Source organism: Saccostrea cucullata, unplaced genomic scaffold (genome assembly GCF_032062105.1).
Source record: "Saccostrea cucullata isolate Sc308-1 unplaced genomic scaffold, CSIRO_AGI_Scuc_v1 ctg2442, whole genome shotgun sequence".
Classification (NCBI taxonomy): Eukaryota; Metazoa; Mollusca; class Bivalvia; order Ostreida; family Ostreidae; genus Saccostrea; species Saccostrea cuccullata.
This window is the reverse complement of record NW_026938355.1, coordinates 1-116,984: the sequence shown is the minus strand read 5'-3', so window position 1 is coordinate 116,984 and position 116,984 is coordinate 1. Positions and strand designations below refer to the sequence as shown.

Here is a 116,984-nt window from a genome sequence, read left to right as displayed (position 1 = left end):
AAAAATTTTTCCTATATATTCCTATGTAAAACTTGGGTCGGCCATTTTGGCCCCACCCTTGCCCCGGGGGTCATGATTTGAACAAACTTGAATCTACACTACCTGAGGATGATTCCACATGAGTTTCATCTTTCCTGGCCCAGTGGTTCTGGAGAAGAAGATTTTTAAAGATTTTTCCTATGTAAAACTTGGGTCGGCCATTTTGGCCCCACCCTTGCCCCGGGGGTCATGATTTGAACAAACTTGAATCTACACTACCTGAGGATGATTCCACATGAGTTTCATCTTTCCTGGCCCAGTGGTTCTGGAGAAGAAGGTTTTTTAAAAATGCCATTTACTTTTAACAAATTCATGATTATCTCCCCTTGGAAAAGGGTGTGGCCCTTCACTTGAACAAACTTGAATCCCCTTCACCCATGGATACTCTGTGCCAAGTTTGGTTGAAATCTGCCCCGTAGTTCTTGAGAAGAAGATGAAAATGTGAACAGTTTACGACGACAGACAACGGACAAATTTTGGTTAGAAAAGCTCACTTGAGCCTTCGGCTCAGGTGAGCTAAAAACTACACCAAAAATGTTAACCTGCTCCAAAAACATTAACCTGGTCATTCCTTTGCTGAAATTGCAGCATCTGAAACTTTGACTGGTGCAATGAAACACACTAGAAGCATCTTCCATGCATGTCTAATCAATATAGGACATAAAAGTACTTAAAAGGAAAACTGTTCCAAACAAGAGGCCCATGGGCCACATCGCTCACCTGAGCACTAAGGGTAGGAAAAAGTAGAAAATGGTTTTTTATTGTAAAGTTTAAATCCAAAAGTAGTCCCATGACCAATCATGTATTTGCTATTTTTTAGAAAATGATTTTTAAAGAATTTTCCTATATATATCTTTGAAAACTTTGGTCGGCCATTTTGGCCCCGCCTTACCTCAGGGGCTCATGATTTGAACAAATTTGAATCTACACTACCTGAGCATGCTTCCATATATATATGATGAATTATGGCTTTGTCATTCTTGAGAAGAAGATTTTTAAAGAATTTTTCTATATATTTCTATGTAAAACTTTGATTCTCTGTTGCGGCCCCGTCCTACCCCCGGGGTCATGATTTTAACAAATTAGAATCTACACTACCTGAGCATGCTTCCATATATATATGATGAATTATGGCTTTGTCATTCTTGAGAAGAAGATTTTTAAAGAATTTTTCTATATATTTCCATGTAAAACTTTGGTCGGCCATTTTCGCCCCGCCCTACCCCCGTGGGTTATGATTTGAACAAACTTGAATCTACACTGCCTGAGCATGCTTCCATATAAATATGATGAATTACGGCTTTGTCATTCTTGAGAAGAAGATTTTTAAAGAAATTTCCTATATATTTCTATGTAAAACATTGGTCAGCCATTTTGGCCCCGCCCTACCCCCGGGGGTCATGATTTGAACAAACTTGAATCTACACTACCTGAGCATGCTTCCATATAAATATGATGAATTATGGCTTTGTCATTCTTGAGAAGAAGATTTTAAAAAAATTTTCCTATATATTTCTATGTAAAACTTTGGTTGGCCATTTTGGCCCCGCCCTACCTCCAGGGGTCATGATTTGAACAAACTTGAATCTACACTACCTGAGGATGTTTCTCCATAAGTTTCATCTTTCCTGGCACAGTGGTTCTTGAGAAGAAGATTTTTAAAATATGCCACCAAATTTTCATTAATTCCCAATTATCTCCCCTTGAATGAGGGCGTGGCCCTTCATTTGAACAAACTTGAATCCCCTTCACCCAAGGATACTTTGTGGCAAGTTTGGTTGAAATTGGCCCAGCGGTTCTTGAGAAGAAGTCGAAAATGTGAAAAGTTTACAGACAGACAGACGGACAGACAGACAGACAGACGGACGCCGGACAAAATGTGATCAGAAAAGCTCACTTGAGCTTTCAGCTCAGGTGAGCTAAAAACTTAACCTGGGACGCCGACACCGATGCCGACGCCGAGGGTATTACATAAGCTCCCCCAACTTTGTTGAGGTGAGCTAATAAAAATTCGACATGCACTAATTAATAAACAAGCACCAGTAAAGATCTATTACAAATTATCAAATTATTACATCTATATAACATGCATGGAAGAAATGTGAAAAATGAGAAGCCTAAAATTATTGAATGGTTAATCACTGTCTGAAATTATGAGAAGAAATGTTGCTGTAATGTTTTCTGGGTCACTGGATCACTTCAGCACTCCCTGAAACACAAATGTCCAGGCCCACTGACATGGCAGCTCCTTGGTGGGGATTTGGGGGATCTCTAACAGAACCCCCTGTGGGTGTAGGGTGGTAAAGTTCACTGGCTTGTCTTCATGGCCCACTAAATATACAGTGGTCCATTCCGCTGTTTTAGGAACTCCGAGGTGAATCGTTTTATTGGCAGGCCAGTCTAGAAATACTGCGTACAACATTTGCTCCATGCTTATTTTTACAGCTGTATACCTGTTTGAGGAAAAACATCTCCCATCATCAGCTTAAAATGGGAAAGATATTTTTATTCAGAATCTGGATCAAAATCTGTTAGAAATATTAATAAATTGTTGGGAATTTTTTGTCCTTAAATCATGAACTTAAAAATTTGAGATTGTTAATGTTCTCTAAAATCCAGTATAAAATTTTAAGTAAAATGTGTGTTTTACACTTCATATTCGACAGCATATGTTTTTTTAAAAAGCAGAAAATACACTAGAACAAGTAAAAAAAAACTAAATCACACAAAGCAAAGCACACTTGTTAACAACATGCAACCTTGGATGCAGTAATGTTAAAAATTATCTAACCTAATGAATATTCAGAAAGTCCTATGAAGCTATGCTATAACCCTGCAATAACCAATCATACTGTACCAGACATTGGGAGTAATGGTATCATTCTGGTACGTCCAAGGATAAGTTCCATAAATAGCCTCAGAGTTGACCTTCAGCCATTGTCCCATTTCTCTCAGCCTCTCCTCAAACACCGGTATAATCTTACCGTCACTGGTGGGACCCACGTTAACCAGAATGTTTCCCCCGCAGCTGAAAAGGAGAGCAGACTGGTTACTTAAACAATAAAATGCTTTTTTTGTTTGTTATTACTGGAATTAATGGAGGCAGCTGTTGCAGAAAAAATACATAACCCGCGTAAGCGTGTTATGTAAATTTTTTCTGCAATAGCTGTGACCGTTAATTCCAGTAATAACAAACAAAGAAAGACATTTTATTGTTTATATTTATATCTGTTTAAATAATCATTTAAAGAAGGATTGAAAAGTTTAATTATTGTAATAATTATGCGAACGTCTTTATACGTTTCATTGATGGAACAGCCATTGATCTAGAAATCTGTACAGGCGATATGCCTAATGTAGTTCATGCAGTGATTAACGCAATGGGTTTTCTTTAAGAAATAAAGGAGAAAATATTCAGTGGATGTCAATATTAGCTGGTTAACATGGTATAGGAGACATCAGTAAGAGGGGGCCATTTTGTTGTAAAGGGGCATTAGCATGAAAGGGACTTTTACTTGAATAGGAATAATTTTACTGGCAAAATGTTTGTCTTTGTGTTCAATATCTTAAAGCAATATGAGCTGCATGTTTGACATCGGAAAAAAATGTTGCAAATTTGTAATTAACTATTTCAATGACAGAAAAATAGAACATTTATAAACTTCTGTTGCTCATATTTGCTATTAAAGAACTTTTTATACACGATGATTTAAGCAAAATTGAATTATTGTCGTCGTGTACAATAATGATTTCTTATATAAAACTGTATATTCGGTTGTACAGAAATGTTTCTTCTGAAACATTTTTAAACTTTTTTTTGGTTTCATTGATCATAAGGGTTTAGATTACATACAGATTAATCATAATGACACATTTTACCCACAAAATAAAATTCTCAAAAATGCAGCTCATATCTGATTTGACCTTCACCTCTGACTTAAAGACTCAAGGTGATTTATTTATATACCTGACTGTTTCCACCAGTGTTCCAATGAGCTCATCCGTGGTCAGAAATTCTGACAGCTTTGTGTTTCTACGGTAACCCCAAGATTGCTTATCAATTGTCATGGCATTTTCCCATTTTCTCTTTTGCAACTTTCCTGTTTATGTAAAAAAAACGTTTTTAAATAACAAGAAACCTTAAATAACTTCAGATATTTTTTCTTAAAAAAGATTTGATGTTAGGACAACAATGTACATATCTAAAATAATCTCCACTATTACATAATTTAATCTAACATGTCTTACCTGGGTTATACCTGTCTGAGCAGGTGAGGAATCCTCCATGTTTGCACATGACCCCTTGACCCCATCGATCATTGGTCACGACATTTTCTCTCACAGGACTGCAATAAAAAAAGAAAATCTATATTAGAATACACATACAGAATCAAATACATGCATGTATCATAAGTTCATTGCATTTTCTCAGTAAAAAAATATTTTTTCTTTAATTTTGACTGTGTATCTGAACCAGAAGTCTCTGTCGAGACTGTAGCTCTACTGGTTAATACTTAAAACAAAGGAAGAGAAAAGTAGCAGTTGGGACTTGAGACTTTAAAACAGCAATAAGTAAAAAAAATGATCCTTGCCACTCATCAAAATAAAAACCTACGCACAGAATTATGTATCTTAGTATAGTCTACTTGTGTGCCAAGTTATATTGAAACTGGACCAAAAGTGTAGGAGGAGTAGCATTTTGAAAGAATTTCACAGAAATTTCTATTTTTAGTAACCTTGACAACACCGTTCATTGAAAGCAAAAACCGATGCACAGAATTATGTATCTTAGTGTAGTCTACTTGTGTGCCAAGTTATATTAAAATCAGACCAAAATTGTAGGAGGAGTAGCATTTTGAATGACTTTCACAGAAATTTCTATTTTTAGTAACCACGGCAACACTGTTCATCAAAATCAAAAACCGATACATAGAATTATGTATCTTAGTGTAGTCTACTTGTGTGCCAAGTTATATTGAAATCGAACCAAAACTGTAGGAGGAGTAGCATTTTGAAAGAATTTTACAGAAATTTCTATTTTTAGTAACCATGGCAACACCATTCATCGAAATCAAAAACCGATGCACAGAATTATGTATCTTAGTGTAGTCTACTTGTGTGCCAAGTTATATGGAAATCGGACCAAAACTGTAGGAGGAGTAGCATTTTGAAAAATTGTTTACAGACAGGCAGACAGACGGACGGACGGACGCATTACTATCGCATAAGCTCTTCTGGTCTCTGACCAGTAGAGCTAAAAATGAATCTATTAATTTAATATAAACTTTACTTGTGAAAAAGTTTACCAACACAATCTTTCCGCTTATGTACAAAATACTGAACTCTCAATTAACAGTCATTAAGACTTGTTTGGACACAATTCTGATCTCAACTGATTTATTCTGGCCTATCATTGTACAGCCAGGCTATGAAGTTTGTGGATATTCCGACCTATCATTGTACAGCCAGGCTATGAAGTTTGTGGATATTCTGACCTATCATTGTACAGCCAGGCTATGAAGTTTGTGGATATTCTGACCTATCATTGTACAGCCAGGCTATGAAGTTTGTGGATATTCTGACCTATCATTGTACAGCCAGGCTATGAAGTTTGTGGATATTCTGACCTATCATTGTACAGCCAGGCTATGAAGTGTGTGGATATTCTGACCTATCACTGTACAGCCAGGCTATGAAGTGTGTGGATATTCTGACCTATCACTGTACAGCCAGGCTATGAAGTGTGTGGATATTCTGACCTATCACTGTACAGCCAGGCTATGAAGTTTGTGGATAATCTAACCTATCATTGTACAGCCAGGCTAAAAAGTTTGTGCGGATACTCTGACCTATCATTATACAGCCAGGCTATAAAGTTTGTGTGGATATTCTGACCTATCATTGTACAGCCAGGCTATGAAGTTTGTGGATATTCTGACCTATCATTGTACAGCCAGGCTTATAAAGTTTGTGGATATTCTAACCTATCATTGTACAACCATGCTAATAAAGTTTGTGGATATTCTAACCTATCATTGTGCAACCATGCTAATAAAGTTTGTGGATATTCTGACCTATCATTGTATAACCATGCTATGAAGTGTGTGGATATTCTGACCTATCATTGTACAGACAGGCTATAAAGTTTGTGGATATTCTAACCTATCATTGTACAGCCAGACTATGAAGTGTCTGGATATTCTGACCTATCGTTGTACAGCCATGCTATAAAGTTTGTGGATATTCTGACCTATCGTTGTACAGCCAGGCTATAAAGTTTGTGGATATTCTGACCTATCGTTGTACAGCCAGGCTATGAAGTTTGTTTGGATATTCTGACCTATCATTGTACAGCCAGGCTATGAAGAGTGTGGATATTCTAACCTATCGTTGTACAGCCAGGCTATGAAGTTTGTAGAATTCAAGTAAGTATCTGGTGCTTCCCAGTCTCCGTCGGACCAGATCACGTCCGGTTTGTACCGGTTCACAATCTCGTACAGCTCCGGCATTGTTTTACTCTAAATATATAAAAATGGTTGTTAAAAAACAGATTGAAACCTGCTGCATGAAACTTGAAAAAACTAAACTTCCATTTTACCAATTATCCTTACAAATACTGGTGTTTGAGATGGTAACTACATGTAATACTAGTGTAGAGAAGAATACTGTATTACATATTACATATTACATTCGGCGGTGTATTTTTTTAGCGCTTTTGGCGGAAAGGTACTTCCGCTAATATAAGTACATCGCTAAATGTCTTAAACATTGATAAATGAATAAGAACATGAAGAAATGCGCTAAATCAAATCTACGTTAACTTGATGAAAAATCACTTTCCGCTAAATATAATACATTTAAAGTATACTAAAAACCAATTTTTATTCATGTGTGAGAAATATCCATGAGCTTTTCGACCTGCTTTCCTCACAAATATCAATATCCACAAAAAATTTATTTTGCTTTGTATTTATAGAGAATGTTTCCTCAGTCACAAAAACTAATTTTTGCGAATTGATTTCAAACCGATGAATTGCAAAAAAAAGATGACATGAATACTGAAAAGATTCTTTTTTCCATGGGTTCATAATTCTGTGTTATATCTATTTCTGTTTAATTTGCAAGTAGAAAATTATGCACATTTCTTAGACTTTCACTATATGCCATTTACGTATATTAAGTATGATGGGATGAAAATCCCCGGAAAGTTTGTGATCATGAACATAGTGTTAATTAATACATGTACCACAAGGAAATAAGTACTTCTACAGGAATAGTTTGTTTACAATAAACTTAAAGGACTTTTTCTTGCCTCCTACCTCCACAAACTTCTGAGTCTGCCATTTGTTGGCCTTGTCCTGTAGATACTGAGGATGAAACCATTCAAACAGGGAATGATAAAGGCCGAAAAACAGATCCGTTTGGTTTCTGATGGCTGTTGCAAGCTCTCCTGTAAATATATGTAAACGTGTATATTCTTTTTCACAAATGAAGTGTATGCTTCAGTTATCATTGTTATAAAAAGCACTCAATATTTCTCTAAAGGATTAATCAAACAAAACTTATTTCCAAAGCATGCTGAGTATTACTGATAATACAGGGTTTTTTTTATGAATAGGTAGTTCATATAAAGCTAATCACAAACATATTTACTCAAAATGTCATTTGCTTTTAAACCCTTTGAAATCATATTCAACTTTATGCTTTCATGTTACATTGTACTTTTAGTATTCTGATTAAAATGCAAATTACAATGTAATTTGCATTTTAATCAGAATACTAAAAGTACAATGTACAACATTTATTCTGCAAAAAAAAAATACAGTATTGTTGTGAGATGTGTATTGTTTCATTATGTATATAATTAGTAACATTAAGTTTCTTGAACGTTCCAGAGTGGTCAACATGTTCGGTCATTTTATCTAGAACATTCTTAAATTTTGTGTATGTCCAGATTGTTCCAGTAATATCATGTACTTACAACTTCTAGAATTTTCTAGATTTATAATACTGTATAAATACCCTGTCAATTCAATGCATATACAATAATAGTGACTTTTGTCGTATGAGCACAATTGAGATATAACTGGAATATATTTTCACTGGGACATTGTGTGCAGCAACGGACACTCTGATGTATGTATTTTTAGATTCTTGCTAAGTTTGTACTTTATGTTTCATATACTTATTATATTTTACTGTAAATAAATTATTGTTAAGTTTAAATTGTGTTATTGATCTTTGCTGGCATTTCGGGTAATTCTGACCCATAACAGAATTGGGGGCTCGTCCGGGATAAAGAATTTCTTGCACTTTTGCAGTTTATTGTCAGAATTTTGTTTATTGAACTGTTAAATTTGACTATAAGCCAGCAAAAATCAACATGGTATTTTCGGTCACAGACTTTCTTAGTTCACCAAGTGTTCAGGTTTTTGATACGTTAAAAAAGGATGACTTGATCGCATTAGGTCTGCATTTTGGGTTAGATGTTAAATCCTCTCAGAGAAAGCAAGACATTAGAGTTAAGGTTGCAAACAAACTAGTAGAAGAAAACATCTTTGAAAAATACGATCTTCCAGAATATACAGTTAAATCAGAGTTAGGCTCTTATAAGATGACAGAATATCAGTTTCAATTAGAGTTAGAGAAAATGCGATTTGAAAGAGAAGAGCGAGAAAGAGAAAGAGAAGAACGAGAGCGTGAACGGAAATTTGAATTAGACAAATTAGAAAGACAAGAGCACTTTGAGTTAGAGAAATTAAGATTACAGCAGAAACCAGAACCCTCATTTGTCAAGAATGAATTTGATGCAGCAAAAAATATCAGACTAGTTCCAAAATTTCAAGAAAAATCTGTAGACAAATATTTTCCCCAATTCGAAAAAGTCGCAGAGAATCTTAAATGGCCACAACATGTTTGGTCAACGATGTTACAAAGTGTACTGGTTGGCAAAGCAGCTGAGGTATACTCTGCACTAGGGGTAGCTGAAAGTTCAGACTATGAGAAGGTTAAAGCATCAATATTAAAAGCATATGAATTAGTACCTGAAGCGTATAGACAAAAGTTCAGAAAGTATAGAAAGTTTGATAATCAAACATTTGTTGAATTTTCACGAGAAAAAGAAGATTTATTCGATCATTGGTTTAGATCTAAGAAACTTGATAAAACTTTTGCTAATTTGCGCCAAGTCATCCTGGTAGAAGAGTTTAAGGAATGTGTTTCTCAAGAATTGAAAACACATTTAGAAGATAAGAATGTGAAAACTCTTGAAGAGGCAGCAGTTATATCTGATACTTATGCTCTGTCTCATAAAAAGAATTTTGTATCAAGATCTCAGACTAGCAGTAATTCTACTAATTCAGACACATATAAAAAGAGTGGTTCAGGGTCTCAGTCTTTCACAAGTTCCCAGTCTCCAGCCCAAGGTGGTTCTAAGTCCGGTCCAGGACGTTTTGAAGGATCTTCTGGAATAGGGTCGCTTCCTACTTGTAGTTATTGTAAGAAAAAAGGTCATCTGATCAGTGACTGCTTTAAACTTAAGAGAAAAAATGATTTTGACAAAACTCAACCACATGCTTGTGCGGCAGTTAGAGGTGATAGAGAAGCCTTAGTTTCCATTTGTTCTGACACTCCTGATGTCCAGGGTTCACAGTCCAGTTCTATTGATTCTATGGAGGATTATAAGCCCTTTATGTCTCAGGGATTTGTTTCACTCGGTGACTCTAGCGAAATAAAACCTGTCCAGATTTTGAGAGATACTGGTGCTGCACAGACGTTATTGTTAGAGGGCGTGCTTCCTTTGTCTGAGCAGACTTCTACTGGTGGGTCAGTTTTATTACAGGGTGTGGAGCTAGGCGTCATTGATGTTCCCCTGCATAGAATTAGTTTGAAGTCAGATTTAGTTACTGGACCTGTTATCGTAGGTGTTCGACCTACTCTTCCCGTTCCAGGCATTTCTTTGTTGCTAGGCAACGATTTAGCTGGTGGAAAAGTTGTACCAGATCCTATAGTTTGTGAGAAAATCACTCCAGATGTTATGTGCGATGATGAACATGATGACATTTATCCAGCCTGTGCTGTTACTAGAGCGATGGCCAGAAGACGAGAAATGGAGGCAGACCATACTCAAGCCTTTGACGAGACAGATTCCTCTGTTGATATTGATTTGAACGACACTTTCTTATCTGACCTTGATGGCACTCAAACAAGCATGGAACCACACAATATCAAGAAGCAAGAGAAGAAAGAACTTTTACCAAAATTTGGTGGTGAGGATGATGAGTTGCATCCACTAGTTAACCAAGGCAAGGACATCCTCAGCCGAGAACGTTTACTCTCTGAACAACATAAAGACCCAGATATCATTCAATTTAGTAAGAGGGCACTTCCACCAGAAGAGGCTATTAAAGTTGGAGAATGCTTCTATATGAAAGATGGCATCCTTATGCGAAAATGGCGACCACCTGACGATTCTCCAGATGAAGTGTGGCGTGTTGTTCACCAGATAGTGGTCCCAGCTGCTTATCGTCGAGATGTCATGAGTTTAGCTCACGATACACCTATGGCTGGTCATTTAGGTATCAATAAGACTTATAATAGGATTTTGAGTCATTTTTATTGGCCTAAGCTAAGAAAGGATGTTTCGAAGTTTTGCAAGTAATGCCATGTCTGTCAGATGGTAGGTAAACCAAATCAGAAGATACCATCTGCTCCTCTCCAACCCATTCCAGCTTTTGAAGAACCGTTTAGTCGAGTGTTGGTGGATTGTGTAGGACCTTTGCCTAGGACTAGGTCAGGAAACCAGTATTTACTTACCATTATGTGTACATCCACTCGATTTCCTGAAGCCATACCTCTTAGGAATATAAAGGCAAAGAGCATAGTTAAGGCCCTAACCAAGTTTTTCAGTTTTGTAGGAGCACCCAAGGCAATTCAGTCAGATCAAGGCTCAAATTTTATGTCGGGGTTGTTCCAGCAAGTCATGCATGAGTTGGGTATTAGGCAGTATCGATCAACTGCTTATCATCCTGAGTCCCAGGGAGCGCTAGAACGTTTTCATCAAACCCTAAAACAATGCTGAAGACCTATTGTTACCGATATGAAAAAGACTGGGATGAAGGGGTTCATCTTGTACTATTTGCTGCACGAGAAGCAGTCCAGGAGTCTCTTGGATTCAGTCCTTTTGAATTGGTGTTCGGTCATACAGTTAGAGGTCCTTTGAAATTGTTAAAGGAAAAGTGGCTGACTGAGACTAGTGATCTTAATCTTTTAGATTATGTGTCTGATTTCAAAGAAAAACTTTACAATGCTTGTAAATTAGCACAAGAAAATTTGAAGAGTTCTCAGATGAAAATGAAAATGTGGTATGACAAAGATGCCAGAAATAGGGTGTTTAAGCCAGGTGATAAGGTTCTTGTATTTTTACCTATTCCTGGTCATCCTTTACAGGCCAGATTTTATGGCCCTTATGAAATTGAAAGCAAGATCAGTGATGTAAACTATGTAGTTAAGACACCAGGTCGACGTAAAGAGAAACGGGTTTGTCACATTAACATGTTGAAAGAGTATTTTGAAAGGTGTGACCGAAATTCTGTAAAACCAGTTTCCACTTTAGCCAATGCTAAGACTGTTCAAAATTGTATTGAAAGTGATACAAATGTAGAAATGAATGAGAAAGATTGTAATCAGAGTGTCCGCTTGAAAAACTCAGAAATTTTGGCTGATTTTGATGCCAAACTTGGACATTTGAACATTCACCAAAAAGAACAAGTTAAAAACTTGATGAATGAGTACCATCAAATCTTCTCGGATGTTCCAAAGAAAACTAATGCAGCTTGTCATGATGTTATAGTTGGCGACGCTCTGCCTATCAAACAACATCCGTACCGTCTCAATCCAATAAAATTGCAGTACCTAAGAAGGGAAGTGCAGTATATGTTGGATAATGACATTGTTGAACCTAGTAAAAGTAATTGGAGCTCACCGTGTATTCTTGTACCAAAACAGGACGGTTCCTACCGATTAATATGTACAGACTTTAGAAAGGTGAATTCTGTTACCAAAACTGATTCATATCCAATACCTAGAATTGATGACTGTATTGACAGCATTGGAAACGCCAAATTTGTCAGTAAATTTGACCTGTTGAAAGGCTACTGGCAAGTGCCGTTAACAGAAAGAGCAAAAGAAATATCTGCTTTTGCTACACCAGATGGACTTTACCAGTATAAAGTAATGCCTTTTGGCATGAAAAACGCACCGGCTACATTCCAAAGGATGATTCACTCCCTTCTTCAAGACCTTGAGGGATGCGAGGCGTACATTGATGATGTCATCATATACAGTGACACATGGGACGAACATCTTCGAATCATGCATGCTTTATTTGACATTTTAGCTAAAGCAAACTTAACTGTGAATCTTGAGAAGAGCGAATTTTGTCATGCTTATGTAGAGTATTTAGGTCATAAAGTAGGTCAAGGTTATGTTACACCAATTACGGCTAAAGTGGAAGCTATTGCAAAGTTCCCGATTCCTACAAACAAGAAAGAGTTAAAGAGGTTTTTGGGCATGGCTGGGTTTTACAGAAAATTTTGTCCAAATTTTTCCTCAGTTGTAAGTCCACTTACAAATCTTTTGCAGAAGAGGGTTAACTTTGAATGGACAAAGGACTGTGAAAAATCATTTCAAAAAATCAAATCTGTCCTTATGAGCAACCCAGTTTTGTCAACTCCAGATTTTTCTAAACAATTTAAGCTTACTGTTGATGCTAGTGATGTTGGAATCGGGGCAGCTTTGTTTCAAGAACATAGTGATAAGGTAGATAGAGTTGTTTCTTATTTTTCAAAGAAACTTACAAAATGTCAACAAAAGTATTCCACCATTGAAAAGGAATGCCTTGCTTTGTTGTTAGCCTTACAGCATTTTGATGTTTATCTGAATGTTACTTTGCATCCAATTCTTGTATATACGGATCACAACCCCCTGACATTTTTGCATAAATTGTCAAATAAGAATCAAAGACTGACTAGATGGAGTTTGTTGTTACAAGAATACCACATAACAATTAAGCATATCAAAGGCAAAAACAATGTTATTGCAGACGCCTTGTCAAGAGTATCGTAAACATACTAGATTTTGTATTAATGTACAAAACTTTTATTTTAATAATATAAGTTTTCATTGACATTCAAACTTTTTAAGGGGGGAGGTGTTGTGAGATGTGTATTGTTTCATTATGTATATAATTAGTAACATTAAGTTTCTTGAACGTTCCAGAGTGGTCAACATGTTCGGTCATTTTATCTAGAACATTCTTAAATTTTGTGTATGTCCAGATTGTTCCAGTAATATCATGTACTTACAACTTCTAGAATTTTCTAGATTTATAATACTGTATAAATACCCTGTCAATTCAATGCATATACAATAATTGTGACTTTTGTCGTATGAGCACAATTGAGATATAACTGGAATATATTTTCACTGGGACATTGTGTGCAGCAACGGACACTCTGATGTATGTATTTTTAGATTCTTGCTAAGTTTGTACTTTATGTTTCATATACTTATTATATTTTACTGTAAATAAATTATTGTTAAGTTTAAATTGTGTTATTGATCTTTGCTGGCATTTCGGGTAATTCTGACCCATAACAGAATCATGTAATATGGTTTTCTAAGATCAAACTTCCATTACCCACAAGATCTCTGGCTGGGCCGACATCTTTAGAGTTCCAGTTAAATGAGAACATTGACGGCCAATTGGTGAACCCTTCATGATGTTTGCTTGTCAAAACAACATATCTAAAAAGATGTCAAAAGAAATAATGCATAAAACTTTTGAAGTGCAAACAAAATTAAGCACAGGAATTTAGATGTGTAATGCTTCCAATTACAAAAGAGAAAATACATGTATACACATGTAGAATATATTGTTCAGCATGAACTTTCTGACTACTTAGCACAATTGAATTGAATTGAAATATCTTGTCTGTAAGTTGAAACAATCTTTTATTTTTTAATGATTACATGTCCTGAATTTATAAATTTTCAATTGGTTAAATGCAATATGCCACAAATAATTTAAAAGATTTCATTTTTACTGGGTCTATATTAGCTGTAAAGCACTTTCATTCAAAATCAATAAAGCTTATAAATGTCTCCATAATTTCTTTTGTTAAGATTGTCATGTGTTACTGATTTAATATCATGTGATATCTATCAACATAGATTTAATTTTTCTTAGGTCAATGGTCTTCACACATCAAGTAGCTTAATCCTTAGTCATCTCTACCAAATAGTGATTTTATGCCTGTATTTAAAAATGTTAATCATCTTGTCCCATAAGGCATAAAAAGAGGCACATGGGCCACATCGCTCACCTGAGGACATCAGCTAAGAATAAGGACAAAGCATGCTTACTTGAGGATGCCTCCATATTGATATAGCATATAGCTTTGCTGTTCTTGAGAAAAAATTTTTTTTTAATTCTTCCTATATATTACTTTGTAAAAATTTGATCCCCCATTGTTACCCCTCCATACCAGAAGAGGTCATGATTTGAACAAATTTTTATCTTTACTACATAAGGATGCTTATCATGCTTATATGTCAAGATGACTAAACATATATAATTTTTCTGTTCCTGAGAAGATTTTCCCTTTTTTCTTATGTAAAACTTTGATCCTTCTTTGTGGCCCCACTAACCCTCAGGGGGCTATGATTTGAACAAATTTAAATCTACACAACCAGAGGATGCCTCCTTATAAATATCACTAATTATGACTTTGCTATTCTTGAGAAGAAGATTAATAAAGATTTTTTTCTGTATATTTCCATGTAAAACTTTGATCCCTTAGTGTAGCCCCATCCTATCCTTGGGGGACATGATTTGCACAAACTTGAATCAACACCACATACCTGTGGACAATTTACTTAAGTTTCATCTTTTTTGGCCCAGTGTTTCTTGAGGAGAAGATTTTCAAAGATTTTTCCTATATATTCCACAATCCTATGTAAAACTTTGCTGGTCATTGTGGCCCCATCCTACCTTGGAGGTCATGATTTGAACAAACCTGAATCTACATCATGTATGGATGACTCCACATAAGTTTCATCTTTCTTGGCTCAGTGATTCTTGAGAGGAAGATTTTTAAATGATACCATTAGTTTTTCACTAATTTGTTATTATCTACCCTAGCTTGAACAATTTTGAATCCCCTTCACTTAAGGATACTCTGTGTCAAGTTTGGTTAAAATGGACCCAGTTACTGAGTAGTTCTTGAAAAGAAGATGAAAATGTGAAAAGTTTACAATGACGACAAAGGAGATTATTATCCTTCAGAATTATACAGTCAATCTGATTGGTTTAGAGCAGGTCACGTGCAGGGAGACAACTCGTGATGTCTTCCTCATGCGCAGGGTGACAACTCTTATCTTCCTTCACATGACAATGAAATAGTACAAGTGAGCATGCTGGGTCACAACTGTGTTGTTGCCTTTTGAATGAAAATACAGTGGTTTTAGCGAGATGACTCATATTTTTAATTTAACAATTGTTAAATATGCAGGATCAGAAAACAATAAATTCCAATGATGACGTCAAAGTTGTCTGTTGACATATTTTGAAAGTATGGAATCAGAGCAGTGTAGGAGAACACAAGAGGTTTGATTACTACTTTCTACTTTATTTAACTGCTAATTTAGATTCTTCAGGATAATAAAAGTATTATGGACTGTTTTGAAGGGAGACATCACCAATTAATCATCAGGTCTGAGTAGGGTTGTCACCCTCGGGTGCAAGCACCTTCGGGTGACAAACCTACTCAGACCTGATAATTAATTGGTGATATCTCCCTTCTAAACAGTCCATAATTGTATATTACAACAGACAAACTTTAATCAGAAAAGCTCACTTGAGCCTTTGGCTGAGGCAGGTGAGCTAAAATCTCATTCACAAGTTGTTGTTTTTTTGTTGAAGCTGCATGCTTTTTCTCCATGTTTTTTTTAAAAATGCCATGTCAAAACTACATTATTAAGATTCAAACATGCTTTCGGCATCGGGTGACATAACACTCCAGGGCTTTCCTGTCACCTCGGGGCAAATATTCTGGTATGTCACCCTCGAAGCCATGTGATATATGTATAATATCACTGTAGCACTAGGGAAATTAATCAGTTGAACATGTAGTTTTGACTGTCTTTTTTAATAAATATAGATCAAAATGTGGAACTTCTTATCTAAATTATTAAATGGAAGAATATAACAAACATACTTATCATGATGCTTATAAGTCATCTTGGTGGTGAAATTCATCTTATTCTTAAAAGTGAGCAACACTTTGTGTCGCATGTCACTGCGGGCTCTGACTATAGGCTTAATTGGTCAATAAGAAACTTCAGACTTTTACACATTGATTCATCAAAATTTTTTCCACAGTAACTTTGGACCCACAAAGATTCGCTTGTTAAAGCTATGTTTTCATGACAAAATGAACAATAAAAGTTAAATTTAAAAAATCGCCTTGATTTAACAGTTGAATGAATATACATTATAATATTGCAGGTACATTACTAAATAGTTAACATGCAGGTAAATTTTAAGGACGTTTGATCCTGAGATTTTGAGCGTATTTTGGTCAGGTCCTTTATTTACAAAATTCTGCATCATTTTTAAGTTCTTACATTAAATTTGAATTCTACAGTGCAAATTAACTATATTCAATGAAAAAACCGCGATTAAATTCCATTCAAGTAGAATTAAGCTCGTGACTATATTTTATGGCGGAAGGATTTTTAGACGAAAATGATCAATTTTTCCATTTTGAACTTAACAGTACTGTTAATTTTGGATTCCTATTTTGCCATCCTGGTTGCGCGCAAAACTGTTTTTTTGCAGTGAAATGTGTTATGCTGGTTCTGAAATATCTATTTAATTATTTCTTATGAATTCTATCAACAAAGTGTGACAAATATAGTAAATATATTCTAAAAACCCAGAAAAAATTGAGCCAATTTTAACGTAAAATTGACACTTTTTTAGTAATATCCAAAACTTTACATCATATACTCCCACTTTTGATGTTCTTTTCTTAATATTCAAGATAAATTTGACCTATTTGCTTAAAATCAGAAAAAGTTCAAAACTTTCAAATAATTTTCTTGCTTATTAAATTTTCAATGCCAGAAAAATCACTTTATCAGTGCAGAAAGGTCAAATAATTGATTATGCGAAGCAATTTGAAAATTTTTCTTAGTCACAATTTTTAAGTGTCTTTTTTTAAACAAACTTAGTGAGAGTTCATTTTGTTTCATGCTTTAATTGGATAAAAATATTGGAAGGAAAACATCCAAAATTTTTATCTTAATTAAGACACAAATTTCAGTGCAAAAAGGTCATATTAAATGTACTGTAGCGCAAAAAGAAGCGTATTAACCCCCATTTTTTGATTTGAATTTTAATCAAGTCCAGCACAATACCCCAATAAAGGTAAATAGCTTGATAAAGCTATATAGCTTTATCAAGGTATTTAAAATACCTTGATCAAGGTATTTTATGTAATGAAAATTCTAAAAAATTCTTTAAAAATTAAATACCGAAAGTCGAGTTCTGAGTTTTTGTCAGTGTGTCTACTCGTGCATGAAAAACACCTGGTATCAAAAGGAAAGCATAAAATAACGTCTCCTCACACGACACGTTTTTCTACTGATTTGTTTGAGTTTGAGTTCTTTACATGCATGGGTGAATTTACTGACAACTAGTGTTGTATAATCGGAAAAAAATTGAAACCGATTATCGGTTAATAATCGATTTCCGATTTTAGTGATTAATCGAATTAATCGGTTTCCATATTTATTTTGAAACATATGTGAAATAAAGGATATATGACTCTATAAAATGTTTATTTTTTTACTATTCAATGTAATCATTACCTAGGATATTGACAGTAGTGTTTAGAAATCAATTTTTAACCTCTCAAATGTCATCTTTTTTCCTGTAAAAACCAGGTGTCCGATAAGTACTGGTCCGCTCTTCAAAATTTGAATGAATTTCGGTATGTTTTCTAGTGATCTTTAAACAATTTTTCAAGCAAAAATCATAAAATATTTTAATATATTTGTTTTGCTCTTGAGTTAACCTCTGGCGAAATGTAAATTTTTTAATTTAATTGTACAACACTGCTTAGAAATTCTGAAAAACGCACGATTTCTGTCCCATAATTACTGGAGGACCAGTAGCGTGTATAGCGTTTTCCCAAACTTCTTACCAAGGACGTAAAGTCGATATAGTACCTTTATTGGCGTACGTTCGCCTGCAGAGTTTGCAAACGGCTCTTGACATGTCTAAGTTTTGTTTCGTAGGCGGACTGGCTGCCTTTCTGTAAAATCCAAAGTATTTCCATACCTCCGACTTCGATTTAGTGCCGGAGTAGGGAAGTATTTCTCGCTGGTCGTCCTCATCGTCTGCGACACAGGGCGCCGCCATCTTTGCCAATGTAGTGTATTCGACTATTCGTGTCAACAACAGTTCGTTCTTTGTAAACTCGTACGTTTACGGGTTTTACCAATTAATCGATCTCAAATTCCGATCCGATTAATCGAAATCGGTTGGGTTTCAGCGACAGATTCCGCGATGTCGGCGATAATCGAAACACCACTACTGACAACAACTCAGAACTCGACTTTCAGTAATTAATTTTTAAAGAATTTTTTTGAATTTTCATTACGTCATAAAATACCTTGATCAAGGTATTTTAAATACCTTGATAAAGCTATATAGCTTTATCAAGCTTAATATACCTTTATCGGGATATTGTGCTTGACCTGTTAATTAAGCTATGTATGTAGAAACTAAAAATACATTTGGCAAAAAAAGTTTAAGACTTTAAATATCAGGATCGAATGTTTTTAAAAAATATTTCATTAAAATCATCACTGTTCAGTCATCGGATAGGTAATGCAACTTACAATGACGTCATGTAACGTCAGAGTATCAACCGTCAACATAGTGTGCACTGTGATATTGTGTAACTATGTGGATTGTAAACCAAGTTAATTATTGATTTTATTCCTTACTGTGCCCCTGAAGCCTGGAAAATCTCTGCCCATTCTGAAGCATTGAAGAATTCAGCTCTAAAATCCTTTGCGAAATCTGCATATGTGAAGTCGGGAGGGTAGTTCGCTTTCATAAATTCTACTGCGCTGTTGGTTTTGACCCCCTCCCAGTCCCACCAGAACCACTCCGACTCAAAACTCGGGACAGAAAATACTCCCCAGTGAATGAATATACCAACTTTTGCCGCGTCGTACCAGGGAGGTAACGGACGGGAATCTAGAGAGTCCCAGTTTGGCTCATATCTCACTGAAAATGTTGAAACTACTATCAAACACAAAAAGAAAGTTAGTCTTCCACAAATCAAGCTCATGTTGCGCGCCATGTTTATTTCATGTGACTTTTTCAATGTCACGTGATGTAGTAAGATTTAGAATCCAACCTGTTCACAAATCCGATTTCTAGCCAAGTTCTGCCCTCTCGAAAACACTTTCTTCTCCAGGCCCACAGTCAACAACGTGTTTTATGCCCCCGTAAATGAAGTTTCGGGTGTATATAGTTTTTATCGTGTCCGTCCGTCTGTCTGTCTAGCTGTCTCTATGTCTGTCTATATGTCAGCTATTGCTGTCTGTCCGCAAAAACTTTAACCTTGCCGATAAATTTTGATTTAGTGGAGCTAGGACATTCATATTTCACATGTGTATTCCTTGATACAAGACCTTTCTCTGGGCACCACCAAATTTGATCTTTTGACCTTGACCTTGATCCACTTTTACACAAAAATTTTGAACTTTTACTTTGGCCATATCTTTTGAACAGTAGATACAAGGCCATAATTTTTGAAGAATTAGGATTACGGCTTTCATACTTCACATATTGAATCCTTGTGGCAAGACCTTTCATTTGATACCAAGAACCTTGACCTTGGAGTTGACCCACGAAATTTACACAAAAAATTCAAACTTTTTACTTTGGCCCTAACTTTTATACGGTAGATACAAGGAATTTCATATTTCAAATATCAATTCTTTTTGGTAAGACCTTTCATTTGAAACCAGGAATTTTGACTTTTGACCTTGACCTTGGAGATGTCCGTACTTATGAAAAAACTTTAACTATGGTCATAACTTTTGAACGGTAAGGGCTAGGGCTTTCATACTTCAAATACAGTATTTAATCCTTGTAAGAAGACCTTTCATTGGATATCAACAACTTTGACCCTGGAGTTTGACCTACTTATTACAAACTTTAACATTGGCCATAACTTTTGAACAGTAGGGGCTAGAGCTTTCATATTTCACATACGTAATCCTTGTGACAAGACCTTTCATTGTGTATCAAAAACCTTTACCCTTTGACCTTGCCCTTAGAGTTTGACCTTCTTTTTGCAAACTTTAACCTTGGCCATAACCTTTGAACGGTAAGGGCCAGCGTTTTCATACTTTCCATTCATAATCTTTAAAACAAAGCCTTTCTTTAGAAACCAACAACCTTGACCCTTTGACCTTGACCCCGCAGTTTTTCCTACCTTTAAAAATGTCAAACCTGGTCATAACCCTTGAGCAGGTGGTGCTAGGGTTTCATATTCACATTTGTAAAGGCCTTACTTTAGGTACCAACATATTTGATCTGCATTTGAGAAAGTTTAACCTTCACTATATTGCCATACGGGGGCATCAGTGTTTCGCAAACACATCTTGTTTTAAAATTATATTTCATTTGGGTGGATGGGAGTTCTCTAATTTTTCAAATTAGGGCCTATTTTTTTTCAAATGCTGGAAATTGGATGAATTCGGTTCTATAGCAAACAAAAAGTGTGTGTGAAGGGGTAATGAGCGAGAAGTGTCTAAATATTAAAATGTCAACATATGAAAAAAATGTATTCTCAGAAAAAAAATGGAAAAGTGGAACCCCACCCGGCCCTTAAGTCCTGCCTCCGGGTATAATCGACATACCTGGTCACTCGATATTTCGCTGGAAATCTTTAATGCCGGAAATGATGGACTGTTTCTAATTTTTCTTCCCGTATATACTTTAATTAACCTAGGCACGTACGCTCATTCTTTTTAAAAGTGGTGGATTGAATATCTGAAAAGCAAGCGATAAAAGATGTCCGTTATGGGGAATGGGGTGGGGGTTAAAATGGCTGCAAAAAGATATGATAGTTCGTACATATACTAATCAGTGTAAGAAGTAGGATTTAAAAAATCAACACCTACGTACGATAATTATGAAAAGTCACGAAAATATGTAACTGAGTTGGTAATTTGGCAAATTCAATCTTGTAATTCTAAAGTCTGTGTAAATTAAAACTTCACTACAAAATCCATCCATGTGTGAAATTAGAATTTTGTATAGGTCACCAACAACGAAATTTCATAGAAAGCCAAACAAATATTTAAAAAAATTCCTTACATTCTCAACAAATATTCTTTGTTAAGAGAATAGGATCTCCGACCATAAAAAAATAACCCGCTTGATATTTTGTCTCAATTCTATACTTGAACTGGACGATGAACAAAATACACATATATAATTTTTTCTTACAGGTATAGTATTAACAATTTATTAACCCTACATTTAACAACAGATTTAGACAACTCGTAGTTGCCATCACCATTCCATGGTAGTATAATAATACAACTTGTTTGTGTGAAAAAAGTTAGACCCCCCCCCCCCCCCCGTCATTTTAACACATTCACCTGCATGCACGCAATATAACTCGGGTTTGTACAATCTACACTCTACCCTTGTAAAATATTTCCTCCTAGAACTATGTCACGTGTCTGTATAAAGCTTATATATATTCTACATATCAAGTCTTCATTTTGATTGATATTGTCATTGTTGACTACATGTAAAATAATAAACAGCGATAAATACTATATCTCAAATCAAGTTAAATAATTTGCATATTATTTCCAGTAACTTGCAAGAGGTGTTTTCTGTTTGGTTGTAAAAGGAAGAGGTGTTAAATAAAGAAGAATGTAAAAAAAAAATTGATGATAATAATCTTGATAATTTATAATCCTATGTATACAATGTTAAAAAGAGACGTGATCAACAGCCGGCGATATCACACGTGTGCCGTGGATTAGGATAAATGTCTACAGTACGGTAATTAATTCAGAAGATTAAGAAAATATTGAATTTTAACATATAACTGTTAAATTAGCCTTTGTTGTCAAAATGGATTTAATGGAAGTTTTAACATATTTTGTTCGTTTCGTAAATGCAATTAAGCCAAGTACCCGGCATATCATATTTATACATGTATAAATATAAACCTAAGGCTTAACTTAAACTAAACTTCGTTTCTTCTCAAGATTTGAAAAATGCCAGCTTTCTCGCCAAAAGAAACTCTCTCCTTTTTCAGCATCGTCGCAAACCACGGCCAAATTGTACGATCCTCTCCCATTCTGGCCGTGGTTGAACGAGGAGAGAATATATACGGACTCCGGACCGTGGCTTGAGACGATGCTTTTTCAGGTGTCTCTGAAAATTTAAGATAACACATACCGTTTGATAAAATGTACAGATAGGTAATAACCCCCTCCCCCCCCCCCAAAAAAAGACATTTCGTGAATGAAATAATGTGAGAAAAGGCTGACTTGGTTTAAGAAAAAAAAGTAGTTCCATCTTCTCCAGGGTTAGTTTGAATTCATATTTTTGAATAATTGATTGTTAAAATTTTATTTACATACAATTTAAGGGATCGTCATTTTAATATTTTAAGCATAGTTTTACTAGTATATGGATGAAACAAGAATCTATGAGGTTACTCATAATAGGTTACCAAGATTTTGTTTTGAGAGAAAAATGCCAGATCAACGGATTAATTTTTCGACTCTTAAAATAAATGTATACCAAAGTTTGATACGCATATGGATTATTTGTTACGAGAATTTTAAGTACATGGATATATACACAGGGAAATTAAATCCGACTTAATGATGTAATTCAGATGAGCGTATAATCAGTTAATAATTACAAACAAAATTATCTTTATGATCTTTGAAATACTTTGCATCACGTTGTTATGCCAACAAAAATTAAAAAAAAAAGATATATGTATATATTTTAAAGTTTTTTTTTTTTAAATTTCCTTTTTTCAAACGTATAAAATACAAAAATTATGCGTATTGTTAAAAAAAGAAAGAATTTGAATGATTTCAGCATCAAAAGTACAAGCTGAGACCATGCAGGTGATTTTTGGTAAGAAAGTCTCTAAATCTTGTGTACAATATCTGGAGAGATTCAGTCTAATCGCAATATATTATAAAATCTTTTCATGTTATTGAGTTACAGTACCTACACCACCAATGAAAGTGTATTGAGGAAATCTAGCTGCCATTGAATTTTTAATTGATCTACATAGTTACAAGTAATACCAATACAGACTGCTAGCAAATAATAAAACCATGAAAACGGTGTATAGGTGCAGACGTCTTAGACGAAGTCTTGAAACAACATGATGCATATTTAAGCTTAGTCAATAGGGTGCTTTATAATTTATGGACACAATGTAAACCCACTCCAACGCAATAAAAGTCTAATAAAAATACCACCAATTTTCCCTGTTTTATAAGCAAGTGCAACATTTAAACAGACACAAAGAGTCCTTATGTAACGGATGTCAACTTGAAGCACACTTTTATAGATAAATTCCTTTCAGTAATATTTAAAAAGTGAAGAAGTGATTTCAAGTTATTTTATTTCACTTTTGCAAACAAACACAATTTACTGAAACAGGAAGCAGATGTCATACAATATAATACAAACATACAGCTTATAAATATTGCCGGAGTTTTACACCTGACTAGTATAATGTAGCAATTAAGAATATAAAGAACATGAGCATAAGCTTAATAATAATAAAAAAAGTTCAGCTATGATATGAGAGAGAGAGAGAGGGGGGGGGGGTATTTTTTAAAATTGATCGGTCTCATGTTACGAAAGATAAATGATACCTTTAACTAAAAAAATAATTTATATCAAAATATACATGTTTATTGAAATAAAAACCACACAATTTAATTAAAAATGAAAATGTTTGTTTGGTTTCGAAGTAGAGCAGTGACAATGTACTATAATACATTAATTTTATTGCATGATAGTGATGGAAATATGAATACTTATTCAGCCAAGAATAATCATATTCCCCGAGGGCTTTGCCCGAGGGGAATATAATATTTCTTGGCTGAATAAGTATTCATGTTTCCCGAACATTCATGCAATGAATTGGTTATTATACCGAAAGATGCAAAAACTTTGAAATAAAAATAAACTTTCAAATTCCTTTAGAGATACATGCATTCATACAGGAATGGATATTCTGGAATATTCAAAATGGCGGAATTGAACAATTATTAACAGATTCAACGTCAACTATAACTCTCAGATATAAGCTTTTTCACAAAATTTATCATTAATAATAAATGCAGCCATTCATCCTGACATGTTCTCTTGACCAATATACGCAACATGGTATCCTTTTTTTAACGAAACGAATAAAAAAAAACTTAAATACAAAAGCACCATAGCGTAGACCTTTTTCTTTGATTGTCTCTCTATATATTGGATCTTTGCGTGACAAAAACAGTGGGCAGCGCTGACATATCGTTCGGTAATTCTATGCTGTTTCTAGGATCATCTTTTCGTAGTGTCACAGTGATTGGCGGTAAAATTAACTTCGGAGTCTTTCGTGGGGATTCCTCAACCTCCTTCTCTTTTTCAATTTGCTCCATTCTTTTCTTATGTACTTTCTCAAGGAGTTCTGGAGTTTGCTTTGTTCTATCGAACACCTCCACCCTTTTCCTCTGGCTAAGAAGGAGCTCCGCAGCCCGTTTTCGCCTAACAATGGGCGACATTTCGTGTAACTGTTTCTGAACCTCACTCTCTAGTTCTTGCCTGCTAATTCCAGGTCCGTATATTCCGTACTTGTCGTCCCAGTCTTGCTCTTTGGCACGTTCTTTCATGATGTTCTCAAGCACTTGTTTATATGCTTTGTGGTCCTTCAAGTTTTCCTGAAACATGGTTCTTTCGCGTTCGTTCTTCATTTCGAAAATATGTTGAGCGGCTTTCACAGTGTTTTGTTTCACTTTAAGTCTAGCAACTTCAGAGCGATTTAGGACGTTAGCCATCTTTGCTCTGTAATCGCACTGTCTTTGCAGCGCTTCCATTTTGGATTCCGTGTAAAAACTTCCCGTGTATTCATCATAGAATACCTTCTTTTTCTTAACTTCACCACCACTACCAAAACTCATGCTGAATTACCGAAAATACCTATGTCACTTCATAAAATCATATCAGTCCACGAATAATATCTTCTCGCAAATTATTGGAAATATTTGAGAGCTGTGTCAATTGCCGGGTAGATAAAATGATATAATCCTCTACCCCACGTTCGTAAGATTTACCACTTTTTGTCTCTCTATGTAACAGTCAGGAACACATTAAATGTATAAATATCAAGACTGCCATATGGATACACCAAGATAACGGATTTCCTTAGGAACCGACTGTTCGGTAGATCAACTTCACGGGGAAATAAAACGCTGTTGTAAACGAAGGTGGTACGAACAATTGTTTGGGTATTCCAAATATAATCCAAGAGTTTAAGAGGATTTAAAACTATAATTCTCCTATCATTACTAAGCCACACTTCTGTCTTTTCAAATAAACTAATACTTAGTGGCTAAGGGTCCCTACAATAATTGATCCCTTTTGCCAGTATTGTCCAGTGAAATATAGGTGAAACATAATTCCATTTTTGACATATTGACAATTTTTTTTCAAAAAGAAAATTCTGTAAAGAGGTATATTTTAAGCGTCAAGCCAAGCGGATCGAAACTTCAATTGCTTTCATATCGCAACATGTCTTATACAATTACTCTATTAAAATCATGAAAAGCATAAACGAACGGGTCGAACAATATCGTGTTTAAATTTCATAAGTATTGGAATTTAATCTGTAAACGAGATGATTTAAAAAACCACCAATTCTATCACAGAAATCAATATATACCGTTCTTTCTTTCGTCCGTGCGTTCAGATTGCGTGAAATATGAAAAGCTGTACTTTTCTATATCATTGTCAAATCAATTGATTTCGTATGCTATTTAATGAAAAGTGCATTAACAGATACATTAAGTAATTGAAAGAGTTTATTCATTACCGCTCCCTGGAATTTGTTTAATAATTCTTACTAAGGTGTTCTTTTATTTATCGGATAGCAATAAGAATTGACATTTTTACGAGTTGAAAGGGGGTAGTCGTCAAAGCAATGTTACGTTAGTTTAAAACAACAAGGTATATTATTTGTGTTTCCCGTAAACAGTCAGTGCTTTGTGTATTCAGTTCAGTTTTTGTTAAATGAAAGCGGTATTTATTAGATAGAAGACTAGAAGTTCTTTCATCTAGCTGTGTTAAAATTCTATAACCCATGTAACCGTGTACGTATAACCGATTTAACTACGGTCTGATAAAAAAAAACCTTTTTGCCAAGAGCATGAACAGAATATTATTGTGGCCAATTCTCAACAGTCTATAGATGCACCAAACGATCGACATTATTTGATGAACCTTAGTTGTATTGATTGATTGTATATTGTTTAACGTCCCTCTCGAGAATTTTTCACTCATATGGAGACGCCACCATTTGCCGGTGGAGAGCTGCAAATTGTGTCGGCAGTTAGGCCATTGAACATGGAGGGATCTTTTTCATGCCAGCACCTACTGCGACACAGTCTCATCCGTAGGACCGGTCTCCACGTCCCACAGTTGGTATGTCATGCGAGATGAATTCAGCTTTTCCAACCTCGACTTCCTTTAATATTTATTCTGCTATTACCCGCATATGGTTTATCGAACGTTTTCCATTTTATTCGATACTTAAGGATATGCTTTGAGTAAAACCGAAGCAGGCTAATGATAGATAAGTTTATGTTACAGGGATTTCAACATTCTTGTTTACAGTCAGCATAATGTAAATTCTACGGTCGTTTGCTTATTTGTAAGTTTAACGCCTGTTAGAGATTGTTCAATCACAATAATATATTAAGACGCCACCACCTGCCGATAGGGGACTGCAAATTTAACCTGTGGTCGACACTTAGGCCCTTTGAGTAGAAAGTTTAAGAGATATTTTTTTCATTCCAGCTCATGCAGGATTCGAACCCGCGACATGAGAAACAATTCCTTACTCGGTGAATCTAGAGAAAACGCTCTAACCACTGCACCACGCGGCCGGGTGACCTATGGTTACGTTTGGTCGTTATATACTATGCATAATGACCGTATTAGAAAATATAACCAGTCACTGACTCTTCAACGTAGTTTGAACTATTTTGTCTTTTTCCATGGAGTTGAAGAGTTCCAGTCGCTGAGGGAACTGTGTTCTATATTTTAATGTCTATATATGGTGTTGTACATGAACACTTATTCTAAAAACAATTTTTGATAAAAGAAACATCTAGAATATTTTTAGTATTTTTAAAAATATATTTTTATTTGATTCATTCAAGAATTTTCATCGGTTGATATCTTTTTAAAAAACGCCCTAGCAATACATGCTGACTTAGTATAGGCTTTAAACATTGCAGTTTAGGTTTAGCACCCCCTCTTTCCACAGACACGTCGCAGTATAGGTAAAAATGATCTGTAGACAGGGGATGCTTAATCCTCCCTAGCACCTGATCACACCTTTAAAATTTCATGGAGTCTATAAGTTTTGCACTTTTTTCCATACAGATTTGTATATTTTGTTTTGTGTATTTTTCTTTGGTGGTGGTGGTGGGTTTAACCCCCTTCTCGAGAATTTTTTCTCTCATAAGAAGACATCACCACGGTTGCAAATTCATACCTATACTCGACACACAGGACCATTGATTAGTGAGGGTTCTTTTTTCTGCCAACGCTGGACTTACTGGGAGGAAAAAATGAAATATGTGCAAAATTCAAAAGTAGGTCAACATGACAAAGTGTTTGAAGATCCTAATCCATTTAGGAAACTTTTATCAAAGGACCGATATAAGTCAATGTAGGAGCGATTTATAAACCACTCTTTTCCCGAGGGTATTGCCCCTTCCTACATTGTACCTCCAGAGTCAAAAGTTTGAACAAACACTACCGAGGATGTTTCCTTTTAAAATTCATCTTTTCTGGCTTACACTACAGTGGTTTTTGAGAAAAATTAATGAAAGAAAGTGGATAACAAAATGGCCAGTCATACAAATATATTAAGTCATGAACATTTGCACATTTTGTCGCTAAAATACTGTTTTGAAGAATATTTACTGGGGTGTTGAAAAGAAAGGGACTCAAACACACTACGGAAAGGCAGAGAGTGAGAATGCAGATACAGATGACCTGTTATTAATGTCACACCAAGTTTGAATACCTACATTAGCAGATTTAAGGGGCGGGAGTCAGGGAACATCCCTTGCCCCGAAACCCTTGATAAATATTAAACTTACTAAAGGATTCAAAAGAATCTTAAAAATATACAGTCAAACTTCATTATCTCGAACCTGGCCTGGGGGCCATGGGACTGAGAAAAAAACTTAAAGATACATTGTATCCTAGGATTCAAGATACAGTATCAAAGGTTAAATACTTAGAGAATATGACTTGTGTTTGGGACTTCAAAATCACCTCGACATAATCATGGTATTCGAGATATCGAAGCTCAACTGTAATTAACAATCACACAACTAAAAGAGTGTATAAATATAAACAAAACACTAAGCAGTTAAAATAATTTATATATTAAAATATCATCAATTTTATAATATAATGTATAGAATGTGATGATGGTACATCAATAATAAAATGACAAAAAATAAAACAAAAGAAAAACATAAAATGGATGGATGATTTCCTTAGTTTATAAGGCATGGATAACTGCATGAACACCAGGTTTTATCCATTAAAACTACTGGACGGAAGTGCAATACATACTAGTGCAATAAAACAACCCGCTAAATAATTAAAAAATAAATCCACACCATACAACCCTTGTCTCTCTAAATGGCCTTCTGATATCATAACCCATTGTTACAATCATGACAAGAAAGTCAAAAATTGTCAATCAGTAAAATTCTTAACTTTTTCCTAAAGTGCACTTTATATAAATTTCAACTAGTGCAAATAAAAATAAAATTGACTAGAATGGAATACAAACCAACTTTACCCCAAAATTGTTCTCTGTTTTTTACAGAAAAATTATGGCAACCCACTAAAGACAAAATACCTAATCCCTTTCCTATAAAAGACTTCTTCATGTCTACTGTAAATGTTTAAAGCTATGAAAAGCATCTGTTGAAAAAACATGTCTCTTTTATCACACTGAGTATTAATATCACCAGATTTAAACTTCTAGGGTACAAATTCCTACTGAATAACTGTTGATAAAGCCTTTATTTACACGATATGTTAAGTAGATTCTAGTTCACAAATACACAAAGTAAATATAAATACATGTACTACATGTAGTATATGTTATGTAAATTATACTCTGTTTGTGAAGGCTTCAAAACCAAATATCACAGATATGTGCACTTGTAAATGTAACTGTGTAAAAATAATATTGCATAAGTTGAGTAAAAATATAAAACTTAAAATTTTTAGGTCACTAAAACCTAATTTTGCTCATAATGGGATGCAACTGGAATAGTAATCCTGAAAAAAATATTAATATCCTTCCAATTTGATCAGATACCAAACAAATAATAGTGTGCATATATGTTAAAATCTTGATAAAGCATGTTGACTTTTGATTATGAGTTCATGCATATAATAAAATAATTATTGCATAATTATGGTGAGAGATGTAATCATAAAATCAGATGAGCATTAACATATTCCTTCGAAAAACGAAACTGATTTTTGCCGAGTAGAAAAATCTGGAATATGCATGTAGACAGATCGTTATGAAAACTTCTCTCAGCCCTTGGAAAACAAGGACGAAGTGTTGTTGATAAGTTATGGATGAAATGACTGAACAATATTGATGGCTAAACAAGATATTTTCTCTGTAGCACTTCTAAGTAGTCTGCATTAGATTTGGCAAAGGAGGAGTTCATTGTATCACTGTGTAGGCGGATCACAGGTTTTCCATTGTCATGGGGTGCTGAAATGAAAAACACACACACAAAATTTCAATTAATCTGTACGCAGTATGCTAATTGTTTAATATAGGTGAAAATGTTCATAAGTTCCAAAATATATACAGTATTCATGAATACTACACACAGCAAACCATATATGCATAGTTTTGTTTACTTTGAATTAGTTAGTATTTTGTGATTGTTAATTACTACATAACTTTGAACTTGAGATATAGGGTGGAACAGTAATTACATTGAATCTGTAAATGTTGATTCACAGTAATTGTTTCCCAATTAAGTCAACTAATAAATTTAATCATGGTCATTTTTAAAAATAAATTTATAAAATGATCATTTATAATAATAAGGATCATAATAATACAAGTACGTACATACACTTCAGCTAAACTTCAATTATTTTACAAAATGAAAACAATTACTACAATTACTGCGGCATTTTGTTTATTTATGTTATGAAAACCTAGTAAGCAAGATTGTGTTGTGAGGAAATTAAGTATGGTGGGAAGTGAAAGGTTTCATATATCCACTTGTGTACAACTTATAATTCCTTACCATATATTATAACAACTTGACATCAAAACGTATACCTACAGATCAGATTGGTTATTTTAATGCAATAGAGGAGCCAGTTAATCAGACTTTAATTTTTTATGTATCATTTTCATTTCTTGATGCCTCAAAACAAGATAAGTAAATACATGCAATCAAATTAACCTTCCATAATTTTAAAATAATGGTATGCAAATTGTGTGATTTCAAGAGAGATAACCATGTCTCCCCCTCCAAAATTCATGCTGTATTCATTTAACAGAAAGAAAAAAAAACACAAGAGGAAAAAAGGCAACAAGAGGACAGTACTCAACTGATTTTCTCCTTGATGTACAAAATGAAGTAAAATCTGTATATAATTGTGTCAAAATATAAAATGAATGCCTTTTAACTGAACGAACAGGGAACTAATGTGAAATTGTTAATTTTATCAGTACAGGAATAAATTACTGAAATTAATAGCTTTCTGTGTAGAAATGACAAGGTTACGTAATGCTAGGAGACAATGACAGACTCTGGCCTACCTGCTTCTAGGTGTTTATTGATGCTGCGATCTAACTCGGCCTTCAGTTTACTGGTAAATAGGTCGTCCGTTGTCCCTGAAATTCGGCTCGTGTCCAGCAACTGGCCGTTAAGTGTTCCTGAGAAGGTGAGGTTTCCTAGAGTATTCAGAGCCCGGTTTCTCTGTTTTTCTAAGCTGTAAATATGGAAAATTGAGAAATATTAGATTAGCAATGAATTTGTCTGGGTCAAAAATTAAAGATAATTTTTATGATGACTATTTTGGAGAGGGTAGATAACAGAAAAATTAGCAAACTGTTATAAAAATTCATGCATCTTTTTTTATGCAAAAGAGGAAAGAAAAAAAAAGCAATTAAGAATAAGTACAAGCTACATGATATTGTATGCTGTACTAACAAGTGACAACAATCATGCAAGTCTATAATCATTAAATTTATAAGATAAAATAAAAATTACTAATTTTAAGACTAGCACCAGAAAAAATAACGTTACAACAATCAGAAAATGTTTTTTAATCAAACAGAGAAAAAAACAGATAAACATCAATGATTTTAAAGAAACAGTAGAAGAATAAAGGTGCCAGCTCCCGCATGCCTGTGACAGTGTGGGGCCTGCACTTACACTAACTTTGACTTGTACGTGAAGGCTTTGTCAGAGGTCTGCATCAACTGGTTACTAAGACGCATCCTCCATTGCATCTCGCTCTCGTAGAGTTCCCTGTAACGTTTGACCTCCATCTCACGACTCTCCCTCTCAGCGACAGCCTGCTCGTACTTCATCTTCAGGGAAGCATTCTCCTCCTAATGGGTAAAGGTACGGAATCATAGGATTAACATGGCAGTGACATATTAACTAACAGTTAATTTTAAAATCAATTTTTAATATTAAAAAACACTATAATTAAACCTTTTGTTGTTAAAATCTGCATGATTTCAATTCTTCCTTTCACAAGGAGTGTAGAATTAAATTCGAAACATTAATCTTACGGATAAAAATTATTTATTAATAATATGATGAATAAATGCGTGTCAGTGACATCCAATATAATTTGTAACACCAGTATATTTTATGTGGATTTTTCCTACCTGAATCTTTTTCTGGTCGTCTCTGATCTTGTACTCGGTTTCGTCTCGAGACATGTCCAGTTTCTCGCGAGCTCGAGCCTGGTCCTCCAGGTAATGGTTGACGTCCTCCAGTTTCCGGTTCAGTTCCATTCTGTAACGAGCCTCCATCTCGCGCTGGATACGCTCCAAATCCTCCCGATCTACGTAGCCAGTCTCCACCTTATTCTGAAAGAGGAAATATTACAATAATAACAGAGCTGTTAAAAACTTCTAAAATTCTGGTTTGGTTAACGGAGAAATATATATTTCTATGGAATGTTTCCATTTAAGTGGTTCTCTGAAGCAAGAAGCCAAATAAATATCCCATATAAAACAATTTTGTAGAGCATAATAGGAAATCCATTAAACTTGATTACTAATGACAAAAAAAAAAATCATAAGTTGACAAAGTAACAATTATTAGTACAATTTAGGATTTCTTCCCCTGATATTGGTACTCTATATTCTAAAATGCTTGAACAAACAGCTAAATATTAAGCAATAACATTCATGCATTTATAACAGGGTAAAAATCATAGACTTTTTCACAAAAAATATTTCTTCAACTAATTGGAAATAACTTGTTCATTATTTAAGCATATATATTAATTGAAAGATAAATAACAGGATTTGGAGTATTAGTATGGGTACCTTAAAAGAACACTGTTCAGAGTACACAAGCTGACTTGTTGTTATATTAACCTACATGTAACTACCAAATTATGGAAAAGTGATCCAAATTTCAAAGCAATTCTCCACAACTGTGAAACACTGAGTGCAAACCTTAAAAACTATTCTCCTGCTATTCAAGTGCATGCATTCAACAAAATAACACTGCAAAAAACAAAATCTAGTAAATTCATCATTGAAACTTCAATGCCATCGACATCCATTAACTGTAATACTCTAAAACTTAAAGGAACCAATATCAAGCAATGTGCAACAGAACAAATATGTAACAAGCATGCATTTTCCCTGGATACAAATTATGGTGAAGCATCTCATTTTCCCATCATGCACCATTCACAGTGGCAAGACCCAGTACCTTATAGGCCTTATACTCGCTCTCCAGCTTATCTTTCGAGAGCTCCAACTTTTTTATCGCCTTTTTGAGCTGCTGCAGCTCAGCGAGCTCATTTTGCAGCTTAAGGTTCTTGGATTGGAGTCGTTGTTTCTCATCTACCTCTCTCTCCAAATGAAGCTGTAAGTCCTGAAGCTACAGGGGTCAACAAAGGTCAAGAGACAAGAGAGACATGAGATAGAGATGATGAGTATGATATAAAAGAAGAGAAGTTACATTTGCCAATTTAGGTAGACCTCATGAAGAAATAAGCTGCCAAAAATAACTTTATATTATACAGAAATATAAACTATTCCCTACATTATAGAGTGTATATGTTTACTGTGCACAGCAAATGATTATTAATAAAACCACTCTTTCTCTGTGCATTATGAATGGTTTACCTGCTGTCTGACAGAAGATAGAGTACTTTCCATGGTCATACGCTCACGATCAAAATCAGCACTCAGGGAGTTAATTCTAGAGTCACGGGAATCAAGGCCCTGAAGGAAGCAGGAAAGGGGAGGTAATGAGGGAGAAAAACAGGAACAGGAAATCAATGTGCAGGTGCATCATGGGTGTGACTTCAATTATTTTAAATTTGAGAATGATAATAAAAATATATTTCATTTTGTCACACAAAATAATAATAGATTAAGTATGTAAGTAGGACTTAAGTATATAATAAACATTGTTTTGCAGAATTAAATGATTTGAAGCCACATTAACACCTAGGGCACTGACTTCCTTTCCAGTATGAGAGTGGTAGATTTTCAGAAACAAAACTGATATGAAAACAAAAGTGAGACAACAGGGATCAGGAGACAAAGAAGTCTATAAGGATGTGATTTATATCAGAGATATATTCTCCTAGCTATTTGGCTACATTGTACTTGTATCTAGCTAATATTGTTTTCTTTACAGAAATTACAAATACACTATGTTGCAACTATCTAAAAAGATTTTTTTATTACAGAAGTTATACATACACTGTCAAGAGTGATATTTGCATCATGCTCCTGAAATCCATTTTTATTAAATTCATTTTAAAGTCATTAAAAGGACTGTTTCTATTACCTTTGTTCATTAATAGTAACTTAAAGAACTGCATGTACTGAAGCAATTCAATCAATGAAAAATAAACATAATTTTCCTATCATCAAAGTTGTATTATTTTAGGAAAAAGCTAGATTGAAATACTACAATAAACATGTACTCTGTTTAAAATTATGAAAATGACAAGAGACATTTTTATAACATCCTGACTCGCAATCTCTTATTAAAACAATTTTTTGAATAAATTTTTACGGGTATAGATGATGATCAACATTTCTTTCTTGTCATTTATATACAAAGAGAACTGATAAGCTAGACCAGTATATACAGCAAAGAAGGGCTCAAAGCTGTCAAACATAAATAACTCATTACACACCTTTAATCTCTTCTTGGCCACCTTCAGGTAAGTTTTTAAACTGGCCACTTCCTTCTGTAGCTGAGTATTCCTGTCAAGACAAGACACAAATGGCAGATTAGACTTAAAGCTCTGATTAAAACTTGAAGCATTTTAACTTCCATAGAACTCTGTATTACAGAGATATCTTCCCTCCAAGAGTTATCTTACTTGTCTATCTCGGCCTTACAGGGATTAATCTAGGTTTTGGGGGAAAATACCCTTTCTGGAATAATTGGGAAAATCAGCCGGGATCTGGTGACCACTTGAGCAGGGAAAGCCCTGACTTGGGGACAATTGAATTTCAGCTTTTTTATGACCATTTAAAGTGCATAAAGTAGCAAAGTAAAACCATATTTCTCATACACTGAAAAATTTTACTTTCTATTTTCAGTTTTTATGAAGAAAAAAAAATATTTCAGGTTTTTTTTAATTGTAAGGGGAATATTTTACTCATCAAAAGGGGAAAATTAGGTCTTCAGGGGAAATTTTCTCTAGGGGAAAAACACCGAATATCGGTAGTAAATATGCCCTAGATTAATCCCTGCCTTACAGAGTCACCTTTCCTTACTTGGGTATCTTGGCCTTACAGAGTTACCTTTCCTACAAGAGTTATCTTACTTGTATATCTCGGCCTTACTGAGTTACCTTCCCTACAAGAGTTATCTCACTTGTCTATCTCGGCCTTACTGAGTTACCTTTCCTTACTTGGGTATCTTGGCCTTACAGTTACCTTTCCTACAAGAGTTATCTTACTTGTGTATCTCGGCCTTACAGAGTTATCTTCCCTACAAGAGTTATCTTACTTGTCTATCTTGGCCTTACACAGTTATCTTACTTGACTATCTCGGCCTTACAGAGTTATTTTCTCGTCTATCTCAGCCTTACAGAGTTATCTTACTTGTCTATCTCGGCCTTACAGAGTTATCTTACTTGACTATCTCGACCTTACAGAGTTATCTTATTTGTGTAACCTGGCCTTACAGAGTTATCTTACTTGTCTATCTCGGCCTCCAATTTCATTTCAGCTGTCCTCTTGGCTTCTATCGTCTTTCTGTGCTTTCTTCTCTCCTGAAAAACATATGATGGATATAAAAAAATCTGTCTTTTTAGTTTGATTTGGAAAGAATGTAACTCTTGTTTACTGTATATCTCACCTCTTCCAGCTGAACAAATGCATCCTGTTTCTGCTTTTCATACTGGGAGATCTGGAATTTAAAATAGAAATTATTAAAACTATGCTTACAATATAAGCATTAATATTAAGAATATTTAGTCTGCCTAAAAAAATATCCATATAGTCATATCCGAAAAAATATTCATTTCACTTAAACTGGAAAAAAATAAGGAAAATATTACCAGCATTACAGAATGATTGAAATTAGATACCGGTAATCTTACTTATTTTTTAACAAGATCAATTCATAAAGATCATATATAATTATATCAACTATTTTTACCTAAGTTTGAAGTTTGATTGTTGTATTGTCTTTGGTTTGAATATATATATCTACACTAGTGTTACATTAGCAGCATGAGTATATTGGTAAGTAGAGCAGAGGCTAGTTAAGCTGAGGGATTCTGAGACGTACCTTGAGACCGAGTTTAGATCGAGATATCACCTCTTTCTCCCACAGATCCTTGTGTTCCTCTGCCTCCTGAGCTATAAGTGACTTAGTCGTGTTCTCTTCCTACAGATCCCAAAACCATAGAGTTATAGACTACACCCAAGTGGATAGAGAAAAAGGCAGAAGCAAGAGGAGAAGTGTGTGTGTAGAGATATTATTTAAAATTGGAATTATTTTGATTATTGGAATTTGGGGTTTTCAAGAAAAAATCCCTTAGTTAGACTAACTTAGACAACTAACAAGAATTTCCATTGCATTTTGTGTTATTATTTGACTAACTTAGACAACTAACAAGAATTTCCATTGCAAATTGTCTTAGTTTGACTAACTTAGTCAACTAACAAGAATTTCCATTGCAAATTGTCTTAGTATTTGACTAACTTAGTCAACTAACATGAACATTTCTATTAAAATTTAGTTTAGTTAATAGTTTTAGAATTTAAGTTTTTTTTTCTATTTATTTTATAATTATTTTGTTTTAAATCATTTTATTTGTTTCTGGAATGTTGTTTGTGCTGGTGTTCTTTTTTTTCTTTTGCATGCATTTTATTTTTTGGACTTTGCCTAAAGTCAAGGCTTAGTCAGTTTTTTGTCAGTCTCAGCAGGGTTAGTTAGCGCACGCGTAAATGGGGTTAGTCATGCCAGGCACAACTAACCCCCCCCCCCCCCCCCCCTATTGCGCATGCCTGACTACTTTCTAATCGTAGATTTTGATTAAAAACGTTCAAATTAACATCCAGTCCTGAATAATGTTCAGTAAATACTCTCAAAAGATTCCAGAATCCTCACCAGCTTGCGTAAATTTCGTAACTCGTAACGTATTTCACACTCAAACGCCGAGGAAGATCGGGTTATTTCGTTCTCTCCAATATTTTCACTAACCTTGCAGTTTGCATTCGAAAAATCCCATCCTTCGCGTTAACATTGCCAAGAAAATGCTGCAGTAGATAAAGATATGTTAGCAATAGGAAAACATGCTTTAAAACGCGGAGAAACACGAAGATATGCAGCCTCCTTCGATCTCAACACAGCCAGTGCAGACACAGCTCGGCGTCACTTCCGCTGTGACGTCAGATTCATTCGTATTCAATCGTAGCTACTCGGCTATTTCCGAAATCCTCTTCGGGTCTTGATCTCCGATACGGAAAAAGACGAGTTTGATCCGACCGCCCCTGCATTGTGTAAAAGGAATATTGGGGTTTCATTTGTAACATACTTTGGACAGTGTTATCCAATATTTTATTAAATGTTAATTAATAGATATACATAAAGACTTGTGACGAGATTACTTCAAAACACGTATGAATTATAGTAGTATTAATCCACAATATTAACGTACCTTTCTTTTGCAGCTTTACGTTGTACATCACAGGTATATAACTCTGTCTCTCTACTGAATTGTTCACAAAACTGTTTGTTCGTTTCAATGTTGAATTTAGTTTTTTTTCCTGGTGAAGGAAGTTTATGTTCAGATGTAATAATTATTCTAAAAAATTTTTGGATAAAGGAGTAAAAATAGTACTTAGTATATAATTTCACTGTCAGTTAAGAGACGCATTTTAGACACAGGTACTTGTGTAGAAATATTCAAAAATCATATACAATATTTTGATATAAAAAGTAATAATGAAGGTGAATGGAGGACTCTTAATGTGTGGGAATCTATCTATTCCACGCATAAGTTAGACGTCCAAATATTTTCTTCTCAGATACGTTTTATTTCTTTCTCTCTCTCCACTTGGCAAAAAAGGGGGGTCCAATCCTCGGACCCCCCCCCCCCCCCTTCTGTATCCGCCAATGCCCACCATTCTATAATATCGAAAGATTTGAAGCTACCAAACTCTTATCCGGAACTCCTACTACATTTGTAAAAGGATCTGCCTAGCTGGTTGAAATTTTGACGTCCATATTATGCTACACTATATACACCCAGTTTCGGTGTAAATTGTCAAGAGCGCCTAGATCCTTAGATACTAGTATCTGACATTTGAAAATTTTGATTTTTGTTCGTTGTAAATGTTTTTTTTTTTTTAAAGTCTGTAGTGATAAGTATTATGAAATATTTATTATGGTGTATCCTTATTTATTTGGAGTTTTGGACGAAGGGCTGTGACGAGTGCAAAACACTCAGAATACACCAATCCATCATAAATAAAAATTTCAATAACTTTCCGGTATCATCGCCAATCAAACCTCATGTCACTTATTTTCATGCATGACTTTTAATTGTACAATGATGTAGTTTTTGTCAAGTGACCGCACAATCTCTTCTTCCTACCAGTATTTTACGTTTGTGCGTTCATAAGAAAGACAGAACAAAAATTCGAAGTTGAAGAAGGAAAATTCAGGTGTTGTTCGAAAATCAAGAAAAAAAGATACCCGTTATTCGAGAGCTGTCGCATCACGACAACTCTGTATCAGGGCGAATAACTCTAAATCGGTAGATGAAGTACAGCTGCACTTTATTCTAGTTGAGCAAATAACATAGCAAGCATTGGCGGATCCAGAGGGAGGGGTTATGGGGGTTGGAACCCACCCTTTATTTTTTGCTTAGTGGAGAGAGAGAGAGAGAGAGAGAGAGAATAAAAAGTTTTCTGAGAATAAATATTTGTACGTCTTTCTTACTTATTGAATAGATAGATTCTTACACATTTAGTTTCCTCCATTCACCTTCACTACTATTTTTTATATGAGAGAATGGTAGAATATATTCCGCTTTTTTTTTTTAAAATATATATCTTATTTATGATATGATATTGTAACATGCGTGGTTTAATTTTATATTGGATTCCCTTGATCTTTGGCTGTGTCGGCTATATACGTAACGGTTTTTATAAAATCATATCTAAATCTATCTAAGGAACTAACATGTAACTCTTTGTTTTAAAGCACACGCGCACCCCACTACCCCTCCCCCCACCCCGATTTCTTTTTTCAAATTCTTTAAGAAATTTCTTTATAGATGATACAAATCCACTCAACTTTAAGGCTTCTTTTTGAAAGGTGCGGTTTTTTTTTTTTTTTTTAATTTTGGTTCGGACTGGGTAAAGTTTTTTTTTTAAATAATGACATTAAACAAAGATAGTATTTACCACAACCTTAGACCTTTCCATACAAGTCTGTGAATTTTTGCTTGAGAGTACCGGGGTATGTGTGTGTGTGTGGGGGGGGGGGGGGGGGTTAGAGGGATACAACCCTGGAACCTCCCCTTTCTAAAATTGCTGGATCCGCCCCTGGCAAGTATGGTATATTCTGCTAAAACGCTATATTACAATAGGTGTGATGTTTAAATATTTTTCTGTGTGGAATTCATGTCAAAAACTTGAATTTTTGCAGCGATGAATGAAATATTTGCAGAGTTCCTTAAAGCATTTCGTAGTTTGTAATACGCAAGTTGTTTATGTATATAAAGACTTTTATTTCACTTCCAAAAATTTTGCCTTTGTATATAACAAAGCCTATTTCATTCTGTAATTCAGATTCAGAATACATGTAATTTAAAATTATGAAATTGCCTTGGTGTTCAATAATCTATTTACACGGCAATTTTTTTCCAGGCTAAGCGGACAGCCTATCGATACATATTTCCAGTTATTGTACACTTTACTTCAAATGAAAACACCGCAGCCATGATACATAATGTCAGTGTCTTTTTTTTTTTAGAATTAATAAAGAAAAATGTTTCAAATTCAAGGTGTTGTGATAAAATATGCATGTAAGACCTTGTAACCCCTCCCCCCTCCCCAATTCTCAATAAACGCCGATCCCTCATTTTGGTTAGAAAATTCTTTTGTCAATTAGTCAATAACGACTATAGGACTATCAACATTAACTACTATTGTTATACCTTTAGAAATTTTTCCTATACAAATCTATTCGAAAAAAATTCTTAACATTTCTAATGGTTTGCTGAGCGCATAAAAAATTGATGTTGGACCGCTGAGTGAGATGTTGGACCGGTCGATGAGGTGTTGAACCGCTTATGTCACAGAATGGGCAATGCTTAATCTCATTTTCATTCCTTGGTTATTGTATAGTAAAGAATTTTGTATCTAGAAAGTATGGATAATCTTCAATTTTGTAAATATCGGTCATTGACCGGTTGCACGATTTTCATACCATTACCGGAAGTCAAGTTTGAGTCTGCTTTGCCTTAACAGAAAATAAAAAAAAAAATGCATGTTTAACAAAACATTTGACAATATAATGGAGTTTCGTTTGTTGCAGATACGAAAAAAACTGAATAAGATACTTAAATTGTTAGGGGAAAAAAAAGACTGAGCATCATATGACAACTTTCGTTAGCCCTATAGCATTCCTAGTGAAATGATAAACACATGATCATCATTCTATATTTTATGACATACATTAATAGAACAGTTTTTAAGTGCCATGCTCATACTTACGTGTATTAATATTGCAACAGGTGTATATTGGAGTAAAATTCCTGAGGATTTTTCTCTAGTACATGTCTTTGAACATTTAAACAAAATTGTAGTCAAAAGATGTAAATAGTTATACCGAGTTTAATACTGTATCATTCGAACCATCGGACGTATCCCTCCCTATTCTTCCTCCAAAACTAGTGAAAGACCACAAAATATTGATGGATAGATATTGGTACTGATTGCTAAACTATAGAAAATAAATGCTAAGATTGTCCAATTAATTTATATTGGTGGTCAAACAGTGGAGAAATAAAATATGTTTAAGTTGATAACACGTGCTATTCAAGGAATCACTAGTTAGTGCTGGTACTCCAGGGAGATGCAGCAAAGAAATCCGAGGCGTCAAATATATGGAAACATGGAAGCCAGAGGATCCGCCAGGCGACTTCAGCATGTTCATGGGCAGTAGTCGATCTTCATGTGTGTAACTGACTTCAAAAGGCTTCGACGGACGATTAAATATTTCTAAAAACAGAATCCTCTATAATCAATTGATTAACACAAAATGGATTCTCTGAAAAGCATACTTACTACCATACTAGTAAAATGCCTAAAATTCGGACAGGTTGACGGACGGACAGACAGACAAAATGATTGTTAAGATGCGTATACTAGTAGTTGAAGGATCTTTGATGAGGACGGGGTCGTTTATATATTTTGGAGCAAATGAGTTTAACAATGGTGTCATGATGTATATTTTGTATTTACTGCCACTCGGAAAATTCAAGATGACAATGGCACCGGAACAGCTAGTAAGGAATGCATGTATACTCTTGTACATGTAAGTGTTTGTAAAATGTTCACAGATGACTGAATTTTCCAAGAGTCGCAATTGAAGTTTCATAACATACTACCAATTTAATCCAAGCTAGTTTGTTTGGGGGGAATAAAGTTATATATCACAAAGGAAGCATATCATAAACTGTGTGAAATGTATCAGGTGTTGCTAAACGGAAACAATACTTCCAAGTTAAATCACTTTAATATTTAAACTTAAAACAGAATACATTAATTTTTCACTGATATTTATTTCTTGATGATTATAAAGTCTGAGTTTATTTAGTCGTTATCAAGACCATTTTCTGAATTTCAAAATCAAGAATTGGGTACGGGAAACGGAACCGGAAATATCTGATGCCGTACATGTGGTGATAAAATATAGATGAGTGGAAAAAAAGTTAATTCAAACATAATGAACGGCTAGTATTCGATATTCTTATGAGCGAAAAAAATCCAATCTGATTTTTCTTGAAAATATGGGATTTTCCCATTAATTTCACTTTATTCTTGACAATCTTTTTTTTTTTTTTTTGCACATATATGATATTCATTAAATCCCAGTTTGAGGTACTTGAGGGTTTCATCAACACTTCTGTAGATGCAATAAATAATAAAATTGTCTTTTTTTCCCCTCTATCTCCATCTTCTTCTGTAAAAATCTCCTTAAAGCTTGCGTGGGGGTTTTCTCTTCTTCTAGGATATCATTCAGGGTCAATTGTAGATGTACACTATACTACTGCTGCTTACTGGAGAATAGCTACAAGTCGATGCTTACCTTACATCTACCTGACGTTACATATTTTTCTTATATAAAAAATTATACAATGTATTGAAAATCCATACCTTATACACATTCCTTGTATATTTTTTTTAGATAAATAATAATCCCCTAAAAATGTATATTAGGTATGGTTTTTTTTATATAAAAAAAATAAGTAACGTCAGGTGCTAGTGGCTTAGCTTGATCAAATCTCTGAATGGTACTACAATGTATATAATATGAACGCACAATTAATTTGGTGTCCCAATAATATACAAATATTTAGTACAGGTACAGTTTGCAAGTGTTTTGTATTTATAAACAAGATTATTCACATTTTCGTGAAGGAAGAAATGTACAATATATTCCTATGTTATATATGTACCTATATATGCGGATATAGATCTAAATGAGTGGTTACGCCCCCCTTTTTCATTTTACGTTATATTCCCATCAGTGAACTCGTCAGTTTGGTCGTCTGACTGGGACAGCATGGCATTGAGGTAGCCTGGAGGCATTGAGGATAATACCAAAAATGCCAGTATCAATCCAATTTTAGATTATGTGCATTTGTCATTCTAAATAAAGAATAGAAGAACTAAAAGACATATGTAAAAAATCGAAAACCCTAACTTTATCATCAATTAATAAAAATACGATATTTCTGAGGTATGTGTATTGACTTAAAATGTATACCATTACGATAAATAGATAATATCCTTGTCATCTCTACTCTTGATTTAAGGTTCATTGATACTCTGATAAGAGAAATAACTCTACGGATAAGAAAGATAACTTTCTGCAGACATTTTATCATGAAATTCAGTGAATTGTCATAGAACAAATCTCTTATCATTTACCATTTTATAGTTAACTCAGATTGCCTAATTTTGCGTTTAAAGGTTGATTTCTAGTTCTGATTGCTAATATTTATAAATTATTTTTAATATTCAAAACAAATACGTTCCTGTTAAACGGTGTACAGGTTGAAAAAAAAAACCTATCTCTAAGTGTAAGTCTTTTAATTTAAATAAATTTTAAATTGTTTAAAATTAATTAATATTTTATTTCATTCAAAAAGAATTTCACCATTGAACGATCACTCTTGTTTATGGATGCATTTTATTCGTTACAAGGAGAAAACAATTTGATATTCTCAAAAAAGCATTGGGTATGTTTTCTAAAGGGAATTACATATTTGAGAGCAAATATTATTTTTATATATAATATTTCTAATTTAATTGCGAGATTTAAAAATAATTGATCTTTTTAATGACCATATAAATTTTCTTGACAAAATACATATTATTCATTTCTGAAAAAATAATTCAAACATAATGAACGCTTATTTCATACTTATAGTGCAAAAAAAATCTATTTTCTATTTGAATTTCAATGTTAAAGTTTTTGCTGAAAATCAATGTTTGGAATTTTAAAAAAAAAGTCGTGAAATGTGGAGCAGAGGGATAATGTCCCTTAAATAAAGTCCACAACAATAAAAACTTTCGTATGCATTTTGTTAGGATTTGTTCATCGACATTCAACGTGTTGTTTTTACATGTTTATGTCACGTTTGTCCCAGAAATCCTGCGAGATGTGTACATTCTCCGACTTATTCACAAAAGAGTACACTAAGAATTATATTAACTCTTCAATAGTGGAAATAGAAAGTGGAGGATTATTTAATTTACAGTGTGAAAAAAAATATTGTAGGTGAATCCCCCCTATTTGCGCCTTCTCGGGAAACTCAACCCCCTATAGATGGTTGGTTGGTTGGTTGTATGTTGTTTAACGTCCCTCTCGGGAATATTTCACTCATATGGAGACGCCACCACTTGCCGGTGGAGGGCTACAAATTTTGTCCTATGCTCGCCACTCAGGGCCTTTGAGCAGTGAGGGATCTTTTTCGTGCCAGCACCTTCTGCGACACGGGGCCTCAGTTTATACGATCTCATCCGAAGGACCGGTCTCCACGTCCCACAGTGGGATTCGAACCCGCGACGTAAGGATTGACTCCTTTCTTCGCGACTCTAGAGCCGACGCTCTAACCACTGCGCCACGCGGGCGACAACAACCCCATATAGATTGTAATGTCCAAAAATTTTGGAGATTAAAGAAATTATGGCAAATTATCAGATGAACACGTCAGCCCCTTTTATCGCCCCCAAAATAGTATGGTGTCTACCGCACTTTATTTAAAAATAGAGTGGACAGTTTTGGATACCCTCTTCTTCAGGGAAAAATCCCTTGTTCTGCGCACGGCAACCGCGCAATGGGTAGATTTTGTCCAGTTTTTTTAGTTAAAAAAAAAGAGATCCCCACTCCTTGAATTTGCAGTTATTGAATGTATAGACTAAATCAAGTAAAAGTGACCCCCTTTTTAAAGAACACCGATGTGTTAAGTTGGAATGGATTTATAGCTATGAAGCTCTGGAAGTCAACGATACTTGGTTTAATATATTCATTTTAAAACTCTACAAATTCCATGGAGTTCCTGACCCAAGAAGTCGACGACTATATACCCTATCTGACTCAAGAAGTCAACGACTATATATTATATATACCCTATCTACTCTGAACCGAATGCTTTGCTCGTATATTTAAAGTTAGAAAATATCAATATGTGTTGGTTATTTCAAAAAAATTAAATGAGATTGTGGTGGAAAAAATCTCCTCAAGAAAAAAGGCCTTGATCATTGATCATTGGCGGATGCAGAAAGGGGGTCCGGTGGTTGGACCCCCTTTATATTTGTACACACACAGAGAGAGATACAGAGAGAGACATTTTTTCTGTAATATGGATATTTACATGAATATGTCTAATAATTTGAAAATATGAAAAATCTCTGTCCTTTCTGCTCGCTAGATCTGTAAATTTTCGCGCATTTGCTTTAAATTCCGTCGTGTACCTTCACAACCCCGGCTAAGGGCTCCGAAACACTCTGTACCATCGGCTCATATACATTCACGTGTCAGCATGAGAGAGGAACAAACGACAAATCTGCATGGGAGATTTGCTCCAAACATCCACAAGTAACATGCAAGGAAGATTCCAGAATATATACCAGTTTTGGACCATCTTCAGAAGTACCCGTAAATAACGTTTAGAAGTATGCATAAAATAAAAACTTTTGAAATGTTCCCGTAGTATGCCGATGGAGGGGACTCCTTTTTTCTAAGAATAATATCTTGCTGTGGTTTTACTAAATATTTTTAATCAATGAAGAAAAACGCTTAAAAATTAAATGTTCCCGAAGTATGCAGATGGAGGGGGCTCCCTTTTTCTGAGAATAATCTCTTGTTATGGTTTTACTTAATATTTGATTTGGAAGTTCCCTCCACATTTTTTGTTGTCGAAAAATACGCAGATTCAAACATTTGAAAGTAATGTACCGGAATACCCCGCCACAGAGATTTAAAAGTGTGCTTTATAGTCTTTTTTTTAAGGTTGTCAAATGTTCTTGGAGGTCCCCCTTCTTATAAATGTAGCTTGAATTGGCCCTGATGTAATTCTATGCATGAGTGCAGGGGGCACCGACCCCCCCCCCTTTCAAAAATTGCTGGATCCGCACCATGCATTTTGATTATTCATATATAGGCCATCACCTGAGATTAACTTTCTTCACTGTTAAAATAAATTAAAAACACGGACATTCTTTAAAGAGAGAATAAAAAAAGAAGAATGCAATACACACTGTATTAAAATGAAGTATAAGACCAGACCTATATACAAAACGTAAATGACAACAAAAATGCAGAGGTATAGAGTTTAAAAGTATACCATTTAGAGTAAATCCTTTTTAGTCTCTCTTCCAATATTTTTTAATAGAAGTCACTGTTGAAAGAAGCATAGTACGATGTGTAACAATTTTGTTAAACATCTATACCTTTCCCCTCTAAATTCAAGATACACTGTAAAGACCGTGAATTAATTGTTCTTCATATTCGCGGCAGAACTGTAGCTCTCTGCTCGAGAAAATTCGCACAGTTAAAACGGAGAGGCACAGTTCTGGAGCTAGCCTCATATAAATAAGAAGGTGAAAATGGTACAGGATCATTTATGATTATTTTTTAAATGTTACAATTTTTAGCGCTTTTTAAAAACGGAACTGTTAAATTAGTATGTTTCATCTGATCGTAAACAACCATCAAAAAGACAAACTAAAACTCAACTAAAACTAAATGTAAAATAAAAACTGAAATGCTGAATAAACAAACGATTGGGAGTCAACATGGTAAACACTTAGATTGACAGAAATACATGCAATGTACCGGTAAGCTGCAAAAGAAAAGACCTGTACGTTCTTTCATTGTGCATAAAATTAATTACACTACGTGTTTCGAGGTAATCTCATCATAAGTCTATGTATATCTATTAATTAACATTTTATAAAATTGGATTACACTGTCCAAAGTATGTTACAAATGAAACCTCAACATTCCTTGGGGGTTAGCTATTTCGGACTATTGTAGCCTAAAGGTGCATGGGCCGGGGTAGAGGATAAGATATTGGTACCCAAAGCGTCATAGACGACCGAACTCACAGACAGACGGACCCCCAATTACTTATATATGCCCTTCCATTTTTAAAAATTATCATACTGTTGTTTTGCATGCCTGTGTAATAGGTCAGCACATATACATGCTCACGCCTTTACCTTTTGTAGAGCTCTACATATTCTATGACGTAACAATACAATGATACGTCATTTTTTCTTCCTAAACCCAAGATTTGCACCCTAAAATGCGTCTCTTAACTGACAGTGAAATGACATAAGCGGACCTAAAATCTTCAATCTTTTTCGTTTCATTTAAGCACTGAAACATTGTAGTATCGTAAACATTCTGTTATATGTGTCCACTATCATCAAGGGGTGTCTCCCTACACTTCCAGATTTTTATTCCTCTATCAAAATATTTTTTTAGAATAATTATTACATCTGAACATAAACTATACCTTCACCAGGAAAAACACTAAATTCAACATTGAAACGAACAAACAGTTTTGTGAACAATTAGAGAGACAGAGTTATATACCTGTGATGTACAACGTAAAGCTGCAAAAGAAAGGTACATTAATATTGTGGATTAATACTAATTCATACGTGTTTTGAAGTAATCTCGTCACAAGTCTTTATGTATATCTATTAATTAACATTTAATAAAATATTGGATAACACTGTCCAAAGTATGTTACAAATGAAACCCCAATATTCCTTTTACACAATGCAGGGGCGGTCGGATCAAACTCGTCTTTTTCCGTATCGGAGATCAAGACCCGAAGAGGATTTCGGAAATAGCCGAGTAGCTACGATTGAATACGAATGAATCTGACGTCACAGCGGAAGTGACGCCGAGCTGTGTCTGCACTGGCTGTGTTGAGATCGAAGGAGGCTGCATATCTTCGTGTTTCTCCGCGTTTTAAAGCATGTTTTCCTATTGCTAACATATCTTTATCTACTGCAGCATTTTCTTGGCAATGTTAACGCGAAGGATGGGATTTTTCGAATGCAAACTGCAAGGTTAGTGAAAATATTGGAGAGAACGAAATAACCCGATCTTCCTCGGCGTTTGAGTGTGAAATACGTTACGAGTTACGAAATTTACGCAAGCTGGTGAGGATTCTGGAATCTTTTGAGAGTATTTACTGAACATTATTCAGGACTGGATGTTAATTTGAACGTTTTTAATCAAAATCTACGATTAGAAAGTAGCCAGGCATGCGCAGTAGGGGGGGTTAGTTGTGCCTGGCATGACTAACCCCATTTACGCGTGCGCTAACTAACCCTGCTGAGACTGACAAAAAACTGACTAAGCCTTGACTTTAGGCAAAGTCCAAAAAATAAAATGCATGCAAAAGAAAAAAAAGAACACCAGCACAAACAACATTCCAGAAACAAATAAAATGATTTAAAACAAAATAATTATAAAATAAATAGAAAAAAAAACTTAAATTCTAAAACTATTAACTAAACTAAATTTTAATAGAAATGTTCATGTTAGTTGACTAAGTTAGTCAAATACTAAGACAATTTGCAATGGAAATTCTTGTTAGTTGACTAAGTTAGTCAAACTAAGACAATTTGCAATGGAAATTCTTGTTAGTTGTCTAAGTTAGTCAAATAATAACACAAAATGCAATGGAAATTCTTGTTAGTTGTCTAAGTTAGTCTAACTAAGGGATTTTTTCTTGAAAACCCCAAATTCCAATAATCAAAATAATTCCAATTTTAAATAATAGGGTTATAAAAAGCTTGAAATAAACAAAGCTAGAGAATCTATGGTAATGCCACTAATGGTAAGAATAACTACCGTAAGCTATGTCTATACATAATCTGGTGATAACGAGCTTGTGACTTACATCTGAGCCAAGGTCAGTGAATGTGGCATGCTGAATAAACAACGTAAATTTTCATAAAAATATTACCAATATATGTTATACAGTTAAATGACTTCTGTGATTATGAATAGGAAATATGCTCCTAAAATTTATCTTTGCCATGACAAAATATTCATTTATGATATATCATGCATCATAATTGACATAACAGCAAAAACAACTAAAAATGTCTTTGAACTATGCAAAAAATACCATGTGCTATATGGGTAGAAATACAAGTTTTTTTCTTTTCATGCCTTCTTACATGCATATCTGTTTTTATTTAAAATACACAGTTGTTTCCCTTACATCTTTCTTTTTTTATTTATTTTATTTCAATTAATGTCACAAAAATAAGATGTTTTAATAAGAATAATGAAAAAAAAATCTAAGTAGATTTTCAATTAATTTTTTAAATAGAATGGCAAAGGCATGTAAAAATGTTCTGAAATACAAGTACATTGTTATATTTATTGTGTACTAAAATGACAAACAGAAAACAACGATGCGTAACTTACCCCTAGTTTATCCTCCAGATGAGAATTTGTTGTCTTTAGATTTGAACACAAAGCCTCTAAACTGTTACGGACCTTTAAAAAGAAATTTTGCATGCATTGTTATACATGTATATTGCAAGACTAACACAGTTAATCCCCCTTTTTCTTTTAATATGTTTTACGGTGTGACCGTTGGGGCGAGCGCAGTTGCACCATCAAAAACACTCTAAAAATTGATCAGCCACTTCAAATATCAAGCCGCACGAGATATCTCGACTAACTGTGACGTCACACGACGTCACGGAGCTCGTCGGAGCTTACGGAGACAGCCGAGCGTCTGTTTGAAACTATAGACCTAGTGCAATTTTGGTTGAAAAACATTGTAGAGTTATTTTTTGTTTCTTTGAAAGATTTCTACAAACTGGACTAGCCTTTTATGTTTTACGTTATTATTTTATTTATTTATTTATTTATTTGCACAAAGGACATTGGGTAGTGCGGGAATTCTGGGAATGTTGCACAGAGAAATTTGGCTGACGTATGTACAGATTTCAATCCGAATTTCCTCTGTTCTTACACGTTAGTCTATTGAGCTCGCTGCGCTCGCTAATAAATGATGCAGAGGACCTTTTCTACACTGCATAATAATTCCCCCCTCCCCCCCCCCCAATTTTATTTTATTTACTTTAATGTACTTTCTGTGAGTCATTGAGACATTTCCACCCTCTGTCCCTTGTGCCCCCCCCCCCCCCCCCAACGTTATATTTGATGTACCTTCTGTGAGTCATTGAGATCTTCTATAACATTTCCACCCTCTGTCCCTTGTGCCCCCCCCCCCTTGGTTTTATTATATTTGATGTACCTTCTGTGAGTCGTTGAGATCCTTCTGTAACATTTCCACCCTCTGTCTTTCATGTTTAACCTCAGCCTCCAGTTTCGCATTTTCCAACTTAAGATTCTGGTAACTCTCCTCCAGCTCCGACTAAAGATAAAATCACAAACTTTTAAATCTGAGTGGTAAGAATGCACCAAATACAGTGTGAAGAATATTAAAAAATAGTTCATTATTTTTCCTTCAGTTTCTCTTCATGAAAACAAAATCACAAACTTCATTATAACTTCAGTTGGTTTCCAAGAATAGACTGGATAAAAACATTTTTAATCCCTTCCGATCAATATCAAATAGCACACCTCCTTGATGAAAGCACAGCCACAAAAGAGAACCAGTTCTGTGACTATCATTTAAAGCACTAAACAGCTAAAATTTCACACAATTCTTACAACCAGCGACAGTGACTGCCCTGCTCCCTCACCTATTGACAGTAACTGCCCCCTCACCTATTGACAGTACCTGCCTGGCCCCTTCACCTATTGACAGTACCTGCCCTCTCACCTTTGACCTATAGACATTACCTGCCCCGCCACCTCACCTTTGACTTACTGACTGCCCCGCCCACGTTACCTTAGACTTATTGACGGCCTCCATGTTGGCCGAGCTGTTGAGGAGTTTCTGACTGTTGGTTTCCTCTCTCTCCTGGATCCTCCTCAGTTGATCCTCCACCGTGTTGTATTTACTCTGGGCCTCGATACACTTCTCCCGTTCATGGTTCGACTTCTCTCTGTATTTCTCTATCTCCATGTGTAACCTCATCTTCTCTTCCTCCATACCTCTCTTAGTCTTATATACAAAAGAAAAAAGTTCTTACAAATCTGTTTTATCATCAATTTAGAAAAATGTTCTTGTGATCTACTGCAGAAAGTGAAACATTACTGATCAGATTGAAAGTTATATACAAAGAATGTGGTTTTAGTAAATATGATATTACCTATAACTTCACATTAAATACATTCTGTATTTTCGAATTCAGATAAACAGTTTGTACAGGAGGTTGTTGTTAAGTTTGTTACCTGATCCAGATTCTGATAATTGGCCTCCACCACGGACAGTTTGCGGATCTGGTCCGCTATCTCATTGTTCAGTCGACCGTTCTCCTGTTCCAGCTGATTCCGGCGAGCTTCAATGTTACGATTCTCTTCCTTCAGTCGAGAACACTGGTCAGACAAAATAAGATTCCTCTCCTCCCAGTGCAGCTTGGTCTGAAATGTAAGATTCTCAGTAAGTATTTAATCCAGTGAAGAGTTATTTCCCTTTATAAGCAATGAGCATGACAAAATTTACAAAATACATGTACTTCAATAATTAAAAATAGTTGGGAAAGTTGAAAATTCACTTCTGTGAAAAATGATATGTATTTTAATAAACTAAGTCAGAGAATCAGAGGTCCTAAAAAAAATTTTGTAACAAGTTATTGACTTTGTGTGTGGTCTGACCTTTTCAGCGTCGGCCTGCATGCTGGCTATGATCTTGGTGTATTCCAGACTCTTATCCCCGCCCTGCTCCGCAATGCTCCGCTGGAGGTTCTCAACCTGTTGTTTGAGGGACAGGTTCTCATGCTGCATGGTGGTGTGTCTAAAGGTGGCAATAAAGAAATTATTTAAAAATGCATTAAATTACTTTTATTGGAAACAATATTCAAACATATTAATAGTATAACATCTCTGACTGAGCCATACAGTATACACAATTTATTATTAAAGAACACCTACTTTTCCTGGAGCTGCTCTAGTTTAGCCTGTATCTTGTTATGAAGCTCCTGTAAAAAAAGACACACAAGTTTAAATTCAACTCCAAATTTTCATTCACTGTTTATGTCACCTAAACATGTACAAGTACTAGCTGGGTAACATTTCATGATGATAACTACCATTTCTGTGTGACATTTCTCCTCGGATGCCGTGTGAGCACTCTGTATGAAGTCCAGGTCCTTCTGTGCTTTGTTTAACATGTTGTTCTTCTCTAACAGGGTGGCCTCTGTTTTGTGTAACTTTAAAACAAAATATGGAGAATTAAGCATAGTAATAATATCACTTGTCTAGTCTCCTAAATTTGCAGATAAAACAAACCAAAAATCAACAGTAGATTTATGCAAAACACTTATCTGATTGCATGGGAAAAACAGACATTTACACAAATAATTCTAGATTTCAATTAACAATACAGTTGAAAGGGATTTATTTTTAATTACTATTAGATTTTCGTTTGTTCTGTCAAGGTTTAGCCAAGGAACACTATGTGCATTTTTTTTTCTGAATGGAAATTTCCAAATAATAATAAAACTTCTGCCAAAAACAGGTTGTGTTCTCTTACATGTGTCTGGTGACAATGGACATATTTCATTTTGACCCTATGACCTCAAACTATCCACAAGAGCACTGACTTGACCTTACTTCATTCTCTGTGAGGTTGAGTTTGTTCTCCAGGTTGGTGATTCGGTGCAGTAGTCCCTGTATATTGTCCTTCAGACTGGCCACTTCTTTCTCCCTGGTGTCCAGCTGCCTTGACCACTCCTCCTTCTCATGCTGCAATCTCCTGTAAAAGGATGTGTGCATAAAAAGGTTATTTTAAGACATTTTAAAGAAAATACAACTTTATGTTTGTTTATAAAGTTTTGTAGGAGAAAATAAGTTACTGAAAATTAAAAATATTAATTTTAAAATAATCCTGTTATGAGTAGAAAAGTTGAGGGTATTTTCATTCCAGCATTCCTTTATTTGGCCCCCTTTTGTACCTCTCTGCCTCATTCCTGGCCTGCTCTGCTTTATCCAGTTCCAGTGAGATAGTGTGATTTCTCGTCTTCAAAGATGCCAGCTATAATATAAATTAATTAAGGAATGACTCTAATTCTTGGCCAAACTATCGAGTATAACCTGGTTTGGGTCAGATAACGCTTTTTGATAATGAATCCCGAGGACTGGAAATGAGGAGATTAGTGGATACAGATGATTCAGCTGGTTGTCAAGGGTGTGTGTGTCCCCATATCAAACCAGATTATAGAGAATAATTTGCGTTCCTTTTTGTAAATCAACCAGTGAGAGGCTAGAATACAAACAAAATTAAATTTATTAACAGTATACACAGACCTCGGAGTCCAGTTTATCTTTGTTGGCCCTCTCCTTCTCCAGTACGGAGTTGATGACGGAGATCTCGGTTCGGAGGTTACTGGTCTGTAGATTGTACTGGATAGTGGCGTGGGACAGTGCCTCCTCATTCAGTTTGATCTCATTCTTCAGTTCCTCTATCTTACTCTGCAGCTCCTCCGTCTCTGTAGATAACATGGTCACCTCATCTCGATGGCGAAGTCTCTGCTTCTCAATTTCCAGCTACAGAGTGGGGAGAAAGATGAATATGATACATGAGAGAGTGTTTGGGCTGATATCCAAGGCTGCCACAAAGGTATGCACAAATTGAATTTGCATTTTGATATTCAATATACATATTTAAAATTCAATAATACAGTGGACCTTCAGATATCCGGACCCCAGATATCCGGATGCTTCAGTATCCGGACGCTTTTTCATTAGGACAAATTTTTTAAATGTTATATTGTTTTGTTTAACTGGTGATTCGGGTATCCGGACGCTTCACATATCCGGACAAATTGACTAGGAACCAAAGCGTCCGGATAAATGAGGCTCCACTGTACTGTAGATCACTTAATTTTCGTGACACCTTATTTTCGCAAGATAGTCATTGACTCCTGATTAGCTAGACAAAATTTTCGAGAATAGTGGTAATTGCTCTATATAATCTTAAGGAATACTATTATACGTGAGAATTAAATTTTCGCAAGCACACTGTCTCGCGTAATTACGCGAAAATAAAGTTCTCGCGAATAAAAAGTGATTTACAGTAGTGCAGGTGGAGTAAAAAAAATGGCGTTCTCGCCACTTTCAATCCCTACTTTGGTATTACCTTAAATGCATTGTTCTCAGCCCGTAACTTCCTCAGTAACTCATTAGCGGACTTCCTGTCCTCATCCACTGCCTCCAGTTTGTTTTCTGCCTCGGACTGCAATCAAGTAAACATATTTACTGTTCATTTAGTTGTATGTATAGATACACTGTATTTACATGGGGGGAAATGCAATAAATTTAAAATAATCATCATTTACATGCAAAAGCAACAGTGGGTACCTTAAGGCTTTCATAACAATTGTTTGAAGATTTTATTTTTCTGATAAAGGCATAAAATTAATGCTACTTCATTGTATTTTGCTACCACCACCATGACTACAAAAAGATTTTACTCTACAACAATTAGATTTTATGTTGTGGAATTTAAAGTTTTATTTAGAAATGCACAATACATGTATTTACTGAAGCAAGCAGATTAAGGGTTAAATGCAATCAATACCCCCTTCCCCCATTTTCATCAAGAGAAGTTAACTTCATTTGAAGTGACAGAAAGAAAAAAAATAGTAAGAACAGCTGAAAGAGGGAAGTATTAACATCCAACACCAAAAGAAGCAGACATGAAATGATAATCAGATTCAGCTGAAATGTCAAATGAATGTAAAATCTTACATCTTCATCCTCATCATCAAAGGGCAGAATGTCCTGAAAGGAAGGTACGGTCAGGTGATAGGTCAAGGTGAGTACAAAACAAACAGTGAATGTTAATGATTTACTGTGTATCAAATGCTCAAGAAAAAAATTGTTACATTTAAAGATACTTTGTGTATATAGTGAAATCAGTTATTTTCACGTGAGTTTTACTTTTAGTTTTCATGATACGAAGAGACCTACAAATCATGTCCTCTTAAAAATGCCTAAATGAATGATTAGATCCCCAAGAACCAATAATTTTCTTCAAACTGCGAAAATTTGCATTCACGAATTAATGATTTTCCAGTTATCAAGCATGATGTTCAGGCTGATATATCTTATTGAACTTAACAATGATAAGATAAAATGATTGGTGAAAAATGCTGAATGAAGTAAAAACCAAGTAAAGCACCACCTTAACAGTCTCTAAAAACTATTAAATAAACTACTTTGTTTATATTCTAAAATTTTATGAATCATTATTAAATGTTCTAACAAATGATAATAAAAGTTTTAATTTTGCTAAAATCATGCTCATAAATAAATCTGTAATAGTGGAACCTGATACCTATCTAATGTTAATGATCACACAACTTATCACTAGTGTGGGAATACTTTTGACGAGACCTGACTCACCTTCTCTGCCTCGGACTTGATTTGTTCCGAGTGAAGGGCCTGCTGGATCTTTTGCTGGTCCTCGTTAAACTGTTCCTGGAGTTGTCGCGCGTTCCTCTCATTCTGCAGCTGTCTCTGAAGATCCGACTTCTCATCCTCCAACTAAACAGAACAAATAACAAATTAATTGTGAATGGGTACTTTTTTAAAGAATAAATCTACATAATAACCTATATTTGCATTAAAATAGCACATTACCAGTTTTACGAGATCTCAAAGGAGATAGCAATATTTATTTCCATCTTTATGACCTGATCACCAAACCACTGGTTACCTGTTTGATGTTATTTTTGGTCGTCCGGAGATCCAGCTGGAGGTTCCTCATCTGGAGTTCTGTCTTCTGTTTCTCCTCCAGTTCACTAGAATGGGAATAAGACTTACAGGTCAGTTTATTGGTATTCAATAAAAAAAAATTGCAAAGCTTCTATTTTACGCCTATGTTCTTTGTTTTCATTAGAAAACTTTACTACCGTATAAGTGGAAATTTTAGTGAGATGCAAATTTAGCGATTTGTCCTCAAAAACTGGTAATCTATTTTTAGCGAGATGTTATTTTAGCAATTTTAAAATGCATGCTAAAGAAGTTATAACAAATATAATGCAATTAATTTTTAGCGATATTCAATTTTAGTGATCTCGGCAACCTCGCTAATAATGCCAAAATTAAATCCTCGCTAAAAATTCTACTTGTACGGTATATTACAGCTAAACACATCGATGTGTGAGGAAATAATCCCTCAAACTTAGTCCTCATGTCTCCTTCATACTTTGCAATTAATTGAGGAGAAATAAGTGTTCTATGTACTTAGTAAACTGTTCCTCTTTGCGGGCTAGCTGTTCCTTGGTTTTACTGAGTTATGTGTTTTACTTACTTGGTAAACTGTTCCTCTTTGCAAGCCAGCTGTTCCTTGGTTGTGAGGGTGGTACTTACTTGGTAAACTGTTCCTCTTTACGAGCCAGCTGTTCCTTCGTTTTACCGAGCAGTGTCTCGGCGTTTTTCCTCATCTCCGCCTCCTCGCTGAGATTGTACTCCAGATTGCGGATCTTTTGCTCCATATCAAGCTTTGTCTGCTCCAGGGATGACCTCATCTGGCTCAAATTGTCTATCTTCCTATTCAAAAATAACAATTTACTCGTACAGAAATAACATACTTTGTAGGCAGTTGTTGTTTTCATTTTTTATAGTTAGAATTAGGAAAGAAAATTTCTCTCTGGTATTTAATTTCTTGCAAAATGTAATTTTTGTCTTAAAAATTTAAGGTACTGTATTGTAAATGTACTTGTGAAAGCTTAAAGGGAATTTCTCTACTGGTCATGCAGGACACAAATTTTGTGAAAATTGTAATGGTCCACACAATTCTACTGTCTGAAAATTTTCTTCAGTTACTATGTTTCTGTCTTAGATTCAATATAACTGTTCATTGCACTTTTTTTTCTGGGGAACATTCTAAGGTATCCCCTGTAGCTAACTTGACTTAAAAATGTGACCTTGACTTACCAGAGATCTTTTTCTCTTTAATAAATAATCTTATCTTGTTGTCCTTGATTTTTTTTTTTTAGATCACAGTGTGACTTTGACTTATTCATTCCTCTATTTCTTAAGTGACCTAATCTTGTTGTCTACGACTTACCTAAGGTCACAGTGTCCTTGACTTACCTGAGGCTTGTTCAACACAGCGAGTGCTTGCGAACATTTCTGTTGGAGGTACAAGGAATTTTGGTGAGCACTCATGGACGTTCGCTCTGTTGAACAGGCCTCTGAAGTCACAGTGTGACCTTATCTAACTTCTAAAGTTCATTCCTCTCCTTGTTAAGTACCTTTATTTTTACGTCCTTGACTTATTTGAGGTCACAGTGTGACCTTGACTATAATTATCTATTCCTCTCCTTGTTGAGTAACATTATTTTTGCGCCCTTGACTTATTTGAGGTTACAATGTGACCTTAACTATTATTCATTCCTCTCCTTGTTGAGTGACCTATTTTTGTTGTCCTTGACTTATTTGAGGTCAAAGTGTGACTTACTTGAGAAGTTCATTCCTCTCCTTGTTGAGTGACCTAATCTTGTTGTCCTTGACTTATTTGAGGTCACAGTGTGACTTACTTGAGAAGTTCATTCCTCTCCTTGTTGAGTGACCTAATCTTGTTGTCCAGGGTCATCCTTGTGTTTTTCTCCTGATCCAGTCTCTTGTTCTGTTCATGCATGTGTTCCTGGAGCTTCAGCACGGTGGCAGGATCTACATTATTAATGTAAATAATGAATATGTTTGCCTACAGTTAATGGGACAATGATCATAATAAAACATTTAATACTGCTAATGCTAGCATCATGTTGCATCTATATTTGACCAAAAAAATGTAACTTTATGATTTCTTAAAATTTTTAATATAGATGTTGAAAAAATAAAACCCCCCAAAAAACCCAGACTTGTTTAACAGAGAACTTTACTCTGAGCTCAAAACATGCAATGTTCATGTAGGTATCTTTGGGACACACAGTTTAGCCATTATGATATATGACTTGACTTGTAACACAAACCTGAGAGGTTCATATTAGCCAGGACGTCTTTTCCGTAGGGCGTGTTGGTTTGGTAGATCATGCTGTCCCCATTCTCTGTAGAGGTGTAGGAGAAAGCATCATCATCAGGCAGATCTATCCCCCTGTATGGTCCGTAGTTACCCCCGGGCAGGCCTCGCAGATATGTCCCCATGTTGTCTGCGGGTCTGAAACACAAACAATAATTTTTTTTTTGAAAATTGTTTTCATTATTTATCCATTAGTTGTTTGGACATGTTTCTGAAAGATATAATGTCTTATTTACTGAGGAAGATCAACTGACAATCAATAGGGAATGCATTAACATTTCTATTATTATATATTTTTTTAATTTGAATAATATATCTAAATTATATTAGTCTATTATTCCTATATAGAAATATAAACTAGTTATTTACAGTGACATAGAACTAACATTCAAGCTAACATACCTCTACTTCACCTGCCATAATTCCTACATTTGTTTACATTGTATCCATAGTTTATAAATACGGGAAAATGTTTGTGCATGTGTTCTTAAAGTTTTGGACAAATGATGACATCATAATTGACTATGACATCATAAAATTCAAAAGGAAAATATGTGTGCAGGTGTTCCATAATGTAAAGTTAATTATGACATCATAATATAATTGATGACATCATAAATGATTTAGGATCTTATACAAAATTCTGCTAAAATAAAGAAATTTTCAGAATATTTTCAGTAATTTAGTTTTCTTTGCACACTTCATAGCAAACTATATTTTTCCAAAGTTTTACACAGAGAGTGGATTGTAATTTAATTTTTTGGATGCGATTTTAAATTAATAACAACCTGTCAAAATCAAAATCTACGGAGTCCTCATCATCAACACTCATGCCGTCACTGTGCATGTTGGGAGGAGAGGTGCCAGTCGTGATGTGAGGGGCGTGTCTTTTATGATTGACAGCGGGGGAGGAGTTGAAGGAATTGACTCCTAGGCTATGGTTATGGGAGAAGGCGGGGCCATCGGACCGATTCTTCTGTCCACCATGAATGTCAGTATCTCTGTGTGAAAAAAAAATAAATACATGCAGGATTCAAATAAAAAGAATGTGGAAAATAAAAGGAATCTTTCTTTTTTATACATAAAATGGAAAAGAAAATTCAAAAACTTCAATAAAAACATATAAAATGGACAGATTCGACAGCTTTATTAAATTAACGAAATGATTATAACATGCTTTTAAGCTTCCTCTATTTATTTAACATACACAGACAGTCAAGATGTTTAATAAATAAATTCTTTATCAGAAAAATTGATTCCTGAAATGAATGTTTGATCAAGAAAATCAGGTATTTTGGCACCTCAAGTAAACTGACGGGCACAGGGAGTCGGGAGAGATTTAAATATTTTTAATATCAAAAGTTAACTTAAATCCTCTAAGATTAACTAAAGCTTCTAAATTAAATGCTTCCTAAAGAGTTATTAGTTTTTAAAACTCTACCTCTGTAAAGTTCATTTTCTGAAAAATTAAAATCCTTTCAACTGTTCACGTTTGACTAAATGGTGCATAAAATAGACCATCTTTATACACTATAGACTGAGTAATATCTCTTTCAACTCAAAGAAATTGTTAAAACACAGTACTGTCACTTTACTTAAATTTCTGTAAGGGAAATGCATTACTTTAAATGTTCTCATCTAAGATTGCATGTTCAAACAAAAATATTTGATTTTGACATGGACCTTTTGCACATGTACGGTCAACACCAGCAAATTCATTTTCTGATTTGACAGCCATTAAAGAGTTTCACAGTTATATTTAAATCTATTTGCCACCCAGACATTTCATCTATATATAAAAATTAATGTGCTATAACATTTCTCTTACTTGCTTTAGCAATCATATCCAATATTTTTACTGCTAAATGCACCAAAATCAACATTCCTTTAATAGTATATTGATATAAATCTTGGTTGCCTCAAATATACCTCATACAGCACCTGAATAAGTAATGCATGAACCTCTAAAATTGATATGCAATTTGATAAAATTTTGATATAGATATCAGAGGTTTAATATTGCATAATAATCAATATTACCATAGAGCAGCGATAAAAAAAGGAAAATAGGCAATTTATTACCGAAACATTCCTAAGCGGATCAATAATATAAAACATCACAAGATCGGAGAAAATATTTTTGCCTCGTTCTTTATGTTCTCTTCCAAGACTTTGGATGTCAAACTTGACAATTTACGTGACCTACCTATATAAATTAATATAAAGAGTGTGCAGTTGAGATTTGAGTTTTCAGCCTTCTGAATGAGCAGACTGTTAAGATTTACACAGTGTGGAGGGGTCCAGAGGACCATTTTAAATCTCCAGTAGTTTACGTATACACTTGAAAATTCTGTATACAATGTCGGAAACTGTCTTCTATGTCAATTTTATAACTCCTTTGTTTGTGTTCACTGATATTTGTTTTGTCTCAAACATTTAAAAGTTCAAGACAATACCCCATGAATGAAAAGAAAAGAATTATATGTCCTCAAAAATGTGCACCATTATATTTTTACAGAATGTAAAAGATACATCTCAACATTGATCAGCATGGCCTAATTTTAAATTTGGTTTAGGGTATAACAAAGCGATCAAATGCAAATGAAGAAGGGTGGGGGTGGGTGGGGGATAAATATCCTCTACCCAAAACAATAACATCCATACATGTATAAGTTGGACACAAGCACACACATTAATGCAGACAAAATCAATAGATTACACTCCATTATTAAGCATCATGTAACAATTTCTAAATTCGGCTGACCTATATCTTAATTTACTAGAACTAGTAATTAACAAGATTAGATTTACAAACCTTAAGTATCTGGATAGAAGATCAGAACATCCAGTTTTATCAAAGGTGTACTCCATAGTTTAATAGTGAAGGGATAAAATAACAAACTTAAGTCATTGATAGCAGCCCCTCAAGTTTCAACTGTCAACACTCAAGTTATGTGGTCCACAAATGGATCTAATTCACTCCTCACATTGAGTCCATGATTCACATTTTTAGAAAAGTAAATTGCAATCAGGATAAAAAATGACTCTGATCCCAATCTTCAAACTGTGTATTTAAAGTAAGCCTTATATCGCCTCCAATGTCCATTTGTCATTCTAAATCAGGTCAAATCCTCCCCAATCTCTGAATGTGTCCCTCACAAAAAGTAAACTGTAATCCCCTCATTATATACTTAATAATGACAGATTTCCCCCTCTGTTACAACTGTTCTAACCAACCGAATTATACATCTGTCCTAGAAACTATGTCTCCGAAGCAAACAAGAAGTTATTTTTTCCCCCTCTTGCTACATTTAAACTTTGGATACAGATAGGTAATCATGATTTTAAATCCCTGACAGTGAAAAGAACTTTTCACCACGCTAGGGTACGAGATAGTCAATGATTGTTTTGCTAACAATTCGATGTTCTTGTCATAGGTAAGGAGCAGAAGACAAACACGATTAATCCGTATCGATGCCTCGATCCCCCCAAAATATTCCAAATTGAATTAAAAACAGATCAGGTATGGGATTCCGATTGTATGTATACACACCTCCAAGCATTCAGATGGAAAGTAATTTTATCCAGTTCATAATCCGAGTAAATAATGCAAATTTTACACTCTGCTAATCTCGGAAAACAAACTCAGAATTAGATAAAACAAACATTGGAAAACCCTCTTGGCATACTGTCCATTCAAGTTAAATTCTGGCCTACAAATATTATGTAAACCTCGAATAATGTTTGAAATTCCAGCCCATGTAGACTTTAAAACTGTTGAGTCCTACATCATGAGTATATAAAAAATATTGGGTCAGCATTATAGTTGAAACGTAATCAGCTTAAATAAAAAATTGATAGTCAATTTTATTCAAAACAATAAAATATAAAAATTTTAATATTGATAAAATTTAGAAGAAGTTTCAGTAGACTAATAAAATCAAATCAAGCTAAATATATAAATTTTTCTCTGTATATATTTAGAAAGATTTTTTTATCCAAGTATTTAATTTGGCCAGGCCAACAGCTACTAATTTAAATTCAAATCAATGCAAATCTTAGACTAAACTTATTTTCTCTTGGCCAAGAACCCTAAATAGTTTGGTTCCAAGCCATTTCTTTAAAGATTTGAAAATATCAGCTGGAAAATAAAGTAACTCTTATTTAATTCATTAAGTGTACCCTATATTAAAAATCTGTATTTTAATATTTTAGCGAGAAGTAATTTAGTGATTTTAAAATGCTGACTAAAGAATCTATTACACCTAAAATGTAACTAATTTTTTGCGATTTCAGCACCCTCGCTAATAATGCCAAAATTAAATCCTCACAAAAAATTCTGCTTATATGGTCCATAATCATGCAGTACTTTTCTCTTATTTATTAACTGGAATTAAAATTGTCTTAGGCTCTCAGTAAGGTTTTTGAAATATTCCTGCAATAAGTGCAGCAGTTCTTGTACAAAATTTGTTTTTATAAAACATATGTGAACTTTTTAAAATTTTCCTTTATTGCTAACAAAATCTTTCAATTTCAAAAACAAATACAATTATTTTTTTAAACAGATTAATGCAAAAAATAAATTCTTCACACTTGTGTAAAAGGAAAAATCTTATTCTATAGTAATACAAAAGTCCGCTTAGGAGTACATACACACATTGTAAGGAAAATTTGGGAAATCATTGATAAAAATAACTTAAGGGTGTTGTGATAGACAAATAATAATCTTTAGCAATTTCAAAAAGACCCTTATAAAGGTTTAGTTCCAATCTGTCTACTTTTAGAACCTCCTCGAAGGCTGAGACAAATAACTATAGCCTACAAGTACTGACTTTCTCACATATTAAATTCTCTTCTTTAACAAGAGAATATTCCGTAAATTAATTCTTTCAATATTTAGAAATAAAACATTTACTTTTATTTGTGTATGGCTATCCTAACAGGTGCAAACTGACCATAAGGTCAACATGTTTTTCAACAGAATGGCAGATTAATAAAGCCTGGTGTGAAGTACTGGTCTTAAAAAAGGACACAAAAATATATTTTTTAAGGTATATGGTAAATATTTCTACTAAGATCTTTTACCAAGCATGATCAAGTTCATTTTACATGTGCTTGAAGATAAAAACAACATATTGATTTTTAATGATAGGTGGGTCTAAAAAAAGCAGGTCATGGTGACCACACTTCATGTACTTATTTAGGAGAGTCCTCCCCTAGATGGATGGCTGAAAAGATACATTACATAGTAATCAGAATCTGTAATAATTTACTGCACAGTGAGATAATGTAATAAGGCCAACTTAAAATAAATTGTTGGTTTGCCTTCTCCAGCCCAAGGGTGAAAAAATTGGGTTGGTAAATAGGTGAAAAATTAATTATCCTTAAAAATTTCAATATCAACACAGAAATTTTGAAATCTTTTTCCCAGATTGCATTAAAAAAATTTCTAGGGGTTTTAAAAAAGAGGTTTGAGTTGAACCATTATATTTTGTCTAGAGCATCACTTACAAATATAGGTTATGATCAGCATTGAATATTTTATATATGGGTTGCACATGCAATTACCTAAAAACAGACAAAATAAAGATATGTATGATTTTGCCCCTGTAGAGATGGAGAAATTTTATTATTGGTAAGCATTACAAGAAAGACAACTCTTTTAGGTAGTACACAAGTTTCAAAACTTGCATTGCAATAGAAATACATATTCCACACAATCCTGATTAAAATCACAAACCAATACGTGTATATATTATTTTAATCAGTTTACACTATTTCAGGAGGTAGAAAACTTTAACTTTTTAAGCTTTCGTAAATTACCTACCATATTAAGTAAACATGCACGTGCCTGCAGGAAATGCTTCCCGACAACAGAGACTGTAGATACACCAGCTGATACCAATAGAGTTTTAAATGATTAACGGGATCCTAAATAATAATAATAAATTACTCAGAAGTGTTAAACTTAAAGGCTTGATCAAAGATTATCAGAATTAATAACTAAGTCAGCTGTTAATCCTAATGCAGACTAGGGAGATTTTTATCTGCACTACAACCAGATAGAATTTAAAGCTTATACAAAATACGATCACATCTGATCAAGGACCTTAAGGCTCCCTTACTATAAAAGCTACAACTGGGTAATATATGCCAAAAAAGTCTGCAAGAACCTTGACTTGAAGGCAAGCAAAAAAATAATAATGCAATTATGTTTACTGGCAAATGTGAAAATGTTTTTGAACCTTGACAATAAGAAAAGACAATAGAATGTCTGATACGATGCTTTGTTTGGTGCTTTATCTACAGGTATTGTGTAGACTTAAATAACCTCCTATTGAAGAAATAATGAACTGTCCCAGAGCTCCCTGCCACAAGTGAACCATTGATCAATGATACACAATCTTGTGCTCTGTAGAGAAAGAAGAGAATCTTGATGCACCTGTGTGCAACACAACAAAAACTCAGAGAAAAATCTATACACATATTAAAATATTTATTCAATTGAAATTTTTTCTCAAATTAAAATTGTGGTTTTTAAAGCATACATGCACTTCAAATTTATTTTTATGTTTATATGGTTCTGAACAGAAATCAGATATTTTTTTCAATAAATTAATGTTGACAATAGGCCTCTTTAATCTTAAAGTCTGCACACATATAAGTATACTTGCCTAGCAATATTGCAAATTATCCCCTGATGGGTATTCAGTGTGCATAATCTTTCTTTAAAATTCAATATTGCTTTTAATGTTTAATTGATTAAAATACACAATTTCTTCCATGTCATTTGATTGATTGTATATTGTTTTATGTCCCATTCAAAAATTTTTTCACTCATATAGAGAAATCACCGTATCTTGGTGAAGGGCTTCAAATTAAGACCTATACTCGGTGACAGGGCCATTGAGCAGTGAGGGTTCTTTATCGTGCCAACACCTGCCATGACACAGGACCTATGTTTTTAAGGTTTTATCCAAAAGAACAGTCACTACCTATGTTTTATGTCCTAGGCTTGATGTGGCACTGCGAACGAGAATCAAACCCAGGCCTCTCGATCATGAAGTGAATGCTCTACCACTAGGATACCAAGACCGGTCTCCATGTCATTTGAACAAATTTTGAATTACATTTGATTCAACTTTCTAATCAAATCTGGATCAGGTGAGCTAAAGTAAAGAAACACCCTTGGGTCCCTTGCACATGTTCAGGTATAAATTGATGAGATTTTATTTAATGTGCGCATTCCCAGTACAATAATAATGACATTTTTATTCATTATCTGTAATTCTTCATTTATTTGGAGATCTTACATTCACAATACAATGAGAATGACAAAAACCAAAATTCAGCAGTAACAAGTACAAACACAGGCACTTAGATGACATAAACACTGTTCTGTCGGAATGACTCTCTATCCCTCTAATGATATGTTGTACAAACAGACAGAAATCAGACAAAGTTCTACTCTGTGTACAAGTGCAATGAATCTTACCTTACAGTGAAGTACAAAGGGAAAATCCATTGACAAAATCACGCTTATACCACTCTGAGATAAATTACACACAAATATTTACTTCCAAGCTCAAGAATATATCACAGGACAAACTCTGTTCTATTTAGAAGCGGGTATATTCCAGCATGATGTCTTGAGAGATAGGTTGTCAAACAGAGACAAATAGAGACTATTGACCACCCTCTAAAGCATGTAAACACACACTACATAAATATTATCAAACTTAGTTTAACTTACAATAGAGCAAAAATAACTATATATTATCCTTGTAAAATTATCAAAAGCACCCATTTAAAACCTTAACATAATCATTTAAACAGAAATTATAAACCTGTACAATGTGCCCATACAATATTTAGGCATGAAAGCATGCCATGGTCATATCTACACATGAATTCACTTAGAGAATTTCAAACTTTTTGAATTCTTGAAGAAAGAAACCAAATTACCGGGTAAGTTTCATCCAACATGAAGAAAAAAATGTTGCAACTTTCAATAAAATGGGTTAACTATTAAATATTTACAGGTGAAAACATTTACAGGTAATTCCAGACATATAAAAATGTCTTCAGGAAAGAGAGAACAGAGGTCCATGTACTACATGGCCATCTGAACTAATTACTTAATTCAGATTCGGCCTTCTAATATTATACATAATGTGAATCAGTCAATTACTCAAGGAAATTAAACCTAAGAACCTTAGATATGCAATGTGCTCAATATGCTAAAATACAGAGTATATCAAAAGTACTGGACCTTCTCCAAACAAAAATTATACATCTTACACTTTCATTTTATCCTTTAATTGGTTCTTACTGTGAATATAAACCTGCATAGTACTGTTTTGCTTTACTTTCAATGAAATCAATCAATTTATTTACCTGTTTTCTGCATGATGGCCAAATAAACTCCATTGTTCAATGGACACAAATACTATACTGTACAATAGAATTGATAAATCTCATCTGTGTATGAAATTCACTTTATAAGCAGATCAAAATCCAAGGTATCCACTAACTCAATTACCGGCTCATCAAAAATTTAGATCCACCCTTCAACATAACTTGGTCAAGCATTTCCTCAGCTTTTTCCAATGCACAAAAAGATAAGACTCCAAGTTTGATACACATCATTAATCATTAAGGAGGACTATTATCAAGGGAGGTAATTTCAACTTATCAACATCTGTCAAGGAATTTCAGGAACTCTTATTGCTAATCAATAATTACTCCCACAATACCTGAAATATATAAATCTCACAACCACAAACAACAAACACTGGTCCACAAGGCACACCTGAGTCACCTTCACCTTGCTGATTTGTTTTTCATCATACCCCCCCCCCCTTATATATGTATCCTTAGGAAAAATTTTGATAGTCTTTCATCCCCCCTTCCTCAATATCATGTTATAATTGGAACAAAATTTAATCTACACTGCCAGAGGATGCTTCAATATAATTTCAACCCATTTTGTCTTTGCTCTTCTTGAGAAGAGGGATCTTAAAATTGTTTCTTTAATTTTTTATGTAAAACATTGATCATCTAATGAGCCCCCTTACCCCTGGGTTTCGAGATTTTAACAAACTTCAATCTATACAACTGGAGGAAGCTTCCATTAAAGTATGGCTTTGTACTGTCTGAGATTTTAAAACGTATTTCAAATACCGTATAGCTGGTTTTCTTGGCGGGTGTAAAATTTGGCGTTTTGCCATTAAAGTATGGACACAGGGCTTCATCTCTTTGCAGATGAACACTGTCTTTAACTGTTAGATTTTAAAAAATTTTAGTATTTCAAATATATAACCCGCTATACGGTATATCCCTATTCCCAATTCTGGTCCCACCCTTTCCTTGGGGGATTTGATTTGAACACTTTTTAATCTACACTACACCAGGAAGCTTCCACTTGTTTCCCCAGTAGTTCCTTTTTTTTTAATGACCTTGACCCTTTATGGGGATTTTATTTTTCATTTAAACAATTAGGAATTTCTTTAACCCAAGGAGGTTTAACTTGGCCCAGTGTACCTGCATTGATGTATTACAAGGAAGATAACTCAAAGCAATTTTTAAACACCCAATTTTATGTTAACCTACCTGATTCAAGATCTTTGCCTTCAATCATTAAAAAAACAATAGCTTCTGAAAATCTTCCTTTATGGGGCTTTTACTTTTCATTTAAACAATTTAGAATTTCTTTAACCCAAGGAGGTTTTACTTGGCCCAGTGGTTCTCAAGAAGAAGTTGAAAATGTAAAAAGCTTATTCAATTGTGAATATATACAGCCAAAGATCAATATATGGAAACAATAAAAAATTTTTAAACACACGGGTGGTGAATATTTTCAGAAAAGATTCTTTATGGTACATTGTATATATATGTTCAGGTGTCCTACAAATTTTTTTTTTTAGATATGCCTTTTACTCTGTGTTCTTTTCTTTAGACAACCATACATGTATTACATAATTTTCCTAGTTTCACTCAAATTTAGACACGAAACACGGAATGTTGACCCTGATCACCAGACACAGACTTCCTGTGTAAATCCATCTCCAATATGCTACGTGTATATAGATTTTTGACCATGAAATCTCCCCCTCCTCAGGTAACCATACGGTAAAAAAATTGGGTCTTTAAGTCAAAGGATTATTTTACCTGAATTTTTTATTACAAACTTGACAATAGCTTACTTGTCGTATCCGTTATGAAGTTGTCCTGTCACACTGGTCTGGGGAGGGGGTCGGGGGGAGGCCGTGTTGAAACTCGTGGTCACTTCAACCAAGTCTTCCTTCATAGGTAATCGAGTCTTCTCAATGGACATCGGGGATGTTTCAACATTCTTTCCATCATTTCTAGCACCATCTACTGAGTCTGGTTCTAAATCAATCAGGGGAGGGCTACCAGTTTTCACCTGCTTCACTTCCTCTTTGATGGCCTGGGTTTTGACCGAGGTAAAGCTTGTCCCTTCTGAAGGAGGAGCTTGAAGGTCCCCCTTGGTTTCATGAGCTATAATTTCCTCCTGTACCTCCTTCTGTGGGGGTTTGGAGGACTCTGACTGGAAGGGTTTGATGTTCAGTCTCACTGTTGGAGGGGTGTCAGGAGATTTTACACCCTATAAGAACAGAAAATCTTTGTAAATCTTTTTGTAACTCATTTATTGTGTACATCTATAAAACTGTATTTATAAGTACAAAAAATTATACTTGTTTCATCCCAGTTTATTGTGTACATCTAAAGGGCTTAATTTCTCCAGATGACACATGCATTTTTTTTCAACCCGTAACCCGATTATTTTTTATGACCCGGCGGGTCATACATTTACTACATGTATTTTAATTTACAACCCAAGCTAACTACGTAAACAATGCCGAAAAAATTATCTGTGCAGGTGTTAACAATTAACTGGGTGTTGTTTTGACAAATCAATGTTTGAAGTCAATTAAAATGGCTTCCGATAGAACTGTTATCAGGGCCAAAAACAAGTTGAACTAAACACATGTCTCTGATTGTACCAAGTAAAAGAGAAACGATATTTATGTACATATCATCTCTTTCATTCTAGATAAAATAAAGTGATCGATAACAGTAAGCCTAACTTCACATTTAAAACATATAGCAGTAGTTAATTAATTAAGAGAGAGGAAAAATAACTTCAAAACTGAAATTGGTATTCTTTCAAATTTAGCAGAAACTGAAAAGGCTTTAATGTACACTTACTTCAGGTCAATGCTAATACAAGAAACCTTCAATTTCCATTTTTTTTTAACATGTAAATTTAAATTAAATTATGTATGAATTTTTTGTCTATATTTTTTCTTTCTCAATACACAAAATAAATATATGGGCTTGTCGTTACGCGTTATTTTTTTACTCCAAATCTGGTCATGACCAGATTTTTACATGCTGGAGGTTGGCAAGTATGAGATGACACATTTTGCACTGCACAGAAAACAGATATATTGGATTTCGGATTTTAAATGTCATATCATGAGATGTTTCATTCTTACTGTTATAGTTGGTGACCTTTAGATTGAATAATTATAAGGCCTTTACAAACTAGTGAATGCATTACCCGTTAAAACATACACAGTCTACAATCAGGCCTTTAAAAGCAAAAGTAAGCTTCTGAGAGGCAGCTAAATTCTGAAACTACTCATATTTACTAAGTACTGTAACAACTCTAAATCTAAAATCAGTAACTGCAATGGTGTGGCAAGATCCTAAGCTGCTATCTACAATAAGAGCTATATATAATTGGAAAAATTTATATGGAATAAAACATTTCATTTTTATATTTCCTAAATAGTTTCAAAACAAAAAAGCAAGTATATAGCATATAATTCTTCCTTCTCCTTTTCCTCTGTAAAACATGCATTTATCATTTTAACTAGTAAAATAATGGCTATAAAAAGTTAAGATATATATACAGGTAGACTGTAGCTACTGACCCCACACATGCAAGGTAACCATTTAGGCTAAGGAAATCTTTTGTCACACCCTGTATGCCATGTAAATCATAATGAGGCTCTATGATACATGTTGACAATTTTAAATCATGTTCTTTAACAAATAAGTAAAATTTGACAATTTTTTTAGAAGAAAAGTTACCTTGCAAAATGCAATAGAGTCCCCATAAAATTTTCATAAATCTGGGAGTGTAAATTGCATATTACATCTAAATGACATCTATATTTACTTTATATGCAATAAATGATACATTATATATATATACATATAAGGTACATTATATGGGTATTCAGATATGAGTAACTATATGAGGTGTATAAATGCTGGTCTTTGATACATGAGTATAAATACTAATCATATTCTAAGAACTAAAGCTGCTCTACTTCCAATAAATCAACTAAACCTAACCAAACTGATTATATATAATAAAGAAGGCAGGATATGGCAGGTGATATCATACCTCAGATTTCAAAAAATCTTTCACGTGAAGAAAGCTGGCTTTTTTCATCTCCTTCTGTTTATAAACATACATTATTGGAAAAAGGCCCAGTCTTTAATTTCTATCATTTATCTTAGGGAAGTTTTGTATGACAATGTTTAGTTATTTAAGAAGGAAAACTACTGTCAATTTCTTAGACTAGTTTGTTAAATATTTCAAATTGACATTTAATTTAAACAGACATAAATCTTTCCTCATCATGCAGTTTTTAAAGGTTGTAAAATACTTTCTTTCATTAACAAACCAGAACATAATAAGAACACTTTTGAAAACTAGCAAAGCAGGTCATTAAATGACTATTGGATCAAATGACTGTTATATCACATGATCTGGGATGGCGGGGTAAATATAGTGGGGGGGGGATATGAAGGTTTCTTACCCGTTTCTGAGACCCTGATGAGGAATCGAAAGAGGACTGGGATTTGGGAGACAGAGGCTGGGTCTCCTCCACATGGTCCTCCACAAGGAATTCCTCCTCAGCATGTTCCTCCACAAGGAATTCCTCCTCAAGCTCTCGCTCCCTCTACAAAGTAAATTGTACTCACTGAATCACAGGGAAAAAATGGTCACCTCCATTTTCATGTCAATACTGGCCACAACATACTCTTTGGCATTGTAGAAATATTACTGCTCCCTTATAAATCATTGCTATTTTTACAATTGCTTGAATTTGTAAAACACAAAGTATAAATGACTTTAAAGTTATTATACAATACACAGAATTCTAACTATTGTTCATGTGCCATAACTCTCTAATGAAGAGTTATAGATACACATTTACTAGAACAGTGGCATACCATCTATAGAAGAGCCATAAACACAATAACATAGCCTTACCATCTGCTCCTCCTCTGCCTCCCTCCTCAATCTCTCCTGCGTCTGCCTCTCCTCCTCCTCCCATTTCTGTTGTCGTGACAACTCAGCCTCTCTTTGGATTTGTTCCAGTCTGTGTTCTTCCTCCTGGGCCCATCTCTCTTCTTCCTTGTGGAGCCTTTCCTCTTCTTCCATGGCCTGCCTCTGCTCCTCTTCCCACTTCCTCTGCTGCTCTTCTTCCTTTGATTTCTGTTTCTGTAATTTATCCTGTTCAAAGTCAAAAAAAAAAGTTTTCTTCAAACCACATGTAGACAAAAATACATTATGTAATTTTTTTTTTTGAATTGATACGGAGGGAAGATTTCAAACATACAAGGCATATAAGTGATTACCTTCTCTTGCTGTCTTTCAATCTCCCATTCACTTATAGATTCTTCTTCAATATCCTCTGACACTGAGAGCTCTCCCTTTTGAGAACTCTCCTTTGTTTCTGGGGGAGGAGGTACACCATACACAGGAGGGGCAGATTCTGAGGGCAACATATCATCCTGAAAAATGTACACAATTACTTTCCATTGAATGAATTTCAAATTTCCCTCTACAGTGAGATATGGATTCAGCAAACATGCTTACTGTGAATTCAAACTGCATAGTGATTTTTAATCTTAGTGGCTAAAGAACAAATTGTGATCTTAAAGAATAAATTATGTTTATAACAAAATCAAAACTGCTTATATCTGGTACTTTACTTTAGGTGTGATTTATTTAAATCAAAATACTGTGAGCAAACTTTTATTTATTTGTGACGAATTTATTTCACGATTTCCAGGGGGTAAACTAATTCAGGATGATTAATTTTTGTGATCAAGCTTTTCATTGATCTGTTGTTAATAAAAGACACAGAGACTTTAAGGACCGGTTGGCAGCAAGAAGTATTGGCCATGACAAAGCTCTTGTGAACCTCATGAAAATTTCTTGCTCATGAATAAAAGTAGGTTTTAATGGAAGGAAACTAATTTCAAGTTTTCTAGTAATAATAAAACTATGGAACCACTATAATGACATATTTCTGATTTATAACACCTGTTCCTACCTCGGAGTCCCAGTCTGAGTCCTCATCTTCTTCCTCCGAGAGCAGAGCTTCCTGTTTCTTTGGGACGGCTGCTGCCTGGTTGTCAAGGCTGTGAACTGGCTCTATTATCTCCTCCTTCTTCCTGTCCTGGACTGGTGGCTCCATCTTCTGGACCTCATTCTCTACAGAGAGGTGATGGTCTTCAGCTTCATCTTCAATTTCTTCATTTACTTTTGATTCTTCTTGCTTTGATTTCTAAATTGACATGTAAGAGTAAAGACATAAATTTCTCCAAGTGATTTTGCACTGCATAATAGTGAATCTTACTTCACACTACAAAAAAATGAACACAATAATAGCTGAATGAATGTTCCCAGATGGACTAACAAACTGTCACTTAAATTTGATTTTTGAGAATTGCACGATTTTGTGACTCACCATTTCAGTAAAATAGGTCATATTTTGGATCCTCGGGGTGACCCCATCTTCTGCTGTAGAGTCCCATTGGCTGGTGGTCTATGATATAAATAGTAACAAAGGTCTTAGTTACTAAGACTAGAGGATGTTTAATAATTGGCAATTAGAAAAGAACTTGATCTAAAATAAAACATTATGTGGTGAAAAAAGTTTATTTTCAAAGTACATTATCATTTTCTATTCTGGGTACTAAATATATGTATCTCCATGATCTCAGACCTAAACATCTTTTTTGATTTTATGGTAAAAGAAACACTCTTTCAACAATGTAATACTAGTATATGTTTATGCTATTTTTCAAAGTATATTTCTCTTGATTCAACATAAATCTAGGAACTATTACAATTGTACTTTCCATGAGTATTCTTGGTTAATTTCTTACATCTGTCACAATATTTTCTGATGTAATGTGATTATTTCACAACCAAAAGTGTGTCTATGCATCAGTGCATGTAATGTGTAGCTAAAGAGGAGAGTCAGTAGTTCATTTTCACACAGATATGAGATTTTCAGAAAAAAAGGGTGCCCAAGTAGCAAAATCTACAAGATTATCATTCCAGACCAAACCACCTCAACATAACATATCAGTGTTATACTAAACAACATTATACAGTTAAAAGACTGTCACAGCACAGGTAAACAGAGGGATAAATTAGCACAAACACTGCAAACTAGTATTACCACAGCAGACAGAAACAAAAATAGATCTAGACCTGTCTATGTGCAGAAATGTGCTTCAACACCATCAAATTTAAACTCTCAACCTCTTCATCTGATGGCACTTGCTCTGGGGAATCCTTAGGCTGAGGTTTGTCCTTGACCTTGACCTGATCCCCTGACCTTGAGGCCAACACCTGGGCCACCTCGTGGTCAGTTTCTGGGTCATCACTAAGTTCCTCATTTTTGTCACAAGCTGTTGGTTCTAACTGCACTGGGATTTCATCAAGCCCCATGACCTCTACCCTGGGGGATTCGTCTTCTATGGTCAAGTCCACCACCTCATTATTTGATTCCTCTTGGAAGGGTTCCAGGGGTGAGACATTCATATCAAAGTCATCACTAGGGGTGTAGTCCAGAGTTATGGGGGAATCCCCTATCCCCAGTAAGGTTCCGTCCCTCTTGACCTCCTTTAAGGTACCATCTCGGTGGACCTCGATTCGTTTTGGTTTGAGTTCGACCTCACTTTCCTCAAAGTCAGACAAACCATCGTCATCCTCGTCAAAGTGTGTCACTTCATATCTAGCCTTCACTTGACTATTCTCCTCAATTTCCTGACAATTCCAAGTCAACATGGTACATAATGAACACACGTTTAACATTTGGCAATCAAACAAAATTTTCATTCCCATGCATTTCTACCTAATGTTAGTATGATCTAAATTTCTATTTATTTTAATAAATTTGAACATTCTCATTTCCCTGATATGCTAAATACCTGTCATAATTAACCTAAAGGTCTTACAAACATGTACACACTATTGACAACTCACCTGATCAGGGTCCGCCTCATTTTCTAGGTCACTGTCCCACTCCGATCCCTGTAACACAATGTCTATGCAATAAATAAACAATTCGAAGAATACGAACAATGGAGGGGATAGAACAATACAAAAACAGTCTAAATTCAAGCATCATTGATAGTCAGATTTTGAACTTTTAAAATTACAAAGTATCTGAGCAATATAGCTGTATGATATGATAACAAACTTACATCAGATCTGGGTGTAATTATCTTCTTCTTTGTGTTTTTCTCCACCTCCTCTTGGCTTGCCTTTAATTAAATGTAATACATGAATACACTTACATCATCATTACAAAAGTCAGGTACCGTAGATAGAAAAAATATATCTACAGCAAAACTTGTTTAGTAGGAACACAGATATTGCAAATTCACAGATATAGCGAAGATACATGTATATTATTATTAGATCCCCAGCTAAATAAATTTAACAAATTCCTTATAAGGATATAATGAATTACGGATATAGCGACAGGGATTTTCCACACCATTTTGGGGATGGGGCACAGGCCCTTACAATTGGGAATTTAACGACATTTTATCAATCTTTGGGAATTTTTATTGGATGATGTTTTTCAAGAAATAAACACTTATAATGAATAAAATTGATTTTTACTTCATTATTATTCAGAACTATAATTCAGAGAATAGATTTAATTATTATTAAGTTTTAGTCAAGTTTCCTAAAACTTTGTTCATTTCATTCAGATTTAAAACCTGACCATGTTTGTTTCACATGAATTTTTATCAAGTTAACTTTGTAGAGTTTTTGTGCATTAAAAAATTGAACACATGCTGACCATATTTGGGGAAAATGGAAGGAATTTGCAATTGGGAATGGGGCCCATATTCGGCTCTACACGTGGTAGTGGAAAATCCCTGAGCGAATTAATTTCAAAGGTCCCAGTGACTTTGTTATGTACAAGTTTTACTGTATACTATCTGAATAACACAAATAATTGAGCTGCTTTTTAAATGACTGCTGATTGACCCAGACTCTGACCTGTTTCCAGTTTTTGAGTATCCCTGGCCGGGGGGTGATGGAGGGATGGGTGGAGTCCCACTCACTCTCCTGATTGTCTGGGTCCACCTCCGTGACTCTGGGGGGTGGGGACGCGGGGAGGGTGGGTTCCTCATCAGACAGCTCGGAGATCTCTGGACCACTATCCACATCATCGTCTATACCAAGGTCAGCCAAGAAAGCTACAAAATGTTAGGGATCAAATAAAACATGGAAGTAAGTGTAAGAAAATATTAATCACTCAAGTGGGAATAATTATTCTAACCATGCATAAAAAAGAATTAAATATTATCTCAATTTTAAAACATTTCCATCATCAAAATATTATAATTAAAGACTACGACCTGAGAATATGATTTCAAAAGTAGTTTTGTTCTAATGTATTTAGACTCATTCCACTGTACCTTTAATGGTTGACATATCTTTTATTAAAATTGTTAATCAATAATATTCAGTCAAACCTCAATATCTTGAACTCGCAGAAATAAATTGTTCGAGGTACATATGTATCTGAGGATTCAACAAATCTAGAGTCAAATACTAAAGAATATGGGAGTTGGGACTTCCAAATGACTCTGACATATCTGTGATATTCAAGTTATAGGAGTTCAAGATATCTAAGTTTAACTGTATCTTCAGAAATCAAGAAAACAGCCCCAGTACTTAGAATCTAAGAGCCAAAGGACAGATAAAATTAATGATCAAAAGACCACATGTGTGCAGTGACTTAGACACACATTAATTTTTATGACACAAATTTTAAGAAAAAATTATATTGTGAAAAATGTTTCAATTGAAGTGTGGATTATAAAAAAAACACACAAAAATATTAGACCAAAATCTATAACTTAGCTATATACTAATATTTATTATAAAATAAATGTACTACTAGACACTCAAGAAGCTTAGATAACAAAGAGCCCACCTTTGTAAAAAAAGAATGTGATTTCTTTTACATCAAAGCATAATTTCACAAATATTCCTTGGATATAATAACTGACTGCTATTCATTCAGCTTCCCATGCACTACTTTAGTTAGTACTCTCTTTGAGTCTATTTTAATATCCATGAAAAGATCCAAACAAAACATATGCTTACATGGCATAAGTCACATCTTTTTCTAGGTCCAATAAAAAATGTATCCATGTCTCTTGCACATGCAAGGACACATGCATGTTTTAAAACATAACAGGACTATTTTCATTAGAGGAGGTAGATGTAAAACCTAACTCTTCTTAAAATCGACAACAGTTATAAAAAGTTATTTTAATCTCTACAATGCTGATTAATACAACCTAAATAAATTTATGTCATAATGGCAAAGAATGAAACTTACAGTACTAGACATGTAAATAAACCAACTACAAATCATACACCATGAAATCTTAACGACGTTCGATCCTGATATTTAAAGTCTTAAACTTTTTTTGCCAAGTATATTTTTAATTTTTACATACATAGCTTAATTAAAATTCAAATCAAAAAATGGGGGTCAATATGCTTCTTTTAGCGCTACAGTACATTTAATATGACCTTTCTGCACTGAAATTTGTGTCTTAATTAAAAATTACATCTTTGACGTTTTCCCTCCAATCTTTTTATCCAATTAAAGCATGAAACAAAATGAACTCTAAGTCTGTTTTAAAAAAGACACTTAAAAATTGTGACTAAGAAAAAGTTTCAAATTGCTTTGCATAATCAATAATTTGACCTTTCTGCACTAATAAAATGTGATTTTTCCGACATTGAAAATATAATAAGCAAGAAAATCATTTTAAAGTCTTAAAATTTTTCTGATTTTAAGCAAATAGGTCAAAGTTATCTTGAATATTTAGAAAAAAACATCAAAAGTGGGGGTATATGATTTACATTTTCAGATATTACTAAAAAAGTGTGAATTTTACGTTAAATTTGGCTCAATTTTTTTTTCTGGATTTTCAGAATATATTTACTATATTTGTCACACTTTGTTGATAGAATTCATAAGAAATAATTTAATGGATATTTCAGAACCAGTATAACATATTTCACTGCAAAAAACAGCTTTGTGTGCAACCAGCATGGAAAAATAGGCATCCAAAATTAACAGTACTGTTATAGTTCAAATGGAAAAAACTGACCATTTTCGTCTAAAAAACCTTCCGCCACAAAATATAGTCCCTAGCTTAATTCTCCTTGAGTGGAATTTAATCGCGGTTTTTTCATTGAACATAGTTTAATTTGCATTGTAAAATTCAGTTTTATTGTTAGAACCTAAAAATGATGCTTAATTTTATGAATAAAGGACCTGTGCGAAATACGCTCAAAATATCAGGATCGAACGTCCTTAAATAGAAATCTTGATTTACTCTATTCTAAATCAAAATCCATAAATGCCAAGAAGCAGGTACATGCTACATGCTAACAACAGCAAAAAAGCCAGTCAGGTTACTAAGGGATCTGGTGCAAAAATCATGTTGTCATGTGGCCAGGGAAATGTTAAAAAAAAAACAGACTTATTTCATTTCTACATTTGTCCTAATGATGTTTGTTATTTAATTTAAATTTCTATCCAAAGATCTATCATTTATCAGAAACAAGAGGCCCATGGGCCACATCGCTCACCTGAGAAGCTTTGGCCATGCTGTTCTTTAACAGATTCCCCCCTTCGTAATACCAATTGTGACCAAGCCCTATCCCCAGGGGTTATGATTTGGACAATTTAGAATCTACACTACCCCAAGATTCACATAAGTTTCGGCTTTTCTGGCCCAATGGTTCTTAAGAAGATTTTCAAAGATTTTTCAATATATATTTCAAATTTTTCAATGTAAAACTTGGATTCCCTACTGTGGCCTCGCCCAACCCCAGGGGTCATAATTTGGAAAATTTAGAATCTACACTTACCCCAGAATGCTTTCACATAAGTTTGAGCTTTTCTGGCCCATTGCTTCTTGAGAAGAAGATTTTAAAGATTTTTCCTATATATTTCTATGTAAAACTTGGATTCCCTATTGTGGCCCCGCCCTACACCCGGAGTCATAATTTTAACAATTTGGAATCTAGACACTACCCCTGAATGCTTCCACATAAGTTTCAGCTTTCTGGCCAAATGGTTCTTGAGAAGAAGATTTTTAAATTTTTTTCCTATATATTTCTATGTAAAACTTGATTTCCCTATTGTGGCCCCGCCCTACCCCAAGGGGTCATGATTTTTACAATTAAGAATCTACACTACCCCAGGATGCTTCCACATAAGTTTCAGCTTTACTGGCTGAATGGTTCTTGGGAAGAAGATTTTTAAAGTTTTTTTTCCTATATATTTCTATGTAAAACATAGTTTCCCTATTGCGGCCCCGCCCTACCCCCGGGGGTCATGATTTAAACAATTTAGAATCTACACAACACCAGAATGCTTCCACATAAGTTTCAGCTTTTCTGGCCAAATGGTTCTTGAGAAGAAGATTTTTAAAGTTTTTTTTCCTATATATTTCTATGTAAAACTTGATTTCCCTATTGAGGCCCCGCCCTACCCCCTGGGGTCATGATTTTAACAATTTAGAATCTACACCACCCCAGAATGCTTCCACATAAATTTCAGCTTTTCTGGCCAAATGGTTCTTGAGAAGAAGATTTTTAAAGTTTTTTCCTATATATTTCTATGTAAAAATTGGATTTCCTATTGTGGCCCCGCCCTACCCCCGGGGGTCATGATTTTAACAATTTAGAATCTACACTACCCCAGGATGCTTCCACATAAGTTTCAGCTTTTCTGGCCCAGTGGTTCTTAAGAAGAAGATTTTTTAATGACCCCACCCTATTTTTGTATTTTCTTGATTATCTCCCCTTGGAAAGGGACTTGGCCCTTGATTTTAACAATTTAAATTCCCCATCACCCAAGGATGCTTTGTACCAAGTTTGGTTAAAATTGGCCCAGTGGTTCTTGAGAAGAAGTTGAAAATGTGAAAAGTTTACAGACGGACGGACGGACAGACAGACAGACAGACAGACAGACGGACGGACGGACGGACGACGGACAACGGGTGATCAGAAAAGCTCACTTGAGCTTTCAGCTCAGGTGAGCTAAAAATGCTTTATACAAACTTCACTGCATTTATTTTCACAAATTATTACTTTTGATTTCCTACATGTATAGTCAAAACATAAATGCAAATATCCTGTATGAGAAATGAACTCTTTACTTTAAATTTAACCTGGTACAAAAATCTCCATGGCCACATAAAAATTTAAAAGATATGTGAAAAGAAAAGTCTACATCCAGAATAAATCTAGAATACAACCTTTGCCCTGATTTTCATCAGCTGTGAACATGCAATGTAAACAACATCAATAAGAGATGATGTAGGAGGTCCTCTAAGGGGATTATAAAACTAAGAGGTTCACAAAAGGAAAAGGGGAGTCAAAAAATATTGTTGCTTGCGTCATGTGGATGAGGTACATGCTTTCTTTTTACTATTGCAACACTTTCTTTGCAGTTTGCAAAGTACATTCCATGCATAAAAAATTTCAATATTGCATGCTTTGGCACCCGGTCTTCTTTTTATATTTTTAAAACTAAAATATCCTTTTCATAAAATAAATATTAAACAATTTTTTTTATTTTCAAAGATATAACCAAAACTGTATTATGCAATTAACAAGAGAGAATAAACAAATTTTAGATGGAGACAGGGCACACCATTTTTTACAGAAAGAGTCACAGGGCAGAAATATTAGTTCACTTCAGCATAAAACACCGAACTATTTACCACTTTGCTTGCTCAAGATGCCTTAAAAACATACACAAGTCATTCTGTTAGTACATTTCCCACATGCATGCATATATTTCAATAGATAATTTCATATACATACATTAAATTACATCTTCTAAACCATTGTTATAAAATGTAAACATGGTAAATATACGAGTATATCATGATATTTATAACTGTTATTTTGACAGATGTTACGACAAATATATGTCGAATATTAAAATTTAAGTTTTAATTGAACATCAAAAACGATATACAGTCAAACTTGTTTTAAGAGGCCACCTTTGGGAAGTCTGGAAACTGGCCACTTAAGACAGGTGGCCTCTTATTCCAGTTTGCCCTCAAAATAGCCAGTCGGTCAATAGATAATCAACATTAAGCACTACAGTTAAATTAATTAATCAGAAAATTAAACTGTTACAGGTAAATTTCACAAAAGTTTTTTAGGTGTATATAATTATATTAATTCATGCTCAAAAAAAAAAAAAAATAATTCCAAATTGTTACTTTGTTTGTGCATGTTTCTGAACCTACATATCAGTTAAACGTCATACATTCCTCAGTGTGATTTTTTACATTGAAATATTAAGTAAACTCTTTTAATTAGCATTTGTAAATAAAATAAAGTCTAGAAATTTATTTAAGCAAGTTTAAGTAATGTTCAGCAGTGTAACCCCCCCCCCATTTAATTAATCGGCGATTACCTTACTTGCTGGAGTTTTTAAAGTCTGGTCTTTGTATTTATATAAAGCTGTCAGAATTTCTATGTAATATAGATAGACACACAAATAAGATTAACCAGTTGACAGAGGTGTATTTACGCAGTTGAAAATCATTCTACAACACAGGTGTCCTGTGGAGTAGAGCGTAACTAATCCCTATCGATCGTCTCTTGATAGTGAAATTCACGAGATAATCATGCACTTTGTTTTCACAAGAGTAGCAATTAGGGTTTCTACATGGAATCAAAATCTAAAAGGTGTTAAAATATGGATAGCCCTGTATTAGGTCACATACTCTCAGTAAACATTCAAGGTAATGATGAATTAATATCGAAAAGTACAAAATCTAGTAGAAGTATAAGCTTTAAGATTGAATTTCTTTAGATCTGGAAAAATATTAATTGTAATTCAATTCTTTTAAACTTTCATCTTAAAAAATAATTACAAAATGGTCTAACAGGAGAAATATATTTTTTTCACTAATACAAACTAAGTTCAGCGTATCTAGAAGTAATTTGTTTAATTGCTTTAATAGTTCAAATTGACTATCGAGCATATAATTACCCAAGCGAATGTGTTAAAAAGACGACACAGAATTGCAACAAGTGACGAAATGGCCGCTTATTTCAGTGTCCATAAGGCTGTGGGTGATGATTTGAGTGGCCGCTGGCCGCGTTACACAGGTGGCCGTTTATTCCAGTTAAAATATATAGTAAAAGTCGTCGGGGGGAACTGAAAGTGGCCGCTGACCGCGAGTGGCCGTTGATTTCGGGTGGCCGCTAAGACAAGTTTGACTGTATCTTTTTATCATGATATTTATTTCAAATATTCAAAATTCTAAAACTTTATATCAAATTCTTCTCACAAGAACTAAACTTTGGAATTGAATGAATTTATAATAGTATGTTTCCCCTACCTCTCTGTTTCTCCTTGTCAAAGTCCAAGGATGGAGATAAATTAGTTACGCCTGTCGGTAAATATCCCGATGAAGATGTCTTAAAAAACAAGATTTAAATCCGTTAATATCATATCTAATATTACATTTATTATACATGTACTAGTTATTTTTACAACTGCAAAATACTGTTTACAGATTAGGATATTGACACAGAGAGATTTGTAAGAACAAAATCTGATTTACAATTCAGTCCAACAATTTCTCAACCTTTCAATAAATATTCATATAAGTCTGCCCACTACATGCATTACAATAATCTCATCTACTGTAAATCACTTTTAATTCGTGAGAACTTTATTTTCGCATAATTACGTGAGACAGTGTGTTCGCGAAAATTTAATTCTAGCATATAATAATATTCCTTAAGATTATATAGAGCAATAACCACAATTCGTGAAAATTTTGTCTCGCTAATCAAGAGTCAATGACGATCTCGCGAAAATAAGGTGTCGCGAAAATTAAGTGATCTACAGTATTTTGAAGTCTTTTCTAATTTGTCCGAGGCTCTTTATATTCCTCTATATCTACTCACGTATCTTCGTCTGACCAGGCCTGCATGGGGGCCATAAAACTTGGATGAACTCTCTTGTGATCTCAGTCTTACTTTTCCAATAATTAATTCTTTTAGTAAAAGTGAGACTAAGACCAAAAAATAGCTCACTAAAGTTTTAAAGTTTTTAAGTTTTATGGCCCCTTGGCCTCTAGGCCTGGATTTGAGCTACCGTATATACTCCTCTTTAAGTCGGCCGGACGGTCCACCTATAAGTCGGTTGGATTTATTAGGTGATTTTTGAGAAATTTGTCATTGACCCGCTTATAAGTCGGTACCACCTTTTGACTCGTTTGGTTGATAATTTTAAGTAAATTCACTGATGTTTTAACCTGGTTTCAATTAATATTTTCGAGATGACTATAACATTTGATTTTAATACATATGAAACAAATAAGTAATATACACTTAAAATACAAATAAACAAGAGATGTTTGTAAAACACTTATGCCCCCCTCCCCCCCCCCCATTGGAATTTTTTTGTAAGTCCAAGGGGCATAACTCTGTCAAAAATGGTGCGATTGTACCCAAAACAGAACTTGACCTAGATATTCATCTGATAAATCTGTATATTAAATTTCATCTCAGTATGTGCAAAGGGTGCAAAGAAAATGAACGGAAACTGCAAATAATTGGAATTTTTTCAAACTGCAAGGGGCATAACTCTGTCAAATATGGTGCGATCGTACCCGAAACAGAACTTGACCTAGATATTAATGTGATATATCTGTATAGTAAATTTGATGTCAGTATGTGCCACGGTTGCAAAGAAAATGAGCGGAAACTGCAAATAATTGAAATTTTTCTAAGTCCAAGGGGCATAACTCTGTCAAAAATGGTGCGATCGTACCCAAAACAGAACTTGACTTAGATATTAAAGTGATATATCTGTATACTAAATTTGATTTCAGTATGTGCAATGGTTGCAAAGAAAATGAGCGGAAACTACAAATAATTGAAATATTTCTAAGTCCAAGGGACATAACTCTGTCAAAAATGGTGCGATTGTACCCAAAACAGAACTTGACCTAGATATTCATGTGATATATCTGTATACCAAATTTCATTTCAGTATGTGCAACGGTTGCAAAGAAAATGAACGGAAACTAAGTGGACCGACAGACCGACCGACCGACAGACGGACCGACAGACAGCAGCAAAGCAATATGCCCTCCCTTCTTCGAAGGGGGGCATAAATATTACTTGAACTTTTTGTATAATCTAAGTATACATACATAATAATATATATAACCAGACTTCGATACTAGTTGGATATGGCAATAAAAAAGTGCATTTCGCCTTCCAGAAAATAATAATTATTTAATGACTCGCCTATAAGTCGGACATAGAGTTTTAGACCAAAATTTAACTCCCAAAATACCGACTTATAGGCGAGTATATACGGTACTTGACTTATGGGGATGTCCACACTTTTGTATCTCTGTCTAGGATCTGTTCTGACAGGTTTACCTGATGATTGTCCAGTTTGGGTTTTTTGGCACCAGAACCCGATTCCTCATCTTCCTCAATATCTGTAGTGTCGTTATCGTCAGTCTGAACCAATCAGAAAGATCATCACAATAATTAATTAACAAGTTCACAAAAAAATAAAAGTCAAGCAATTTACCATCATAAAAGATTTGATTTTCATCTTCTGCACAGCAATTAATCTTCCAAACCTACATTCAAGTAAATTCATATTCGTAAAAAAAATCTAGTACATGAAATTTATGACCGTAGCTTTAAGGAAAAAAATAATACAGTTACTGTACTAAGAAAGCCCCTTACAATTTCCCTGATCTCTGACTCGTCCCTGAAGGAGACCCTGTTAGCGGTGAGTGTTCTTTTCCTCCCCGGCTCCTCTTCTTTGTTTTCCTCTTCCTCCTCCTCTTCCTCCTCATCGTAAGGAATGTTGTCCTCGATGGAGGTGTGTGATTGGTTGGATTTGACCGAACTCTGCTGCTGTCGCCCAGGAATATGTGATGGAGGAGGAACCTGCTGGTCTTCTTCATAATCTTCTTCATCCACATCTGATGTTACATAGAATATGTCAATTAATTTGTATACCGTAAAATCACATATTTTCGTTGGGTCAAATTTTCGTGGTTTGAAGAAAATCTCTTGGTTTATGGAGATTTGATTTCGTGGATCAAGAATTAATGATTACTTATGTATGTAACATTTTACATTTTGTGATGGATATGAATTTGTTGGTCTCGTCATACCTCGAAAACAACATAAATAACACCCCCCCCCCCCCCCCCCCGAAAATTTGTGATTTTTGATTTTTCAGTACATGCCATTTGGAGGGGAAAAAATTGTCCCTGTTTTTTTTTCCTCCTGCCATTTTCACAAGTGAGCAAATTTATAAATGTTTTGAATTCAAAGAACACAGTATTAATTTCTTATTAAAACAGAACTATGAATGGGCACATTCAAAAGCAGAAAAATTGTTTGCAAGAGTGAAAGGGAAAAAAAATCCAGTAAAAAGTATTTTTGGAGTGCATCATGTATTAGGTGTAAAAATGAAATAAAATCACTAGCTTTTATTTTTCATGGTGCTGAACGTTCAATGTAAAATCTCGATCTTGATGAATCGTTCACTTGTGAATTATTGTTCTCACGATTTGACGTTAAATAGGCATTTTGCAATAATAAGTACTGGCAAAAAATAAGGAATCTACAGCATGTGGCTTTATTTAGTAACTTACCTTCATCCTCTCCCTCACTGTCTGGGAATTTTGTAAGTTTGGCAGCCAGGCTAATTTTAGGTACGTCTTCCTACAAATGCAAGAGAGGTGAGTATTATATGACGATATGATGGACACAGTGGTATATTAAATCTCATTTCTTGTGGTTATATGCTTGTTACTTTTATTCATCATTACTTTTAATTACTAAACTACTTACATAACTGCATATTTCATATATCACCACAATATGAAATATAATCATTGCATACTGGAATGTTTATTTTCACCCACTTCACTCTTATCCTATATGAGCAATTTTAAAACTGAGCTAGCTTATAAAATAGAACACTGTGTTTCATCAATAAGTATTTGCAAAGGGGTTAATTCAACACAAAGCAAAAATTCAAAGTATTCAGTACTCATTTGAGAGTTTAATTCACATTAAAACACAGAATTATTCATTACAGTCCTTTGATTCAATACACCACTGACAATAAAGAAACTGCAGTCTTTAGGTAAAATAGTCAATATTTTAAAATTAAATGTATTGCAAATGCACAACTCATAGTGGTTAGAAAGTGTGAACCAAACATTTAAGATCCGAGTGTTGGAAAAAAAAAGAAAACATTTTTTCACTAGATAAATTAAGTGTAGAAAACCACTTCCAAGTCTGTGTAATAGTACTTCAGATACCAATTCAGTGAAAAACAAGTGCTTAAAAGTGCTGGTGCTTTGTCCTCATTTAAAAAATGTTTAATTTCTACCAAATTATCAAATCTTAGCTTTGCAGTTTTCAAAATAAAATTTTGAAAAATCTAGAAAACAAACACACGATGTAAATTACTATAATCTAAACAATATCTAACAGTGAGACCTCAGGAAAAAAGGAAATATATAAAACAAAGGAATAGGGTCACAAGAAAATCGGCATGTCTACTGACGACACGGGGGTCTTACATCTGCCTCGCCCAAATCCTCCGCCCCCAGGTCTGAGTCATCGTCTCTACCCTAGTGACAAGAATACCGCATAAACTAAATCTATAAAATGGTCACTGTACACTTATATAGAGTAGATTACATTTGATGCAAATCAAATAAAATCCTGTAGCATTCAAACAATGTAATAGCATATATATGATAAACATGTACATGAGTATAATTCTATACTGTAAAGATTAATACAATTTTAACATGCAACCACTCAAATCAACAAGCACTTAATATTTGTTTTGTTCTTGTCATTGATTGTTCATATTTTACAAATTCTCATATCTTCACAGTTTATCTTTTGCAACACAAGTTTTCTGATGCCCTATTCCACAATGAAATATATAAACTCTTATATTATTTTGATCCCTTCAACTGCAAGTCTTTATCAGGCCAAATAAAAATCAATTACCATGATTACAATGTGTAGATGTGAAAAGAAGTGTACATTCTTTGCATTGTTAAGTGATTGTAAAAATTCACACATTTAGCATTTAGATCGTGTAATCTGCATGTATTGAAAAATCAAAGCTTCACGCAGCAAGAAAACACAGTCCTAACTTACAGGAATATTTTGCATAACTTTCTACAAAGTGAACATTTACGCATTACAAGTGTGTATTTTAAAAACTTATAAATATCACACACTTAAGTTACATAGTATCAACTTTTTACTGATTACAAAGTTTTGTAGTATCTAAGGTGAAAGTTAATTCATTTCATGCAATCAAGCTCAAGAAACATAAAGTCTTTTGTTTCCATGTAAATGTATATATATATGTGCCTTCATGCAAATTCAGAACTGAAAAAAATCAAATCATGCACATCTAGCAATATGTAGTTTGAGAATTTTTGAAATCATTTGTGCAGTAAGCAGATAAATCTATGATATAATACATATATACATGTATTTAAATAGTCCTAAAAACTTAATGGACCTCCGTATACTCTAATTACATTTCTAGAAACCCCTAGTTCCCTATAACTGGTACCTTTTTCTTGTCCAGTCCGAGACTGACGCTGTCGTCCGCCCATGAGTCGTCCTGTTGACTGTGTGAAACTCGGCTCTGTGTGTTCTCCTCATCAGACTCTTCAACTAGTTAAATAATATTTACAAAAATCTAATTATTTTTACCAACTTTAAAAAATTTCTACTTTATACAGTATTCCAGTTAATAGATTCAAAATTTTCAAACATAAAATACAAAACTCAGTTTTATGATCTGTATTCCATTCATTTCTTTAATTTAATTATGCATTTTAAAAGATGAAATAGAATCATTTCAAGCTTAGTGCAGATCAAAGGACATTTGTTTCAATTTTCCTTTCCCTTAGAAAGCAAAGCAATGCTAAACATAACTGTCATGACCGTTTTATCTTAACACATCGTTCACTAGGAGACCAAACCTTTGTCATTGTTGTCTGCTGGTAAGAAGTGGGACAATGAGGGATCCCTAGGGGTGGTGGAGGCACTGGAGGGTCCCATCGAGCCCCGTGGGGTCTCCCGAGGGGTGACACTCCCTGCCAGACTCCCCCCTGTGGACCTCCGTAACTTCATGGCGTGGTCACTAAGTAGCTGTGCAGCAGCATACTGTCCTGTCATGTTAGCCATATCTTCAGCTGTAAAGCCTACAAAACAAGCCAATCAGCTAACAGCTTTGTGAATCTAAACATCACAGACAAACAAAAATGTAAAAATTCATGCAAAGTGCTGAACACTTTACGTCCATGTTATTATCCATGTTAACCTACTGTGATGAAAAATAGGGAGTCTTTAGTATACTGTTTTTGACTTATTGTCTGATTTGACTGATGGTTGGTCAGCTGAGATATTTAAACATAATCATAAACTTTCAAAAGTAGGTCACAGTCACCTGTCCCCCCACTCCGGGGGGCCTGAGGAGTAGGGCTAAAAAGAAACAGTTTAATGGATATGAATATAGTAAACACACACAAAAAAGGTGAAAACAACACCTCAAATTAAACCGACCTTTCTTGTCTTTGATGACAGTGTTGGCATTAAACTGCAGCAGCATTCTGACAGGAGTAATGGAGCCCTCATAGCACGCCAGCATTAATGGAGTTCTGAAAAATAAAAGATCTTGTTGCTAAAAAATTCCAATTACTCATGTATACATTTTCCACCTGCTTTCTAACTTGTATTTTATTTTTTGGTTAATTTTACAATTAATTTCTGTGACTGAGAAAACATTCTCTACATCCTACACACCTGGATCTGCTTGTCTTACCTGCCTAGGTTATCCTGTACATCTGGATTAGCCTTGGCAATCAGTAAAGCCCGGGTTATTTCATCCCTTTTAAACTGTATAGACATGTGTAGAGGAGCCAGGCCTTCCTCAGTCTACAAAATAAGGCATAATTATAATAATAATACTCATTATAGCAGCATGTTAAGAGCAAAAATTGGTGCATATTGAAAAGTGATATTTTTAAACAATAGTCTATGCTTATATGTAGCAAAATCATCTGTTCCTAACACAAGTTATGAGAGTGATTTACTGTATACTTGCAGGAAGATTCATCTATATTTTGCATAATCTTATACCATGTATACATGTACCAACTTTTTCACAAGTACTTCAAAAATGATTTGACATAATATATAATAATTTCTTTATCTTGGTACAGTGTACATGAAAGACTCTTTGACCTATGTTTCCTGAATTTTTAATGCTTTTAATTACAAAAGTCCCATACAGAACTGTTAAATTTTTTTTTAAAAGTCAAAGAGTGACAGTCATTATCGTACAAACAGATACACACTGCTACTTATTATTATAAGTAAAAACCTACATCTGATTTCCATTAAAACCTACCTTGTTTCTGATGTTGACATTGGCGCCTTTATCTGTGAGAATTTTGACGATTTTGGGATGGTTGTAGAGAACAGCCAGATGTAGGCCAGAGTTACCTTCCCTATCCACCGTGTCCACCTGGGCATTGTGTTCTATTAATAGCTTCACACAGTCGTCATGGCCACATTCCACAGCCTGCCAAAAGCAGAAATCAAAATATCATTTTTTAATCACTCACAATATGCTCTCTGTATCTATATATTTGGTATCTTACAGTGCCAACTTAGAGACCCAACCAGACAGAAAGCAGTCCCAAGGTAATACTAGGGACGACTTTTTTGACCTGCTTGGATGTAAGGTAGGGTATGGTTGGTAGTGTTACGAATACCTGGTATATGACATAAATCTTATGTATTCAAGGCTTTATAATTTTTTAGGGGGGGTTTATATTCTATATGCTTCCACTGAATCCACAGGGGATTTATATCACTTATCAATTATATATGTCAGAGTTGAACAACTTCCACATCATGCCTTTTAGAACAATGCAGAAGAATCAATACTTGTCTTATTAAAATGCTAATTAAAAAGAGCATCTATTATGCTACTCGTTTTCTCAAATGTCATTAAAGTAAAATTGCACATGCCTAAGGTTGCCATGAAATTAAACAAAATAGGCTGCATCACAAGATTAACTGCAACATCAAAATGATCAATATACTGATGGCAGAAAGTTGAACAAGAGGAAACAGGTGTTTTAATGTTTGCTTATAATCTCCTAAAAATCACATGTAAATGTCCAAATTTCTGTCATGCAATTAAAATCTCAAATAACTAATTCAAAATATGAGAATATTCTTTTTTTATTAATAATTTCAATACGTTGTATTTCCATTAGTGAACTCTTCAGAATTAGAGGCGCGTTTGGTCGTCTGACTGGGACAGCATGGCGTTGCGGATAATACAAAACATGCCAGTCTCAATCCAATTTTAAATGTTTAGTGCATTTGTCATTCTAACCAAATAACAGAAGAACTAAAAGACATATGAAAGAGAGCGAAAACCCTAACTTTATCGTCCATTAATAAAAAATATGAAATTTCCAAGGTATGTGTATTGTCTTTAATGTACCATTACAATAAATAGATACACACGATCACCAATAGAAGTAAATTAATTTTCTTGTCATCTCCACTCTTGATTTAAATAAAGTCCACAACAATAAAATATTTCATATGCATTTTGTTAGTATTTGTTCATCGACATTCAACATGTTGTTTACATGTTTACGTTACGTTTGTCCCAGAAATCCCTCGAGATTGTACATTCTCCGACTTTTTAACAAAAGAGCGCACTAAGAACTATAACTCTTCAATAGTGGAAATAGAACATATTGGTATTACAAATCATTACATATGCTTAATATTTATTAATATGTGTATAATACCCGTAACTTAATGTCAACTTGTGATTTGATTGTATGCAATAATATCGATATGAAATTTATCATGTGACACTGTCAAAGAAAAGTATATTCACACACTATCCAAACAAATCTATCAATCCAAAAGGTATTAATAATTATGAAGTATACTTATTAATATCATAGGTGAATTTAGCAGAGGTTCCGATACAAACTTATCTCATTATCACAGTAGTGGCATTTTAAAGGTGATTTATTAGATCTCAAAGGTGAAATTGAACAGCATTTAAATGACATTGAATTGAGTGGCGTCTTATGTTAAATCAATCACAGTACATTCTATAACGAGAACCCCCAGAATAAACACTGGGACGAGGAATTTAAACACTCCTCTTGTACATAGTCTCATTCCATTCATGAATAACAGTTATGACATTTCTCTCTCAAAATAGCTAATGAAATTGAACTTTCTGAAGAGAATGTCTATAATAACATGATAATCAACTTATTACACTCCTATATTTAATATGAATCCATTATCATGATTACTTATTTTGTTCAATGTGTTAATTCAAAAGTGGTGTAAGCTTTAACAATCTTATCATGCTCATAGTGCCATTCCTTTATCATTTATTGGCAATATCAATCTTCATTTCTAGTAACTGGTCCTTGGTAAACATGTTCATTTCATGTTCATCAAGATCAAAATACTTTTTCTAATATACATGAATATCTATGATAACAGGACAGAAGATGAACCCAGCAATTGTCTTTTATCCTTGCCAACATTAACAAAATATTCTGTTTTCAGAACACTGACACTTTAATGTCTTTGAAATTAATTCACATTATCCAACAGTATACATCATGACAGAAATTAAATATTAATATACTAATATATAATGTCTCCAGTGAGAAAGCATGTAGAAGACTTGAGATTGTAGGTGCATGATATACTGATGAAAACATTGAAAGAAAACTTTAAGTTAACAAATAATGAAAATATGACTTTGGACTATGTAAGTATCAAAACTTTTCTAAGTACATACATGTACTAATTACTATTACAGATAATATGATTAGTGAACTTAATATACTGTAACCCTTTTCTCTTTAACATATTTAATAAAAAATGTTGTCATCCGGGCATGCTGTCAGTCCAGTTAAAAATGCTGTGAAGTTAGACCACAGTTTAATCGTTTCAATTTCATTTTCGAGTTTGACATTGATGAATAAATATATCTAAGATTTTGTATGCAGAGCTTTATATCTAATCTTAAATCAATTATTAAGTGTCCTGAACTTAAAAACAGATGCGCAGTGACCCTTAGTTTATGTTTTCTCCATTATATTTACTTGGTTATGGCTACAGTTAACAGGTTAAGATCTCTAAAACAATTAATTGGTATTTCTTGGGACTTCTCCATGTCTAATGCTAACTCTGTAGAGAAAATGCTTCAGGGCCAAATCGGTCAAAAGTAATAAATTCAATCTACTCCCTTATCAGGCTTATTATATGTGACCATGCAATCTTGTCATTTTCATCCTTTTACAATTTCCGACAGTGGTAAATTAAATATTGATTTGTGTCTTTCATTGATTTTCCTTATTTGACATTTCTAAAGGAAGCTCTTCTTTTCCATACACCTCCAACATGTGCCTCAACAGTCATTTATTATTAATGACAAAATATGACCTACCAGATGTGGCTTTATTTATTCCACCTGACAAACTTTTTATGCATCTTAATCTCTCATTCAATACCCGGGGATAAACATGATCAATTCCAGTGCAACATTTGATATAATGCCATCAGACTCTTTTTTTATTGTTTCGGATATGCATTGACATTTCATTGATTGTTCTTAAATTTCTTTTCTTTTATTAATTTTTTTTTTTGAGAAAATCTTGCAAAAGGTGAGAAACCCCAGCTTACCTTAAGGAGGGGAGTTTTAGATTCACTGTCCCCAATGTTGCTCTTGGCATGCCACTCTAGAAGAACTTTCACTATATCAGCATGGCCTCTTGCACAAGCAAGATGCAAAGCAGTCCTGTTATAATATACAAAATATTTTAATGAGAAGCTTTAAATCAGAAATTAGTTTCCAAAAACACGTTTGATTACTATATTAATTTGTATATTTTTATAGCAAGCACATTCATATACATGTATTATTAATTCCTGATTTCTTAATATAGTTAAATCTCTTAAATACTTTAACAGTCCAGTCCAATACGAAAAATCGTAATGTTACTAAAAATTGTAATATTACCAGACATCGTAATATTACAGAATATCGTAATATTATTCTTATATTACTATTTTTCGTAATATAGTTAAATTACGAAAACTCGTAATATAGCAAGTTGTGAGAGACTATATTAGGAGTTTTCATAATGTAAGACAAAATTAAGCATTGAAAGAAACTGAATGATGTTAAGGAAAGTATGACGTCAGAAATACATTATGCCCCAGTGGTACTAGTATCACGTGGTCATTTCGGTCAGTGACGTCTATCGAAAAGTATGAAAATGCAAGAAGAAAGTAACAATAGTAATGGGTGAGTGAAAATTTTGTTTTATTATTCTTATATAAGAATTTTCCCAGGGATGGGAACAATTTTCCATAAAACTTCAATGTATCCTCAAACTTGTCACAGTGTTCTATAATCCCCGAATTCCCTATATTTTTCCCGAAGTCTACCCTAAAAATCAGACCCTCATCTCCAACAACGAGATGTTACGGGGTATAACTTGTACAACTTTTACTAGGCTCTGACTCTGCATGCACTTGGATCAAATGCATCAAAACAAAGAAAATGCATGCATATCCACGATGATTTGATGAAACCAGAGACATATAATCTCTGATGAAACAAAACAAGGAGGTTGTATCAGAAAAAAAGGGAAGTAACTCTTACAAGAGTTAGAAATTGCTTATATTACGAATTTTAGTAATATTACGATTTTTCGTATTGGACTGGACTGTTTAATTAACATGATTAACAATCAGGAAATTTAAATATTTTTACTGTCGTAACTGTGCATGGTTGTTGCAAACTGAAGCAATTGTATATTTTAAATAATCACAGATAATACTGCATTGTCATTCATGCACTTAGAAATGCAGGTTTTATATTTTGGTGGCTATAACATTAAATGGCACAGACAACTATGTTTTAATTCATGAATACCACCAAGAAATCATTTATAAAAACAATATACATGACATATGGCGCTTTAGTATGTAGCACTTAATCAGGTATGTGCCAATATCCAAAAATTTCGCTAAATTTTAAATATGCAAATATATGTACATGCGCAGTATGAGCAAAATGTCTAATATTTCTTTAATGTAATTTTTTGTGCAATCCATTGAGTAACAGTTACAATATACATAAAGTACGAGTATGTAATTGTGTCGCCTAATTTTGAATGTCTTTACAATTTAAGGCTAGGTATTTAAACTCATTGAAATGACATTCTTAATACTTTTAACTGCCCCGAAAGATTTCAGTATTGACTAAATTTCTTCTAATATGCAGATCCCGTAAATTTAAATACATTGATCATTATGTTCTGTTGGTGATCAACAAACATATATATGTCTTTGAAATGTTTACAAGGTACTAGAGAAAAACAATCCAAATTCCTCAAGCATACCGTTATCTTAAAAGATGACAGCGGAATGCAATGAAATACAAGTCATATCTTGTTGTACTGAGCAAATGTACACCTGTATTTTAAATTACCTACGTCCACTATTGGGGATAAGCATGTCGCTTGTTTTTTCTTAAACAAAATGAAATGACCGTAAATACCTGTTTTCCTTGTCAAGAGAGCTTGTATCCTTTTTCACAAGTTGCACTACTTTGGATAAATCCCCAGTCCATGCTGCTTTGTGAAGTTTCGGGAGATCTTTTTCTCGAACAACATAACCAGTCTCTGTCCCTCCCGTAGCCTCTTCAGAGCCAGCTGCCTGTGGGTCGTAACTACCCTGTCTCTGTGTCTTCTTCTTTATTGTTTTAATAAATTTCTTCATTTTCGACCGTAGATACTACTTTTCAAATTCACAAGAAGCTGTTGCTGGTTTGAACATCGGCCATGACTGTAAACAAATGACATCGGAAGTCTGTTCAGAAAAGTCAGAAAAGTTCCGAATGTCGATTACATATTTTGGCGCGCTTTCTGAAATTGATAAGAAAAAGATGATAAAAGATTTTCCAATAAATTATTAAAATTGTAAATAAATTAATTATTTTCTCAAAGGCGTTGGAAGCAAATAAAAGTAGGTGTGTGTGTGTGTGTGTGTATGGGGGGTGGTGGGTGGGTGGGGGGGGGGGGGGGGGGGGGGAGGAGCTACTTAAAAGGGATGCTACACCCCCCCCCCCCCCACCCCCACCCCCACCCCCCCCAAAAAAAACAAACAGTAATAATGATCAAATTATCATAAATAGCTGATATATTAAGTTATCACTGTTCAAAGTGGAAAAAAACTATAATATTATGCAGTTCAGTATAGGATGTACATTTCTGATTCTAAAGGAAAATATACTATATTAATATATTTCTAATTATAATGACATAGCTGTGCACAGCATATCTTGTTATTATATACATGTAAATTGAGCACCAGAGAGAGAGAGAGAGAGAGAGAGAGAGAGAGAGAGAGAGAGAGAGAGAGAGAGAGAGAGAGAGAGAGAGAGAGAGAGAGAGAGTGTCTTTTAGATTTGCAATTAATATATCATTTTTTGAGGATACCCTTAATCAAGGTTTCAAAATAAAACTGCATGGACTGAACTGTGCATGAACGTACCATGTTTTCTGGAAGTGGGGTCACGGGTATGATGGGAAGGGTTAATTACTCGATCGATCAATGTCAGACTCAGTTAAAAAGGATCCACTGTCTATGATTTTTAGTTATTTGTTTTTCTTTTTACAAAACTAAGTGTTACGTGGAAATTTTCCTTAAAACAAAATAATCAATCTAAATTTAATTCAACAATTGAAAAACAAGTACTAGATAGTAAAATTTATTTTAAATGGAAAGGTTTTGAAACAGATTGAAAAACTCAGAAAACTAATCTATCGTATTCTCGCATCATTTCTCCAGTACATCTTCATAGGAAATGAGATTTTATAAATAAATTCATAAAGATTCCCGTCTGCGTTCGTGTTCATATCAGTCAAGATCGAGGTTCCTTAGAAACATTCTTATATGCATATTATTTATAAGCGAAATAACGCTATATATAACGTATGTTATATCGCGAAAGTTACACGTAATCACGCAAAAGTTGCGCGTTTATTTGCGAAAGTTACGCGTAATGATGCAAAAAATACGCGTTTATTCGCGAAAGTTTCACGTTATAACTTGAATTTTTTTTTTAAGGTAGTCCGATCCTCAGGTTTATAAAATTAGCAGTTAAGTAATCAAAATACTCATAAAAGTGTTTCTGAATCCACAAAGTTATGTAAATTTATCCAAAGTATTTCTTTAAAGTTAAGGTTATCCGATCCTCAGGTTCTGAAAATCAGGCATTGAGTAATTGAAAATGCTCACAAAGATGTCTCTAAATTCTGAAATTAAAATGTATTTACCCACGGTGTTTCTTTAAAATTCATCTTTAAATTTAATCATATTGTATAGGGAAAATTAGTAAATCTCGAATAATTTTTCAGGAAATGCGATTTGAACTACCTACTGCATATTTTTTAATTGATAATTGATCAAGAAATACATTTTAGGAATAAAAATCATAGGTATCCAGGCTTTTAAGGAATTTTGAATGAATTTTACAATTATTTGGACTTTACTTTCTCCTACTTACTTCAATTGTTTCATAATGCATAGTGTATGAAGTGTTTCTTTTCAAAGAAAACACTGTAAATCACTTCTAATTTCAAATCATGCACATAAACATTGGTAAATAAGGCTAGATTAAAAGAAATTTGATTTTTTTTAAAATATGCAAGTTTTACTTTATTTTATGAGGTAGAAATGTCAACTTTTTAAATACCGTTTGTCAAAACTTTAAAGAACATTGAATCATACGTGGAGGCATAAAATGAAAATTGTTGCATGAAAAAATTTCACTTTCAAGCTTTATTTTAAGACTTTTTGAATTAAATTATAAATTAAAGAGTTATCCTTCCTGGCTGAGGATCGTATATTCTTAAATATTAAAGTTAATCAAAGCATATAGGGGAAATTGTTAAATCTCCAATATTTTTGCAGAAAAAGCGAATTGGAATATCAGCAATGCATTTTCTAATTGCAAATTGATCAAGAAATAAATATTAGTTTAAAAACCGATAGGTATCCAGGCATTCAGAAAAATTGTCGTGATTTTTATACTTATTTGGTATATTTTGTTTTCGGCTTTTGCTATCATTGCAAGACACCACAAATCACTTCTTATTTCATATAATGCTGATAAGCATTGATATCTAAGGCTGGATTCAGGAAAATCTTATTTCTTAAAAATATATTAATTTTTTGTCCTTTGTATAGGGTACAAATAACTTTTATAAGACCTTTTCTAAGACTTCCAAATACCTTGAATATTATAAAGATGAATAAAATGAAAATTGTTGCATACAAGTTTCATTTTCAAGCTTCATCTTGGTGCATTTCAAATTAAATATTAATTTTTGGAGTTATCCTTCCTGGCTGAGGATCGGATATCCTTAAATCTACGAAAATGAGTGAAAGGCAATGAAAATGAGCATTTTATGTCGGGATCGGCCTTCGCTTTTCTCAAGCATTTCCCAATGGACAATGGCTGAGTGTGGAGACGACATTGTCTTTCAGTCGTCTTTAGATATCAACAAAAAGCCACACCAAGTTCAGCTCACACGGAGGCATCTTACATGGGACTTGGCCTCTCCAGGAAAACCGTCCCGGAAACCAGACAGTCCGTCATCGCAGCCATTTATCGGTAAGTTTATTTGGGTCAATAGATATGGTAATTTGCAAATCAAAATGTCAACAAACACTAAAACAGTAAACGAAGGAGAGAAAGACTACAAAAAGGCTGCCGCTTTAGCGTAGAAGAGACAAAGACAATAAAATGACTATGATGAATATGAAAAAAAAATGAAATTCCTCTATATTTTATGTAAAAACTAATTTAACTAAAATATACATTGGAGATGCATCAAATTTATTTAAGAAACTAAACCAATGGGCAATGGACCATATCTTTCAATCAAAAATACATTTGTATTTATGTTTGGAGTATTTCTTTTATTTTAATCACAATTAATCACAATCATGACATAAATATAAATTAAGTAATGATTTACAACTGTCTTCCTATCATATTTTTTTCTGAAAATTTTATTCGTAATGGGCTTAATGTGTCAAAAAAGGGTATTTTTTTTAAAATTCAAAAATATATGAGTGGTAGGTAAAAAAAAAAAAGATGGGAATTATGGTTAAATATAGTTGTTAAACTGAGTATTTAATCTAATTGCTGTACAGTGACTACTACAGTCATACCTCTTTATCTGTATTGCAGTTCGGGTCATGGATATCAGGGTAGCTCAGTGGAAGAGCACCTAACCAGTAATGCAAGGGGTCCCAGGTTCAATTCCCAGTCAAGCCATATATTTTCTTTTAATATTGACATATGTCACTTGGTCATTAAGGTCTTCCGTTTCCAATGGAAGACCTTCTACTGATTCTGTTGGTAAAGATTATTAAGGTCTTCCGTCTTCAGCGGAAGACCTTCTTGTTATTCTTAGGTTTCTTTTTCACTTTTATTATTAGGGTCTTCCGTCTTCAGCGGAAGACCCTTCTATTATTCTTATGTTTCTTTTTCACTTTTCTTATTATTATTATTCTTTTTTTCTGCACAGATTTTGTGCAGAAGATTTCTCAGAGATGGTTGGATGGATTTGCTTCAAATTTTCAGGAATGTTGCAGGATAATCTGAAGTTTATACCCGCTGAAGGATTTTGTGAAAATCACTTCCGGTCTAGAGTTATCGCCCTTTTATCAAAATTCAGAGGACCTCCTTGTCCGTTCATTTTCTCGAAAACAGTTTGAGCTAGAGCGTTGAAATTTTCAGTGACGATAGAGGACATGTCCCCATGTTACTGGGTGTTTGGATTGTTTCCGGAAGAACCTAGTATGGAAGCTCGGTAGGGGTCAAAATTTAGGACACGAATCTCGAGTGATTTTAGGAGACATTTTGCATCATATCTTTTAAAGTATAAATATTTTGTAATAACATATTGAACATCATATGTGCAGAACAACGAGATCTTTCAAATGATATCAAGAAAAAAACGCTGACTCGTCACATTAGGGGCAGAAAGGGGCCAAAAGTCTTTAATCGATAGCTCTTTATCAGTTAATATTTTGTAATATAATACTGAAGAAAAAATGTTTATTCCAACAATCGTCAGCTATATATTATAATTTTTATGACGTATGGTACATAATTAGGGGCCACAAGGGGCCAGAATGCCAAATCTTTGACGCTTTATATCTCGAGAGTGAGAAATATTTTGATAAGTAATATTGAACAAAATATGTTCAAAATCATGTTCTAAACAATATGCAACCTTTCATTTGTCGCTAAATGTCCCCATTAGGGAGTTGAAGGGTTGGCCCCTAAATATTTCTTTTGCGAATAACTCGAAAACGAAAGATAATCTCTGAATAGTTGTTGAACAAAAAGTGTTCAAAATCCTAAAAGCTTCAAGATGAAATCAAGAAAAAGGGGCTGGGCACTCAAATTAGGGGCCAAAAGGGGGGCTTAAAGTCTTTTTTCGATTACTCTTTTAGAGCCATATTTCGCTATACATTACTAAAACAAAAATGTTTATCTCAACCATTTACAACTGTATTTTATGATTTATATGTCGTATATTACATAATTAGGGGCTACAAGGGGCCAGAATGCTAAATCTTTGACGCTTTAGATCTCGAAAGTGAGAAATATTTTGATAAGTAATATTGAACAAAAGATGTTTAAAATCATGTTCTGAACAATATGCAACCTTTCATTTTTCGCTAAACCTCCCCATTAGGGAGTTAAAGGGTTGGCCCCTAAATATTTCTTTTGCGAATAACTCCAAAACAAAAAAGAATCTCTGAATAGTTGTTGAAGAAAAAGTGTTCAAAATCTTAAACGCTCCAAGATGAAATCAGGAAAAAGGGGCTGGGCACTCAAATTAGGGGCCAAGAGGGGCCAAAAGTCTTCAATCGATAACTCTTTAACAGTTAATATTTTGTAAAACATTACTGAAGCAAAGATGTTTATCTCAGCTATCTACAACTATACATTATGATTTTCATGTCGTATGGTACATAATTAGGGGCCACAAGGGGCCAGAACGCTAAATCTTTGACGCTTTATATCTCGAAAATGAGAAATATTTTGATAAGTAATATTGAACAAAAGATGTTCAAAATCATGTTCTGAACAATATGCAACCTTTCATTTATCGCTTAACGTCCCTGTTAGGGAGTTGAAGGGTTGGCCCCTAAATATTTCTTTAGCAAATAACTCGAAAACGAAAAAGAATCTCTGAATTATTGTTGAACAAAGAGTGTTTAAAATCCTAAAAGTTTTAAGATGAAATCAAGAAATAGGGGCTAGACACTCAAATTGGGGGCCAAGAGGGGCTTAAAGTCTTTTTTCGATTACTCTTTAACAGTCAATATTTTGTAAAACATTACTGAAGCAAAAATGTTTATCTCAACAATCTACAACTGTATATTATGATTTTCGTGTCGCATGGTTCATAATTAGGGGCCACAAGGGGCCCGAATGCTAAATCTTTGATGCTTTATGTCTCGAAAATGAGAAATATTTTGATAAGTAATATTGAACAAAAGATGTTCAAAATCATGTTCTAAACAATATGCAACCTTTCATTTTTCGCTAAACGTCCCCATTAGGGAGTTGAAGGGTTGGCCCCTAAATATTTCTTTTGCGAATAACTCCAAAACAAAAAAGAATCTCTGAATAGTTGTTGAAGAAAAAGTGTTCAAAATCTTAAACGTTTCAAGATGAAATCAAGAAATAGGGGCTGGGCACTCAAATTAGGGGCCAAGAGGGGCCAAAAGTCTTCAATCGATAACTCTTTAACAGTTAATATTTTGTAAAACATTACTGAAGCAAAGTTGTTTATCTCAGCTATCTACAACTATACATTATGATTTTCATGTCGTATGGTACATAATTAGGGGCCACAAGGGGCCAGAACGCTAAATCTTTGACGCTTTATATCTCGAAAATGAGAAATATTTTGATAAGTAATATTGAACAAAAGATGTTCAAAATCATGTTCTGAACAATATGCAACCTTTCATTTATCGCTTAACGTCCCTGTTAGGGAGTTGAAGGGTTGGCCCCTAAATATTTCTTTAGCAAATAACTCGAAAACAAAAAAAGAATCTCTGAATTATTGTTGAACAAAGAGTGTTTAAAATCCTAAAAGTTTTAAGATGAAATCAAGAAATAGGGGCTAGACACTCAAATTAGGGGCCAAGAGGGGCTTAAAGTCTTTTTTCGATTACTCTTTAACAGTCAATATTTTGTAATACATTACTGAAGCAAAAATGTTTATCTCAACAATCTACAACTGTATATTATGATTTTCGTGTCGTATGGTTCATAATTAGGGGCCACAAGGGGCCAGAATGCTAAATCTTTGATGCTTTATATCTAGAAAATGAGAAATATTTTGATAAGTAATATTGAACAAAAGATGTTCTAAATCATGTTCTGAACAATATGCAACCTTTCATTTTTAGCTAAACGTCCCCATTAGGGAGTTGAAGGGTTGGCCCCTAAATATTTCTTTTGCAAATAGCTTCAAAACGAAAAAGAATCTCTGAATAGTTGTTGAAGAAAAAGTGTTCAAAATCCTTAAAAGCTTTAAGATGAAATCAAGAAAAAGGGGCTGGGCACTCAAATTAGGGGCCAAGAGGGGCCAAAAGTCTTCAATCGATAACTCTTTATCTTTTAATATTTTGTAATACATTACTGAAGCAAAGATGTTTATCTCAACCATTTACAACTATATATTATGATTTTCATTTTGTATGGTACATAATTAGGGGCCACAAGGGGCCAGAACGCTAAATCTTTGACGCTTCATATCTCAAAAGTGAGAAATATTTATAGAAGTTATATTGAACAAAAGATGTTCAAAATCATGTTCTGAACAATATGAAACCTTTCATTTTTCGCTAAACCTCCCCATTAGGGAGTTGAAGGGTTGGCCCCAAAATATTTCTTTTGCTAAAAATTCCAAAATGAAAAACAATCTCTGAGCACTTGTTGAACAAAAAGTGTAAAAAAACATGAGATCTTTCAGATTATTAGAAGAACAAGTGGGCTGGTCCCTTACATTAAGGGCCAAAAGGGGCCAGAATTTGAATTTATGACAGTTTAACGTTCAATATTTAAAGAAATACCACCACTGCAGCACCATCGTTTTTCTTAAGAAAATTATCATTATAAAACAATCTCAATCAAAATCTTATCTCATCTCATCAAGAATCGAACGGAAGACCCACTCGTTGTTCACAACGAGATCTCATCTAGTTATTATTGTTTTTTTTCTTACCGATTTTGTGCACGCGATTTCTCAAAAATGGCTCGATGGATTTCCATGAAACTTTCAGGACTTATGTTACATCACTTGAACCTTCTGCATTTTTTTCTGTTTTGATGACGTCACTTCCGGTCCGGAGTTATAAGTATTTTAATGGTTTTTTGAGGGTCGGTTTGTCCGCACGATTTCTCCTAAATGGCTTTAGATAGACACATGATACTTTCAGGTATGGTAGACCTATGTCTGTAGATTTGCGGAATGTATTTAATTTTTATCGGAAGTGCCACACGTCGGCGCTCGCTATGGCCCGAAAATAGACCTATCGCAAATTTCAAAATTTTTAACACCTTTTCTACGATAGCTTTTTACCTGGAAATATTTTGTGAAAACAAATAGAACAAAAGAAGTGTAGAATTTCAAGATCTTTCGAATGATATCTCGTAAAAAGGGCTGGCCCCTAAAATTAAGGGCCTAGAGGGGCTGAAAGTTTTGTCTTTATATCTCAAAACGTATTGAGAATTTGTTATACGTCAAAGAAGCAAAGTTGTTCAAAATGTCAAGCTTAATCTATCGGAGTCGTCAAAATACGTCCGGCTTCGTCACTTCCAGTCAAACCAGAAGTAGTCAGAAAACGCGTATTTTTGCATTTCTTGACAAGTTTTTGGGTAACATATGTCTCTGGGAGCATAAAAATTAATTTTTCGTCCGTCGTCGTCACTTCCGGTCAAACCGGAAGTAGCCATAAATAGCTTATTTTTGCATTAATTAACATGGCTTTAGAGGAGTCTAACCATTTTTAGGCGTTATTTCTCATTTTTGTTAAAAATGAAAGCTACTTCCGGTCAAACAGGACGGAAGACCTACTCGTTGCTTTGCAACGAGCTTTGCTCTAGTTATTCTTTTTTTCTTCTGCTTCCTAGACCGCAACTTTGAGGTCTCATATCTCACTCATTTCTCAACGGATTTCGCTCAAATTTTCAGAGGTTATAGACGTTTATAAACTCTATCAGAATGCTGACTAAAATTTCAAAAAGTCACTTCCGGTTTTGAGTTATTTCCCTTTAAATGAAAATTTATAGACTTTCGTTTCCAGACAAAGGCTCAGAGATGGCTAAAGCTGGAGCAGAAATTCTACTGATTTTAGATAATAGAAGGATTGAAGTTGTGCACATCGGTTTTTGTTTTTTGATTTTTCTATTCAAAATGGCGCTTATAGGGGTCAAAAATTAGAACGCTTAAAAGAACCAAAAATTACTCATATTTTGCTTCTTATCTTCTAAACTAAAAATATTTTGTTAAAATATATAGAACATAATTTGTGCAGAATTAGAAGATCTTTCAAATGATATCTTGGAAAAAGGGCTGACCCCTAAATTAAGGGATCTAGAGGGGCCAAAAGTTTTTTCCAGATATCTCGAAAAGTATTGAGAATTTGTTATACATCAAAGAAGCAAAGTTGTTGAAAATGTCAAGCTTAATCTATTGAAGTTGTCAAAATATGTCCAGCATCGTCACTTCCTGCCAAACCGGAAGTAGTCGGAAAACGCGTATTTTTGCCGTTTTTGACAAGTTTTTGGGCAACATATGTCTCTCGTAGCTTAAAATTTAATTTTTCGTGCGTCGTCGTCACTTCCGGTCAAACCGGAAGTAGCACAAAATGGCTTATTTTGGCATTAATTAACATAGCTTTAGAGGATTCAAAGCATTTTTGGGCGTTATTTCTCATTTTTGTTAAATGAAACAGTAGTGTGACATAAATGAGTTCGCAAAATGGCCGCCGTCATCGTAAGTATTTAAGAAGGGGGGTGAACCAGTTGCTGAATTAACGTTATCGCTTCTCTTAAAGGAAAAAATATTTAGTTGAAATTTAGGTACGACTTAACTAAATCTGTCCATTGTTGTAAATTTGGATTATTCCCCTTTGATAAACAATTATCGTCTGCTTGGAGATATGGCTCCCCATGGTCGAGAATTGACTAGTGATCTTAAAGAAATAATCATTCAGATGTCAAATGAAGGTCTGTCAAGCTATAAAATTGAGAATCTAACCGGAATTAACAGTCGTACCATCCAAAAATTTCTCAAACGTGTGAGGGAAAGGGGTAACATAGAAAATTTACCGAGAAGTGGGGTGAAACGAAAAACTTCACAGCGAGATGACAGGGTTCTTTTCCGAAGCATTAAAATCAACCGTCGTCAGACTTTAAAAGATATAACATCCAGATTTAATGCCAGGACAGGATCTAATGTGTCTCTCAGAACAGTTCACAGGCGATTATCAGAGGAAGGTTACAAGAGGTGTGTAGTTTCTAAGAAAACAACTGTTTCACGCGTGAATAGAGAGAAGAGAACCCGATTTTGTCGACAGAAATTGCACTGGACAGTCAACAATCATTGGTCATCCATAATATTCAGTGATGAGACTAAGATAGTTATTGGAAATAATGATAAAGTTCATGTCTGGAGGAAGAGTGAGGAAAGAATACGTCCTGAATGTGTCGGGTTACGTGGTGATTGGGAAACAAACTGTCGGGCCTCCCTCATGTTTTGGGGCTGCATTTGTTATAATGGAGTTGGTACCTTAAAAACTGTGGATGGGAACATGAATAGCGAGAAATATATTACAATTCTTGATGAGTGCATTTGGCCTGTGATCGCTCGTCATTTCCCAAACCGACGCTGGATTTTCCAAGAAGACAATGCCCCCTGTCATGTCTCTGCTTTCTCAAATCGTTGGAAACAAGACAACAACGTTAACACTCTACCATGGCCCCCACAAAGTCCTGATCTCAATATTATAGAAAATGTCTGGAGAGTGCTCAAAATCCGTGTACAAAGGAGGAAACATGAGATCAGAAACGCGAATGATCTGGAGCGTATCGTCCATGAAATATGGAGTAGCCTCCCTTTGCACTATATTCAGAGTTTATATGCAAGCATTCCTAGGAGAATTCGAAGTGTTCTTCGCTCTAGAGGCTATATAACAAAGTACTAACACAAAAAGGTAAGTGGTAATATTATTTTATTGATAGAAATTAGATTTTATATACCGCAAGCGCACCGCACGCATGAATGACGGCGGCCATTTTGCGAACTCATTTATGTCACACTACTGGAAAGCTACTTCCGATCAAACAGGACTGAAGACCTACTCGTTGCTTTGCAACGAGCTTTGCTCTAGTTTATATAACTGTTTATAAAAAAAAGCAATTTATATTGCAAAATATATTTAAATTGTGTATTTTAATTATGTTGAAATGCCTTTCGGGGCCAATGATTGGGAAATAAAATAGCATCTTTTTTATTTACTTTGTGCATTTCTCCTTTCCTTCTAAATTTGATGGCCAGGTTGGGAAAATTCAGCAGCTGCCTTGGGGAAATCTCAGTGATAGAGCAGCTGATTAGGGATCCCTGGTTTGATTTCGGGCCAGCCATATATTGTCTTTATGCGTTTCTCCTTTCCTATTACTGTAACATCTGGAACTCAATGAAACTTAGAGAATACTTACTAAACTACTAATTTAAAAACTTGTATCTTCTTCAGAATCAATAACTATGGAAATGCCTTTTTACAGAGAAAATGAAATATGTGTAATTTGGTGAAACAAAGAATAGCAGAAATTAATTGTTTAATAACAGTATTTAGTTATTTACCTACTAAAACTTTGCCAATTGTTATCAATTTGCCCTGCAAAAGAGTATTTATGGCACTGGATTATATTTCATAGTGAAGAAGTTGAATGTACTAAAGGAATTATTTTCATTGTAACAGGCAACTCAGGATGTAAACATGTGCCATTAAAAGAAGTGATTGCGGTCAATCTAGAGCGCAGTCTCAACAAAGTAACAACTCCGAAGTCGGCCAAGAAGAGCTCCTCCACCCCACTGAAGGACTCCCCCATCTATATAGAGCTCCAGGCTATTCATCCTGTCTCTTTTTCTGTCCATTTTGTCAAGCGATGCCCCAACCACAAATGGAAAAAGAAGAAGGTGACATTTTTCTGCCAAGGAGAAAATATATGCAGGACCTGGGTTGACAAGATTGAGGAAGCACTTTCAAATCCAGGTAAGACATAGTCTTCTTAGATTTAGGCATTGTTTTCATAGATTGATTATCACAATGTCATAATGCTCAAGAGCACGTGTAGCTACGGAGAATTGCTATTTCTTTACAGTTATTTAATTTTGTAACAAATTTAAATTCCTTTTAATTTAAACAAAAAAGGATAGATTACATTTAGAATCATCGCAATTCATGTAAAAAAAAGGCTAGTACAATTTTTTTTTTCTAAATTAGGAATGCCGTACATGGAATGTACTTCAGAGTATAGAAATTTATTGTCCATTAAATGATTTTTAAGTTTATTGCATGATAATCAGAAAATAAATGCTCAAATGAATAATTTATTGAGTTAACCAGCAAGGGAGTTTTGTGCAGTAGACTGTACAGATAATCTTATTTATTACAGCCATGTTAGTGTCTACAGAAGGGAATGAGGATATTCCTACACAGTTCTGAGTTCTATCACGTCCCTTACGGCATGTGTTGATGTAGATCTGCAGATAAAAATATAAATATATTTTTGTAGGTTGTCTATAATATTTAATTGAAGAGAGAATTCTTGTTTGAGAATAACTGTTAACTTCTATCTTTAAACATGATAAGTCTATTGAGTTAATGTATAACTATGACTTTTTTAATTAACGCTGGATTTTTTTGCATATAAGGCTGTTATAAGAATAAAATAAAATAAAAATATATTTTTTAAAGTGATGTCACAAAGATGGATATCTGTGTAGATTTTGTGAAATCATCCCTGATCCCTGATCATGCTGATGGAGTACAGTATCAATCAATCAAGGAAGAGATTATACTAACTTATGTTAAAAAAAATAAGAGGCATGTTTTACATGTACATGTATTACCAGTGAACCAGTCAGCCTTGTATCTGGTCTTTGTAACAGCCCACAACACTTTATGTAATTAGATGATAAGCTATGATATGATATAATAATTTGTTACGGTCACCTCACCCATTAAGACTTATGCATGTTAGCTATAATCATTGATTAAAATGGTCATGAAGACATGATATAAGGCCTAGATGCTATAATTATTGCCTATACATGTATTTTAATAAAGACAAAAATGTGTAATCCACATTAATGCACATTTATTCAACTTGTTCTGGAGCATACTTTAGAAACACAAATTTTCTCGGGCATAGAATTTCGCTGATTTGTCATCTAAAAATGTTTCATGGATATAAAATTTCATTGTTTTGAAAGTAAACCATAATGCAAAATGTAGTCATATAAAAATTTTATGTGGGATTCATTTTGTTGTTTCGAAATTAAACCAATGCAAGATGTAGTCATTTAAAAATTTTATGTGGGATTTATTTTCGTTGATAATTGTTAACAAAAATTAACCGAAATTTTATCTCCCAAGAATATTTTTGCTTCTACAGTAGTACAGCTTATATCTGTGGTATTAATATAACATGAATTTTACATAGATTACATTGTTTGTCTATAGAAGAGATATTAATACTTTTAGGAGATATACCGCATATGCAGAATTTTTAGCAAGGATTTAATTTTGGCATTATTAGCGATGGTGCCAACATCGCTAGAATTGAATATCACTAAAAATTTATTGCGCTTAATTTGTAATTGCTTCTATAGTGAGCTTTTTAAAATCGCTAAAATTATATCTGGCTAAAAATAGAATACCAATTTTTAAGGACAAATTGCTAAATTTGCATCTCACTAAAATTTCTACTTATACAGTAATGTATTTTACGTTAATTATTGTGTTGTAATTTTTTAGTACTAAAAAGACCCCGTAGCTTACTGGTGTTTGTTAATCCTTTTGGGGGGAAGAGAAGAGCGCCCCGGGTGTACGAGGAATCGGTGGCCCCTCTCCTGGATCTGGCTAAAATCAAAACCCACATCATCAGTACGTAAAAAAATACAGTAATTATAGTACTCACATAACGTCATCAGTACATATGAAAATATAGAAATATTGAATACATATTATAAATCAAAGCATTAATTATGCATATTCATGCAGTGTTGGGTAAACTTTAGAACAAGTTTTTTACCCAATTTTCTATTTTGATATTTTTATGTATCTTGTAACTCAGTGTGTAATATGATTTTTTGAAAGCAAGTAATACTGACAGCCATGCAAAATATCTTGAGATAGGAATAGAACTAGTTATACACGAGTTGTAAGAGTATAATAGTCTTGCTTTGCCAGTACCTAACACATTCTGACCAGATTTGTCTTGATTCAGCTACCACACATGCAGGGCATGCAAAAGAGGTTTTGGAGAAGTACAATTTACAGTCAGTGGATGGGTGAGTAGTTCCAGTCCAGCATTTGTATTATGTATTCCTTGTTTATGGCAAGCGCAGCAAGCAGTGCAAAAATAAGAACAAAGGAATTTCGGAAATATACATCAAGCAAATTTTTGTGTGAAACCTTCCCAGAATTCCTTTGCTACCCTAATTCCATGTGATAATGATGAATAAATTTAAAATATAAAAGGCTTCCAGTTTGTAGAAAGCTTCAAGAGAAATAAAAAGAAATTCTACAATGTCTTGTTAAAATTTGCACTATATAAAGTTTCAACCAGAAGCTTGGTTGCTATTAAACTCTGATGAGCTCCGCTACGTCGTGTGATGTCACAATCTAGATGTCTCGTATCGAGTCGTATGGCTTGACGTTTGAAGTGAAGGATCAAAGATACATGAAATGTAAAGTGTTACATAACTACTAAACAATTCTTCATTCATGAAATCAAATTCCCAAGAACAAAGAGTTTTTCCTCAAACCATAAGAATTTGACCCCACGAAAAATTTGTGATTTTACATTAATTATGATCAGTTTTGAGTTAATATTTCTAAATAAACCAACTATTATTTGTGTCATCTTTTATTCATGATTTGTCAGTTTGAAATCAATCCGTGACGATTAATTTTGGTGACTTAGAAAACATTCTCTACCAATACATGTATAAAGCAAAATAATTCATAGCAACAAATATTCACAAATTAAAGAAGGTCGTAAAACTTGCGATTATTTGTCGCACGCAAATAAAAGCTGGTTTACAATATATTGTTTCTGTGCAATGAATTGGTAAATACTGTATATTTATGTTTGTAGGGTGGTGTGCGTGGGTGGGGATGGAATGTTCACAGAACTCCTGAATGGTCTGGTCAACAGGAAAATGTCAGAGGCAGGCAAAACTCAGACAGTATCAGAACAACCCATCTCTCCAGATCTACGAATCGGAATCATTCCAGCAGGTCTGTCTTGTAATAGTCTGTCAAGGTCACTCAAATGAAGGATTCAAAAGTGATATATTGTACTAGACATATACAGCAATTAACAATTTTTGGTAGTTACTAAAGACTGTTCTTCAATCTTGCAGGTTTAGAGTTCATTTGTTTTAATTCCTGTTTGTTGTTAAAATCTGTAGAAGCCTAATATGTCAGAGGACATTTATACCACCTAGTACAGGTTGTAAGTTTTTATTTTAGGTTCTACAGATGCCATATGTTATTCCACAACAGGGATCAATGATCCTGTGACATCAGCAATCCATATTATCATAGGTGAGACAAAAAATACCAAATATTTTAATATCACAATATAATCTCAATGAAAACTCAATGTGGAGTATAATGTTTAATCTACCGTTTAAGTGGAAATTATAGCGAGACACAATTTGCCCTTTAAAGTACATTTTTTTATTTTAGGGATATATAATTTTAGCGATTTTAAAATGCTCACTAAAGAAGCTATTGCAGATGAAACACAATTTATTTTTTTCGATAATCAGTTTAAGCAATCTCAGCAGCCTTGCTAATAATGCCAAAATTAAATCCTTGCTAAAAATTCTGCCTATAAGGTATATAGAAATAATTACCCTTTGTTTGAAATTTGATAGAAGAATATACCAAGTGATATTTATTTTAATTTCCACATACCTACATGTAGAGTAAGAGTACTCAAAAGTCTTGACATCCTTACAATTTACAAAAGAGACAGACAAACAAGGAGTGTACTGTTTTAATCATGGAAGATTTGACTTGTAGGTGATAGTGCAGCCATTGATGTCTGCTCAATCTATGATGGGGACCAGTTTTTACGATACAGCAGCTCAATGTTAGCGTATGGTTACTATGGTGATATGTTAAAAGACAGTGAAAATAACAGGTGGATGGGACCAAAGCGGTACCAAATTGCAGGTAAAGAGTTAAGCTGTAGAAATTATCACAAAACTGAGTAAAGAATGAACTCAGCTTTTTCCATTTACATGCAGATTGAGCTGAGAAGAAAACTTTTAGGATGCACATCTTTTTTTCTTGGGGTTTGAATATTCCTTTCTTTAAAATTGATAAATTAAAGACCTGAATGTACATGTAAAGCAGGTTGGTAACATGCTTGCATCATATTCAGCTACCAATCTTGTTCGAATTACTTTTAACATCAATATTCAAGACAAAGGTTGAGGATCAGTAGTGTTATGACACCCTATCTTAAACTGCATCCAACATGCACTGATATTTAAAATGTAAAATGCAGTAGACTCCTAATTCAATAACAATATTTTCAAGATGAAAGCTTGTAATAGTATGTTGTACAACATCTATGAAATTTTGTTTGAAAAATGCAATAAAATGTTTTTTTTTCTTTACAGGTGCAAAGAAGTTTTTGGGTAACAAGTCTTATGAAGGGGAGGTGTCATTTAAACTGGCCTCCTCGACCGATTCTAACCCCAGGGACAAAATCACCTGTAACTCGGGGTAGGAACTTTAATTTCTCTAATTTGTTAAAAAAGATGAACTTGTTTATTTTATTTAAAGATCTTTCAGTTTTGAATTTAGACATACATAAGAGAAAAGTGAAATTTGTAATCCATATTTGCAACACACTGTATCATGCCTTTAGTTTTCAGAAGACTGGTAAAGTATCTGAAATTATGGTAACAAAGTGAAATATATATTTTAATGCTTCATTTTCAGTTGTAATATTTGTGCCATGAGTAAGAACTCACAGGAGGAAAAAGGTAAGCCATTAAAAAAGGCAAAAAAGTTTGAAATATTTCTTAAAGCAGTAATTTTTTCCTCCGAAATAATTGCCTGATACGATAAATGTACATAAAGTTTAAAACATCTGCAATGCCCTGTAGAATCTACCACCTCCCTCTCTTATGCAGATGCATGTTGCCAGGGTGTTTTACAAAAAAAAAAAAAAAAAAAAAAAATTAAAATGTTCTTCTGTTAATGATTATTTAGAAATTTACAGTACTTTGTTTACCTCACGTTTGTCACTTTATATATGCAAGTATTAATTGTGTTAAATTGTGTTATGTTATGACTGTTCATGACTGTATGCTGACATGGTAATTGTCAATAAAGTGAATTGTTTATTTTAGGATCTGAGGGGTGGCACACTGTAAGGGGTAAGTTTTTAGCGGTGGCCAGCTTCACCATGAGCTGCCGGTGTCTGATCAGTCCCCTGGGCCCCTCCCCCTACTGCCATCTCGGGGACGGAACCTCCGACCTGCTCCTGATACAGCAGTGTTCTCGTGTCCAGTTCTTACGTCACCTGTATAGGTGTTCCACAACCAACGGCAACCAGGTAAGTCAGAGATATATAGGAGGTAATATTTAAATAAATGATCATAATAATGGTACATGCATAAATTAAAATTGTGGAATTCATAAATTAATGGTCATATGAGGGGGATCATTTTAGAAAAGTGACCTTGGTGAATCTTGTGACCTGTGAGCTTTTTGTATTTATTTTGTATTTGAAATAACAAATATACAGGTCAATGATCATAATATGCAAGATTGTTCATTATGGTTTAAATTTAAATGGTAGAGTTATTATTACAACTTTTAATTTTCTTTTCCAGTTTGATCTGCCGTTCATTAAGATATTTCGGGTGAGGGAGTGGAGTTTTTCTGTCCCAACGACCAATGACTCTGAGAGTGACACGCAGTCTAGATCCTCCACCTCCAGCAGGGCAAGCCGTGCCTCCACTCAGAGTGTGTGGAACTGTGACGGGGAGGTTGTGACTTCCATTAACCTTCAGATCAGGTAGAAACACTTAGTGGCACAGAGAATTGATCTCTTTTTCAGCCAAGCCCAAAACAAGTACATACATGTTTTCCCTCAATTCACTGAATGAAACCATTTGAAATATGCTGTGGGTTGGGTCCAGTGGCAACATGCTGCAGGGCTTTCAAAAAGATTTGAACCAGGTGGTACTTTATCAGAAATAGGAGGTACCAAGTGGCGAACGCCGAAGGCGTTAGCCTGCTAGGGGGGGTCCGGGGGCATGCCCCCCCCGGAAAAATTTTGAAATTTAGAAGCCACCAGACAGCATTTCCTGGTTTCTAGACACATAGAAGTATGCTGCTATCAGTGTTATTTTTATGCCATTTTCAAAGTTTATTTTTGTTCAATACATATTACATGTGAAGTTTAGCACTGGGTGGATGGAATTACATAGAAAAATTAGTTATTTAAGCAGAGTAACAATAAGATTTAGATAAAACTTCTAAGTTCTATGCTATATTTGTTCATATAAATTTGTTCAAAAACATTTTGCAAGGTTTGAGTTGTAAGTGTTATGTTTAAATATAACAAAATTATTGAGTCACCAAAGGAAATGGAAATTCAAAATTTAAATTTAATAAAAGAGAAATGAATGTGTATTTGCATTTAATTAAATTCATTTCTGTTCTACAGTAAAGTGCAGATTTAAAAACAAAAAAATAAGATGAAGCACTACATGATGCACAATTGAATATATGTAGAATTATCATCAAATATGAAGTAGGAGCTATTTCACTGGTGATAGCATGTACCAATAAATTCAGCATATTTTTCATGAACTGGTACATGTACATATAAAATAATATACTTGTGTAATTTAGTCAAAGATGACATCAAGACTGGAGACAAAAAAAAAAAAGAATTCAGATGTGAATCCCTCACTTTACTGGATATGGTTACAATATTGGGAAGAAACTAAACGTCCGCAAGGTCATTCTCTTGACCACTAGAAAACTGCTGAATCAAAGAATTAAATGTGTGGCAAAAGAAATAGTTTCTGTTTTATGTCCTTTTGTTTCATCAGAAAAATTGCAGATATTTAACATGTTTAAGACTGTTAGTAATTTATATCGTCAGCTGCGGATTTTGACACTTAAATTTGAAGAGTTGAGGCTATTAAAATGTACAGAGGTGGTCAAAGAACTATCTACTGTTCATGTCGGTCTCTCTATCGGTCAATTGTGTTGGAAGACTTTCCGGGGTCTAGTTCCTTGGATCTTAAAATCTTTTGTGAAACTAATTACCATGGCTTTAAATTCACACTTTCATTTCTGACACCTGGATTCCTATTTTTTTTTTTTTGGCCGTATTTATTTAAAATATATTCATAGTCATAAGCTTTTGTCAAAATCAGTGACGGAGGAATTTGATATCGAAATCTACTTTCGTTTTCGACAAGATCTATAAGACGCGTTACTTACGCAATCTCTTTTGTTTCATTTATTCAAACGCTTTAATGATCTTCTTGACTATCCAATCAAAAACGTTATTAGATACAATTACGGACTATGAATAATATGAAAAGCTACGTAACCACAACTTTTGTAAAACATGGTAGGGCCTATCACGCGATTTTTTTTCTCCACTGAATATTTTAGCCGGTACCATGAATGAATCCAACCGGGTAAAAGTACCGGGTACCGGCAGATTTTGAAAGGCCTGAATTGCTGACTCAGGACCCCTGGCAATATTCTTGTAGTGTAGATTCATCATTTTAAAAATCTTTCAAGATAGCTAAAGGGTAAGAACTAAGAATTTAGAGTAAGAAACGATAAAACAATAACAAATGATTATACTGACTTTCTCATTTAAAACACCAGCCTTTTTTCACAATTTCACTCTGACATACAAAATTTCGACTCAAATGAGTTTTATGAATCTTTTGTTTTGTGTGTTTTCTAGCAATTCTTAGCAGTCATCTTAGTTCTGCAGTTCAGCTGTGTCAACTGTGTTAAGGAGAATATGTCTGGTAAATGTACAGTTTATACTTTATTTCAGGACCCACTGTCAGCTGATCAAGCTTTTTACCAGGGGGATCGAGGAACTGGAAGTAAACCCGTCCCAGTGCTGCACCCCGTGTTGTGATTCGTGTGACCCCGAGGACAAATACACTAGTATAGGAGGTCACCCCTGAGTGACCACCACAGGTAGATATAGGTCACATGAGAGATTATAACAGTCACACTTGATTTCATGCGAGGCACCTCAAGTGGTTCATTCATGTTACTTTGCTTTGAAATCACATTTCTATTTAGTGAATGCTGTCATTAGATCTTTTCTATTTGATGAAAGAAATCACATTCTTTACAAGTAATTGTTTCTGTGGGAAGGTTGTTTGAGTACATGTATTGCCATTTAGAAATGGAGTTTGAGAAAAAAAAGATGAAAGATGATAATGGTGTCTGTATGAACTTTTACAAAGACAAGATTTTATGCCCATAGATAGGATTATTCATAAAGTATGCGAAGAAGGAGGTGAATCAATAGCAGTCTGTGATACTATTTATGTTTTTAATGTCATAATTATGTTTATGCTGTATTTTTCTCAGAAATGTAGTACACTGTACATCATTATCAGATACTTGCTGCTGTCAGAGTTAACATGTTTTAACACACTATCCATTCATAGGACCAGGGTATATATTTTTTGAGAGTGTAAAATTATCTTCATCAAAAGAAGTGAACAAGAGGAAAATAGGAAAAATGTATCTGTCCAGTTTAGCATTTTCAAGCAATGTTTGTCATAGATTGCCTAACATTCCATTCAAACAACTTTTCACAAGCACACATAATAAATGTGGTGTGATGTACACATTTGTATAGTGTTCATGTATCTCTTCAACTATTCATCTATTCCTCAAAATTTCATCTAATTTGAAAAGTATCAAAATAACCTATAGTAAGTATTCTGTGCAATATTGTATATTTTAAGCTGTCTGTTTTCTTTGGAGGAATAAGGGTAGACAAATTGCAAATTAATTAAATCATTTTTTTTTAGTTTAGAAAATTAATACTTTGTTTCCCTCTTTAGTGGGAATTCTCTCTCTCTCTCTCTCTCTTTCTCTCTCCTTGAAGAAAAAAAGTTCTAAATTTCAACTGTCAACAAAGCATAATTAATGAGCATTTCATAAATCATATTGCATCGCTGAATTGTCAGTATTTTCCAAATTTCAAACAGGAAGAAATTTCATTCATTGAAACTTAGTTTTTACATGTAATTCAATTTTATTCATTCAAAAAAAGAGCCAAAATAATATTTGATTGAATCATTTAAAATTAAAAGTGAACTGTAAACCTATTTGCTGCTTGCGTACGTAGTCTGTTGTACATTAAATTTCCCCCCCCCCCCCCCCCCAAAAAAAAACCTCATAGCAATGAAAACAGTTTACTATAACTTTAACGTTCAGAAAATTGCTATTTGTGTAATACTGTGTTATCTTATTCTGATCCTCTTTTTTCTTCAGTGACTGATTCTTATCATGGTACAAAAATTAGCTGTGCTTGAAAATAATTGAATGGATGTTTATTTTGAAGAAGTATTAGAATTTCTTTGTTTTTTTCAAATAGATCAACATATTGATGGGAATCAAGTATTTTTCATTTTAGCATAATACTGTACACATTAATTTGACTCATCTAGGTTTTCTGTGATAATGTCGATCTCTATACATGTATACAAACTTTGAAATATTTTCACTGCATCAAGGGAGGAATCAAAAGCTTACCTTCAACAACACATGCACTAATATCAACTGAGAAATTTTGGACCTGTACAATAATATTTGGTGTAGGTGATATTTAAAATTTCAGTGTTTGACATTTTGGTACAGTGAAATACTTAAAAAGTTAAATCAATGCAAATCAACCAATGTTCAATGCAATTAGTAATCAGTTCATTGTGTATTGTAGCCATATATTTTTAAATACTTGTGTATCGAAATTTTAGACCTTTTCAATGATAATAATTGTGCTGATAGAAATATATTAAGCATATTAAGCAGTGTCTGCTAATTGGGTGCAATAGCTACTTTAAAGTTAAACCAATGCAAATCTATTTATATTCAATGCAATTAGTTATCAGTGAATTGTGTAATCATAGCTATATATTTTTAAATACATGTACTTGTGTATTGAAATTTTAGACCTTTTCAATAATAATAATTGTGCTGATAGAAATATATTAAGCATATTTCAGTGTCTGCTAATTGGGTGCAATAGCTACTTTAAAGTTAAACCAATGCAAATCTATTTATATTCAATGCAATTAGTTATCAGTGAATTGTGTAATCATAGCTATATATTTTTAAATACTTGTATATTGAAATCCCAAGAAGTCATTTAGATCCAATCGAAAAATATAGTAGCCTTGTATTCTGTAACCTTTTATCAGGCATATGTATATAAACTTAGAATTCCTATTTAAAATAAGAAAGACAGCTTCTTTTTGAAATCAAAATATATAGTAAATATTGCTTTCTCTTCAACAGAAATACATTGATTTGTAACTGTTTTGCTCCTTTATTGCCTTTTATTTCATATGAATGTAAATCATTCATAACAATATAAATAATTTACAGTGCATTCCTGAGAGTTTGTATACAAGACTAAATTGCAAACCTTAAAATCAAATGTACAGGCAAACTCATGCAATATATCAAAATTGATTGTTGTTTGTACAGATGTAAGTAAAGTATGAGTGTGTTTTAGCTGTGTTTATGAACAAATTTTAGATGTCAATTTTTTATAGGACATTTGTGATGTGGTGAACTTCAGTGAAGACAGCATCTATTCAGGGGGTTGTAGTAGGGATGCCTTATTTTATGGAATTACATGTAGGAGTATCGTAAGTGGGCTGGTAAAAAATTATGCAG

The 116,984-nt window shown here is 34.1% G+C and overlaps 3 protein-coding genes across 19 annotated transcripts; 1 reads left to right on the top strand and 2 right to left on the bottom strand.

The window, feature by feature from the left end:
• Positions 1-2,117: 2,117 nt before the first annotated feature.
• Positions 2,118-19,508, bottom strand: LOC134250036 (alpha-L-fucosidase-like). The gene is made up of 8 exons (XM_062732370.1): positions 19,117-19,508; positions 13,739-13,845; positions 7,359-7,489; positions 6,424-6,557; positions 4,288-4,385; positions 4,007-4,139; positions 2,897-3,067; positions 2,118-2,492 (listed from the first exon to the last, which is right to left on the bottom strand). Exons 1-8 carry the CDS (start codon positions 19,476-19,478, stop codon positions 2,234-2,236), a joined length of 1,395 nt encoding a protein of 464 aa, XP_062588354.1. The 5' UTR covers positions 19,479-19,508; the 3' UTR covers positions 2,118-2,233.
• A 9,329-nt stretch (positions 19,509-28,837) lies between these two features.
• On the bottom strand, positions 28,838-94,498 carry LOC134250039 (ankyrin repeat domain-containing protein 26-like). Of its 17 annotated transcripts, XM_062732381.1 has the most exons (55): positions 94,207-94,498; positions 92,322-92,436; positions 88,984-89,157; positions 88,396-88,508; positions 88,137-88,231; positions 87,554-87,775; positions 87,139-87,242; positions 86,117-86,167; positions 85,178-85,247; positions 84,255-84,496; positions 83,937-84,020; positions 81,875-81,953; positions 80,234-80,254; positions 79,766-79,786; positions 75,468-75,667; positions 74,657-74,716; positions 74,436-74,483; positions 73,659-74,216; positions 72,907-72,984; positions 72,490-72,723; positions 71,789-71,944; positions 71,421-71,663; positions 70,963-71,106; positions 70,545-70,598; positions 68,308-68,729; positions 58,891-59,103; positions 58,056-58,240; positions 57,621-57,753; positions 56,449-56,628; positions 55,793-55,877; positions 55,480-55,620; positions 54,823-54,855; positions 54,212-54,307; positions 53,380-53,619; positions 53,028-53,107; positions 52,687-52,828; positions 52,164-52,283; positions 52,006-52,052; positions 51,730-51,868; positions 51,307-51,495; positions 50,861-51,076; positions 50,261-50,380; positions 49,420-49,491; positions 48,884-48,913; positions 36,499-36,597; positions 36,064-36,114; positions 35,904-35,977; positions 34,889-34,958; positions 33,861-33,959; positions 33,442-33,612; positions 32,379-32,582; positions 31,921-32,093; positions 31,296-31,468; positions 31,086-31,120; positions 28,838-30,224 (listed from the first exon to the last, which is right to left on the bottom strand). In XM_062732381.1, the coding sequence occupies exons 1-55, from the start codon at positions 94,425-94,427 to the stop codon at positions 30,198-30,200; spliced, it is 7,446 nt and encodes a 2,481-aa protein (XP_062588365.1). In that variant the 5' UTR covers positions 94,428-94,498; the 3' UTR covers positions 28,838-30,197. The 17 variants fall into 17 exon arrangements, with proteins under 17 accessions (XP_062588365.1, XP_062588360.1, XP_062588367.1 ...); XM_062732376.1 differs by lacking the exons at positions 31,086-31,120; positions 86,117-86,167 and adding an exon at positions 86,712-86,732; XM_062732383.1 differs by lacking the exon at positions 31,086-31,120 and having other exon boundaries at positions 31,286-31,468.
• Positions 94,499-97,156: 2,658 nt separating this feature from the next.
• On the top strand, positions 97,157-115,090 carry LOC134250037 (ceramide kinase-like). The gene is made up of 12 exons (XM_062732371.1): positions 97,157-97,326; positions 105,738-106,031; positions 107,799-107,927; positions 108,271-108,334; positions 109,144-109,286; positions 109,521-109,595; positions 110,079-110,231; positions 110,684-110,789; positions 111,009-111,052; positions 111,422-111,627; positions 111,908-112,092; positions 114,112-115,090. Exons 1-12 carry the CDS (start codon positions 97,167-97,169, stop codon positions 114,245-114,247), a joined length of 1,695 nt encoding a protein of 564 aa, XP_062588355.1. The 5' UTR covers positions 97,157-97,166; the 3' UTR covers positions 114,248-115,090.
• Positions 115,091-116,984: the final 1,894 nt, after the last annotated feature.

Bases quoted from the DNA above. Each gene is read 5' to 3' on its own strand.
- LOC134250037 (XM_062732371.1), top strand. From the start codon at position 97,167: ATGGCTGAGTGTGGAGACGACATTGTCTTTCAGTCGTCTTTAGATATC. The intron at 111,053-111,421 runs GTAAGCCATTAA...TGTTTATTTTAG, and splicing joins GAACTCACAGGAGGAAAAAG to GATCTGAGGGGTGGCACACT. The intron at 111,628-111,907 runs GTAAGTCAGAGA...TTTCTTTTCCAG, and splicing joins CCACAACCAACGGCAACCAG to TTTGATCTGCCGTTCATTAA.
- LOC134250036 (XM_062732370.1), bottom strand. From the start codon at position 19,478: ATGGCGCGCAACATGAGCTTGATTTGTGGAAGACTAACTTTCTTTTTG. The intron at 13,846-19,116 runs GTAAGGAATAAA...ACATCTTTTTAG, and splicing joins TTCCAGGCTTCAGGGGCACA to ATATGTTGTTTTGACAAGCA. The intron at 2,493-2,896 runs GTACAGTATGAT...TTCCTCAAACAG, and splicing joins ACCATTACTCCCAATGTCTG to GTATACAGCTGTAAAAATAA.
- LOC134250039 (XM_062732372.1), bottom strand. From the start codon at position 94,427: ATGAAGAAATTTATTAAAACAATAAAGAAGAAGACACAGAGACAGGGT. The intron at 72,985-73,658 runs GTCTAGATCTAT...TTTATATCATAG, and splicing joins ACATTTCTGCACATAGACAG to ACCACCAGCCAATGGGACTC. The intron at 50,381-50,860 runs GTAACGTGGGCG...TTTTATCTTTAG, and splicing joins AGGCCGTCAATAAGTCTAAG to TCGGAGCTGGAGGAGAGTTA.